At 46.9% G+C, this 121,267-nt stretch overlaps 2 protein-coding genes across 2 annotated transcripts; both read right to left on the bottom strand.

The window, feature by feature from the left end:
• Positions 1-12,499: 12,499 nt before the first annotated feature.
• ALDH3A1 (aldehyde dehydrogenase 3 family member A1) lies at positions 12,500-18,265 on the bottom strand (the record flags this gene model as incomplete). Its single annotated transcript, XM_082861636.1, has 10 exons — positions 12,500-12,514; positions 12,591-12,721; positions 13,080-13,179; positions 13,602-13,768; positions 14,405-14,546; positions 15,047-15,164; positions 15,683-15,891; positions 16,134-16,219; positions 16,514-16,745; positions 18,104-18,265. The coding sequence occupies 10 exons, from the start codon at positions 18,263-18,265 to the stop codon at positions 12,500-12,502; spliced, it is 1,362 nt and encodes a 453-aa protein (XP_082717762.1).
• A 25,574-nt stretch (positions 18,266-43,839) lies between these two features.
• Positions 43,840-107,673, bottom strand: ULK2 (unc-51 like autophagy activating kinase 2). The gene is made up of 27 exons (XM_082861490.1): positions 107,556-107,673; positions 106,591-106,683; positions 105,401-105,442; positions 97,095-97,127; positions 96,763-96,799; positions 91,374-91,547; positions 90,442-90,515; positions 88,573-88,674; positions 87,216-87,274; positions 85,913-85,995; positions 84,332-84,379; positions 83,901-83,989; positions 78,105-78,276; positions 69,198-69,258; positions 63,559-63,696; positions 60,318-60,463; positions 58,531-58,611; positions 56,393-56,679; positions 55,323-55,510; positions 54,806-54,909; positions 51,695-51,844; positions 50,051-50,259; positions 48,321-48,499; positions 47,793-47,911; positions 47,303-47,460; positions 44,980-45,115; positions 43,840-44,155 (listed from the first exon to the last, which is right to left on the bottom strand). The coding sequence occupies exons 1-27, from the start codon at positions 107,643-107,645 to the stop codon at positions 44,097-44,099; spliced, it is 3,111 nt and encodes a 1,036-aa protein (XP_082717616.1). The 5' UTR covers positions 107,646-107,673; the 3' UTR covers positions 43,840-44,096.
• Positions 107,674-121,267: the final 13,594 nt, after the last annotated feature.

Below are 121,267 nucleotides of genomic sequence, written 5' to 3'. Positions count from 1 at the left end.
AAAAGGGGAGGAAAACCTTCGTTACTCAGGTACCCAAAGCCTGTGACAACCAGAGGTCTGGGCAGCCTTCCTGCCCCAGGGGTGCTGCTATGAGGCAGCCTAGGTTGTGTTCTCAGCCCATCCATCCACAGACACCCTCACGAGGGGAGTGCTGGGCAGGAGGTGGAAGGGGGACCGCAGTGTGTAGCCCTGTGGGAGGTACGCCCTCCAAAACAAAAGCATCGTAGGTAGGGGCAGGATCAAGATCGAGGTGATGGAACAAATGAGAAAATGTAGGCTTTGTGTATTGTACTGGTACAGAAGTCAGATCCACAGTGTATGTGGATCAGTCGGCTCAGCTGTGCTCCCCTGCCTTTCCTTCATGACTACAAAATGGCTGCAGCCCCCCCGAGCATCTCATTCCCTTCCCCTCACCCCCACCTGTGACAACATCCATATTCAAATCTCTGTCTCAGGCCACTTTGGGGAGCAAGATAACTTTCCCAGAAGTTCCCCAACTAACTTCCTCTAGTATCACACACACCCATGCTTAAGCTCATCTCCAGGGGATGGGAATACCAAATTCGGGGTTAAACCAGCAGTTCTAACCCTTGACTGAATTTTATTTATTTATTTTTTTTATTTTTTTTTATTTTTTGCAGTATGCGGGTCTCTCACTGTTGTGGCCTCTCCCATTGCGGCGCACAGGCTCCGGACGCGCAGGCTCAGCGTCCATGGCTCACGGGCCCAGCCGCTCCGCGGCATGTGGGATCTTCCCGGACCGGGGCATGAACCCGTGTCCACTGAATTGGCGGGCGGACTCCCAACCACTGCGCCACCAGGGAAGCCCTCCCTTGACTGAATTTTAGAATCACCTGGGGGCTTCCCTGCTGGTCCAGTGGTTAAGACTCTGTGCTTCCAATGCAGAGGTCGCGGGTTCAATCCCTGGTCAGGGAACTAAGATCTCGCATGCTGCGTGGCACAGCCAAAAAAAAAAAATCACCTTGGAAGCTTTTTAAAAAAATATCACCACCCAAGTCCCACCACAGATGTTCTACATTAAGGCCCAGGCAGCAACTTCTTTTCCTTTTTTCTTTAACTTCTTATCGAAGTATAACATTCATACAGAACAGTACACATATAAGGGAACAACTCCACGAGTTTTCATAAATTAAATGCACCTGAGTAACCAGCCGCCAGCTCAAGAAACAGATTTTTACTTCACTAGCCTCCTCTAAGGCCCCTGGCATCGTGTTCAGTCACTATTCCCACCGAGGATAATCACTGTCTTGATTTTTAGCACCAGGGAATTCCAATGCCGGGCATTCGTAGACCCACCCAGGTAACTTCCCTGAGTGCCGCTTGGGCTGAGAACCACTGGGCTGACACCTCCGCCCACCTTCCCAGCACACTGCTGCCCTAGCCCACCCCCAACTAATTCCCTTGGCAAAGATGAAGGCCTTGGGAGGCGCCAAGCTCACCATTACTTCTTAGATCAATAGATGCAAGTCCCGAGGCCACCTTTCCTAGGCCTGGCCCATGTGGCAGGGGCCTCCTGAGCCCGGCCTACTGTTGCTTCTCCCCACTGACCCTAGTTGTCCCTGAGATGACCCTTCCAGAAACTGCTGGGGCTGTCAGGGCTCAGTGACCTGCTACTGCTCGCCCGCCCCCCCCCCCCCCACGGCCAACCTCCGTCCCGAATCGGAGGGTTTGGAAAGCACCTGGTGGGCTGGGAGAGCCCAGCGCCCAGGAAGGCTTATGCTGGGGGAGCGCACGGTCAGGGGGCAGCTGCTTACCTGCCGGGGGAGCCCTCAGGGACGCCTCAGCCTTGACAGCCGTGGTCTGTTCGGCCCCCGCAGATGCCACCCAGGGAGCCACGGTGAGGGCTTGGGCGCCTAGCCGCAGGGAGCCCTCCCCAGCACGAACCCCGAGCTCAGGCCAATGTAGTCAGCAGGCACGGAGCAACTAGCCTCAAACGAGGGGCTTTGCTGAGGTCAAGGCAGGCCGAGCGCGCGCATCGCCTCGAGGACCAGCACGGGATCCACGCCGGAGTGCAAACAGGAAGCCGAGCCCGAGCTTTAGGCGGCTCACGTGGGCGCCACCGCCTCGATCTAAAATGAGCCTTAATTCAGACCAGCCGTGCGCGCAGCCGGCGCGGATTACCGAGGCCCCGGTGCCCCGAGGGGAAAGCCGATCAGGCAGCAGGCAAGGTAGCACGAGGTGCATGCGGTGCACCAGGCTCTGCGGACCCCGCCCACCGTGCCCAGCGGGGGTTGGGGGGGGTGGGTCCACATGCCACGTGACCACCTCTCCGCCACAGTTTATTGGCAGTTAAGGCAAGTCTGGGCCAATCAGATTCTCTCCCGGGACTTGGGGGTGGGCATGGAGCTGGGTCCGAGAGAAGGCGGGGCTGGAGGCGCAGCTCTGCGCAGACTTGGCCAGGCCCCGGCAAGGCTGGAGGGAATCCTGCACTAAACAGGGTGCTGGGGGCCTGGAGCAGTGGAGGCATACATGTGGGAGGAGAAGAGAAGGGCAGCCCCAGTGAGGGGCAGAGATGGGAGACCCTGTGCCCCGCTGGGGAGGGGGCCACCGTTTCATTCATTCATTCATTCATTCGGTTTTTTCAATGTCTTCCATGTCCGGTGCCTTTGTGGCCTGGCTGTCTCTTTTCCTACGAGATGATGCCCCATCGTTCCAGCCTCACGTTTTACTGGAGATGATGTGAGTGGAGGTCGGTTCCTTGCAACCTCCTGACCCCTGCACCTGCCACTCTCTCCCCACCCCAGCCTCCTGTCTTCATAGTGACTGAGCAAACCCCTGCCTTACTTACTGTCCTTCACGTGGTCTTGCTAGGGAGACAGACCTCCTAGCATGAAGGGTCAAGGATGCTCCCAGACCACGGAGCAAGCCCCTCCCTGACCCATCAGATCCTAGCCAGCCTGGAAGGCAAGAGGACACCCCTCCCCCACTTTCGGTCACACCAGCACCCCTTTAATGAGGCGGTTTGTTGAACGCAACTGTTTGCTCAGGGGAGAGTTAAGTTAAATAAACAAGGAGGCCTACATAAGCCTGTAAATGCCTCAACGCCAGGAGGTCAAAGCCTAAGGACAACCAATCACAAACAGCCCACCAAGAGTAGTCAGATTCTTAGAATGGTTGCTAGGGGCTTGAGCAGAAGGTGGAATGGGGAGTTGCTATTTGAGTCAGCGTAGAAATTCAGTTTTGCAAGATGAAAAGAGTTCTAGAGATGGGTAACAGTCATGTCTGCACAACAATATGAATGTATTTAATACCATTAAACTACACCATGCACAAAAATAAATTCAAAATGGATTAAAGGCTTAAATGTAAGAACTGAAACCACAACCAAAAAAAAAAAGACAAAACTTCTTGAAGAAAACGTAGGCAGTAAGCTCTTTGACACTGACCTTAGTAATTTTTTTTTGCATATGTCTCCTCAGGCAAGGGAAACAAAACCAAAAATAAACAAATGGGACTACATCAAACTAAAGAGCTTTTCCACAGTGAAGGGAACTATCATCTACTGAATGGGAGACGATATCTGCAAGCAATCTATCTGATAAGGGGTTAATACCCAGCTTATACAAAGAACTCATACCACCACTCAACATCAAAAACCCAAACAACCTGATTTTTACAGATGGGCAAAGGATCTGAATAGACATTTTTGCAAAGAAGACATACAGATGGCCAAGAGGCACATGAAAAGATGCTCAACATCACTAATCATCAGGGAAATGAAAATCAAAACCACAATGAGACATCACCTCACACCTGTCAGAATGGCTACTAGCAAAATACAACAAGTACTGGCAAGGATGAAGAGAAAAGGGAACACTCGTGCAGTGTTGGTGGAAATGTAAATTGGTGCAGCCACTATGGAAAACAGTTTGGAGGCTCCTCACAAAATTAAAAACAGAACTATCACATGATCCAACAATTAACATGTGGGTATTTTTCTGAAGAAAACAAGAACACTAATTCAAAAAGATACGTACACCCCTATGTTCACTGCAGCATTGTTTACAATAGCCAAGATACGGAAGCAACCTAAACGCCCAGAGATAAAGAAAATGTGGTGTATATATTTATGAAACGGAATACTGCTCAGCCATAAAAAGAATGAAATCTTGCCATCTGCAACAACATGGATGGACCTAGAGGGCATTATGCTAAGTGAAATCTAAAAAACAAAACAAACATAACAAAGCAGAAACAGAGTTACAGATAGAAAACAAACAGGTGGTTGTGGGGGGGGGGGTGAAGGGAGGAAAGAAATAGGTGAGGGAGATTTAAGAAGTACACCAGTTGTAAAATCAATGAGTCACGGGTATTAAGTGTACAGTGTGGAGAATACCGTCAATAACTATGTAATATCTTTGCATAGCGACATAGCATAACTAGACTTACCGTGGTGTTTGAAATGTATAGAAATATCAAATCACTCTTTTGTGCACAGGAACTAACATAATGTTGTAGATTAATTATACTTCAGAAACAAAATAAACTCATAGAAAGAGATCAGATTTGTGGTTAACAGAGGCAATGGGTGGGGGGAGGGAGTGGGAAGGTTGAGGGCAGTCGAACTTCCAGTTATAAGGTAAACAACTCTTAGGGATGTAATGTACAACATGATAAAACGAACACTGCTGTATATTATATATGAAAGTGATTAAGAGAGTAAATCCTAAGAGTTCTCATCACAAGGAAAATATTTTTTCCTACTTCTTTAATTTTGTATCTGTATGAGATGATAGATGTTCACTAAACTTACGGTGATAATCATTTCGTGATGTATGTAAGTCAAATCATTATGCTGTACTCAAACAAACAGTGCTGTATGTCAATTAAATCAATAAAACTGGAAGAAAAATGAAATAGAATTACAAAGAAAAAACAAAACAAAACAGCCAGCCAGAAAGTGAAGGCAATCCAAGTGTCCACTGAGGGATAAACAAAATGTGATCTATTCATTCAATGGACTATTATTCATCCTTAAAAAGGAAGGAAGTCCTGACAGATGCCACACAACACATCAACAGTATGAACATTGAGGACATCATTCTAAGCGAAACCAGCCAGTCACCAAAAGACACACACTGATGAGGTATCATTTGAGGTCCCTGGAGTTGCCAAATTCATAGAGACAGAAAGTAGAATGGTGGTTGCCAAGGGCTGGGGGAGGGGGAGGGGAGGTTATTGTTTAATGAGTATAGAGTTTCAGTTTCGCAAGATGAAAAGAGTTCTGGGGATTGGTTGCATGACAGTGTGAATATACTTAACACCACTGAGCGATATACACTCTGAAATGTTTAAGATGTTTAATTTTAGATTATATGTATTTTACCGCAATTGAAAAATTATTTTTTAAGATTTATTTTTTTTTATTATTTTTTTAAATTTCTTTTTGGCTGCATTGGGTCTTAGCTGCGGCACACGGGATCTTCGTCGCGGCCCACGGGCTTCTCTCTCTAGTTGTGGCACGTGGGCTCCACAGTGCATGAGCTCTGTAGTTTGCGGCACGTGGGCTCTAGTTGAGGCGTGTGAGCTCAGTAGTTGTGGCGCGTGGACTCAGTTGCCCACACTATGTGGGATCTTAGATCCCTGACCAGGGATCTAACCCACGTCCCCTTCATTGTGAGGTGGATTCTCTACCACTGGACCACCAGGGAAGTCCCTACCACAATTCAAAATTTAAAAAACAAATTTTTTTAAACCACACAGAAAGTATTGACACAAGAAGTAAATGAGCTAACATATATGGAAGTGCCTGGAACATCGTAGGCATTTAATAGACGTTAGAGTCTTTTTTCTTTCTTTCTTCGTTAAACCCTGGTCCTTGATTCCTGAAGTTCTAAGGGTATGCACCAGATGAGACTAACTTATTAGAGGCCCAGAATTTACCTTTAGGTCAATGAACACTGCACAGATCCTTGAGATGCTTTTCTTAAGTAGGTTAAATAATCTGCATAACAGATTTTGTTGCATAACAAATTTTTTGAAGAAGGAGGAGAAAGAGAAGGAGGAGGAGGAGAAAAGGATTCAAGAGAAAAATGAGCATGGCTCGCAGCATTTTCATCTGTAGAGATTTCCTGCAGAATGTGTGTTGAGTTTAGGAGGGTGTGTAGAGGTGTCTCTCGATTATGTGCTAATTGGACCAGCAGCATTAGACACATCATCACATTTGATCTTGTCCCAACCTTTTCAGGTAGATATGCTTATCTCCAATTTACAAATGAGAGAACCAAAGCTCAGGGAAATACAGAGCTTGCCCAAATAAAGTGGCGGGGCCAGAATATGAGGCTGGGTCTGTGTCATCTCAAAGCACACTTTCTGCTCCATCTGGGATGGCAAGAGTTTTCCTCCAGCCTGCCAGCTCTTCATGGATGTTACCTTGCACTGCTGTGCTGTGAACCTCAGACAGTTCAGTAAACGAGTTCTGCGATCAACTCGCCATGTCTGCCATGGGCGTTGTGTAGAGGAGACACGGTACGTGTGCTCTGCAACTGCCTCTCCAGCCTGTATCACGCTGAGCACAGGTTTGGAGCAGAAAGAGGAAGAAAACTTTTCTCTGTCTGTCTAGCAACTGTTGGCCTGTTCTCTGAAGAACTCGGTGTTGAAATGCTCCTCCTGCCAGGGTATCTAGTCAGGCTTGGTCTCCTCTCCTCTCTCCCTCTGCCTTCCCGAGAGAGAGGACGGGTCATTACAGTTTCTACCAGCCCCCGACCCTGTAAACACCTACCAGGCAGACAGGCTTCAGGGAACAAAGAGCTGTCGTCTTTCTCCAGCAAAACAGCTACGAGCATGAACATTCATTTCCCGGAAGGTCATACGAGTACTCGTGAGCTCACGTCTGGCTCTGGCTCAAAGGAAAGATGTTCTGTGAATGCGGCGCCCTGGCACCAGGCCCGGGCAGCACTCCCCGGGTGGCAAGGCAGTCGCTGGGAAAGCTTGGCACCTGCAGGGTCTCGTTGTCATGTGAGGGAACAGAAGGTGTGCATTTTCTCCCCATCTTTCGACCTAAAAGCTTGGGTCAAACCAGAGAAGTGAGAACATCTTCTCACCGACCCCCGTCCTCCCTCCCCACCCAGCCCTCTACCCTCCTGCTTTGCTAAAACGCTGCAGCCAGTCGTCGGAGTTGACAGCAGCCTGGAGGGAGTACCTGGCAGGTGGAGGCTGCCCTCCCAGCAGAGAGCTTCAGTCCCAGGCGGGGAACCCGAGGCCGCGGGTCAGCCCCACAGTGAGAGTCGCTGGACCTGCCCCCGAGGGCACGCGGCTTTCCCGAGGTGCTCCCACCCTGGGTAGCCCCCAGAGCCGCCTGTCCTGCCCGGCCTGGCTCTGAGCCTGGGCAGCAGCTTTGCCTGTGGCCGCCTCGCCTGCACGAGCCACCTCTGTTGCCGTTAGGAATTAAGCAGCTTAGGCCACACCTGCTTGGTATTTTCAAAATTTCTTAGAAACAAAATAAATATGCAGCTTATATAACAGTGCTCGCTGGAAAGTCAGTGGTTGCTGGCGTGGGGGCAGCACGTCCGGGGAGGCTGGTGCCGAGGGGGCCTTGGTCAGCCCTGGCCGTTGTTGGACCATTTGCTCTAAACTTTCTAAAGCAAAAACTCTCCACCGAGGAGTGACCTCCTCCGAGGAGTGACCTCCGAGCCCATTTCAGAGTGAGGCTTGGAGAACCACCGAGGCAGCAGGAGGAGGTCTCAGCAGTGGTGACGAACATGAACCAGGCCCTGGTACAGCTCCGTGTCAAGCACTTCCCCTGCATTATCTCATCACATCCTCACACTAACCCCAGGATGTAAGCATTGAAATTAGAACCACTTGGCGATCAAGAAGCCGTAGGTCAGCTGGCCCTCAGCCTCCATGACCCTTCCTGCCGGCAGCTTTCTGTGTTGCTAAAAACCACCTTTCCCAGACTCTCTTGCAGCCAGGGCTCTCAGTGAGAATTCAGTTCTGTCCTGACATACAAGATTGGCAACTTGGCTTGGTAAGCAAGGGCATGGATGCCTGGTGGTTTCTGCCGCGGCCATCATGTGTCCCATCACCACCGTGGCTGGGGGCAAGAGCGGTTATGGTGGCAGTGCCACCTCCCAGCCCGTGGCAGTGAGTTCAGAGGTGGGTCTCATTCCCCAGGTAGAGGAGTAACTCTGCAGGAGTGTCCTTCCCGTGCTTCCTGGGAGCCGTTCCTGGAGGCCTTGCCCAGCGCCTGCTCCTCCAGCCCTTCCTGTGTTTTTGTAGAGACCTAATTCCCTTCATCTATCATCTATCTATCTACCATCTGGCCGTGCCACGCCGCTTGTGAGATCTTAGTTTCCCCGACCAGGGATTGAACCCGCGCCCTCAGCAGAGAAAGAGCTGAGCCCTAACCACTGGACCGCCAGGGAGTTCCCCCTGATTCCCTTTATTTAATCTCTCTCTGTTGAAAACACCTGCAGTGGAGTCCGTGTCCTGTTCTCAACCTGGCTGACACAGTCCCAGAGCAGATCTGGGGCAAGTCCTGTCTCTCCTGTTGGTTCGGAGCACAGAACACGGGGTCAGCAGTGGCCGGAGGGAGCAGCGGGTGTGCTCGGGGCTTTAGAATCAGGAGGCCCAGCGGGCAGTTGCTTCAGGGCTAGGGAGGGGAGCCCGGGAGGAAGGACTTGCCAGAAAGCATGAGCGGGCGTCTCAGGTAGGAGAACAAGCAGCCCTGCGGGGAAGACGCTGGGACAAGGAGACACCAAGAGAAAGAGGAGAGATGGAACCAGCCAGGGGAGGCAAGGAGGGTAGAGTCTGTCCCAGACAAAGCGGTTGATTCCTTCCATCAATAAGATGCTTTCAAATGTAAATAACTGAAAACACACTTCAAATGTTTTGTGTTAAAAGGACATCTTATCATCACGTATTAACAAAGACCCCAAAGACAGGGCAGGGTCAAGTTGCTTCCATCTTTCTGAGCCCCCATTCTTAGCAGGTCTACTCGGCCTCGAGGAGGCTGTCCTCATGGTCACAGGTGGCTGCCCTATTCCAGGTGTCACATCCAGACACACCAACTTCTAAGAAGAGGACACATCCCTTCTGCTGCTTCTGTTTTCATCAGGGAGGAACCTCTCCCAGAGTCCACCCCCAGTAGACCTCCCCTCACACCCTACCGCCCACAACTGGGTGGCGTGCCCATCCTCACCTAGTCACTGGCTGGGAAAGCACACTTCAGTAGTGGCTTCCGCCAGGGGTGCTCAACCCTGGCAGAATATTAGAATCACTTACAGAAATTAAAAAAACATATATATATATATATATAAAATGTATATATTAATGCCCAATTTCCACCCCGGAACATAGACTAACTCAGGACCCTTGCTAACGACATGTCAATGTAGGCCCATTGACTGTTAACAAGCCCACCACTCTGGTGCGGGTCGCTGATGGTGGGTGAGGCCGTGCGTGGGTGGGAGCAGGGGGCATATGGGAAATCTCTATACTTTCTGCTCAATTTTGCTGTGAACCTAAAACTGCTCTAAAAAATAAAGTCTATACAAAACTTGCTTTTAAAGCTCAGGATCCTAGGCATTAGTATCTTTTTAGAAGTTCCTAAAATTATTATAATATTCCAGCATGCCACCAGGGTTGAGGAACGATTGGTTTAGACTATTTGAGATTTCTCTCTGAGCTGGGGACAAAGTGACCTTTCTTAGAGGCGAGTATCTGAACGAAATGGGGATTACTGTTACAGAGGGGGGAGGGGATGGAGTTGGCACAGACCACGAGGCACCTGCTACCCTCACCAAGGTCCACAGTGCGGTCAGTCCAAGCCATCAGGGTGACTCCGGAGACATTCGGGGAAAGGAGGAGAGTCAGAGAAGGGCCATCCTGCGGTTGCCCGAGGGTGATGCTGGCCCATGGGAGTGGGAGATGGTACATTTCCCCGCTGTTCAACCTTGGCCAGAGGCTGCGGGTGGAGTCCGGGCAGTGGAGTGCAGGGAGCAGGGAGGCTGGGATGGGGGGTGGGGACACGCGTCCCTGCAGGTCGGGGTAGCTCTCGGGGGCTGTGGCCTACCTTCCCTCAGTCAGTTCCTCCAATCGGCCTCTCTCACTGCTGGGAGATCCTCCATCACCGAGCGGCACTGCCCTCCCGCCCGGGACTTTTCCCGTCTGTTTATTCCCGTGTTTAGCATCTGTGTCCGTGTTGCTGCCTGATGGCGACGGTCCTCTGCGGTTCCCAGCACCCTTTCAGCTCGCAGGGGTGGGGTACAAGACGGGATGTGAGCGCGGCGACCCGTGGGCAACCCTCTGCCTCCCCCTCCCCTGCTTCAGTGAACCCCCAAGGCCTGCCCTGAGCCGGGGGGCCTCCATTAGCAGAGCCTGGCCAACCTCCTGTCGGGTTCCCCACGGCTGTCCTGGGGTCAGCCCGTTGCTGCCGCAGCACCCAGCCTTTCCTAAGTCACCCCAATCGAACGTGGCTCCTCGACAGCACAGACCCTATCGCCCTGTCACAGCACCCAGGACAGTCCACTCAAAAAATATCGGCTGAACGAACAAATGAGCGGAGGAAATCTTCCTTTCTGTTCTGTAACGACAACAAAAGAAGGGACTGTGACCACAACAGACGGTTTGCTTGTTTTATGTCTGAGAATCTAAACACCAGAAGCTCCAGCTGAGATTCGGGAAGTCACGTCGGGAAGCACGGGGTGCCCTCTGTGCCCTCGGCCCAGCGTGACGGCGGTTTGTGAGGAGTAACCCGGAATGCCACCTGCTCTTGCTGGTGACCCGCGAGTGGGGATGGTTCTCGGCCATTTACGTTTTGGACAACGGCAGTTGTTTGGAAAGAATGAATCCGTTGTGCAAATATTTTTTCAGTCCATTCCTTAGTCCAGGAAAAAACAGTAGAAAGAGAAAACAGTAGATGGGATCACCGGGTGGAGGCAAGATCAAGGGGTTTTTCCATTGTTTTCTTTTGAGTTAAATCTAGTTTGGAAATAGGATTAGTCCAGAACGGGTCAGGTCTGGGACATCACAGTGAAACGGCTTAGATCGTTCTGTCTTGTTTTAAAGATAGTAAGTGGGAAGAAAAGGAGGAGGGAAGAGAAAGAGATGATGGTGATTTTTCCTGAAGGTGCTAATCTTCCCTCTGGAACAAGGCAGATCAGGTGTTTGGAAACCCCGAGCCGTCTCCTCCCCAAGCTGAGCGTTTCCAGCTCTCTCGACACATCCTCAAGCAAGGGTTTTGAGGAGACCCTCAAGTGCCACTGCAAGTGACACTTCCGTGATTTCAGGAAGGAGCAGATGCTCCCGAGACGCGGCCCCGGTGAGTGGCGCAGCGAGCCCAGGCGACACTGCTTCCCTCGGCTGGTTTCCTCATCTGGCTGCTGGTGGGTAGGGGTGGAGGAGAGAGGGGCGGGTCCGGCGAGACTCCCTCCCCCGCATCCAGCCGGGGGGGGGGGGGGGGGGGGGGGGCGGGGGGCACACCTTTGAGCAGGATATGGTCTTTGCTGTTAATACAGCTTAAACCGCCAGGAGCTCAGGGCCAGGGCCAGAGACTTTAATGTGGGAGGAGAATCCGGGGAGGTGGGAGAACAGAAGTGTGGGGTCCCGGGACCCCAGAGTTGAGGGGGAGGGTGTTGGAAGGAGGGGTGGCCGGGCAGGGCCTTGGGAGGCTGCGGCCACGACGGTGGGCCTGCCTACACGGGTCGGAGCCCGGATGGACGGGAGTGGTTTCTGCAGAGAGCAGGGGACGGACGGGCTCGGCCGGACGGGTCGGCAGGAGGAAGGAGGGCAGGGACATGAGGTAGTAGCTGCAGGGGCAGCAGGTCTGGAGAAGATTTTGGTTTTGTTACTATTCAGTTATTTGACTTTTGCAAAATAAGGAGCAGGTGTGCACAGTAGACATCCAGTGACACAGGGCCTTTCACCCTCTGCCCGGTCCCCCTTCGCTTCTCCTGGAGGGGACGAGGCACAGGTAGCAGCCAGCGGCCAGCCTCGGCCAGTCTTCCCCAGCTGCCCCGCTCTCCCCCGGCCTGATTCCAGGCTCCTGCTCTGGCCCGCGCCCTGATTCCCATGGTTGTCGCTGGACCCTGTCCTGGCCCCTCAGGCACCCCCGGGGCCCAGATGCTGCCGGCACTGAGGGTCCTAGGGCTGACCCCGGCTACCCATCCTCCGGCCCCAGGACCATCACTCTGGAGTCACCCAGGGGGTCATGTTGACCACCCACCGCGGGTCTCACCAGGGACCCCCACCTTGGCCTCCACGGTCACCCCTCCACTGGACACACCTGAAATGGAGCTGACGTCCCCAAGTCCAGGGGCCCTGGGGCTCAAGTGAAGCTCCGGGGGGTGGAGGGGAATGGGGGGAACCAGAGAAGGTGGGGGGCAGGGCTGCAGAGACACACACGCACGCACATTCCTGGGCTGCTGGGAAACTTTATTGGTCTCTACTCTAGAGAGGGAGGCGAGGATGCCCTCGGAGCAAGAGGGGTGCCAGGAGCAGCCGTCCAAGGGCGCAGCACAGCGAGGCCAGGGCAGCTTCAGTGACGGGGCATCTGTGGGGGACACGAGGCGTGGTGAGGCCCTTGCCCAGGGCCCAGCGGCTCCCTGCACTGCCGCCCCGCCACTCACCTTGGCCGGGCTCGGGGGGTATCTGGCTCTGAGGGCCTCCTCATTCAGCAAAGGCCTCACCAGGCAAGAGCGGCGGTGGGAGAAGGTCTCGAAGCTCTTCTTGCCATGGTAGGACCCCATGCCGCTGCCCCCTGCGGGAGGAGCCAGCTCAGCGTGGCCCCGAGACCCCGACGCCCCTCCTGCGCCCCTTCTCCGAGCGGCCTGGGGGTCCCCGATCCCTGGGGTGTCCGCCGAGGCATCCACGCCAGGAACAGTGGCCAGGAAGAGCCTCATCCCAGCCCCGCCACTAGGTGGCTCTGCGACCTCTGGCGCGTGCGGCCTCTCTCAGGCCCCAGGTGACCTCTGGGACCCTCTAGGGTCTCGAGGTTGAATGTGGCTGATGGATGTGCCAGCAGAGGGAGAGGTCAGTGGAGTCTGAGGCCCAGCCCAAGGGTGGGGGAGGGGACACCCGCGGGGGGCAGTGGGCCGTGAGCTCGGCCCCAGACTCACCCACGCCCCCGTAGGGCAGCGAGGGCACGGTCGTGTGGACGATGACGTCGTTGGCCGTCACCCCGCCACTAGAAGTCTCCGCGATCATCTTCTTAATCACCTGCAATAGCCCCGGGGCTCAGCCTGCGGCCCGGGACACCCAGCCCCTCCCCCTCCCCGTTGCCCGGGCGCGTCCTGGAGCCGCAAGGACGCGGGAGCTGGTGAAGGCAGAGCCCCGGCGCCGGGCCGCTCCCCGCCCCGAGCCCCAGGCTGGGTTCTCCACTCTCCCCACGTAGTTTTGTGGGGAGATGGTAAGAGCAGCAGTTCCCAGGACGGCGTGCGCGGCACCGAGGGGCTCATCATCATCTCATTCACGCTCTGTCCTGATTTCAGAGCTGAGAAGAGAGGGGCTCAGGAAGGTTAAGCGGCTTGCGGTGAACAGTGAGGCTGGGATTTGCTCCCAGGTCTGTGAACCCCTGGATCCTGTTTGCAGGAGCAGCGCGCCCAGGGCCCCAGGACCCTGGAGGAGGGTCCCCGGCTCACCTTGTCGTTTAGGGAGAACACATAGAGGGCCAGGGGCTTCTCGCGCTGGCTGATGAACTGGATGGCTTCCTCCAGGCCGCGCACGCATACGATGGGCATTATGGGCCCTAAGACCTCCTCCTGCATCACCGGGGACTGGGGGTCCACGTCCACGAGGATGGTGGGGGCTGGAGCAGGGAAGAAGCCGGCGTCAGCCAGTGCAGAGACCCCAGCCCAGGCGTCTGGTTTCTCACCCAGCCCTTTACAGACAAGGCCGGCAAGGCTCAGCGGGGCGGGGCAGGCACGGGGCCTCCTCCTGCCAGGCTCCATCCCTGCGGACCACGGAGAGAACCCTGGATTCACCTATACGGGGGGAGCCCGGGCTCCACACTTCAGGGGGCGGGCCCTGTGCCCCGCTAGCCACGTGAGCCCTGCTGGAGCTCTTCAGCCTCCTGGCAACTTGGGGGCCAAGTGGGGCCCCATCTGCTGACCCTCCAGCCCAGGCACTGCAGGCCCCTCCCGCTCGGCACACCTGGGGCTCCTGTGGCCTCTGCTGAAGCTGCCGGGATGCAGAGGAGGTGAAGCCTCCTCTAGGCCTTGAGGGGAGGGGCTTCTGGGCTGGGGAGGGGCCTCCCAGGGGCTGTGTCCAGCTCCTGCCCGCCGAGAGGCCCAGAGCCAACCCGGGGCCACTGGTGAAAGTGACGGACACACACCATGGGGCTGCGTCTGCTCTTCAGGGGTGTGTGCCCACCCGCCGCCCGCTCGCGGGGCCCCTGGCAGCCCTGGCGGGCAGGCGGTGCTCTCCTGAAGGGCAGCGCACACACCTATGTACCGGCTGGTCGCATCCCCGGTGCCCCCGTAGGCGACCTTCTGGCCTTCCATCAGGCCCATCACCCTCTGGAAGTGTAGGGAGTTGATGATTCTCCCGTAGTCGCGGGACTTCTTGGCATCCTCCCCGTAGAACTCCTGTGGAGGAGAGCCTCCAGGTGAGGATGTGGACCCTCATCACGGCCACAGGCTGTGAGGTCACTGGTGACCCCAACCTGGGAGCACACGTGGGCACCGCCCTGTGGGGCAGCAGTCAATGGCACAGCGACCCCGAGAACTACGGAGCTGCCGCACCCTGGGCGCCCCCCGACTTTCCTGGCACACGAAGTGCTGCAAGACAGCTGTGTTGTTTGAAAGAAATACACGCACAGCGTCTGGACATCACACTGGGACCAGACGCGTGCGTCTACAGCAAGGAGAATGGAGGGAACACACCAAGTCAGCAGCGACTGGCTTTAGGTGGTGGGATTCTGGGTGGAGCTTTTCCCTCTTCTTTATGCTTTTTAATCTTTTCCAAATTATCGACAGTGAGTGTGGATTATTTTCATGAGCAGAAAATAATGAGCCAGTCTTTTCTCAAGTCCACGTCCATGTCACCACCTGGCAGCCTGTCACCTGCCCCCGGGGCCAACACTCACCTTCAGGGACTTTGTGAGCTTCTCCACGACTTGGTTCTGGATCGAGGGGTCACACAGGATGTAATCGGGGGCCACGCACCCCTGGCCGCTGTTCATGAATTTCCCCCAGGCGATGCGTCTGTAAAAACCCCAGGTTAGATGACATATCGCCAGCCCGGGGGGGCTCCCCAGGAACAGACCTCTGGCTCAGTTAGCCCAGGGTCAGGGCACGAGGGGCTCTGCTGTGAGCTGTCCACCAGGGGGGCCCCTTAGCACCCCACTGGCTTCTAGATCCCATGACCCTGGACGTGCTCACAGGGCCTGCGGTGACCTCATCACTGACTGGCGGGGGGTGTCTGGCGTGGGCGGCCTTTATCCCCCTCTTTTCACAGCCTTGAGCCCTGCACGGCCAGGTGTCACTGTGCTCAGGGCCCCACACCCCAGAAGGCTACGTGTGCGGGACATGAGGGCGGGCAGGGCTGTCCTGGACCCCTCCTCTGAGGGAAGCCTTTCCCGCACCTCTTCTGTGAGCATGGTACCTCCAGCCCCAGCTCCCGCCAGGACCGCGGGTGCCCTGAGGGCAGGGGCCACGTCAGTGGCACTCAGAGTGAACTGCCGTCCGTCTGAGCTGGGGGGCAGCCAGGCCAAGCCCCTCACCTGCAGGCGACGTCCAGGTCACAGTCCTTGTCCACATAGCAGGGGTTTTTGCCCCCCAGCCCCAGCGTGACGGGGGTCAGGTGCTTGGCCGCAGCCATCATGACGATCCTGCCCACCCCGGGGCTCCCGATGTACAGGATGTGGTCAAATCTCTCCTTGAGCACCTCCGTGGTTTCGGGGACACCCCCACTGATCACCGGGTACAGATCCTTCCGAGAGAGGACAGAGGCGAGGCTCAGAAAGGACCACAGCCCCCTCCCCACGTGGCCGGGCCGTCGCCACCAAGTGGACCCCCTCTCTCGGCTCAGGGGCTCCAGTCACCCCAGTGGGAGTGGCCAGCTGTCCTCACCCCACCCGGGGCTTGGGCCCTGGCTGCAAGAATTCCCTATTTCTCAACCCCTGAAGACACGGCCCCACCCCCGTTCTCTGTGTGCCCTGGAGAGTCTGTCACCTTGTCCAGGTACTGGGGGAGGATGGTGGCCAGCAGGCTCGCTGTGTTCTCACTCAGCTCCGACGGCTTGAGGACCACCGCGTTCCCTGCAGAGCACACGGAATCAGGGCCATGCTGGGGCCACCCCCCTGCTCTGCCCTCCCAGGGACCAAGGGCGCATGGTGGGCGGTGAGGCTGTGTGGACATCTGAGCCTGGCTGGACCTGGGCACTGGGAAGCCTGGTCCCCACAGCCTCCTGTGAGAGCCGGACCCTCCTATGGCTCCCTGACCCCAGGCTGCCTCTTCGCACAGGCCTGCGCCCCCCACCCCAGGCCCTCCCCTCCGCAGTGGAGAAGAGGGATCCCTCCTGGCTCCCCGACCCAGAACGGGGCTCACGGTACCTGCAGCAATGGCGCCCACCATGGGCTGGATGGTGAGGCTGAAGGGGTAGTTCCAGGTGCCGATGATGAGAACCACACCCAGGGGCTCTGAGTGGATGTAGGGCTCATCCTGCTGGGTCTGGGGCGTCTTCTCCACGGGCTCGTCCGCAGCCCACTCAGGGAGTTTCTTGATCACGTAGTCGATCTCCTCCAGGACGTACACGATCTCCTCGTAGTAGGCGGTCCATTCGTTCTACAGCGAGAGGGCTCCGTGAGGCTTGCTGGCCCCAGGGTGAGGGCCACGCAGCCGGGGCTCTGAGCAGAGGCCCCAGGGCTGGCGGTGGTCCTTGGCTCGCTGCTTCCCAGCTTTGTGACCCCGAGTGAACCTCCTGACCTCAGTCTCCCAGTCTGCAAAATGGGAACATGACTGGACCTCATGCTCCAGGTGAGCCCATTGGACACAGCCTGGCTTGTTCTGCTGCCCACATGAAGGCGGCCATTCACCATGGGCTCCCCAGCCCAGTGGGCCAGGCAAGAAGGCACAAGGGGGCAGAGCTGAGGATTAGCCTTCGAGTGGTGGGTCTGTGAGGGCCCCTTTCTGCCAGTGCTGGGGGCCCAGACAGGTTGGACACATCGAGCATGAGGTGCCCTCGGGCACCCCAGACCTGAGTAGTGATTTGAGGGTCACTCAGTGAGTCGGAGGGAACTGAGCTGAGGGGTGTCCGGGAAGGCTTAGCGATGAAAACGAGACTTGAAGCCAGGACGGAGCCCTAAGAAGACCGCCCTGATGAAGTGGCTTCAGGAAAGAGGCCACCAAAGAGAGTCAGGAGAAAATCCAGGAGACCCTCAGCCAGTGGAGGAAGCCAGTGTGGGGGGCTTCCGAGAGACGGGTGCAAAGTGGGACACAGCTCTTCCGTGAACTTTGGCTGTGCAGAGCAAGACAGAAGTCGTGAGGTCAGCACTGGGTTTTCTTGCCTTTGTTTTTTGCTGTAAGATGAAAAATCTTGAGAGATTAAAAAAAAAAAAAAAATACAGCGGCAAAAGGCCAGGAAACGGTAGGGGGACGGGCTCCACAGGCCCTCTGCTCTCCTCCGAGGCCAGGCGGATGGCAGGGTGGAAGCAGGCCCAAGTGACTTGGGGGCAGCGAGGGGGAGGGGCTGAGTATTCGGAGGGGTCTGATTTTGCCCAGGGGTAGGAGAGGACGGGGAGGGAGGGAGGGAGGACGCCCAGCAGAGCAGGCTGCCCTCCGCGAAGCCAGGCTGGGCTGTTCCCTGGTGTGGAGAACCCAGCCCGCACGGGGCTGAGAGGTGAAGGAAAGAAGAGGCCGGAAAGGGGTGGCCTCGTGTGCTGGGCTGGGTGGAGAAGGGCGTGAAGCCAGGAGGGGGGATGATGGACCTGGCGCGTGGAACCTGGGGTGCCGCAGGACGCAAGGAGAAGCCGGCACGCCCCGTCTGAGCGGCTGCGCTTTCCCCTCCGTAAAAGGGTCCTGAGGCGCCCGGAGTGCTTTGGGGGCTAAGTGTCAAGGGCCGGGCGCAGAGCCTGGCCCGCGGCGCGCAGCCCACGTCCTGGGCGCACGCAGCCCTCTCCTGCCCGTGGCTGGTCGGGGCTCACCTTGCGGAGGTCGGCGGCCAGCGCGCCCACGAGGTCCTTCTCGCGCTCGCGGATCAGGCGCCGCAGCCCCTCCAGCTGCTGGACGCGGCACTGGAGCGGGCGCGTCTTGCCCGCGTTGAAGGCGGCTCTGGCCCGCTGCACCACCTCGCTGATTGTGTCCATGGTTCCTGAGGACAGAGAGCTCCTTGGAACCGGGAGGAGGGCGCGCGCTCCCCGGCCGCCCACTGGGACCCGGGGTCCCCAGGGCAGCACCCACCCGCACTGGTAATTTTATAGGAAGAGGAAGAGCTCCCTGGGAGCACCGGGAAATGGCCTCCTTTTGCCTTCTCAGCTCCCTAACCCTGTTGTCTTGGACTCTTCTGGCCATCGGCGTACTCCCTCCCTGAGCAGATGACAGACCCCCGCGGTGAGGACCCCAGGCAGCAGTGACCTGCAGTCCTAAGGGTGTCTACAGCTGCTGATGGTGGGTTCTTGGCAGGGTGCTGGGGGCAGGCCCTTCCTGGCGTCTCTCAGGGCCCATGCCCACCTCTACCTTCGTGTAGAGTTGGTGACTCTCGCAGGCAATCACTCCAAGTGCTCTGCACACCCAACCAGGGCAGTCTCCAGATCAAAGGACACGGGTCGTGATTCCACACCCACGCTGATTAAAGAAAACCCAGCATCAGGATTCTCACACCACCTTTCTGGCTGAGCCGACATTCTCAAAAGCACTGGCGGCTTCCCAGACAGAACCAGGCTTGGTGTTTAAACCTGTGTGTGCCTGTAACACCTGTGAGACAGACCGACTCACAGAGCTTCAGATTTCCACAAAAAAGCTGCCCGTACAGCAGACCATGCTGGCGAAGCAGGATGGCTCTGCTGGGAGGCATTTGGCTATGCCCAGCAAAAACCTTTAAAATCTATTTCTCTGTGACGTAGTAGGTCCACGTTCAGGAGCTCATAGAAATGAGCGCATTCCTAAACATTCATGAACAAGAAAGTTCATCAGGCTTATACATAAAAGAGAGATACTGGAAACATCCTAAGTGTCCATCAGCAGGAGACAATTTCAAAGACGTCTGCTGCACCCACGTGCCAGGTGATCGTGCGGTAATTAGGACAGAGATGGACAAGTGTTTCAGCACCTTTATAAGGGCGCTCTCTGTACCAGATGTGTCCCGGGCATGAGGGATAAGAATAAGAAACAAAACAGGTTCCAGAACAACAGATACCCCAGGCGTGTGCGTGCCTGTTCATGCGAGAGCCCAGAGGCCCCCGCCCCCCGCCCCCGCCACCCCGCGTGGTGACTGCGGGGGGATGGGAGGGAGGTTGGGGGTGGATTAGAGGTGATCCTCATTTTCATCTTCTGGAGGGCTTCACTTTTTTTGCAGTGAACTTGCATTTTTAAAAAATGTTTGTTACCTTTTTGAATAGGTAACACGCTCATGGTGGAAAATGTAAAAGATACAAAAGGGACACAGAGAAAAGTAAACATTCCTCCTCCCTTCTCCCCCAGCAATTCTTCCTGTCCTCCAAGAGGTTCCCACCCACTTTCAGACACGGTGTAACCTCTGACATCAGAAAAAAAACACAATAAGGCTATTTCCATTTGGCAAAAAAATTAAATACCACATCTACATATATGTAGATACACATATATGTAGATGTGGTATATATAATACATATGGTATATGTGTACATATTACCATACATGGCATATATAAATTTATAGATGTATGTATGTGTGTATATGTATATATGTATGAAATCCTGCTTGAATTCCAGCAAGTGGCTTCTGACTCCTCCCATCACCTCCCCTCTCCGCAGCACTGACCCCCCACCCTGGCTTTCGGCACGGACAGGAGGGCCCTACTGGCATCCAGGGCGCCCCAAGTCTGGGGTGCCACGGCCCCCTCCCTAGGTCCAACGGGAAATCGGAGGGAGCCCTCTGGGATCCCTCGGCCCAGCCTGCCATGGGCCAGGCCACCCGTGACCCCAGCCACACAGCCCGGCAGGAAGGTCCTGCTTCCCTCCCCAGCCTCGTGTGGGCAAACCAGGGCAGCAGCCTCTGGCCATCGGCCACCAAGGCCTGGCGGCTCAGGGCAGAAGAGCTGGTGGGAGGGAGCCCGGGAGGGCTGGCCCCCAGCTCAGCACTCAGAACCACGTGGTCTCTGGGAATGAGCTTCCTCTGTGGGCAGCGTTAATAGCAGTGTCGCTTCTCAGTCATTACAAAGATTAATGGCGCCGGGAAGTAGCTAACATTGCGCTTGATGTCCCAGTGGGAGCAGCTGGAATTAGTCCCCCAGGACCCATCCTTCTTCCCATACCCCTGCATCCCGCCTGCTTCACCTGTGCCACTTTGCTCCCAGGTGTCATCATCCCCTTTGATCCTCACAAAAATCCTCGCTCTGTAGGAGCGCCCACCAAGAAGGAGCCGTTACGAGTCCATTTTACAGATGAGGAAAGTGAGGCCAACAGACGTGCAATAAATGCTCTGTCTTTGGTCTCCCAGTTAGCAAGTAGCAAAGTCAGGATTTGAACCCGCTTCTGTCTCTATCTCATGCCGCTCGTGCCTTTAACTACAGGACTCTGCTGCCTCTGGGTTACTGAATCAAGGCTTCTCATCCACTGTCCCCTGGGTCCCCCTGCTCCAAGGGTCCCCGGGGCCTCTACCTCCCTGTGGCAGGGGTGGTAGAGCTGCCAGACGTGAGCTTCAGGCCCTTGGGGCAGCCAGCCGCGGATCCTCAGAAGATGCTCCTGGGTGTGGGGAGGACCAGCCACAGAGGTGGACCCGCTCCTGGCCAGGCTGCAGCTAGATTTCTAGGAGGAGAAGAGAATGGGGAAGAGAGTTACCTTCGACACAGGCTGTCCCGGGGCTGGAGCTCCAGGAATGGGCATCAGCCTAGAGAGGATGCATTTAAGGACCCTTCTCCCCGCCCCCTGGGCCCTTGGAGTCCCTGCCCAGGAAGTTTGCATAACAAGAACAAAACAGTTTTCAAACGTGGGGTGTAGTAATCCGGCCCTCTGCTCCCAGTTTGGGGGATTAGGCCTGGGGTTGTCTGCTTTTGTTCTGCTCAGAAATGCAAGAATGTGTCTGTCTGTGGAGGCTTGGGCGGGGCCGGGTCCAATCTTCCAAAGGAGCCCCTGTGTTTGCCTCGGGCATGGGGCTGCTGATTGATTCAACCTGACCTGACTGCTTCCAGATTTTCCAAGTGCAATTACCAGCGGCTGTCCTCCTGACCTCCCTGATTACATAAGGGCGGGGGAGGCACAGTCACAGTGAGCGTGCACGCAGCTACCCAGGACGCCCCATCAAGGTGAGATCTCTAAGCCTGGGGAATCGCAGGCCGGGGCTTTCTACACGAGGCCCCACCAATACGTGGGTCTGCCCACTTGTTGAACAGCAGAGAAGAGGGCCACGGACCAGTACCGACTGCCAGGAACCTCCCCAGTGAGGTCGGTCACCCACGGAGCCAGAGATGCTTGGGCAGAGAGGACTCTGGGATAACAGATGTTTGCTGGGCGTCTGCTCAGTGGGGATGGAGGCCTGTGTGGAAGACACATCTGGCCACTTCTCACACCGCCCCTGCTACCTGGACTCTGGGCTTCCTCCCACTGGGCACTTCCTGCCACCCTCACCCACCAGCCTTGCTTCCCTACAGGCCCCTGCAGAGGTGCTCTTCCCTCCCCCTCCCTCCCCCTGGAATGCCCCTCCCGTACAGCCCTCATCATCACGCTTCCTCCTCTTCCTCCACGTTATTTTTCTCCAGACCATGTATCACCCTCTGAGATGCTATTTGTCTACTTATTTTGTCACCTGCCACCCTCCAGCTAGAATTTGCTTTGTTCACTGCTGTATCCTCAGCACCCAGAACACTGTCTGGCACATAGTAGGTGCTCAATAAGTGAATGACGGAATAAACAGAAAGTTTCAAAATAATATGAACCCTATAGTGGCTGGAATATGCACAAGATGCTACAGGGCCTCAGATGAGAGTCCCGAGGGAGGGAAACGGAGTCTGAGCTGAATGGGAGGTATTTAGGCTTGGAACAGCAAAAGCAAAGGCACAGAGGCAGGAAACAAAGTCGTGTGTCTTCGCAGTTATTAAGGTGCTATTAAAAACGTAACTAATGGGAAAAGAATTTGAAAAAGAATAGGTACATGTATATATATGACTGAATCACTTTGCTGTACACCTGAAACTATCACAACATTGGTTTTTTTTTGTTTGTTTTTTAATATTTGGAAACTTTATTTTAATGAACAATTCTTTTCCGATGTGATTTTATTTTATTATTATTATTTTTTGGCCATGCTGCGTGGCATGTGGGATCTTACTTCCCCAACCAGGGATCGAACCCGCTCCCCCTGCATTGGAAACGCGGAGTCTTAACCACTGGACCATCAGGGAAGTCCCAACATTGTTAATCAACTATACTCCAATATAAAATAAAAAGTTAAAAAACTAAAAGAAAAAATAAAATTGTAATCGAACCTGTTGGAGATGCATATTCCCAGGCTCCACCTGCTCAACAAAATCAGAAACTCTGGGATGAGGCCCAGCCATTGGTGGTGTAACAAGTCCTCCAGGTGATTCTGATGCCTCCAGGTGAAGTTGGAGAACCAGTGACTCACCAGTTACTGATAACAGTTTACTGGGAGGAGTTCCCTTTGATCTGTGTTTTTATTCCTTTAGGAAATTGCTATAAGAAAATCATATTATTTATTGTTGAATATCTGCTACAAGTTACAAACATATATATGGATTTATAAAATTATATTTTGTAACTATATAAAGCTGGGAAGATTGATGGTAATGATGTGAATATGAGAGAGATTTTATATTGGCCTGTGACACAGAATTCAGTTTACATGTTTCAAGTGGCCAAGGAACTAGGGTGATGGCATAAAACCTTATGAGAAATTGTTTTAAGGAACGAATAAAAAGTTTGTAGTGGCAAACGTGAGGTCATCAGGTGACAGCAGGTGTGACGTGAGGCATTATTCCAGGGACGCATCACAAATCTGGGGCTGCCTGTGGTCATCACGGCCAGCACTCAGGCAGCAGTCACTTGTGCCGTGACTGAACGCATGGGGCCTCTGGTGACAATTCCACAGGGAGGGTGTTATTCTCCCCATTTTATATAAGGGGGACCAGAGAGTTGTAAGAACGTTGGTCCAGGCTCTCACTGCTCACAGGTGGCAGAAGAAGCCCTTGAACCCACCAAAGCCCAGGCTCACTCACCGAATGCAAGCCGTCTCCCCGGAAGTGAGATGCAGCCAAAGCAACCCCAACAGGAAGTGACGTAGTCCATGCCCGTTCCCCACGGGGGTGCCCTCCTGCCCTCCTTCTGAACGTTCTGATTATCATTACGCAGACGGTTCCAACCAACCTGGGGATCTGGTTCCTCAGGCTAAGTGAATGGATGGAAAGAGGAAGGAAGACGGGGAGGAACAGCTGTGAAGAACAGTGAGGAAGATGCCAACTGGAAGGATCAATTCCATTTACAACAGCATCAGAAAGAAGAAGTAAATTTAAATGTAAACTTAACAAAAGAAGTGTAAGACTTATACACTGAAAATTGCAACACATCGTCGAAAAAAATTAAAGATCTAAATAAACGGAAAGAAATCACAAGTTTGTGGATTGAAAGACATAATACTGTTAAGGTGACAGCACTCTCCAAATTGATTTACAGATTCAATGCAATTCCTGTTAAAATCCCAGCTGGCTTTTTTTTTTTTTTTTTTCAGGAGTAGAAAAGCTGATCTTAAAATTCGTGTGTAAATGCAAGGGACCAAGAAGAGCCATAACAATTTTGATAAAGAAGAAGAAAGCTGGAGGATTCAATTTCAAAAGTGTAACAACGCTGCAGAGATCACGATACTGGCATAAAACAGACAAGCAGATCAATGGAATAGAGCTGAGAGTCCAGAAACAAACCCTTACACGTGTGGCCAACTGACTTTTGACAAGGCTGCCAAGACAATTCAGTGAGGAAAAAGAACAGTCTTTCCAACAAAAGGCACTGGGATGACGGAATAGCCACAAGCAAAAAGATGAACGTGGACTGTTACCTCACACCATACACAAAAATTAACTCAAAATGGATCATCGACCTAAATGTAAGAGCTAAAACTATAAAACTTCTACAAGAAAACACAGGAGTAAATCTTCATGTCCTTGGGTCAGGCAATGGTTTCCTACATAACAAGACCAAAAGCACAAGTGACAAAAGAAAAAAACAGCTATTTGGGCTACATCAAAGCGTGGGCTTCCCTGGTGGTGCAGTGGTTAAGAATCCGCCTGCCAATGCAGGGGACACGGATTCGAGCCCTGGTCCGGGAAGATCCCACATGCCGCGGAGCAACTAAGCCCGTGCGCCACAGCTACTGAGCCTGCGCTCTAGAGCCCGCGAGCCACAACTACCGAAGCCCGCGCACCTAGAGCCCGTGCTCCGCAATAAGAGGAGCCACCGCAACGAGAAGCCCTCGAACTGCAACGAAGAGCAGCCCCTGCTCGCCACACCTAGAGAAAGCCCACGTGCAGCAACAAAGACCCAAAACAGCCAAAAATTAATTAATTAATTTTAAAAAAATGTCAAAGCATTTGTGCTGCAAATTATACCAGCAAGAAGGTGAAAAGAAAACCCACAGACTGGGAGAAAAGATTGGCAAATCATGTATCTGATAAGGGACTTAGAGCATATAAAGAACTATTACGACTCAACTTTTATCGTTCGTCAATATTAAGACAAATAACCCAATTTAAAAATGGGTGAAGGATCCAAACAGACATTTTTCCAAAGAAGATATACAAACAGCCAACAAACACATGAAAAGATGCTTGGCATCATTCGTTATCAGGGAAATGAAAGAGAAAACCACAACGAGATACCACTTCCCAGCCACTAGCATGGCCATTAAAAAAAAAAAAAAAGGCAGAGACAATAAGAAGTGTTGGCGAGGAGGTGGAGAAATTGAAACTCTCCTACACAGCTGGTGGGGATGTAAAATGGTGCAGCCACTTTGGAAAACAGGCAGTTCCTCAAAGAGTTAAACACAGAGCTACCATATGACCCAGCAATTCCACTCCTAGGTCTACACCCAAGAGAAAGGAAGACCTGTGTCCACACAAACAGTTGTACATGAATGTTCACAGCAGCATGATTCATAGGAGCCAAAAAGTGGAAACAACCTAAATGTCCATTAACTGATGAATGGATAAACCAAACGTGGTGTATCTGTACAACGGAACATTATTACGCCGTAAAAAGAAATGAAGTTTGGATACATGCCTCACTACGGATGAGTCTTGTGGACATTATGCTCCAGACACATAGGACTACGTAGTGTACGACTGATTCCATTCATATGAAACGTCCAGTAAAGGCAAATTTATAAAGACAGAAAGTAGGTTAGGGGCTGCCTGGGGCTGAGAAAAGGGGGTGGGGGCAGAGGGCGAGGATTGACTGCTAACGGGTACAGGGTTTTTTTAGGGGGACAAACGCGTTCATGATTAGGTTGTGGGGATGTCTGCACAAAAAACTAAAAAAAATTGAGTTGTACACCAAAATGAATAACATGGTGTTGAATTGTATCTCAATGAAGCTATTAAAATATGTATATCATATTCAGTACCCTCACTCTGAGAAAATAGGAAAATGCATTAGGAAAATGTGGAATCTCCCCTGCAGAGAACTAAAAATCATTTACGTAGATCACGCCCCCAGGAGGAGGTGGAGTGTAACCCTCTTTTCTTACGTGTGGGATGTGTGTAGTGACTTCTTTCCAAAGAGGCCAGGGTGGACTGGTCAGGGGAGTAACTCTACACGGAAGAAGCTGATGAACACGACCTCAGCGGGTGTTCAAGGTCAAGGTCATGGCGACCCCATGTCCCCTGGATACCACGTGATAAAAACCGGCGCTTCCACTCTGTGGTCTGCTTCCCCAAACCCAAACCCCCGGTCTAACCATGAGATGAACATCAGACATGCCCCAACTGAGGGAAGTTCAACAAAATACCTGAACAGCCTCCTCAAAACCATCAAGGTCACCAAAACAAGGGAAGTCTGAGCCCAGAGGAGCCTGAGGAGATGGGACAGTAAATGGAAAGTGGTCTCTGGATGGGATCCAGGGACAGAAAAGGGACATTTGGCACAAACCAAAGAAACCCAGAGAGAGCATGGGCTTCGGTTAATAACACACCAGCATCGGTTCACTAGCTACAACAAACAAGATATCGGCAATAGGGGATCCATGTGCAGACGACCCAGGAACTCTCCGCACTGTCTTGGCAATTTTTCTGTAAATCCCAAACAATTCAAAAGTAAGATTTTTATTTTAAAATCTCATCTGGAGGCAGCACGCAGGGTAAACGAGTGCTAGCTCAGGGGTCCCCAGCTGTGAGGCCCGGGAAAGACGCTTACCTTCCCGGGGCCCCATTTCCCCATCAGTTAAAATACGGGCGACAGAATCACGAGCAGTTGTGTGGGACCCTGAGGAGGCGACATGCGTGAAAGGACTTTGGAAAGTGAAATTCCTTCCAAAATCATCCACGGAAAGAGGTAAGCTTCAGTGAGCTGCACCACTGACCTAAGCTAACCTGCTCGTCTTCCTAATGTAATACTGGCACTAGGTCTTTGCCTTGGGAGCCCTTCAGCCTCCTGGCGGGCTGCCCTTCCTCCTCCCGTCGTCCCCACTGCTTTCCCAGTCCGACACCGGCTCCCCTGCTGTCGCCTGGTGGATGCCCCCCTCCTGGCACCATGGGTGTCGCCTCCCCACTGAGATCCCGCCATGTAAACTTCCCGTATAAACTTCCGGGTGAGGCACAGTGCTGGGGCTCACTGGCCTAGAGGGCTGACTGCCGGGGCCTGGTTGGAGCGAGGCGGACAGCGTGGGTGGGGCAGGCTGGACTCGGCTTCGCCCAGCAGCTCTGACCTCGGGGACCCCCCGCCGCCGTCCTGGGTTCCTGGGTGCAGCGCTGAGCCACTGGAGGACACTGGGATTTCAAATACTGTTTAGAGAGCTTCTCCCCGGACAGCGGGAAGGAGAGCGGACCGGCTGCATGTCTGGGAAAACGCAGGAAGGATCCCCGGGGGTCCCTTCCCCTCTATCTGCCCTGAGGGCAGAGACTTGGGTCGGAGAAGCTGCAGGTGTGCATCCCGGGAAGTCAGTGGGAGGAAGAGGGAAGCTCCCCCAGGGATGCTGCAAAGGTCCCCCACTGTCACCCGACCCTGACCTTCCCCTGTGCAGGCTCCCAGGAAGCACCCAGGAAGCCAGGGTTGAGTTGGAACAAAGGGCAGCCCGGGGCTGGAGTGGGCAGAGTTGCGCGGCCCGGCAAAGTGCAAGTCACGGTGAGCTGGGCGCCTGGTCCGACCCCGCCCGGAGCCCCCGCCTGCTGGGGGGCAGGCCCGGGCCGCCTGGCACTCCTGCTTCTCGAGCGTGGGAAGCCGCACCCCGATTCCTGACAAACACGAGTGCACCCCATCGCACACCAAGTCTGATATTTATTCTAACAAGGGCGAAAATCTCTCCGTTTTATTTCTGCATGGTGATCACACAAACATAATTCCGTGAACCTGCACAATGTGATGACTAGTTTTTAGAGCCGCCCTTTCCTTTCACACATAACTGGCTTGCCTCTCCCTCTGTCAGCACCCCGTAAAATTCCAGTGTGCACCCCCTGTGTTTTTCCCAGTGCTTATATAACATCCGATAAAGTTAAATGTACATGACACACTGGGGGCTGTCGCTGCTTTTAAAACAGGGGCTCATCAGACACGGGCTCTGATCCCCCGCTGCCTCAGACCGCGGGATCCACTCTGTCCCCTCTCGCAGCTGTTTAGTATTAATATCAACAACGTTTGATGTGCGCAGGACCAGAACGCTCCCTGTTGAGGGGAAGCCACCTGGCTTGCAGCTTTTGACCAATGCTCCATAAGCCTCCTTGAACTTACGGGTGTTTTTACTTCTCTGTAACAGAATCCCAGGAATGTTGGCATTTTTGATTTCGTGCGTGTTGCCCGATGGATTTCTGCAAGGCGGTCCCTGGAGGCCAGCAGGCTGTCCGGGCTCTGGTCCAGTCAGGCAGCCAGTGCCCTGCGTTCTTGCCGCTTCTCGGCTGTTCCCTGACCCCGGCGGGTGGGCTGGTGCATTGTCACACCTGTGCCGGCCACAGGCCTTCGCCCCACTTCTCTTCTGTGTTTTCCTTGTCAGCGTTTAAGAGCTCTTGCTGTTACAGCTGCTGAGTCATTAGTGCTCTCCTTGATCTGTCACTTGTCCGTGGACTGGATTTATGGTGCCTTTTGCTACACGAGTTTTAGTATAGCCAGCGAGAACTCTTTTTAGTTTGAATGAGGAGGGTTCTCTCTCCCGTCCTATGTGGTTCATCTAATTCTTGGGACATTCTCGTAAGATTTGTATTATTATTTACTCTGAGCCCATCAAGAGACTATTTTATCAATAATGCGGACGTCCCCTATATGAGCTCATTTAATCCTCACAACTGCAAAGAGGTAGGAACTATTATGATGTCCATTTTATAGACAGGAAATAGAAGCACAGAGAGGCTAAGTAATTGGCCTAAGGTCACACAGCTGGTAAGTGACAGAGCCAGGCCTCACCTGGCATCGATTCCTTGATCCCCCTTCGAAGGCTCACACCCTTGGGCTTCCCCATTTCCTCCAGGTTTTCGAATTTTTGCTGTAGTGTTGAATAGTTTCCTTAAAATGCTTTAATCTCCTGACTCTGTCATTATGTCTCCTTTCTGAACCTTAACCTTGTGTGTTTCTGTATCTCATTTTTCTTTCACAAAGAAAGTGCAAGTCAGAGTGAGCTCGGGTTCTTCTGCTCATGGGTGTTTGCAAAGACCAGGCCGCACTTATCTTCTAAGAGAAGCGTGAAGCTAGGTTTCTGATTCATTTCTGTTCTTCTTCATCAATTCCATCTTCCTACTTTCTTTTTGTACTTAAACTGGGTAAGTAGGTCCTTTGACTTTTGTTTTCCTATTTTAATACTGATGGCCTTTGTCTTTATTTCCCACTGAATATACGGTTTTGCCGTGTCCTGGAGTTTTGAGAATGTAACATTCTTACTTTCACCACTTTCCAATAATTTTTAATTTCCCTCTTGATGGCCTCTTTAAGTGTTTTTTATAAGTGTTTCTTAATATCAAAGTAGTTAACATATTCGTCACATCTTTATTATTTACTGCCAGTTTTCTCAGATTATGATAAAAATATGGCCTTCTTCTCTGCTTTTCTCTATTGGTTCAGGTCTTCTTTGTGGTCAATAGATAATTTCTGTAGCCGTTCCAGGGACATACGAATGAGATGTATTATTTCTGTTCATAGATGTAAAAACCTCCACCTATTGAATCAAATGTACTGACTTTTCCTGGGTATATTACCCAGCTGTCCTTGCAATTCTGATACTTCTGCTCTGTGTGTTTAACCACATTTTGCTTTGTTCATACAAGTTTATGACTGTTTGATCCCCTTTATAATTTTTGCTTTTCTTCTTCCTCTGTTGTGACCTTAAAGGCCACCTTATCTGATGTTAATTTGGGTGGTCCTGCCTTATTTTTGTTTGCACCGGTCTGAGCACCTAAGTCCCTCCAGCCCTTCTTTAGCCTGCGGCTTTACATGCATTTCTCATATGACAGAGGGAGGGTTTGTCTTAGACGCCCTCTGACAGTCTCTCTGTTTTACTAGAAGGACTGGGACCTTCCATCGCATTCTTCGCACTACCTTTGTGTCCACTCTTCACGTCGCTCTCTCCTCTCTGATGCTCACGGTTCCTCCCTTTCCCTGCTCATCTGAAAGCTCTGCCGCCAGGGAAGCCCCTGAAATGGCTTTTTAATGTGTTTTCAATTCCTGCTTCCAGCTGTGCCTCCTCAAATCTTTCTGTCCCTTCAAACATTGCGAGCGGCTCCATCACTTCCTGGTCAATTCCCGTGCCCAAAGCTCCGTCCAGACTAAGTTAGCACTTCGATCCCAGTGCACAGCCTCCACCAGCTCAGCTCCAGTCTGTGGCCCCAGGAAGGGGACAGGTCTCATCCCGCCTTGTCCCCCGAGGCTCCGTCCCCCAAGGCTCCGTGGCCCTGGTGCGGGGGCTGACAGGAGAAGGGACCAGGGCAGTGTCCTTCTGCTTACCTGGCGCTCCCCACGGCCTCTGGGGACTCCCAGGGGTCCCGCAGCTCCTGCCCACCACACAGGTCCCAGGAAAGGAGAGATTTCCCCGCACCCTCAGTTCCAGCCCCACCCTCCAGGGCACCTTCCTTGGGTCCCCTCACCTGGCTGGCAGCTCCCCTGGTATCAGCGAGATGGTCCACAGGCGCGCCTCCTTGGAGTGCTGTCAGCTGGAGGAAAATCACACATCCTCTTGTGCAAATGGGGCCTCCTCTGCCTGGCTGTCTCTCTCTGGCTCTCTTTTCCAGCTCCATCATCTCGGATGACACACAGGATAGCTCAGCAAGCCCCCTGGGTGAGGAGATGTCCCTTCTGCAGGCACCCCGATCTCTCTTGGTGACTCTCGGAGCCCCCCTCAGTTGGCTTGGAGAGGTGGGGACTCCACCTTTGGGGGAGTGTTGGGGGGGAAAGGAAAAGGCCACAGGCCCCCCTCAGGTGCACGACTTCCTTGACTCTTAAAATTGCTGCACTTTCTAGTTCCCCGTCTCCATGGCAGAGAGATGCTGGAAGCAGTTCTCTCCCTCACCTGGAGCGAGGTCTCCACGGGGCGAAGGGCCAGAGTGCCCCAAGGAAGGACAGACAGAGCCCAAGGGGAGGGGGCGTTTCAGGCCCTAGGGCGTGGCTGGAGAGCTGGCCATTCCCACACTAGCACACATGCCGGTCTCCCCTGAGTCCATACTGGTGATGCTGGGGAGGGGCCCGCAGCCACTCTTGGGACCGCGGAGCCGCTACAGGGAACACGGCCCGGTCAAAACCATCTGCACAGCTAACTACAGCAGAGCATCATCCAGCCCTGAAAAAGGGAGGAAATCCTGGGGACTGCCCTGGTGGTCTATCGGATAAGACTCAGCGCTCCCAATGCAGGGGGCCCGAGGTTCGATCCCTGGTCGGGGAACTAGATCCTGCATGCATGCTGCAACTAAGAGTCCTCATGTCACAACTAAGGAGCCCGTGAGCTGCAACTAAGGAGCCCACCTTCTGCAAGCTGATGCAACTAAATAAATAAATTAAAAAAAAAAAAGGGGGGTGTACTTCCCTGGTGGCGAAGTGGTTAAGAATCCGCCTGCCAGTGCAGGGGACACGAGTTCGAGCCTTGGTCTGGGAAGATTCCCACATGCTGCGGAGCCACTAAGCTCATGTGCCGCAACTACTGAAACCCACGCACCTAGAGCCCGTGCTCCGCAACGAGCAGCCTCCGCTCGCTGCAACTAGAGAAAGCCCGCGTGCAGCAACAAAGACCCAACACAGCCAAAAATAAATAAATAAATAAACATTTAAAAAAATAAGGGGGAGGGGAGGAAATTCTTACACCTGCTCCAACAGGATGAACGCGGAGGGCGTTGCGCTGAGTGAAACAGCCAGTCACAGAAGGACGGACACTGTATGGCTCCACTTGTATGAGGTCATCAAATCCACAGAGACAGAAGGTGGGATGCGGGGGGGTGCCAGGGGCTGGGGGAGGGTGTAGAGTGAGGGTGTAATGGGGACAGAGTTTCAGTTTGGGAAGATGAGAAGGTTCTGGAGATGATGGTGGCGATGGACGCACAACAATGTGAATATACTTAATGACACTGAATTGTGCACTTAAACATGATGAAGACGGTAAATTTTACGTTGTGTGTGTGCCTAAGTGCTCCGCTCAGTTCCACTGCTAGACTCGGCTCTGAGCTGTGGACACCATCTGGGAACTAGAGCTACTCTTCCCATCAAACCAGGAGGCTTCTTTGTCACGGGGGCATGGAGAGAACCCATTTCTGCAGACTTCTCCCTACCCGTGCCTGACAGGTGTGGACTCCAATTTCGCTGAGAGCTGTTTTCCTACATCATTGCGGCTAATGATGACACTCAGCTCATGTATGTCTCAACCAGACTCCATGTTATTTCCTTGGAACCATCAGTTGACCTTTAACATGGACCTTAACTCTGACTAGAATTTAAAGTCTCTGTATCAGCACAGTGTAATTTCCGTTGTCCTTACTCTCCGCCCCCTTTTTTTTCTATTTTAATCAGAAAATATAGTTAAATACTGAAAAAAATAAAATCCCATCCACATGGACCCAGTAACGTAGCGGATGCATGGACACCCTCTACTGAGCCCCCTGCCCCGGGTACTGGGGCGGGAGCCGCGGTGGACAAAGGGCAGAGGCAACCCTTGCCCTCACAGAGACCCCACCCCGCAGGGACAGAGCCGGCAGAGACTCTCGGGGAGCTGGGTGGAGGCCCTGTGCAGTGGGTCAGGGGAAGTGGCCCCAGCACGTGTCCAGGTGTGAACCAGCTCCGGCTTTAAGTGAGCAAGGCTAGACTTGCTGAGACATGGGTGGAGGATGACAAAGCCGAATCAGGACAGCAGTTACCTTTGGGGCAGGGAGAGGAATAGATGGCGGGGGGTGGGGGGGGGGGTGCAGAGAATGCACCAAGGGCTTTCTAGGTATGTAATTTCTAAAGCTGGGTGGAGGGAACACAGGTGTTAAGTATTTTCGTATATTTTTGCATGCCTATTTCATCGTTTAAAGTTAAGACTATTTTTTAGAGCAGTTTTAGGCACAGCAAAACTGGGGGGGAGACACAGGGAGCTTCTGTGCACGCCCTGCCCCCCTGCATGCACAGCTTCCCCACCATCAACACCCCACCAGAGGGTACATCTGCTACCACTGAGGAAGCTGTGTGGACAGGTCATCACCACCCAGATCCCAGAGTTTACATGAGGCTCACCCCTGGTCTTCTACATTCTGTGGGTCTGGACAGATGTATCATGAGCTGTATCTATCATGATCATATTACACAGAGTATTTTCTCTGCCCAAGAGAAGAAAAATGTAGCTTTCGAGGTGTCTGTGCGACGTCCAAGCTAAGTGTCCAGTGGTCATGGGAGTGTTGCTGGGTCAGAGCCCCATCGTAGACATGGGCTCCCCTGTGGGGTGAAACTGAGAGCCAAAGAAGGGAAAACAGGATTGAATCCTGGAAGCCACGGGCTTGAACAGAGCGGGAGAGAGGCAATGGATTTGGGCGCAGCTTCAGCAGAGCAATTTATCTATGAAACCAAAGAAGTGAGGGAACCATTAGGTACTAGCAGCCTCACTGGGGCATCACTGGTGAACAGCACAGGATTGGAGCAGCCCGCAGGCCCGACAGGTCAGGACTGGTTAAACAAATGAAGGCGCAGCCATTCAAGAAATAGCTGCAGATCTGTAAAAAGGGCAGATGTTCATAATATGTTCATACATAAGGAACACAAGTTTTAAAATAGTATATTTTGTATAATTCTATTCTTTTTTTTAAAGTATTACCCTGGGTAGGTGTAGGAAGCACTTTTTTTTTTTTTTAATTTATTTATTTGGTTGTGCCGGGTCTTAGTTGTGGCATGTGGGCTCCTTAGTTGCAGCTCGCTGGCTCCTTAGTTGTGGCATGTGGGTTCCTTCGTTGTGGCATGCGAACTCTTAGTCGTGGCATGCAAACTCTTAGTCACGGCACGCAAACTCTTAGCTGCAGCATGCATGTGGGATCTTAGTTCCCTGACCAGGGATCAAACGCAGGCCCCCAACAGTGGAAGCACAGGGTCCTAACCACTGGACTGCCAGGAAAGTCCCTACAATTCGATTTTTACAGAAGATTTTGTTTGCACAGGGAAATCATGTGGGCAGATGAATTAAAATGTTAATATAATCTCTGGGATGATGCAAGGTTTGTTCTTTTCCTTTATCTGCCTTTGTAAAGGTTTCTGCAATGAACACAAAATACTTACGAATATAAAAAGGAGAAGGGGGGCTCCCCTGGTGGCGCAGTGGTTGAGAGTCCGCCTGCCGACGCAGGGGACACAGGTTCGTGCCCCAGTCCGGGAAGATCCCACATGCCACGGAGCGGCTAGGCCCGTGAGCCATGGCCGCTGAGCCTGCGCGTCCGGAGCCTGTGCTCCGCAACGGAGAGGCCACAACAGTGAGCGGCCTGCGTACCGCAAAAAAAAGGAGAAGGGCCTTCCACAGGGAGCAGGTCCTGTCATTTCCTGGGACGCTGAGAGAGGAGTGGGTCCCACGGCAGGGAAGCTGTGCATCTGGGCTCCACCGGGCCAGGCCTGGGAGACAGACTGGCACGTTGTCAGCCCTTCTCAGTGCCGGGCAGGCGAGGTGTAGGGAAGCCTCCCTGCCTGCGGTTCTGAGGGAGGGTTCCTCCCACACAGTGGGGTCCAGAGTTCTCCCCTTCCCTCGAGGGGTGGATTTGGGGGAGCCCCCGACCCCTCCACCCCCAGGATGTAGGAGACTCCACCCCTCAGGCAGACAGCTGTGCCCTCCCCCTGCCCTTAGCCTCTGACGGTGTCTCCAGTTTTCTGCCAAGGTCCCCTTACACCAGCCTGGCCAAGACCCCAGACCACATCTCTCCTCTCGACACCCCCCTCACATCCTCTACAAACACCGCAAAGCGCTTGAGAGCCGCTGGCTAGGTGTGACCTCTTGGCCACCTGGGTTCTCAGGTCTCAGACACCATCCACGATGGCCCCCGGTCAGAAGATACACATAAAAGTCCCCCTAGGCTCCTTGGTGCCAGCAGCCCTCGGCCCTCCATCTGCGGTGTAGGGGTGGGGAGGGGCCTGAAGCACACTCTTGGCCTGGGGCCCGAAAAGGCAGGGCCGAGATAAAGGCTCCTGGGCAGGACCTCACCGGGGAGTGCGAGCTCAGGGGCGTGAGACGGGGAAGGGGAGGCCACAGGAGGACGAGTGCTGTGCTGGTGACCACGCCACCCGGGATGCGGGCTGCTGCGGACCACGTGGGGGCCAGCCTGGAGGCCGGGCCGCTGCTTGTGGCTCGTGGCACAAGCACTGGGGTCTCTGGAGAGAGGTTGGTCGACCACTGGACAAGTCTTCCACGACCCGGTTTGTTCGGTGCTCCCCCTGGTGGCCACTGGCATGAAACGCAACGCTGTGCGCCCACTCTGAGGTCATCCGCTCGGGCCACCCCTAGACCTCCGCATGTCCGATTTCCCGGTCTCCCTTCTAGGCCCCGGCAACCCCCCACAGCCTTCACCACCACCCACATGTCTGCATAGACCCTTACCCTGGACCTCTCCTCTCCACGCAAAGGCAATGGCTGTGCACAAGCTCTGCCCACCTTGCAAACGGGGTCTTGCGTGTGACCCAGGAGGAGCGAGGTGGTCGTGTGTGTGTGTGTGTGTGTGTGTGTGTGTGTGTTTGGGTGTGTACGTGTCTGTGTGTGTGTTCTCCTCTCTGACACCAGGCAGGGTTGCTGCAGGATCAACCCCCCGGAGCAGCACGGACACAGGGTCACAGCAGCGCAGCGACACCCGTCCTGCACGTCCTGTGCCCTGATTTCTGATTTTGTTCCCAGGCCGCCGCAAAACTGTTTTTACAAACAGTCATTTTTCACCAATTCCGTTCTGCTTAGATCAGCCAGAGTCCTTTCCATTCGTGGCAGGCTGCAAAAATGGCCACAGGGATTCCTCCCCCCTGCCCCCCCTCCCGGGTGAGCAAAGAGTTTCGTGGTAGGCTGTTGCCGTGCTTCCCCACCTTGAACCTGGACTCGGTCCACGGGACACTGGGAGATCTGACTCCACAGGGCTGAGGGGTGAGCGCCTGGGGCTTGTCCTCTGAACAGGGCTGGGCCGGCAGTCGACGGCAGAACGTCAAGCAAACCCACAAGCACAGGTGAGCCACCTCAGGCCACTGAGCACCAGCCACGCTGAGCCAGAGCAGAGCCACCCAACTGGACACAGAATTATGAGAAATAATATGTGTTCACTGTGTTAAGCCATTGTCTTTGGAGCGGTTCTGTTACACAGCAAACGTGAGCTCATACACGATGTCTAGCAACGGAGCACCCCACCCGATCCACGCGCATCTTATTCCTCTCCAAGTCCTGTGGGTTTTCGCTGCTCCCTACCTCTTCGAAGCAGGCATTTCCTCCTCTATGTTTCAGTGGATGTCCCTGCAGCCATTTATGCCGCCTTCCATCTTTTCTCCAACCCACCAGTTCAATCGGGCCACCCCCTCTGCTTCGAACCTTCTTACGGCTGCTAGAGGGCCTCCCCCAGCCTTCCTCGCCGCTCACTTTGTCCCCACACGCCGACCTTTGGTCAGTCAGGGCTGTTGCCGAGCGCCTGTGTCCATCATGGGATGGACGCACTCACACGTGCACAGACACGCGCAGAAGAGTCTCTGAGCGCAAGCAGAGTCGTTGCTATACCTGCATCTTGCGGTGGTGCGGCAGGGCGTGAGCTTGGGGGAGCCTGCCTGAGAAGAATCCTGACGCAGGCACCGACCACTGTGAGATTCAGCAAGTTACTTCTGTCTCTCACAGGTGGCTGCGAGGTTCACACAAGTTCACACACGTGAGATTCTTGGAAGTGCAATGGCACAGGACTGCACACAGCGTCTGCCTGGAATGCGGATGTCACCACTATCATCACCACCACCACCACCACTGTCACCACCATCACCACCACCACCACCACCACCACCATCACCATCACCATCATCACCACCACCAGCACCATCGTCACCACCAGCATCACCATCACCACCATCATTGTCACCATCACCATGACCATGACCATCATCGCCACCACCACCATCATCAATGTCACTGTCATTTTCCACAAATATTTGTTGAGCACCTGCTCTTTGCCAGGCACTGTCCTAGGAGCTACAGACACTATGAACAAGACAGATTCCTGGCTTGAGAGAGCTGACATTTTAGTGAGGTGAGTACAGTAACAAGTAAAAATAGAAACAGGGTAATTTCAGAAACTGGTTACTGGGCTGCAAAAAGCAAACGGTGCTGGGACAGAGAATGACTGCTGTGTCTTCGGTGCCTTTGCTGTTGCAGGCTCCCCCTGCCACGGGCCCTTTGCACATGCTAGTCCCCCGCTCTTAGAACATCCTCCCCTCCTTCATTAACCTGGTCAGCGGCCACTCATTTTTTCCTGACTTTGGTCCCATCACCCCTGCCACAAGCCCCCCCACGAGCAATAACATCGTCCACCTCTCTTTTGCGGCATTCATCATACCTGTGTGTTTATCAGTCTTGTCTGAAGTGTACACCCCGTGAGGGCAGCCAAGCCTCTCTCTCGCTGCTGTACCTCCAGCACAGCAGGTGCTTAACAGTTTTGAATAACAAACAAAGCTGGAGAAAAGACCACATTTGAAGTCAAACATTACAGTTCCTTGAAATTTATCCATCAGATTCTGGCCTAGGAAACATCTCACAGAGGAGGAGATGCCTTCCCTAGACCCTGCCTCACACCAAACCCCTCTTCCCTGTGTGCGTTCCAGGTACTGACCCTGAATCCAATCATAGAGAAACTTGGGATTTTTCCTTCTCTACCCTGGTTGGCTGGAGGCCTGGCTCTTCTCGCCCACGAAAGACCCTCCAGGGCCGCCCTCAACACAAGAGCGTGAAGGTCCCTGGGGGAAGAAGTCAGAGGGAGACCAAGGGCAGCCTTTCCCCCAGGGTCCCTCTGTCTCTCCTCTGGGGCCTGATGCCCCACCCACTCTCAAGGGAAAGGCTGGTCTCACCAGCCCCAGGAGGGGCCTGGGGGGCTCCTTGGAGCAGTTTTCCTGGAGGAAGTGGGTATAGGACTCACCTCCCTGCTTCCATCAGAAGGGAGCTGGGCTTCTGGGGGTCAGGGTCAAGTGGGCACCTGGGGACCCTGTGAGCTCCTGTGCTTAGGTTTTCCTCAGGCCCTCAAGTGCCCGTCACTGTGCAAAGGGCATTTTCCCCACAAGAATTGTGTGAGAAGGTACTACTCTGATCTTCAAAGGACGGAACATGGAGGCCCAGGAGGGCGAGGGGACCTGCCCAAGGCCACACAGCAAGAGTGAGAAGTACCTCGTTTGTCAAAGAAGCAGAAAAAACATGTGCTCCCAAAAATGTTCCAAAACTAAGAATTGTACAGATTTTGCATTCCGTGCGTTTACTAGCCATTTGATGAAACGTCTAAGAGCAGAACCGTCGCTGGGGAGGTGCTGCTGACCCGGGAACACTGTCCACATCCGTGCTAGCTGACCCCAGCAGGGCGAGCAGCACGTATCCCTGGTGACCTGTGTCTGCCACCGCGTGCGCTTCGATGCCTGGCTCTTCCGTGGTGCATCTGTGCGCCGGGGCCACACGCGACGGCCTGCAGGCCAGGTCCGGTCCACAGCCTAGGGATTAAGAATGGTTCTTACATTTTAAGTGGATTGGGGAAAAAAAGGCTATTTTGTGACACGTGAAAGTTACAAGAAACTCAAATTTCAGGTGCATCATATCGGCCCCGGCTACTTTCCGTGGCACGACAGCCAAAGGTGCTGCCGTAGGGCCCTGAACGGAGAAAGCGGGCACTGCGTGGTGCCCTGGGCGTCCTGTCCGATTTCCTCTGACACGACGCTACAGACGAACAGATGATGTGTTCGTGACCGTGTGGAAGGAAGCTGGGATCCTCACGAGTAAACAAGCCGCTTATGTAACAAGCATCTGTTTCCCGAGAATCCCCCCCCAGGTTTCATATCCTTTCTGAACTGACATGCTTTTGTCACATGCTGGCTCCTCTGACGGCGACTGAATAAATGTTGATGTGTGCTCCGCACCAACTTGTCTGAGAGTTGTTGTTTTAGCACTTTCTCAGTGGAAAGGAGCGTTCACGTCTCCAAAATCCCGACGTGCTGAGGAACCAGCCTGTGACTGCTGAAGGGCCCCCAGCCTCAGCCTCGCTCACCACCCTGCACCCACCTCCCGGGGCTTAGATCCGCCCCCCTATTGTGAGCCCAGAGACTGGGACCCTCGGCCCGTCTGTGCCAGGGGGCTTTTTACTCTGCTGCTCCAAGAAGCCTTCAGACTGAAGGGGGGGCAGGGGGAGGGCTCTGGGGGGGGAATTTCCTTATTTTCTCCCAGCATTTCCCCCACCTTAACTCCCCTCATCTGTTGTGTTTACTGCCAATACCTTTCCTAGCTGATGACCTGAGTTTTAGAGTTCTTCCTGGACCGAAATCACCTTGTTAAAGAATTACAAAATTAACAAGCTCAGAGTGAAACATCAGCATCGCCACCTCCCACGACAGACACTCCCGACAGGGAAGGAGAACCTGTCATCCCGCTGGACCAGCATCCTCATCACCTCACAGACCCTCCCCTCCGTGGAAGGCACCCTGCCCTCGCGAGGATCCCCAGATCAGCCGCCCGCCCTGTGGTTCATTCTCAGCGCACAGCCCGCTCACCCACCATCTTCACAGAAACCCTCCAGCTGGAACACAGGCAGGCCTGTTGGGCCCCCATCAGAGCCTCTGGCCGCAGCTCGGTGTGCCAGGCAGAAGTCCTGTTGTCGCCCAGACGACACTCTGGGCAAAGGCACCTGTGACCTGCCCCTGCCCGGCCCACCATCTCCCTCCCCGACCTTGCCCTGCAGCAGGGGTGGGGCCCAAGGGCAGACGGTGGGAGAAGGGGCAGCTGGGTGGGCCTCAGTGCTTCAAGACGAAGACAGGGCTCCACGTGCCATCTCCTGTTGAGGGACCGAGGGGAGGGCGCTGGCTTATGTCCCCGGGAGAGGGCCCCTACGTGCCGCCATCAGCAAAAGAGCCGGTCTTAGGACGCCAGGGCCTGCAGGGGTCCCCTTGGCAAACCTGGGGTTGAGGTCCCTCCCACCCAGGACGGGCCGAATCCCTGCTGGTCTACCTCAGCGGCTCTCGTACAAATAAACAAACAAGCAGGGAACCTGCAAAGTGTCCATTTGTCCGTGTGTCCCTGAAGCCCTTCCCCTGGGGATTCTGAGGGTGGTTTCAAAGCTTCTGCTCTTGGGCTCCTGCCCCAGCCCCCAAGGGGGTGGCAGGTCTGCTAACCTCACCTGCTTCTCAAAACTTGCTGCCTGCCGCTTGGCCGGGGGAGTCCAGCCAGAGACACCTGCGCACCGAGAAGCATAAAAGTGCATCAGCAGAAAGGAGAGGCTGGAAGGCCGAGGGGTGAGCAGGGCCGGGGCTCCAGGCGCGTGTGTGGGATGAGTAGCTCGTGGGCCCAGGCCCTGCCCAGCAGCCTGGCTGGCCAAACCCCAGCCCTGGCTTTTTTCTCTTTGGAAATTATTTGCCAGGTCTGCCTTTTCCATCTGTGAAATGAGGCCACTGAGGGTTGGTACGAAGATCTAATGAAGTAATAAATATTAAGATTGCCACAAACCTTGAACTACAAGGGTCAGATCAATCCACAGGGAAAGGACGTCTGCAAGCAGGTGCCCAGGGCTCGGCCACGGTGGCAGGGCTGGTCCTTTCAGAAGGTGTCCAGACAGAGCCTGAAACTGGGCCTCGCCCCAAACCAAGCCTAACAGAGAGGAGCTGCAGGCTGCCCACCGCCCACGGCTGGGGCTGTTCAAACAACCTCACGCCCAGTAACTCATTCCGTTCTCACCACCACTGACCAGCTCCGAGCCGGATGCAGACAGGTGTGGAGAGGTTAGGGATGGAGAGTGCCCAAGGACGCACCGCTCTGCACAGGAGTCCGAGACCAAGACAGCTGCACCCAAGGAAACGGAGAACAGCCTGCAGCGAGCAAACCCTCAGAGACAGGACAGCCTGGGAGCAGGAGGACGAGGGGAAGCCCCAGGGCTCGGCCACCGCTGCCGCAGCCTCCGCTCAGATCCACGCCAGGAGGCTGTTCAGAAAGGACAGCACGTTCACAACCGGCCGAGCGAGGCCCTCTGTGCAAGGGGAGCTGGAGGCTCTGCCGGGCGCCCTGCTCTGCGTGGGTCCGTGCTGCCGGCAGCTCCCAGCCTCGCCTCCCTCCTCCACAGCAGTCTGGGCACTGACCCCTGTGACCCTTCACCTGTTTGGCTCTGCCTCGTCCACAAAAGCCGAGACTTCAGGGACCGACTGTCATTTCCCGCCGTGCGGTGCTTTCCCAGGCGGGTCGCTTCTGATGTGACTCCCTCTGATTCCGGTGAGGACGATGCCACCTTGACCCCTCTCCCAAAGACAGCATTCTGGCCAGGGCTGTGACAGACAAGGCGGAGACTTGGGCAGGGCCCAGGACTTCCATGGCTGAAGACCCAGGGCCCAGGACCCAGTGTCAGTTGTCTCCCGGCGTGCAGAGGTGGATACGGATGCTCCTAGGCTGCGCCCGTCCACGGAGGGAAGACACCAAGCTCTCCGGGCGGCAGCCAGTCTCCCTGGAACAACAGAACCGCACTCTGCTCCCGCAGGAGTGAGGACTGCCCACAGAAGCTACAGGAGGCGCACAGTGCAAGCGGCAAGTCTTCCTCCGTCACCTCAAGCGCTTTTTAGAGCCAAGTCAGTGACTTCACACCCACGGTGCCCAGCTCGACTCCCCTGCTATTTACCTGTGGGGACTGAGGTGACTGGGCCCGAACAGTAACCCCCTCTCTGGGCTCCTCTCCTGGACCCCAGGAGGGGCAGAAGGACACCCCCCCTTGAGGAGACGGGCATGTGGGAAGCATCCCACGGGCCCGGTGCAGGCGCCATTAAGGCGAATCCTCACAGCAGGAACGGCCACTCGGCACGCTCACAGATTAGCCCCGTGTGCATCTGTGCGCCCGCCACCTTCCAGGCTCGCCTGAGACCCGGTGTCAACCCGTGAATGTGTGAGCTGGTTTCTCTCTTTTTTATGAAATAGATGATACAAAATCAAAAGATACACGTGGAAACATAAAGCATTTGTTTATTATTGCTATAATCAAGGCAAAATCTCTTAAAACAATTGGCCTTGATAATGGAAATATAATCAGAACCATTAATCACGAGTTTACAGTTTGTTCTTCTCTGCTGTTCAGACTTCACGGTCTCACACATACCTCCTATCACCTGACCTTTGTCGTACAAGAAGCAGAAGAATGCACTTGGAGGTCACAAAGCACAGCCCGGCCACTTCCCTAGGCACTGACTGCAGACCAAGCACTTCCTCGCTGTGAACCTGTTTCATCCTGTGTTTAAAAAACAAGCGGGAGAGGGGAGGAGGGGCCGGAATGTACCCACCCCCTCGGAGGATCAGTGAGATGACACGGGCGGTAACTGAGAGAACATACAAGAAACTGCCCTTTACACTCGAAAAAATCATACAAAATGGAGTATCACCAGTGACAGTGCTTACGGCCCCTGCAGGGAGGGCAGGAAGCCGCCACACAGCCCATGCTCCTGACAGCCTGCAGGACCGTCACCGAGCATCGGAAACCCTGGGGCAGGGCGACAGGTGTTAACCACCAAGGCTCCAAACTCACTGAGGAAGGACCTGGCCTGACAAGCCACATCACAGGGACCCAGCCTCACCCTAGAAACACCTGGTCAGTTTTATTTACCTTAATATACATCTGTACAGGCAATAATAAAAAGGCTATGACACAACAATTCAGTGAGTTTTACCTAGTTTCATGAATAATGCATGCAGTTACAAATAAGAGGTAGAAACACTGTATTAAAGACCTAAAAATATAAACATCATATAAATAAATGTTCAAATTAACTGCTGGAATTTCATACAGATAAATAAAGTAAAAATTACATTACTTCGTCAAAGTAAAGAAAAACCATGTTTTTGTTTTTATCAGTACACTAAATTAATGCCGAAGAGCTTCTGTGCAATTTGTCAGAGTTCAGGTTACATTATCTAAAAGGATTAAAACTGGAGAATGGTTTATTCAAGTATTCAAGCAGGTAAGTAAGAGAAACGAAATAACCTACCACATAGGCACCATCTCTAGAGGGGTGTTAAGTGCCCACATTCTCCATGACTAGCTAACTGGTGAACTGTCAGGACTAACAGGAAAATGCACACAGGCTGGAAAGAGCTGCCCATTTTCCTAAGAGAAAACACACCTCATTTTTCACTAACTTCAGGTAAAATTCCACATCACTAATAAGCCTTTAAGTCACCAACTTTGTTTTGGCCCTATTACAATTCTTGAGAGTATCTCTGGATTGACACTTGTTCTAATACTGCCCCAATAAACCTAGCCTTTAGTAAGCCTAGAGGTCATAGGCATGAATGCACATTCTGCATGCACAGTAAAAAATGCAAACAAAAGCAGACAACGAGCAACTTAAAAATATCACTGAGAAAACCTGTAGGTGTAGATGAATAGGCTAAGAAAATGCAAAGGTTCACACAACACAAGTTTTTTACCACTTAAAAGTCCACGAGAAATCACCTGTGAATTCTGGAAAGGGTACGTGTATATAATCAAGTAAAATATTTTAAACAAGTCCATTGTGCCTCAGTTAGTTTTAAATTGCAAAATCCAATACACACTTGTTTTAATAAATTAGTGCAATATGAAAGATTTTGGAAGATTATTAATATGTGTCCATATTAGATCAAATTGAAGATTTCACAATCTCTTCCAAGAGACGCCTTTCACTCCTTAAGCTATTTCTTCCTGAGCTGTTTATGGACGCGTGCTCAGACTCAGATAAACTTACCCCGAGTATCAAACCGCCTGGATGAGACATGGCTTTTTACTTTTTCGCCTCAGTGAACATGTGGAACCCACACTTTGCTCTGGTGACTGGCGTGAAGAGCCACTCATCGTTTAATTCCTAATTACCCTTAAGAATAACTGTACTGACAACTCTAGTTCTAAGGTACATTTATTTACCAAGTTCAAACTGAAAGCCAAGTGGAATACTCTTGTTTCTGCTTCTACAAAGAAAAAGGGAAGGGGTGACTTCTCTGATAAGGCAGGTAGTTCTGGGGTTGTTTTTCCTTTTTGAAATCACCGCTTGCTCTTTGGTGGTCACCGTGTAGGAACCTACAGTTTCCTGGGGGTGGGGCGACAGGATCCAAGCTGTGCTCCCAAAGGCATCGCCTCACACCCACCACTAGTCCTGGGGGCAGGCCTGCTGCTGCTCACAAGGTTGAGGTGCTGTAGCAGAGTGCCGACAATCTCCTCTCAATACGAGATTTATCTAGAAATAAAATAAATTCATAATAAAAATCATTTATATTTTCAAAACCAAGGTAAGAAGAACCAATGAAAAAGAATCTCTCACCCTCCACCTCCACCCTCACCTCTGTTCTATCTTTGCCCCAGAGTTAACAGTTCTGAGTATTTTTTCTTCTTTCTGCCTGGTAATTGTCTAGCTTAGCGCTGCACAGTCGTAAAAGCTAGATTAGCACGTCAAATGAAGAACATGTAGGTTTTAACAGCTAGTTCGCTCACAATTGCAAACAATCTTAGAACTGCCAGCCCCTTGTGGCTCTTCAAAATGTGGTATGACCACACCTTCTCCTCAAAAAAAACCATCATTGGTCTTATATCTGACAAGTGGAAACACCATCCTGGTACCCTACCAGTGTCCACACTCCGTTCTGTACACCAAATCTGCAGTACACAGGGTTTTCACAGGGCTCTTCGGTCACTAAGCCAACGAGGATTAAAACAGTTGCCTTTCTTATTGTTTAATGATAAAAGCAAAGTTCTCTGCATACACAAACACACCCACCAATACAGTCATGCAGTGTAGAAATCTAAAGACTAATGACAAAAGCCAACAGCTCTGTACAAGCAACCTCTCTAATCCTCACAACAGCTCGGCAAGGCAGGCATTGTTCCTCATCTTGTAGAAGAAGAGACGGAGACCACAGAAAGGGTGAGTGACTTGCCCAAGGTTGGGAAGCCAAGATGCAACCCTCAGGCTGCACGGTTCCAAACTCCATGCTCTGTCTACTGCACCAGGAGGAGACAATGAAAGTGCAACCAACACGCACACTGCTTTCTAAGTCAACTCACATTTGTGTACATTTTCAATATCTGCCGGGTCCTGGAGAATCTTAGTTAAGCCTTCCAAAAGAAGGGCCGCCTTATGATAGCGATAAACAATATCTTCAGTCTGCTGGAACATCTCATCCAGGGCTGCAGCCTGAACCTGGAACCAGTCAGCAGAAACAAGAAGATTCTCAGCTTTTCCATGAAAATACGAATCCATTCAGGCAATGCAGCTTTAAATGGAGTCTGTCTAAAATTAATACGTTTCGACAAAATGATATAATCTATTGGGTGAGCGACATAAAAGAGCTTCTTGACAAAAGAGTTACTCTGCATTCAAACATAACCTTCTTGAACTCAGAGATTCCTAACTCATGATATTTGCACTTCTAAACTGGCTCTTCTATGACTTCACTAAAAAGTTTATTTTAAACTTACACTTCCACACTAGTAACCTGGCATTTTACTAAAGTAGATCTTGTTACAATGAAATAATTAAATGACGTTAAAAGCCACTTATCAGCTTTTCCTTTTAGTTACAGAATTTTCTGGTGTGTGGGATTCATTCATTCAGAGGTATTTACTGGGCACCTGCTGAGTGTCGGCCCAGAGCGCACGATGAAGGTGAGCTCACAGTCCAGAGGGAGGCGTGGGCTGTGAACCCCAAGGGGTACCTGGCATCACAGGAGGAAGCCCCGGATGGTAAGGAGCACACGCGAGAGGCACCTAACCCGACTGTGGAGGAAGTGGTTAGGGAGCGCCTCCAGGAAGTGATGCTGGGGCAGAGCCACAAGGAGGCAGGAGCGAGCCGGGCAGGGGGAGAGGTGGGCAGGGCTCCCCAGAAAGACGGGCATGGTGTCATTCACGGGGCTATGAGCATTTGTTTCCCCAACAGCATCCTGATTTTCTCTTTAATCATTCACTGCCCAGACTGTCAGTAATCCAGTATCCTAATTTACTTGTCAGTATGCTCTGTCTCTTTCAAAGAGTAAAGCCACATACAATATGATAAATAAAATGGACACAGAAAATCCAAGTCCTGAAAAGGAAGGAGAGAAATAACTAAATATAAGTTGAGTGTCTCCAAACTTGCTCAGCAGCCAGGGCACAAGGAGAGACTTGTTGGAGGCACGTGGCTCTGTCATCAGAAGAGACAGAAGCACCCTAACTCCGTACAAGAGGACGTCTTTCCTGGCACAAATTTCTAAAAGAAAATCTGTCTTATGAAGTCTTAATTCGGTACAAAACAATACAATGCATATTATTCATATCAACAGTTTAGGGCAATATAATGTATATTATTCTCATCAACAGTTTATATTCCAAAACTATTTTCATACGCCTTTTTATTATGATGGCTTTCAAAATGAGACCAAGGGGGTAATATAACAGTACAATTCAAAGTACACAAATTTGAGAGGGAAAAGGAAGCTCAACTATGTTAATATGGTAAAAACTATACGGTTGGTCAGTAATTAAATTTTTCCCCACTTAATTCCTTCTTTGACAGTCCCTAATTTCATGTTTCCTTCAGAGCAATTTTTCCTCGAAGATACAGAAAACAAATTATTTCCACTAATATAACCAGAGAGTTGGAAAAGTAGATTATACTTTGTGTGTCTACACTTAAGTAAGGTCAGTTGTGGAATCTGAGCACGTGAATTTCTGCAGATTGGGTAATAAAAGCAGTATTTTTGTAATGTTTTATCAAGCCAAATTCCTTAAATAGTAGAAAATGAAGAAAGAGATCCAGTGAAAGCTCTTCGATGCAAACTATAAAAAGATTAGATCATGCCTAATGTTAGCAATTTTTAAGAGGTATGGTAAACTTTTACCAAATGTGGTAGGTAACCAACATAACTTATGTTTGTTGCATGTTAATTAAGTGTAATCACTCCTTCAGGAAGAGGTACCACAATACCTGGGACTTGGGAGTGGTGGGGCATAAACTCTTTTTAAAAGGATGATGTCAAGTAGGTGTGCACTTCAAAAGATGCTCTTAGGGAACTTCCCTGGTGGTGCAGTGGTTGAGAATCCGCCTGCCAATGCAGGGGACACGGGTTCGAGCCCTGGTCCAGGAAGATCCTACATGCCGCGGAGCACCTAAGTCCCTGCGCCACAACTACTGAGCCTGCGCTCTAGAGCCTGTGCTCCGCAACAATGAGAAGCCACCACAATGAGAAGCCCGCGCACCGCAAGGAAGAGTAGCCCCCGCCCGCTCACTGCAACTAGAGAAAGCCCACACACAGCAACGAAGACCCAACGCAGCCAAGAAAAACAAAAAACAAAAGGTGCTCTTAAAGACAAGTAGTATTACTATGCAATATTACACCTTAAAAAGGGTTACCATTTCTACAGCACAATTATAGATGAGTTTCTCTGCTGTTACGCTGTTGATTTCATCAATAAATCTCTGTTTGTCAGAGAAGAAGCGATTCAGCTTTTCTGTAAGTTTCTTGCACATGCTGATGCAGAATTTATATCGTTCATTCAGATTTTTGACAACTGGAAAAAAAATTGAAATGAGAATTTTAATTTTCCTCCAGAAACAGAGTCATGGTGACAAGCAACTTTCCTGCTAATTTATGGAAAACGACACTAAATGATCACTGAAAAAAGTGACTGGAAATCATTCTTCCACATGTTCTCTCTCTTAGTGAAGACTGAGAATAAAGTAATTCTGACTGCTCTCGGTATCAGCTAAATGGCAAAACCAAAAAACAGAAAAGCCAGCATCTTTTCCCATTTAAGCATGCTTAATACCACGGTGACCCCTCACCAAAAACTCCCCTTCCCAGTGTAAGGGGAAAAGCAGCCCCGTCACGCTCCGCTTGTACCTTGTTTCACACCCGTGGACGGGCTCAGCTTCCCGGACTTGATCTGCTCTTTGGCGAGATGCAGAGAGGCTGCCAGCAGCTGTGCGGCCTTCATGTATAACACCAGCTGTTCCACCCGCCTGCACCCAGAGACAGCAAGCAGAGCGTTAGCCTGCGAACCGACAGGCCAGTGCCCCATCACAACAGTCTCTCTAAGGGAACATCATTCCCCTTGACACTTTTAGTGCACGAACACCTCCTGAAGGGAGAAGGGCCGGCATGGAGAAAGACGTGTGTACTTTGAATACAATGGGTGCACTCAGATAAAAATACAATCTCTTTATCATCAAATATCTTAACAGCACAATTTACAGGAAAGGAAACACCAAGGCTGCAGAACCTCCAAGTCTCGGCTCACACAGTGAAATCGAGCACAATGAGTTAACTCAGAGACGCCCATGACCTTCAGTGATGACACGGCCCCCAGCTTGGACACCAGTTTACAGAGGGCAGGGGGCCTCTGGAGATGGACAGCAAGGGGGCACCTACCCCCAGTCTTTGCTCAGCTGGCTGATCTGGTCCACCACCGCGCTCTCCTGGATCTGGTACAAGGAGACCGCGGACGCGCAGAGCCCTGGGTCTCCCCCGCGCACGGCCGTCAGGTCCAGCACACACTCCGTGAACAACAGCATTGCGTTCAGGTGGCGGAAGGTGTCTGTGTGCTCTCGCTGCGGCAAAGCCAATCATCTTAGAAACTTGCAGGTTAAGGAGAGGCGCACACTCATTTCTGCACATAAACTGTGGCCACTGCTAATGTTTTCTATACTTATGAATGTCAGAATGATCAAAGGAGAATGAAAGTTTTAAATTCCAGAAAACTGTGAGAAAAATAAACACAAATGAAACCAAACAAGAGTGTGTCATATGTTTGTGTGTATGGATGTACGAGAGCACCCACAAAATTCAGCCTCAAAGATATGAGGTCATTGTACTTGCACCAGGAAAAAAATGAAACACAGAACAATTAAATCAATATACATGAGACAGAAACATGACAAAATAGATACCAAGATATAAGAATGTAAGGATATTCTGTGCAGTAAACCACACTTCTTGATAGTTTAATGAATTCTACTGACTTACAATTTCAGAGACACTTTAATTTAATTTCTGGTGGCTCTTCAGTTAACAGTGATTCCTAATACCAAGGCTCTAAATTTTGTGATCTTTTCAGTTAAAGAGTGGAGTATAGATAGACATAGTAGCAGCGCATTAAAAATGGGTACTCTAAAATTTATGTCCTGAGGTTTGTTTTTAGCTATAAATGTATTTTGAAATCTCAAATAAGACTAAGTTTCTCACTCTCCTTTTATGGTTAAAAAGGGATGAGAATCAGTGTACTAAAGACAGAAGAATAAACCAATCAACTTTTGAAAGTCTCTCTGCTCTATGACAGCATATCAGACTATATGTTCCAATACATACTGGAACATAATTTATGCCTAATTTGATGGAGACTGAAAAAACTCTGAAGATTGCTTTTCCAATCTTATACATATTTTCAAAATTACAACTTAAACTTACTACAGAATCACTATTAAAATTTTGCATGCAGTACTTTATAACTTTTATGTGAAATACTTAATTTTCCTTCACACACAACAGAAATATGGAAAGAAAATTTGTTCTTTAGTTGACCTGGAGGAGGTGCAGTCTATGGAACACTGTCCTAGAGTCGACACTGAGGAATTAGCTAGCAGAGGCTCTGGAATCATAAAATTCACCTCTATTCTGCATTTGTGCTCAGCACACTTCACGTTCTGATGTGTTTTTCCCTGGAGACCTGGCTCCGTGGAGGGAAAAGGTACTGGTGTACACACGCAACTGTCCAGTCTGCCGGGCAGCTTTATTCCTCAGCGTTACTGACTGATTTGGCATCTTAATTTATTTTTTTAAACCTAAGTTTAAGTGTATCATTTTTATCTTATGAAGAAAAGCAAGCTTTGAGAATAAAAAGTTACGGTTTTAGGAAAAAGATTATGTTTTAAAAGTCCTGTAAGTAGTAAATAAACTTCAGATAAAGAAATTAAGAATACAAAATCTGTATGCATCACTTCCTGTCAGCCAAAGCTTGCTATGAATGAGTGTCACTGTCAACATTATTCTGAAAATATATGAGCAATGTTCCAAATAGGAAAGGTTAGGGGGATTTTGTCCTCCCGTCACCAACACTCTCCTCGGGGTCCCCGTAAGTGACACGTCACAGGGTCTCTTCCCACCTCCATCAGCGTCTCCTCGGGCAGTTCAGGGGCTTCAAAGGCGACGAGCCCCTCCAGGCTGGGGGGTGAAGCACCACAAGGCGCGTGTCTCAGGCTGGGAGCTGCCTCTGCTCCCAGAGGGGGAGACCCCGAGCACAGCCCAGGCGGGGAGCCCCCAGACACACGGCCCCCGGCGGAGCCCAGGGAGCCTCCGGAGCCGCTGGAGCCCCCTGTGGAGACGGGCGAGGAAGCGTTAAAAGGAAGGCCCCCGACCCCTCCCTGAGCACATGAACAGGCTTTATCTTCCCAGGCTCACCTTCATTCCTTACAGAATCAGCACAGCTACTTTTAAATTCTGTTTTAAACAAATTTCTAACATACACATTTCTCCCTGCTGCTCCACAGTCCTCACAGTGATAAAACTCAGCGGATGTGTACGCTTCACTAAAATTATACCCCAATGCTTATGTGGGGGCACTTATACTATTTCTGATTTTTTTAATGCCACCAATAACATTGTAATGAAACCCTTCCTTCTTTTGAGTTATTTGTGATAAATACTTTATAAGACCACTTTGTTGTAAGTGGCCTTATAAACAGAATGGGATTACCACAGATCAAATATTACTATAAATATTTTTATAGCTCTTTGTAAGACTTGCCACGCTATTTTCTAAAGCAGCTGTGAGTGAGCGCAGAGATCCCACTAAGCCTCAACAACACTGGGCAGTACATTTTTTAAATGTTGGCTTAGTTAACAGGTATAAAAAGTTATTTTCTCAAAGTGGTATTTTCTTATTATTTAATACTCTTAATAATCCTAAAATCAAGGTTATTATTAGCTCTTTTTCCACTCTCATTATCTATTTATATCCTTTGCTTATTAATCTACTTGTATCTTGATTAGTAACTGATTTAGCATAAGAGAACTTAAGGGACACAAGGTATAATATATGATGTCAAATGATAACTCAAGTCCAATCTAAATACTTTCTTAATTTTTGGTACCAATTACCTATTTATAGACTATGGCTGATAAAACCAATCTATCAGCCTATCCAGAAGTAGGATATAGGATTAAGTGCAAAGATTGGGACTCAAAGTACCAAAAAAAAGGTGAAACCTAGGTTTCTAAAAAAACCCACAAAACCAAAAATAAACAACAATCTATCATTTTCAAAAAATTTACTGGATGTACTAAAATAAGCCTTCAATATAAGCTAAGAAGCACCAGTATGCATAGCTGCTTCACTGTGACGTCACATTCCTGTAATAATGTTCACTGTGACGTCACATTCCTGTAAAAATTACATATATATTATTACAAGTATATAACATAGTACCTTTTGTTTTGCAGATTTTTTTTTTTCCCCACAAGTATTGTCTCATTTACTCTTTTTTTTTATTTTTTGGCCGCACAGCGTGGCATAGGGGATCTTAGTTCCCCGATCAGGTACCGAACCCATGCCCCCTGCCGTGCAAGCGCAGAGTCTTAACCACGGGACTGCCAGGGAAGTCCCCTCATCTACTCTTCATAACCCTTTAAGGTAAAGTAAATCGTTATCTCCACGTCATTGGTTAAAAAAAACTACGTAACACCATTAAGCCATTATCAGAATCTGCACACCAAACACGAGCCCAAGGCGGAACTAAGACAATCCTCACCTGAGGTGGTTCTTGTCCGAAGGACTATGTGGGTACAAGCGGGGGTCGCAGCCCTGTGTGGAGGAGACCCTACCGTGAACAGCACAGCCCTGGGACTCGCTGCTGTTCCCACAGAAGGAGCCCGTGCAACACCACAGGCTCCTGCAGGGGCTGCAATAAAAAGTTCACCAAATGTGTCATGTATCAGAGGGTGGGTTTTATAGGGACACCTTTACTTTTATATTAGATTTGGTTTTTTTACAATAAGCATTTATTACTCTTAAAAACAGAAAATTCAATACAGATCTCCATTAAAAATATTTTATGGTAATCTCTTCACAGCTGTGAATCTTCTTTTCACCAAGGCCTACAATTCAGTTACTTCTACGTGAATTGCCGTCACACCTGAGGATAATGTGAAAAGGTGGAAACCAAGAACTGGGAATAAATATGTGGGGAAACAACCTGATTTAAAAAATGGGCAGAAGACCTGAATAGTTATTTTTCCAAAAAATATATATGGCCAACAGGCACATGAAAAGATGCTCAACATCGCTAATCATCAGGCAAATGCAAATAAAAACCCCAATGAGACATCACCTCACACCTGTCAGAATGGTCATCATCGAAAAGACCACAATAACAAACGTTGGTGAGAATGTGGAGAAACTAAGAGCTAAGCTGTTTTTGTTTTTGCTTTTTTTTATCAATTTATTTATTTATTTTTGGCTGTGCTGGGTCTTCGTTGCTGCACACGGGCTTTCTCTAGTTGTGGAGAGTGGGGGCTGATGTACAGGCTTCTCACTGCGGTGGCTTCTCTTTGTTGCGGAGCACAGGCTTTAGGTGCACAGGCTTCAGCAGTTGTGGCTCGTGGGCTCTAGAGCGCAGGCTCAGTAGTTGTGGCGCACGGGCTTAGTTGCTCTGCAGCCAGGTTGGATCTTCCCGAACCAGGGCTCGAACCCATGTCCCCTGCATTGGCAGGCGGATTCTTAACCACTGTGCCACCAGGGAAGTCCCTAAGCTGTTTTATAGCTTATATTTTCTTAGAAGAAAATATAGAGTTAGGCATTTAAGAAGGGGTATCTAGGGAAACTCAAAGACAACAGGGGAGACAAAAACAAAGACACCAGAGAAAAGTTTACCCTGATACCTATGGCTACAGCAAACACTAAACACAGCCTAACTCTTAGCCAGATAAACAAAAAAAACACCTCACACTATTTAACTCAATTCTATGTCTAGTAATATCATTTCTGGCTTTCAACAAAAATTAAAAGGCAAGCTAAAAGGTAAAAACAGCTTGAAGAGACAGAGCAAGCACTGAACCAGACGCAGATACAGCACGCATATTGGACTTATCACACCAGAAATTATAATAACTTTGATTAATGCTAAGAACTCTAATGGAAAAAATAAACAACATGTAAGAGCAAATGAGTAACAAAGCAGAGAGATGGCAACTCTAAGAAAGACTCAAAGGAAATGCTGTAAGTCAGAATCACTGACACAGAAATGAAGAATGTATTTGATGAGCTCATCAACAGACAGGACATGGTTGAGAAGAAAATCAGTTAGCTTGAAGATATGTCAATAGGAACTTCCAAAACTGAAAAGCAAAGAGAAGGAAGAATTAAAACAACAACAACAAAAATCCCAGAATATCCAAGAACTGTGGGACAACTACAAAGATATAATATATGTGCAACAGGAATATGAAAAGGAGAAAGAGAAAGAAACAGAAGAAATATGTGAAGTAGTAATGTCCAAGAAATTTCCAAAATAAATGCAGAACCAAACCTTCCAAGTCCAGGAAGCTTAAAGAACAACAAGCGGTTAGAATGCCAAATAATCTACACCTGTGCATTTCATCTCCAAACAGCAGAGAATCAAAGGAAAAGTCCTGAAAGAAGCCAAAGGAAAAAAGCACCTCATTTATAAGAGGAACGAGGGTAAGAATGACACGAGACTTCTCTTCAGAAACCATGCCAGCAAGATGACGGTGGAGTGAAATATCAAGCCCTACAGCACAGAAACCATACTCGGGTGTTTGCTGGTCTAGATACTTCCTCCTTTGGAGGCTCATGGGAGAGACGGTAAAAGAATGACAGAGAAAACAAGAACAAAGAGGCTCCAATACTGACTCAAATTTAAGTGGACACAATAATCACGTGGGGAGCTTGTTAAAGACACAGATTCCTAAACTCCTTTCCCGGAAAACTTGATTAAACAAGCCTGGGTTAGGGTCTGGAGCCAGCCCTTTGTTTTCATTTTTTGATAAGCAGTCTAAAGTAATCTAGATGTGGGTCCATGGACATAAAGTTCCCTGGAACAACTATGAAAGAGCCAGGGATCTCAGTGACCTATGGTTCTTTATAGGTTGGGCTTGCTGTATAAGAGATGCTCAAGAGTTCGTATGTGTAAGGCAACTTTGGCCAGTGTTACCCTACTGATAAAAAGCAATCCTGGTCAGCATCTAACTTCTAACTCATGGGCTGCCGATCATCAAGACACTGAACATGTCCCTATCTTGACAGGCTCCTAAGAACTTCGATGAGATGACAGGGACTGGATGAAGCAATCTGGTCAACAGGTTCGTGAACAGTCACCAGAAGTAGATGGGCAGAGTAATTACCCCCACGCCCAAGCCAAAGATGCCCGCTTCCTGAGCCCTGAAACTTTTAAATAGGCTATGTGACACGGCAAAGGGGAACTAAAGCTGCAGATGGAACCAGGGCTGCTCATCAGCTGAACTTAAAGAGATTATCCAGTGGGTCCAATGTAATCACAAGGGTCCTTTAAGTGTAGACTAAGGGGGCAGAAGGTCTGAGTCTAGACTGGCCATTGCTGGCTTTCACGGTCGAAGGGGCCACAAGCCAAGGGATGAGGGCAGCCCCCAGAAGCTGCAAAAGGCCAGGAAGTGCACACTCCCCGAGAGCCTGCAGAAGGAATCAGCCCCGCCTACACCTCGGTTTTAGCCTAGTGAGACCCACTGTGGACTTCTGCCCTCCGGAACTGTAAAATAATACATCTGTGTTGTTTTTAAGCTACCAAGCTTGTGGTAATTTGTTACAGCAGCAATAGGAAAGTTAACAAACAGATTACCTGCCTAAAAAGAAACCGGACTTCTCTTACCTATATCCATTGGTCGTTCTGTATTTAAACTGTCCGTGCTGCCCTGATGTCCACCTAAAGGTGTTTTTACTGGTTGATCTGATAATTTCCCAGTACTGACAGATCTAAAAAGAAGAATGATAATAATGTAAATGTATACTTTTAAAAAATCCAGACTTATCAGTAATAAGTGTGATTTAAGCCAAGCCATAAAAGGGTTAAAGGAAAGTCAGAGAACAAGGAGACAAAAAACAGAGACCGAACAATTCAAGGTAGAGATAAACTTCAATACCCAAAATAAACAAAAAGGCAGAAACAGACTACTCAGGAAACTCAGGAAGAGCTCTGGACTCCCACAGGTATAGGCAACAGCTATGGTTTTCAGAGATTCTAAGTGTATGCAGTTCCTTACACGTGTACAGTGTCATTAACCACTGGCATAAACCAGCTGCTAATCGGGTCTGGTTGTTTTATGATAGGAATGGATGCACTGTTACAGTTTCCATGTTTAGGGCTGGAAGGAAATGGCGTCTCTTACCTGCCAAACGCTGCCCTGACCTGCTGCTCGGACTTGTGCCTCTCCCCTCCTTGTACTGAGAGACAGTGAGAGCATCCCCGTGGGTCACTCCCATCCTTCAACTGCCCCTCAGAAGGCCCGCGGCGAGTGGCCAAGGCTGGCAGGTTGGAAGACGCTTGCGTTTTCGGGATTTTGAAAGGAGCCGTGGTCTAAGGGAACACATGTAAACTGGTTGTTATGACGTAGGAATGTTCAGAACCATCAGGCTCATGGCACAGTAGCTGGAGCAGAGACTCCAGACTCTGTCAGTCTTGGATTCAAATCCCGGCTCTTCTGCTTCCAGTCTCTGTGACCTTGACAGTTCATTTACACTAGGCCTGTTTCCTTTTTTCAGGATTAAATGGGAACGTGTATATAAAGCATTCAGCAAGTAAAGGACTTACACTTTGCCTGGTACACGGCAGGTGCTGATTAAATTGCAGCTATCCTCTTCCTGAATGCTGCCTGTAAAGTACTTATGATACTAGTTCATGACCTACTACTGAGAGTTAAGCTACTCCATGGTATTGCTGCTTCCACATCCACTGTGCTTGGCTATGCGGCCTGCAGGGACCTTAAATTGACACCAGCCCCTTGTACAAGCACACGCCCTAGACAGCAGCCCACAGAATCGCAAATAAATGTACGTTCCGGATATGACTTCCCTGACAGGACTGGTGATCTCCCCCCGTCTCCCAGGGCCTTCCCGCTGTGTGCCCCTTAGACAAGACTCCCGTGGAACTTATCAGAACCCTGCTCTTTTGGTTTGGATTGACCCATCCAGCCTTGGCCCGGGAACCCCAGAGCACTCCACCCACAGACCCTAATAAAGGCATGTGCCCAGGTCCTGTCTCTCTCTGCACTTTGACTTGACTTCCCCGTGTGGCATCTGGGTGCTTCTTCCAGGACCGGTGAGTAACCAACTTCTCTATTTCAATTTCTCCTGTGGTCCGTTGCTGGACCTCAGCTGACCACCCGGAACAAAATGCCCCAGTTAATAAATGTTAATTTAGTAAAGTCACAACATCTACAAAAGGGCTTAATAAACACACCTTAGTAGGGGAGCCAATGATTGTTGGTAATGGAGTTTTGAAGAACCAGTCGGAACTCCGCGGGGAGGACCCTGCGTGCTTGGTGGGAGAGGTCCCAAGGCTGCCGGGCCGACTGGGCTGGGGGGAGCAGCTGCACCCAGCCCCGGCGTGGGACGGGCACACGGGGTCTGAGTGCTGCTTTCTGAGCTTCTGCTTGCTCTGGTAGATGTCAGTGAGGGTGGAGGCGCTCTGCAGTCTAGCACCCAACAAGAGTGGCTGGGGCGACGGAGGCTGCGGCACAGGAGAGCCTGCCGAGGACACAGAGACAGCGTTAACCCAAAGGGAAGAAGAAGTGCAGGGCAAAAACTGGCGAGTTAAGAAGACACCTCTTCAAGGAGAGTTCCAATGAATGTCTTGTTTCCTGTGAGATATTCCAAAAGTTGTTTACCTGGCAAGAGGCATTTTTTGGCATCCTTTACAGTGACAAGCACACTGCCGTTGGCCTTCCCAGGAAGACAGGGGTTAGTGACGACGGGTCTGTCGGCTGTTTTACCAACAGCGGGCACACAACTCAATTAACATAACGTCTAGTCAGCACCACAGAGAGCTAAAGAGCGCGTAAAGCCAACGAAAACAACAAAAATCTACATGGAACGAGATGATTTCCACTCTTTATATCGATATGTATGTGTGTAGTATCAATGTAATTATTCTCTTTTCTCACATAGCAACTAAAAGAAACTTTTCAAGCTAAACTAGAATAGCTCTTTATTCAAAAAAGAATGTTGTTAAGAAAATTAGAAAGATAATATACTTTTCCTGGATTTTGTCTAAAAATAACAAGCATACGCATATTTTTGTCAGTTTCACGAAATTCATTTAAAACCTAAAGTGTCCATCTTCTCTACAAAGAAAACACTTGTCCACAGATATTATTGCCTCTTAAGGGGACTCTGGGGGATAGGGTCTTGATACGATGAACAGCTGGCTACAACAAGAGGATTCCCCCCCACAAACCCTGCTGTTGCTGACTTAACATTCACTAAGCCTGGGGCTCCAGTTACAAATTCCTTGGAGTTTCTTGCAAGCTGAACTACCACCAATAACGTTAAAGACACACAAACCTTCTTAGTGGCTGATAACCATCACCTTTCCCCAAACAGGCAGCAATAAACAGGAGCTCTTGCTGCCAACCACTCCTGGCTTATCTCATCCTAAATCTACCATTTCACTTTTCAGAACTGGGTTTTGCCATACATGTGTGTATACACGTACACATACACAAATAAACACTGACAACGTGTTATGATCCGGAGAAAGTTAATCAAGCTTTATTTTTAAAGAAACACAAAATATGAAACACTAAACCTAGAAAAGAGTGCTTTTCTTTTCTTTAAAAAACCTCTGATTTTTTTTTTTTTTTTTTTTGCAGCTGCGTTAGGCCTTTGCTGCTGCGCGCAAGCTTTCTCTAGCTGCGGAGATGGGGGGCTACTCTTCATTGCGGTGCACAGGCCTCTCTTGTTGCGGAGCATGGGCTCTAGTCGTGCAGGCTTCAGTAGTTGCAGTGCACGGGCCTAGCTGCTCCGTGGCATGCGGATCTTCCCCGGACCAGGGATCAAACCCGTGTCCCCTGCGTTGGCAGGTGGATTCTTAACCACTGCGCCACCAGAGACGTCCCAAGAGTGCTTTTCTAAGTAACAGAGCATTCCTTTAACTGCCCAACTCCTCAAATGCGCATACAATAAAATTTGACTTATCAAAGTGTGATTTGCACAGATCTTTTCAGGCATGTATATTTTATATAATAAAGCAAATAAACATCCATAGTTTTTTTCTATCTGATGCTAACTGGTAGCTTTTATCAAAACCAGTATTAAAGTAATGAAATTTCATTTTCTAGATTGATTTTCATTATCTGTGGGACAACAACCAGAGTTTAGCCAAGTTGTGTAATTCCTAGGACTTAGTCTCATAAAAGAATCCTATACGTAGGCGATAACCAACTGGCAATGATACACTAGAGCACATTAGCATAAAAGACAGGAGAGCAGAGAAAATACTTCACGTAAACTCTGTTGGTTTGTTAAGACTGGAAAAACATATCTCGAATTCACTTACGATGGGATTTAAACTATTAACACTGCGAGTCCATCTCCTACCTGACCAGTTCCTGCTCCTGGATTCCTGGCCCTGAGGATGCCCACAGCAGCACTGACTAAACTGCTCAGGAATGGTGCCAACTGTGAAGAAGGGAAGGGTAAAGCAGGGAGAAATGGCTCACAACTAATATAGCATGGAAAAGGCGACACATGCACAGATCGTACATTACAGTTGACACAATTTAGCGAAGATGTAGTTCAGCTCACATGTCCTAAGCCACAGCGTGCTGGGCACGCTGAGAACAAAGCACCGTAGGACCTGCCCGGAGGGCAGAGACTGGGTAAGAGCCAGGCAAACCTTTGACGGAGGTCTCGGGCGTGGAGCTGCCGGGGCCCAGCTGCTGCCCGTCCACCCGCCGCATTCCCCTCCCGCTGAGGTTGCCCCTGGGCTGGCCCAGCCTGACTGTGTGGGTCACGGTGATTCTGGGTGGCTTGTGCCTGGGGACGCTCCTCAGAACTCACTGGCCGTCGAAAGCCTGCCCACCCCTCCTTCCAGCCCTCTGCCCCGGGGGTCAGGCCTACAAGGTGGTCAGAAGGGGCGCCCTGCGGTCCCTGCTTCCTACCCGCTCTCCCTCACAGCGGCTGCCCAGGCGCTCCGTGCACATTTCTGCAGCCCCCTTCTTTGCATCTACCGCTGCGAACCCGAATTAGCAAGAGTGGGAGGCGGGGAAGGCTTCCGGGCGCTCAAGTAGACGTGCGTCTCCAGCAGCGGCGGAGCAGTGGGCAGAGACTCGACCCCGAGGGAGGGCCGCGTCCCTGAGAGCAAGTGTTGGGGCCTCGTCCGCAAACTCCGGGGAGCCCGGGGGCCTCTGAGGGGGCGAGGACGCGCCAAGACTTTGCTTGAAGAAGATTTTTCATTTAAGAGTAGCGTCCAAACCACTGCCACAGGGAAGTGGTGACATTAACTTTTAAAAAACATTATCACTGTGGTTTTCGCCTTGTGAACCGAGGCTCCTGGGCGAGGCTTCAGTCCCGCTCGCTCCGCCTGCTTCCGAGGCGCGCCCCTCCCTCCCAGTCCTACTCCGGGGCGGAGATGGAGGGGGTGGGGCCTCCCCCTTTGGATGCGCGTGCGTGTGTGCGCGCGCGTGCGTGTGTGCGCGTGCACGCTTGCCCTCCCCGCTCCCGTTCTCCCCCACGTCGCCGCTAGGAGGCCGCTGCTCACGGACTCTGGATCTCTGTTGCCCTGGCCTCTCTCGCGTGTGTTCTGAAGCGGGAGCGTTTTCTCTTAGCTAAGCCCCTGAAAATGTGGTTCGAGGTCTCCCTGTTGGGTTGGGATTGGCTGTTCTGTGGCCTCCCTGCGTGCCTTGGGCGGCTGTTTTCGAGCTCCCCGTGTTGCTCCCCGCGGTGTCCAGGAGAGGTGGGAGGATCCGCAGTGGAGCTGCCACCCGGTCGCCCCCGCAGCGGGAAGGCCTGTGGTGGCCGTAACCCAGCGCTGTCACGTACTCTACTGCCTTTTAATCCTCCTAACTCCTAGTGCCAAGTAGGGTAGGCATTTTATGTACTTTCACCTAGGGTTTCTGAGTTTGTGTTTAGAGCCCAAACCCAGTGGAGATGCTTTTTATCCGCAAGACCCATTTATATCATCCTGTTTCCGACAGCGGTCTTAATGGCGTTATACAGAGGTTCTCAAGAGGGAATCAGAGAAGGGTAGGGTTGGAGGGGCGGGATGTGGCTCCCAGTCAGCTGGGACTCACTGCCATCGTGAGCCAGTGTTCCTAAAGGGAGTGTCATGTCGCATTGGTCACAATGAAAAAAGGTTGGAAACAACTGCTATAAATTCTCCTTACCCGAAGGGGAAGGTGAGTAAGGCCTGGAAGACCCCGTGGAGAGTCTTCGTCCGACCGCCTGTACTGCGTCTGCCGGCACCGGCGAGCAGGATCCCAGCCGGGGGAAGCCCATGGGGCTGGTGTTAGACCTTCGTACCGCCGCAGATCTAAAGGGAAAAATAATATTACTCCCTCACCGGCAGGTTCTAGGACTTTATTTCTGTCTTTTCTCCTAAAACTTCCTAACAATATGCCGTGGAGTAGATTTTTTAAACATATGGAACGTAGTGATATGCAACAAACATAAAACCTATAAAATTATACAGAGTGAGGTCTCCCTCCCATCCTTGTATCTGTCTACCTAATTCCCAACACTTCCTCAATCCTGCTCAAAAGGTTACCATTATTTTTAGTTTCTAATGTATCCTTCCAGAGTTCCTTAATTCAAAAACAAGCAAACTGAATATATAATCTTATTTTCATCTTGTTTTAACAAAGGTAATAGATTCCATACCAATCATTTTCAACATTTTTGTCTTAGATCCCCTTTATATTCTTTTTTTTGCGGTACGCGGGCCTCTCACTGTTGTGGCCTCTCCCGTTGCGGAGCACAGGCTCCAGACTCGCAGGCTCAGCAGCCATGGCTCACGGGCCCAGCCGCTCTGCGGCATGTGGGATCTTCCCGGACCGGGGCACGAACCCGTGTCCCCTGCATCGGCAGGCGGACTCTCAACCACTGCGCCACCAGGGAAGCCCCCCTTTATGTTCTTAAAGTTACTGAAGATACCAGAGTTTTTATTTATGCAACTTATTATATCTATTGATTTTTATGGTACTAGAAGTTAAAACTGAGAAATTTTTGTAATTATTAATTCATTAAAAATAATCTTATGACACAAGATTATGAAAAATATTTTCCAAAACAAATTATTGAGAAGCATGACATTATTTTGCAAATCTCTAACGTCTGGCTCAAGAGATGGCAGTTGGGTATTCATAACTGTTTCTACATTCAGTCTGTTACATGTGTTATTTTGGGAGAAGTACATGAAGAAAACACTGCCTTATAAATTTGTAACTGGAAATAGGAGGAGCAGTTTGGTAGCCTTTCAGATACTGTGACACTCCTCTTTGATGCCACCCCAAAACTCAGCAAGTGGTCATTTCTAAGATCAGCTGCAATATGGAATCTGAAACCACATCGGTAAAATTTGTACTCTGTTCCATTAAACTCCATTCTCTGGCAAAAATATCTTGTACTTGGAATGGATCTTATATCTATGTATGCTTTTTTAAAAATTTGGTCATTTGGAAAATACTGGTTGACAGAGTTATGCAGATATTCCAAACGCTGACGCATTATACAATATCAAAAAGTCACATTCATATCAAAATATCACCACCAACTTAGTTCACTTTTGACAAAATGGCTGTCAACACCACAGCCACAGCTGTCCTCTCAAGCACCAGGTGTTCCATGAAAAAGTGGCTAAAAGTCAGCTCACCATGAAAACAACCATACAAGGGCTTTTCCTTAGGACCACTACTCCGATGTGCAGCAAAGGTGCTTTATGCCTACTTTCCACTCAAGGTGGAGATTTTCAAAGAGAGATAATACCTTTCACTGTTTCACTAAAGACACTCCTAGGTACTATAAGTGTGTGGAGGTAAAGAGACCAGGGCTAACAGCAGAACGGGAGCCACTCCCGTGACCCGTCCTGAGGCACCAGCAGCTTTCCCATCACAGCGTTCACACCAACAGTGCACGTGTCAGCGCAGTGAAGAAAGCAAACAGTATCCTGGAATTACCATGGAAATGGTCTCCACCTCATGGACCCTCTGAAATGGAGCCGCAGACCACACTTTGAGAACCACTGCTAGTGCACTGTTATTCACTTTGCTTTTTCCATTTTACAATGTACCTTGGAAACCGCCCTACCTCACCACACAGAGAGCTTCCTGACTCTCTCTGGAAGGTGTTCCACTGTCACAGATGGATCAGAATACATCTGTCCCTTACTGGTGGGCACTGGGCTTATTGCTCATCTGTTGCTATTATAACAACTAACCACTTTGTATACATACGATTTTATACACAGGCAAGGAATATATATCTTAGAATAAGTTACCAGAAGCTGACTGATGGGTCAAAGGATATATGCATTACTGATTTTCACAGGTATTGCCAAATACTCTTCCTAGAAGTTTTCTTAATTTACATCGCACAAGACGGTGAGGATCCTTTTCCATTCACTGAGCTATTCCTTTGGTGGGTCCTTTTAATCTAAAATCTTGTCTCCTCCAATTTTGGAAAAAAATTTCATAATTATTTCCTGGAAATTTTCTTCCTCGCTATTACAGTTTTCTTTCTAGAATGCCTAAACTAATTAATCCTTGAAGATTATTATTAATTCACACTTTCCATCTTCTCGATTTGATTATCTATTTCAAATATTTCCTCAACTCTGTCTTCCAACATTTACTTTTGTTTAGTTCAGTTATTCTGTTTTGTAATGTCCAAGAGGTCTTTTTCACCTCGCTTGTTTTTAGTAGCATTTCGTTCTTACTTACAGATGCAGTCTCTAACCCGGCTCTGAGGTACTAGTTCTTCACGTAAGTTTCCCTCTCTTGGCACTCATGCACTTTCCTCCAGATGCAGCTTTCCTGCTGTCAGCCGCCCGCCTCCGTCTGGCCACCCCGCCTGAGCTATGACTCCGGCTGCCCTGTTTTGCCTGAGCCCCGCCTGCTCACACACTTGCCCTGCCCGGTGGCGACAGCAGGCACCCCTCCGTTGTTCTCTTTCTCACTTCCAGAAACGCGTCGGAAGCGGTCACCCACTCAATACTTATTCTCGTTTTACTTGTCTTTGTGGGCTTATACCTTTGTCATTCCTTTTCTACTTGAGTGGGGTTTTAGGATGTGGGAGAAATAAATAATATGTACATAGTCTGCTAAAACTGGTGAGATTTCATTTTTTAACAAGTTCTTCCTCAATTCTTAAAAATAATTATACTTGTGGACAAATATATATCTATATCTATATATATATCTCATACTATATTAATTACCCAGCCAAGCTTAAATATCATTTAAATAGATCCATTACAAAAAAATTTATTATTATTCAATTTTGTACATCTCCATTATACACATACGTAAGAGTCTAAGTCGACCATGGAAATCAACAGATGTTTCAGTCACAACAACAACAATTTTAACAGAAAGGAAGAAGAAATGGGAAAGGAAGCAACTGCTAGCTTACCTTGGAGAGCCATGCAGATTTGTGCCAGAGCTGGCAGTGGAGGTGAGGTTCTGCTCTATGCGCTGGTAGTTCCTTATCTGAGTAGGGACGGGAATGGGGGTGGCTGCGCTGTGAGGGGACACAGTGGGCTGACACTGCCTGCAGACATCATTCATTGAAAAAGGAAAGAAATACAAGTGAGACCGCTTTCCTTTCATCTGACGCATTGGTGGTATTTAGAGGAAATTCTATAAAAAGCCAAATGATCACTTCTGAATGTGAATAAGAAATGATCATCTTGAAAATATACATAAAGTCAAAAAAACCACACTTGTCCTTTACAGAAGTCTACTGGTCTGCACATGCACACTGAGGAGGAAGGCTTGTAAGAAGAAGGGGACAGAGGCCCCTCTGCAACAACAGGAAGAGCCACAGGCCACAAAACGCAGCTTCATCTGCTCACACTCTGCTCTTCACTCCTCATGCAAGAGGAAAAATACTTCTAGGAAAATATGCTGGGTACAAGAACAGGAAGTTCAAGAGTAGAGATGACTGGAATGTTTACAAAGTTATGAGTGCAGTAAGCGTTCCCAAGGAACTTGGACTTTGAATGCAGACTGAAAATACACTGTGTGACTCTCCCTGCACATAACCCATCTGAGGTCCACATTTTGTAGTGTAGCTGGTTTCTTTCCTTGCTTTTCATAAATTCAGAAACAGCATGTCCTTAGATGACTTTCAATTCAATTTACAACATACCTTAAAACATCAGGGACAGTACTGGGCCTTAAGAAAGATGAGTTATTTCCTTCTTTTGCCCTTCTGTAATTCTAAAAAAGCCACAATCTCTCCCATTTTTGCCCAATTACAACCTTACAGAGATAAAGAGATTATATATTTAGTTACCTAAACAAACAATATGATTATCTTCTAAAGTGTCACTTTAGAACTTTTGGAACCATTACTTCATATTTAAATAAAAAGAAAATCTAGGGACTTCCTGGGTGGTCCAGCGGTTAAGACTCTACGCTCCCAATGCAGGGGGCCTGGGCTGGATCCCTGGTCAGGGAACTAGATCCCCCATGTCTCAACTAAGACCCAGCACAGCATGCATGCACGAATGAATAAACAAATAAATATTTAAAAAAAAAAGAATCTAAGAGACAAAAGTACCCCCAAATTATAAATCTAGATATTAATGGGTACACTAAATAAAGATGTAATCTGGGACATCAGTAACATAAAGGTGAGGGGCAGTATACTCTTATACTCTATACGAGTAGAGTTTTTATATGTGATTGAAGTTATCAGTTTCAAATAGATTGTTATAACTTTAAATTATTTTATATAATCTCAATGGTAACCTCAAAGAATATACCTACAGAATATACACAATAGGAAATGAGAAGAGAATCAAAGCATATCAGTACTGAAAAAAACAACAAGATACAAAGGTAGTAAGAGAGGAAATGAGGGACAAAAGAGCCACAAGACATACAGAAAAGTAACAAAATGGCAGTAATAAATCTTTCCCTATTAGGCTGGAAGTGAAAGGATGGCAAGAGATATTCCATGCAAATGGTACCCAAAGGAGAGCAGGGGTGGCTACATTAACATCAGACAAAATAGACTTTCAGTCAGATGCTGTTATAAGAAACAAAAAAAGGACATTATATAATGATAAAAGGGTCAATTACCCAGGAAGACATATGAATTATATATATTCATGCACCAAACATCAGCACTACCACATATATGAGGCACATACATAACAGACTTGAAGGGAGAAAAGACAATTCTACAAAAATAATCGCAGGCTGAACCCACACCTTCAATCATGGATAGAACAACCAGATGGAAGACCAATAAAGAAACAACCGCCTGAACAGCGCCACAGACAACAGGACCTAACAGACGCTGCAGAACACTCCCCCCACTGACTGAACACATTTTTCTCTGATGCACTGGAAACATTCTCCAGGATGTACCACATGGTAGGCCACAAAACATATCTTAACAAATTTAAATCATACAAAGTATCTTTTCCAATCAATCACACAGGATAGAAACTAGAAATCAACAGCAGAAGGAAAACTAGAAAATCCACAAATACATGGAAACTAAGCAACACAACTCTTAAACAACCTATGGGTCAAAGAAGAAATCTCGGAAAAAATCAGCAAATAACCTGAGAAAAAGAAAAATGAAAACACAATGTACCAAAACTTATGGGATACAGTCAAAGTAGTGCTAAGATGAAGTCTGTATCTCACATTCGAAAAGGTCTCAAATCAACAACCTAACTCTATCCCCCAAGGAACTAGAAAAAGAAGACAACTAAACTCAAAGTTAGCAGAAGGAAGGAAATAAGAGGTAGATGGCAGAACATATACAGATTATGCATCTTGATTTATTCAGAACTCTTTTTCTAAGATTCTGGTTGTCTTCCACTTGAGGGAAGAAAATAATAAAGATTAGAGGAGAGGTAAAGAAAACTGAGAAAATGGAAAAACAATAGAAAAAAATCAAGGAAACTAAGAGTTGGTTTACTTTTTTTAAATAAAATCAATGAAATTGACAGACCCTTAGCAAGATTAACTAAGGATAAAAGAGAAAAGACTCAAAATCAGAAAGGAAAGAAGGGACATAACTAGTGCCACAGAAATAAAAAGGATTTTAAGAGAATACTATGAACAGTTGCTTACCAGCAAACTGATAACCTAGAAGATACAGAAAAAATCCTACAAATACACAAACTACCAAGACTAGATCATGAAGAAAGAAAATGTGAACAGACCCATTACTAGTAATGAGACTGAATCAGTAACTGAAAACCTCCCAACAAAGACAAGTCTAGGACCAGATGGCTTCACTGGTGAATTCTATCGAACAGTTAAAGACTTAACACAAACACCCAAACTCTTCCAAAAATTTGAAGAGGAGGGAACACTCCCCAACTCATTCCATGAGTTCAGCATTACCCTAGTACCAAAGCCAGACACAGACACTACAAGAAAACTAGAGAATATCTCCGATGAAATTTGATGTGAAAATCCTCAACAAAATACTAGCAAACCAAATTCAACAGCACCTTAAAAGGATCAAACACCATGACCAAATGGGATTTACAGTATACCACCATTAACAGAACAAGGACAAAAATCACATGATCATCGCAATTGATGCAGAAAGAGCATTTGTCAAAATCCAACACCCTTTCATGATAAAACCACTAAATAAAATAGGAACAGAAGGAAATTACCTCAATATAATAAAGGTCATATATGAAAAGCCCACAGCTAACAGCATACTCAATGGTGAAAGACAGAAAGCCTTTCTTCTACGATCAGTAATGAGACAAGAATGGCCACTCTCAACACTTCTATTCAACGTAGAATTCCCAGCCAGAGCAATTAGGCAAGAAAAAGAAATTAAAGACTTTCAAACTGAGGAAGAAGTAAAATTATCTCTGTTCACAGATAACATGACCTTAAATGTAGAAAACTCTAAAGATTTCACATGTAAAAAAAACCCAAAACATATTAGAGTTAGCAAACTCAGCAAAGGTGCAGGATACAAAATCAACACCCACAAATCAGCTGTATTTCCATTTACTAAAAATGAACAATCCCAAAAGGAAATTAAGAAAACAATCTCACCGACAATAGTATCAAAAAGAATAAAATACTGAGGAGTAAGTCTAACCAAGGAGACAAAAGACTTGTATGCTGAAAACTACAAAACACTGCTAAAAGAAATTAAAGAAGACATCTCATTTCCATAGACTGGATGACTTAGTATTTAAGATGTCAATAGTACTACCCAAAGTGTTTTATATGGATCAGTGCAATCCCTATCAAAATCCCAATGGCGGGGAGGGGGAAGGGTAAGCTGTGACAAAGTGAGAGAGTGGCATGGACATATATACACTACCAAATGTAAAATAGATAGCTAGTGGGAAGCAGCCGCATAGCACAGGGAGATCAGCTCGGTGGTTTGTGACCACCTAGAGGAGTGGGATGGGGAGGGTGGGAGGGAAGGAGACGCAAGAGGGAAGAGATATGGGAACATATGTATATGTATAACTGATTCACTATGTTATAAAGCAGAAACTAACACACCATTGTAAAGCAATTATACTCCAATAAAGATGTTAAAAAAAATCCCAATGGCAATTTTTGCATAAATAGAAAAATTAAAAAATCTATCCTAGAATTCATATGGAATCTGCAAGGACCCTGAATAGTCAAAATAATCTTGGAAAAGAAGAATAAAATTAGAGGTCTCATACTTCTTCTTTTTATTTATTTATTTATTTTTTTGCTGCGCCACATGGCTTGTGGGATCTTAGTTCCCCAGCCGGGGACTGAACCCAGGCCCACAGCAGTGAAAGCACTGAGTCCTAACCATTGGACCACCAGGGAATTCCCGGAGGTCTCATACTTTTTTTTTTTTTTTCATACTTTTTTATTTAAAAACATATTTCAGGACTTCTCTGGTGGTGCAGTTGTTAAGAACCCGCCTGTCAATGCAGGGGACATGGGTTCGAGCCCTGGTCTGGGAAGATCCCACATGCTGCAGAGCAACTAAACTCGTGCACCACAACTACTGAGCCTGCACTCTAGAGCTCGTGCTCCACAACAAGAGAGGCTACCACAATGAGAAGCCCATGCACCGCAACGAAGAGTAGCCCCTGCTCGCCACAACTAGAGGAAGCCCGCGCGCAGCAAGGAAGACCCAACACAGCCAAAAATAAATAAATTTTTTAAAAAACATATTACAAAGCTACAGTAATCAAAACAGTGTGGCACTGGCATAAAGACAGATCTATAGACCAGTAGAGCAGAACAGAGAGCCCAGAAACAAACACTTGCATACATGGACACATGATTTATGACAAGGGTGCCACCACCACTCAATGGAGAAAGGACAGTCTCTTCAGCAAATGGTGCTGGGAAAACTAGACATCCACATGCAAAAAATGAAACTGGACCCTTATCTTATGCCGTATACAAAAATCAACTAAAAATAGATTAAAGATCTAAATATAACAATATAATATATAACCATATAAAAGTATACAGAGGGACTTCCCTGGTGGCACAGTGGTTAAGAATCCGCCTGCAAATGCAGGGTACATGGGTTCAAGCCCTGGTCTGGGAAGACCCCACATGCCACGGAGCAACTAAGCCCGTGCGCCACAACTACTGAGCCTGTGTTCTAGAGCCCGCAAGCCGCAACTACTAAGCCCACGTGCCACGACTACTGAAGCCTGTGTGCCTAGAGCCCGTGCTCTGGAACAAGAGAAGCCACCACAATGAGAAGCCCCCACTCGACACAACTAAAGAGAGCCGGTGTGCAGCAATGAAGACCCAACACAGCCCAAAATAAATACATAAATAAATAAATGTATATTAAAAAAAAATAAGTATATGGAGATCTGTTCCACAACATTGTGGATATACTTAATGCTATTATTGAACTCAAACTGAAAAATTGTTAAGATGGCAGATTTTATGTTTTTTAACACAATTTAAAAAGTTTTTAAAGAAAAAATTGTGAAACAAAGTAAATTTTACATCAAGAACACAGAGTTCTATAATTTACTCACACACACAAAAAATATGAAAAAATGTTTAGTGAAATATATGCAAACATACCCTCCACAAACCAAGAACTCATTAGAAGCACGTCTGCCAGCAGTGCCCATCAGCATATCATCTAAAGGGAAAAGAGAAAAATACAGTCAGTTCTGCTATACCACCTGTTTAAAAAATGTATATATATTGTTCCAACATGACTATTAGGAAACAATCTGATCACAGTACGAATTTACCATTTGCTTGTGTTGTGATTTTGCCCATGAGTAACAACAGGTGAGCACGGAACACTGCACCCAGCTGAATTCACAGGCCGCCAAAATCAGGTCTTTTCAGGGTAAGTGTATTGCAGTGTATACATATTTCTTCACCTTTTACCATGTGCAAAACCTGTGCTGTTTTTATCATGTTCCTTTTCATGTGCCATGGACAAAGGTTTTGAGTGTTGTGCTCCTAATCCCAATTTGCCCATAAACTCTGTGGTTTTTACTGAACTACTTTGCAGGGTGTGGTGACTTTTAGGAACATGTGTGTCACGTTCTAGTACAGCTGCCTGTATCCGAAGTCTAATTCACTCTAATGCTGGAGCACCCACACTCCTGCATGACACTCTCCTGTGTCTTGCACGGGTAGCTGAACAAGATGTCATGAAACTGGGGCCTCTTGGACACAGATGCCACAGGCCATCTTCATGCTCAGACATCACTCGTCTAAGGGAATAGAGCACAGCTCAGAACACAGGGGCCTGTCGCCTCTACACCCACTAGATCATACTGCCCTGTGTGACCTTTACATGGCTGCAAAGGTATAATTCATATGTGTTGATGTGAAATAGCAGTGTTGACCAAATAATATAAATTTTTAAAAATAAAATAAACTATGGTAACCTCAAAATACTCAAAAAGGAAAAAAATAATCACGAATATCCTTTTGAATGGCCATGCATAGAACTGAGAAATACACTTACTTTGGTCACTGCTCTCATGAAGCTTACATTCTAGTAGTGAAAGAAGGTAATAATACCAGGCAATGATAAGATGTATAAAAGGAAAATGAATCAGGGTAAGGGGATAAAGAGAGGGGCAAGAAAGGAATCGATTTTAAAGACAATAGTTTCCTACGGAGGAAACGGGGCAGAGGGGACAGGGTTGGAAGCTGGAGTTCACTAAGAGTTCACCTCTTCATTTTGTAGCTTTGAGTTTGGAATCATACATCATTATGAAACAAAATTAAGTCAAAAGAAAAGAACAAGCCCTAGAAATCAAAAATAAAATGAAGTGATGGAACCTAATCATATATCAACTTGGTAGCATAACCACCAGAGGGGAATGAATGCTTTCTTTCTTTTCTTTTTTTTTTTAAGTTCTTTATTGAGGATTTTTTGTTTTTGTTTTTGTTTGGGTTGGGTCTTCGTTGCTGTGCGTGGGCTTTCTCTAGTTGCGGCGAGCGGGGGCTACTCTTCGTTGCGGTGCACAGGCTTCTCATTGTGGTGGCTTCTCCTGTCGTGCAGCATGGGCTCTAGGTGCGTGGGCTTCAGTAGTTGTGGCGCACGGGCTTAGTTGCTCCGCGGCATGTGGGATCTTCCTTGACCAGGGATCGAACCAATGTCCCCTGCACTGGCAGGTGGGTTCTTAACCACTGCGCCACCAGGGAAGTCTGGGGATGCTTTCAAGTGACTTTAAACTCAGTAATTTAATTGGGGGGGGGGTGCGGGAAACACCCAACTCCAGGCCCCTGGAGTCCTCCTGTTCCACCTGAGGCGAGAGGAAGAATCTGAAACACCTGTGAAGTTCACAGCCCAGAGGCACAGGCTCAACGCAAGGCAGAGCCCCAATCACAGGACTCGCCCACTCCTCACCACCACATCACTAAAGGCCTATTGACAGCAGGTCCTTTCACCTGGTATATCATGTGCGCCTATCAAGAAAGAATTACAGGACTTCCCTGGTGGTGCAGTGGTTAAGAATCTGCCTGCCAATGCAGGGGACACGGGTTCGAGTCCTGGTCCAGGAAGATCCCACATGCCACGGAGTAACTAAGCCCATATGCCACAACTACTGAGCCTGTGCTCTAGAGCTCACGAGCCACAACTACTGAGCCCAAGTGCTGCAACTACTGAAGCCCCCATGCCTAGGGCCCGTGCTCTGCAACAAGAGAAGCCACCACAATGAGGAGCCCGCGCACTGCAACGAAGAGTAGCCCCTGGTCGCCGCAACCAGAGAAAAGCTCGCGTGCAGCAATGAAGACCCAACGCAGCCAAAAATAAAAATAAATAAAATAAATAAATTTATTTTTTAAAAAAGAATTTTATTTCTTTAAACAACAAAAAAAAAAGAATTACAAGGCATATCAAAAGGCAAAAAAAAAACAAACACATTTTTTTTTTTTTTTGGCGGTACGCGGGCCTCTCACTGTTGTGGCCCCTCCTGTTGCGGAGCACAGGCTCTGGATGCGCAGGCTCAGCGGCCATGGCTCACCGGCCCCGCCGTTCCGCGGCATGTGGGATCTTCCTGGACCGGGGCACAAACCTGTGTCCCCTGCATTGGCAGGCGGACTCTCAACCACTGCACCACCAGGGAAGCCCCCAAAAAAACACACTTCGAAGAGACAGAGAAAGCATCAGAACCAGACATGGTGGGGATGTTGGAATTATCAGACAGGGAATTTAAAACAAGTATGATTAATATGCTCAGGGCTCTAATGGGGAAAGCAGACAGCATGCAAGAACAGATGGGCAAGGTAAGCAGAGATGGAAATCCTAAGATCCAAAAAGAAATGCTGGAGATAAACACTGTAACATTAATGAAGAATGTCTTTGGTGTGCTTATTAGTAGACTGGACATGTTGGAGGACAGAATCTCTGAGCAAGAGTATTATTTCAAGAGAACCCTTGAAAACCCAAAAACAAAGAGAACAAAGACTTAAAAAAAAAAACACCCAAAAAACAGAACAGAATATCCACAGTCTGTGGGACAACTATAAAAGGTGTAACATGTACATAATGGTGATTCCAGAAGGAGAATTAAGAGGAGCAACAGAAGGAAATACTTGAAACAATAACTAAGAATTTCCCCAAATTAATGTCAGACACCAAGTTACAGATCCAGGAAGCTCAGAAAACTTACCCAGCAGGGTAAATGCCCCAAACAACTATATGTCAGCATGTCATTTTCAAATTACAGAAAATCAAACATACAGAAAATATCTTGAAAGAAGCCAGAGGAAAGGAACACCATACCTACAGAGGAACAAAGATAAGAATTACATAGACTTCTCCTCAGAAACCATGCAAGCAGAAAGAGAGTGGAGGGAAATATTTAAGGTGTTGAGAGAAATAAACCACCAACTTAGAATTCTGTACCCTGCAAAATTATCCTCCAAAATGAAGGAGAAATAAAGACTCTCAGACAAATAAAAATTGAGGGGATTTGTTGCCAGTAGATCTGCCTTGCAAGAAGTTCTTCAGAGAGAAGGAAAATAATATGGATCAGAAAACTGAATCTACATAAAGAAAGGAAGAACACTGAAGAAGGAATAAGTGAAGGTAAAATAAAAACTTTTATTTTTATTATTATTTTTTAATTGGAGTAAAATTGCTTTACAATGTTGTTAAGTTTCTGCTGTACAATGAAATGAATCAGCTATATGTAGACATATATCCCCTCCCTCTTGGACCTCCCTCCCACCCCGCCACATCCCACCCGTCTAGGTCATCACAGAGCACCGAGCTGATCTCCCTGTGCTATACAGCAGGTTCCCACTAGCTATCTATTTTACACGATAGTGTATTTATGTCAAACCTAAGCTCTCAATTTGTCCTAGCTTCCCCTTCCCCACCGTGTCCACATGTCCATCCTCTATGTCTACGTCTCTATTCCTGCCCTGGAACTAGGTTCATATGTACCATTTTTCTAGATTCCACATATATGCGTTAATATACGATATTTGTTTTTCTCTTTCTGGCTTAGTTCACTCTGTATGACAGACTCTAGGTCCATCCACATCTCTACAAATGACCCAATTTCATTCCTTTTTATGGCTGAGTAATATTGCACTGTATATACGTACCACATCTTCTTTATCCACTCACCTATCATTGGACATTTATGTTGTTTCCATGTCCTGGCTATTGTAAATAGTGCTACAATGAACACTGGGGTACATGTGTCCTTTTGAATTATGGTTTTCTCAGGGTACATGCCCAGTAGTGGGGTTGCTGGGTCATATGGTAGTTCTATTTTTAGTTTTTTAAGGAACCTCCATACTGTTCTCCATAGTGGCTGTATCAATTTACATTCCCACCAGCAGTGCAAAAGGGTTCCCTTTTCTCCACACCCTCTCCAGCATTTATTGTTTATAGATTTTTTGATGATGGCCATTCTGACTGGTGTGAGGTGATACCTCATTGTAGTTTTGATTTGCGTTTCTCTAATAATTAGTGATGGTGAGCATCTTTTCACGTGCCTCTTGGCCACCTGTATGTCTTCTTTGGTGAAATGTCTGTTTAGGTCTTCTGCCTGTATTTTAATTGGGTTGTTTGTTTTTTTGATATTGAGCTCCATGAGCTGTTTACAGGTAACAATTTGTTCAAAATAACAACAGCAACAATGTACTCAGTTATGTATGCTTCCCTATATATCTTATGTGTACATATACATACATATTTATGTAGCTTATATATAAGTGAAATTAATGACAGCAGTGATACAAGGGATGGGAGGAAGGAATTAGGATTATTTTGTTATTGATATTATAAGATACCCACACTATTTATGAATGGTGTAGCATATTTGAAAGTGGGCTCGGATTAGTTACACATGTATATTGCAAATCTAGAGCAACCACTAAAAAAAATTAAAAAGAGGTATAATTGATATGCTAAGACCGGAAAGAAAACAGAACCATAATAAATGCTCAATTAAAACCACAAAATGTACAAAAACAGTGGAAGACAAATACAAGAACAAAGATCAAGGACAACAACAGAAAACAGTAATGAATATGGTAGATACTAATCCAGGTACAGCAATAATCACTTTTAACATCAGTGGTCTAAATGCACAATTAAAAGACAGAAATTTCAAAGAAGATACACAGATGGCCAACAGGCACATGAAAAGATGCTCAACATCGCTTATTATTAAAGAAACGCAAATCAAAACCGCAATGAGGTACACCACCTCACACCAGTCTGAACGGCTACCATCAAAAAGTCTACAAATAATAAATGCTGGAGAGGGTGTGGAGAAAAGGGAACCCTCCTACCCTGTTGGTGGGAATGTAAATTGGTGCAGCCACTATGGAGAACAGTATGGAGGTTCCTCAAAAAACTAAAAATAGAGATGCCATATGATCCAGCAATCCTACTCCTGGGGATATATCTGGAGAAAACTCTAATTCAAAAAGATAACATGCACCCGTATGTTCATAGCAGCACTATTCACAATGGCCAAGACATGGAAACAACCTAAAGGTCCATCAACAGATGAATGAATAAAGAAGATGTGGTACATATACACAATGGAAATTACTCATAAAAAAGAATGAAAAATGACATTTACAGCTTCATGGCTGGATCTAGAGATTATCATACTAAGTGAAGTAAGTCAGACAGAGAAAGACAAATACCATATATCACTTATATGCGGAATCTAAAAAAATGATACAAATGAACTTATGTACAAAACAGAAATAGACTCACAGACATAGAAAACAAACTTATGGTTAGCAAAGGGGATAAGGAGGGATAAATTAGGAGTTTGGGATTAACATATACACACTACTGGTATATAAAACAGATAACCAACAAGAACCTATACTGTATAGCACAGAGAACTATACTCAATATCTTGTAATAACCTATAACGGAAAATAATCTGAAAGAGAATACATATATACATATATGTATAACTGAATCACTTTGCTGTACACTTGAAAATAACACAACATTGTAAATTAACTATACTTCAATTTTTAAAAAAGTAGGAGAGGGGGAGGGGGAGCTGTACAGATGAGCCACGAGTCCCACCCACAATGCAGGAGCTGCAGTCCCCTTCAAAAAAAAAAAAAAAATCAGTGGCTTCCAGGGGTTAGGTGGGGAGAAATAAGTAAGTAGACCACAGAGGATTTTTAAGGCAGTGAAAATGCTCTGTATAATAACAATGGTAGAAACAAGTCATTATACATTTGTCCAAACCACAGAATGTACACCTCCAAGAGTGAACTCTAAAGTAAACTGTGGACGTTAGGTGATTATGATGTGTCAATGTCGGTTCATCGTTGGTGACAAATGTACCACTCTGGTGACTGATGATGACAATGGGGGAAGCTATGAAATAAGGGGTACATAAGGGTATATGGGAAATCTCTGTACCTTTCTCTCAATTTTGTTGTATAACAAAATAAAACCGCCCTAAAGAATTAAATCTTAGCGAGCTCCCTGATGGACTAGTGCTTAGGATTCCAAGCTTTCACTACCATAGCCCAGGTTCAGTCCCTGGTTGGGGAAATGAGATCCCGCAAGCTGTGTGCCGTGACCAAAAAGGAAAAATTAAATCTTTTAAAAAACTATCTTGGGCTTCCCTCGTGGCGCAGTGGTTGGGAGTTTGCCTGCCGATGCAGGGGACACGGGTTCGTGCCCCGGTCCGGGAAGATCCCACGTGCTGCGGAGCGGCTGGGCCCGTGAGCCATGGCTGCTGAGCCTGCGCGTCCGGAGCCTGTGCTCCGCGGTGGGAGAGGCTACAGCAGTGAGAGGCCCACGTACCGCAAAACAAACAAACAAAAACTATCTTATACATATGATATACTTCACAATAACAAATTTTTACTAATTACATGGCAGGGTGTGGTCAACCATAACAAATGCTGTGGACACATCAAAAAGATGAGGACTGAGAAATGACCCCTGGGATTTGGCAGCATGAAAAGACCTCGACAGGAGCAGTTGTGGAAAAAAAGAAATGTTTTTAAGACAACATTTATACAACTACAAAAAAAACCAAAGGTAACTTGAATAAAACAAAAGGTGTGAATGTCCCTTACATAGAAAAGTATAAACATGCATCAAAACACACTAAAGAAATCTAAGTGGAGGAACAAACACACAAACATTCTTGAGTAGACAATTCTCTAGGTCCCTGAATAGGTCTTAGAGAATCAATACAATGCTGATCAAAATCCCCAGATGGTTTTTTGTAGGAGTTTCAAGTTGAAATTAAATTATATGAGGGAGGAAAGGGGGCTGAGAATAGCCTGGTGACTCCACAGAATTCTAGGAGGCTCCCCACCGTCACCTTCCACCCCAGCTATGCACACACACTGAAACAAATCCTTTATATACGCCTGATATGACAAGTCTGGAACTGCATATCCGTGTAGAAAGGACAGAATGTTCAATAACTAATGCTAGGGTAATTGATAGAGCCCTTATTCCACCTACACAAATTAATTCCAGGTAAAGTTAAATATGAACAAAAACGATGAAAATCTTTAGAAGGCACCATGATGACATTGGGGCAGCATGACAGAGGTGTTAGTGGCTACAACTTGCTTATACCAATATTTTATAGAGTTGAAGTTGTACATATCTAGAGCATCCACCTGGAAGAAATTCTGGCACAAGGACATTTGTTATAACACATTTTGAACAGTAAAAAGATAGAAATGTTCCAAGTCATAATCAGTAGGGAAATAGATAAACTATGGTTTAGTTGTACTATAAATATCATATATTAAAATGAACTAGATACACACCTAGATACAGATCTAGATACACAGCAAAAATATGAAAAAGCAAACTACAGAAAACAATATTCTATATAACATTTACTTGAAACTAAAATCATAAAAATACTATATGTTCTTTATGGATACAGGGGCATATTAGAATTACAAATCAAGAGGAAGAATATATCTCTGGCAAGAGAAGAATGATGCAAGTACTCTGGCTATACCTACAGCATTTTATACCTTTAAAAAGACATCTAAAACAGGTATGTCAAAATGCTGACATAAATAAAATTAGCACGGTGGATGATTTGAGTATCTGCCGCGTTATTTTGTTTGAAATATTTCACAATTTAAAAAGTTTTAATTACCTTTTTAGTGAAGTAAAACCACCACACAGGATGATTTTTAAAGGCAGCTGCCAGCTCTCAGCACACGGATCAGGGCCCGCCACTTGCCTTATGTGCCGTGTGTGTTTCCCCTGCCCCAGCCAATCAGCCCCGAAGCATATTTGGTCTAGGGCCACAGCCTTCACAACAGCCAGCGCAGGGGTGAATGTAAGCAGCTACTAAATACGTATTTGACAAACAACTAGAGACCTCTTGATACAAACGTCTCCAACTTTCTATATCTGCACACAGTCAACTGGGTACTATTCACTTGTTGAAAGTAATCGAATTTCCAAACCATGTTTCCCTCTTTTTTCATGGTTTTGTCTAACTTCTCTTTCTGTGGGTTTTCTGCTGCCCTTCACTGTTCCACAGAACCCTGACTGTATTCAGTCAGCTTGGATTCTGCTTCCTTTATACAAATTCTCCCTGTAAATTTATGAGGCTCATTCCTGAACTCAGGCCAGTAGCTCCTGAAGCACCATCCAGACTGTTTTTAAGACCCTTTGACTCTCAGGCTTTTTCCAAAAGAGGTCTTCCTTTAATTCCTTTCCTTAAATTTAATTTCTCTCATTATGTTGGCTTCTCTATTCCTTTCTGTTTGGATACAAACAGAATTTGAGACCATTTCCTACAAAGTTTTCATCTACCTTCAGAATCCAAGGTTACTGTCTTATAGAAGATGACTGAGCAGATTACAGGAAGGTAGGTAGATAGTTCTGGGAATTCCATCAACTAAATAAAATGTCCATTTGAAAAGGTGTCCTACACAAGACAGCGTGATATAAAGGTTAAAAAATGCTAGTCTAGTAAATTCAGAAATATAATGTGTACAAGCAGAAAAGATTCTCACATGAGTGGTCTGACGAGGTGTTGTGTGGAACCAAAACAAAGTCATCCGTGTCACAAGAAGAGTTCTTGCTACTAGTACTGGCGGAATCTTTGGACACCTGGAGGGAGCTGGGAGGACCCAACGGTGGGGAGGGTAAGCTTTCTTCCTGAATATGCTGCACATCTGGAAGGGACTAAAATTAACAACATAAAATTAAAAGTGGCCTCATAATGAAATGCAAGTCAGAATAGCCATCAGACTAAGGAATATTTTTTTCATGAAAGTGGCATAGAGTTCAATTCCATTTAAGATTAAAAAAAATCTCTTTGGAAAATCTTTCCCTTAGAAAAGCAGTTTAAAGTGTCTTTCCATAATGACTTCTAAAATGTTTTCTAAAAATGATACTTAAAAATACATCATACCAAAACAACAACAACAACAAAAACCCCATCATACCAGTTATCACATGTACAAGCTGCCTCTCCTGAAATGGTTGAGGTGAGTTTTTATCATCTCCACATCCCCGTTTCAGCGCATGGCCTAGCAAAGCAGATACTCAATACCTGTTTACTTCATGACTAAAACAAAACGTCCAGGGACTTTAAATTAATGACATCCTGCACACACAAAGTTTTAAATCTCCAATGAAGAAAACATTATAAAAGGGAAAGCGAGAGACCCATGTTCACAGTAAGGATAAGGGCATGTAAGCACAGAGATTATTTACACTTCCAGAAGGAGAGATTTAGAAAACCTTACAGGCGTGGGTGTGTTCCTTTTGTGTTCTTTTCTGTCAAGGGAAGGAGTTGATTTGTGGGAGACAGGACAGGAAGGGAAGAAAAGCATATAAAGATATTTAAAGATACGTGGGCGTAAGTAGCTACAGACCTCTTGACACTTGCCCACTTCAAGGACACTAGTGACAACTCTAACTGAATGTCTTCATCATACAATAGTTTCCTAAAACAATGAACTTCGTAGTTTGTTGTGTTAGGTCCCCATTACCATGTTTAACCTTTGTTTCTATTTAAGAAAAAGGAAAATACTACATTATATGCTCTTTTCAACCCCAGGGTTAGACTGCTACTGCTCCTGTGAGTGTCACTGAGCAATGAAATCAGTCTCAGATCTCCTTATCACTTCTGTGTGTGTGTGTGTGTGTGTGTGTTTGACATACACATGATATAAATTCTCCTTATCACTTTCTGAAGAGCACTTACGCTTCAAGGTTATAAAGAGAGGAAGATCTAGGACTAACATTACAGAGCACCTACCGTGGGCTATAGGCACTGTTAAGAGCTTTCCGTGTATTATCTAACTTCAGCCCTGTTCTGAAATCCATTTCATACATAAATAAACAAAACTCAGAAGATTAGGAAATCTGCCAACTGAAGAGCGGTTGGGCTGGGCTGGATTCCAAGTATCTAACTCCATGATTTCTTTCCAGTGCCATTTCTTTCCAGGCAGGAACTCTCTCAATTTCCTCCTTTGCTATTTATAAAATCACCTTCATCCACAACCACCTGGGTGGAAGAGCTGCTTCTTGCACTCAAAGCTAATCTCCCCACTAATTCTCCCACCCCCTCAAGGACCCAGATCACTCCCCTTTGCTCCTGACACTTCCACCCTGTCCCTTTATTCTGGCTTTTTTCCCCTCTGCACACAAACATGTTGAATTTTTCCACATCTCAAATCAATGCAGCCCTCTCAATTACCATCTTCTCTCCCTTCTTCACTTAACAATGTTTCTTGAAACTTCAGTCTTCACTGACCCCAATTCCTCACCCCCTGTGTGTCGCCTAACCCACCATAATCCACTTCCTGCTTTCAACCCTCCACCAAAACCGCCTTTATTAAGCCTACCGGGGACCCCTGTGGCCGCATTCTCCGGAGGCTCCTCTATGCCTTAAGTGACCTGACTCTGCGACTCCGACACTGTGGGCCGCTCTCCTCCTGACCCACCGCCTCCATTCAGTGACCCTACTGTCTTGCTTTCCCCACTGCTTCTTAGTCTCCTTTGCCCCCTGACGGAGAGGAGTGGCTTGCGGGATTCCCCAGGGCCACCCTGGGCCTCCACTCGGCACACTTCGTAGCCTCACCTGGGGTCACTCTCACCTTCCCGCCTCAGCTACCACTGCCAGAGTGACGACTGCAGCCCTGCCTCTCCCAGGCTGCCCCCGCGTCTGCACCGCCAGCGCGTCGCCTCTGTGCTCCCTCGCTGAGTGGCTCCATCAAAGTCCACCCACTTGGGTTCCATCAAGATCATCCTCTTCCTTAGGTCCCAAGTTCAAGCAATCGCCAAGCGCCACAAACTCTTCACCTTGCACTTCCTGGCCCCTCGTCTTCCCCTTTCCTACTGCTGACTTACTTCAGGCCCTCATTCTCAATAAAAACAAAGCAAGACCAAAACCAAACCAAAAAATCTGCAATGGTCACAGGTTGTTCTCTTTGATCTAGTAGAGAGGATTCTCTCCTTGTCTCCGATCCAATCCTCCACCTGCTTACAGAGGACTTTATTTGCTAAAACACAGCGGATCAGATGACGCCTCCACTTAAGATCTCTCAAATGGCCCACCACAAAAAGTCTGGCCTCCTCTGCTTGGTGCCCAAATTCTGCCAAGACACAGCCTCTCCCTACCCTTCTGGCTCTGCTTTCCCCTCAGCACATAACCAATGCTCTCTGCACCCTACAGACTGAATCGTCAGAGAAGCCTGTCCAACCAGAGCTTCCTGCAACGATGGGAGAGTTCTGTTCTATCCAGCATGGTGGCCACCAGCTACATGTGGCTATGAGCACTTGAAATGTGGCCAGGGAGACTAATGAGCTGAACTTACATTTCACTTAATTCTAATAAACATTATGGCCAAGGACGGCTACAGATTCCTTCAGCGGGTCACCATTCCACAGGGATTCCTCTGCTTACAACACCACTCTTCTACAAATTCACCGTGCTTACTCTTCCTTCCAAACTCAACTCAAGGGCTTCCCTGGTGGCGCAGTGGTTGAGAATCTGCCTGCCAGTGCAGGGGACACGGGTTCAAGCCCTGGTCCAGGAAGATCCCACATGCCGCGGAGCAACTAAGCCCGTGCACCACAACTACTGAGCCCGTGCTCTAGAACCTGCGAGCCACAACTACTGAGCCCATGTGCCACAACTACTGAAGCCCGCCCACCTAGAGCCCGTGCTCCACAACAAGAGAAGCCACTGCAATGAGAAGCCCGCGCACCACAACGAAGAGTAGCCCCCGCTCGCCGCAACTAGAGAAAGCCTGCATGCAGCAACGAAGACCCAACGCAGCCGAAAATAAATCAATCAAAAAACAAAAACAAAAAACTCAGCTCAGTGCCTCTCCTGAGCATCTTTGCTGGCTTCTTAGTCTGATTTCATGCCCCTCATCCACACTCCCACAGGCAGTAAAGGCGTGTATACATATGCTTCTATAGCGATGCTTTACCTGCCTCTTCTCCACACAATTAAACTAAAAGCTCCTCAGTGAAGGGACCTGGTCATATCTTCCACTGGTATCAACCAAAACTTCACAGAAAGTAGGCATTTAATAAATGTGACTAAAGCAATAGATATTCAAGAGATATTATCTAAGTAGCATTTAGCCTATAGCCAGTATCCTAACTAAAAGAGTGATTTGAGCTTTTTGTTACAGAGTTTTTGTTTTTCACCTTTCAGAGATTTCTCTGGAATGAAGTAGCGGCTGGATATTTGTGTGAGAACGTAAAAAAGAGAATGTTACGTGGGCATGCCTGCATGCATCCACCCTTAGTGCAAGAGTCTGCTGCAGCCCTAAGAAGGAAGGCAGTGCCTATAGGAAGTCCTCTCACTTCTGCAGACTATGTTGAAAGCAAGGCCTAACAAATCATCCCCTTTTCTAATCTCACTAACTGGAAATTACATTACATTACATTATATTATTCCTGCTCTCCTCTTATTTCCAGATTTCCTTGTTATTTTCACTTCAAGCATTAGCTTGTCATAAAGGCCTTCTAAAAAAGGTTTTTCCACCAAAGTTCTGAGCACCTAAGTATGTCTCCCCTCCCCCGCCCCCACCCCTCCTCCTGCAAGCACCTGTTCCACTCTTCCCAGCGGCCCAAGACACGCTGCTGTCTTGCGCTCCCTTTCAAAGCATCCCCATCCAACAAAAGCCCAGCATACTCTGTCCAGTCAAAGCACTTCCCAGCTGCGTCCCTCCTGGCGGCCCCTCTCTTTCTCCTCCCTTGGGGTCCTACCAACCCCCAGGCTTTCCCACACTCAGCTTCTCCCCTGCTGTCCTTCTCCAGCACCATCTCTGCTTTTCACACCGCGTGTCACCTTGTATCACATACGTGCTCCATCATGGTAGCTACAGTTATCAAGCACTCACTACATACTACCACCCACTCCCCTTCAACCAGAGGTTAACCAGGCCTCTGTAACCTACGTTACAGACAAGGAAGCTCAGCTCAGCCTGGGAACTGACCTGCCCTGTAGGATATAGTGAGCAAGCAGCAGGGCCAGCGCTGAGGCTGGTCCTGCCCGGCTCCAAACAGAGCCTTCGGTCTTTCCCTGCAGTTCCTCTGCATTTCTCCCCAGCCGCTCCAAATCCAGTGTTTTCCTATATTCCAGACTGAAACTGGAAATATACACCACTTTTTGCCCCTCTTAGTTTTTTTAAGTTCATGGGAATGTAATGTAAGTCTTATTAGTCTATCTGGTCTGAGCCTGCAGGGCTGTGCAGAAGGGCTTCCTGCCAGCTTTAGGGCTCATCCGTTCGCAACAGGCTGCCGCAGCATCTGCTTTCTCTGTGGGGTACTGGGTTTCCCTGGAAAATAAGAATAACTGCACCTGCCACTTCCTGAGTATTACTGTGTGCCAGGCACGAGAGCAGGTGCTTTTGCTCATTTATCCTTAAAAAACTCTGAAGTGGGCAAATTATACTCACTTTACTTATGAGAAACAGGCTCAGAGACACCGAGTCACCTGTCATAGGTAATATGGCAAGTCAGGGATGTGGAAGCTCCCAAGCCCCAGACTCTTAAGCTTCAAGCTGCTAATCACCCAACCAGCTCCCTCTGCGATTCCCCGACCCTTCTGCCAGCAGAATTCAAGAAATGCACGTCTGCCAGGCCAGTCTGGAAAATACCTGCAGTGGCTGACACAACGGCCCCTGGACCTTGGCTTGTGAAAAGTCTCAAGGTCACAGCCCTCTCAGGCAGCAAGAGAGATGTGGGGGAAAGTCCAGAAAAGCACAGAAGTCGGAAAGGCAAGACCTGGGAGAGCAGAGCAGAAGGAAGGAATGACCAGAAGTGGCCGTAAGTTCTCAGGATCAGGAAGAAGCACTGAGACTGCAGGGAAGATGGCCATGGGGTGCACGGCTCGGGCAGCCCTGGGGAGGGAAGAGGCTGCAGTGGAGCCGGCTCACAGGGCCAGTCACCAGGACTACGGGGCCTAAGGCAGTGAAGTCCGCTCAGAGGGCACTCGTCCACCACTGCAAGTTCTATGTACGGTAACTGTCCAGACCGATGTTTCTGACATTCATGAAACACATGCGAGCTACCTATCTACGCGCCACAGTGACGTCTTTCCCCACCTCACTGGTCACGGAAGGGTGAGAGTACGGTGTCCACCTGTCAGAGGGGAGTGTGCACAGCCAGATAAGGCGGAGTCCAGACCGAGGGCCTCAACAACAGCACTCTTTGCCCAGGCCTCAGCTGCGCTAGGAAACTCCACACATAAAGAGAATACCCACGACGTATCTGCAGGCTCTGTGAGCAGATGCAATAACACAGGCTCTAACGTTACCTTTAATACAACCAGGACTTACAGGTGGAGAGGCGAAGCGACAGGATGGAGAGCTGCTACAGGGACCTTCAGAGGCGGAGCCGGCGTACACGGGCACCGGGACCGGGCAGGCTGGGGGAGAAACACCGACGAATGGAGTGCGATTACACGAGCTGTCCACTAGCAAACCTGTCACAACTACTACAGCTTTGTGTTGGCCAAAAATTTACATTCACCTACTTATTACAGCTCCCATGGGTGAAACCAAAAATGCAGTAATTACTAAACTCTTTCAATTTGGACTTGGAAGGAAAAACAGAATTGTAATTAAATAAACACAACTACAAATATTTAAGAAAAGCTCAATGAAATCCTGAGAAGCACATAAAAAATTAATTTTATAATACCAAATACTAATTTTTCCTTAAGCTTGCATTCACTCTTTAAGTAGAAATGTAAAAAGTGGGTACTCACATTTTTTTACTGGAACTTGCTCAAGAAAAGGATGGCTAAAAAATGCTTCTATAATGAAAATGAGAATGAAACCATTAAACTGATGTTGATTTTTGCAGATAGGTTAACCTCGTCAATGTAGTCAACATAATATCCTTGAGATCATACATAATTATTATTAACTTCTTTACATAGACTCCATTTCCTTTAAATGTAAAAGCATGTTGCTTTATAAATCATCCATAAAACCCATCAAATTATAAGTAATTCTTAATGAATGAAAATTTTAAAATAATGGTGTGAATTCTCAGAGTGTCCATTACCAGCACAGCACCCCTGAGGCGACTAAAGCAGATGTGTCCTCTAGTGTGTGCTGTCCTCAAACAGACAAGGGCACGGAGAACTGTGACCAGGCCCTCGCTCATCGCTCTGTGAACTATGGCTCTTAACTGAACTAACGGGAAATCTTAGACAGCTGATTTGTATAATAAACTCTACTCTCCTGTCCCAGAAGAAATATTCCTGCAGCTGGTTTCACATTTTTAAAAAAGCTATTAATTTGATTTTTAGTTTCTTCAGCTATTCACCAAGGATAAAACCTACACAGTAAGCCTGCTAATTAGATAAAGATAAATAAGTAGGTGAGTACATGGCAGTTCATTAATTTACTCTTTTCCTGTATGTATAATTGCGTTATTTCTTTAAAACCTCACGAAGACCATCTCATTCTTCATTAAGTCTCCAAATTGTATGTTACTAAATAGCACAGAGCAGACAAGGAGAATGGCACAGCCCAGCACGGAGGTTCTCCAGGTAATACACAATCAGGAATGAGCTGAAGTCAGGTTTAGTCTAAACTACCTCCCACTCGGAAGCACTCGGTTCACTGTCCCCGTAAATGTTCTCAGTAGACAGTAGCTCTAATAGTTTCTGTATGGCGGAAAGATGAAATAGTCTAAACATATCTTTTCTTAAAGTGTGGTAAAAATTGGAATTAAACTTTAGTCATGTAGTTTGGTAAATAGTTTTATCTTTCCGAGGGAGAAATTAAACTGAGATTGCTCTGTGACCATGAGAAATATCGGCCAATAGTGAAACGACAAATAGGATAATGGCTTCTAAATTACTGATTATATTAACTATTTATATACCTTCCATACATTTACAAAATACGTGAAAGAAAAAAGACAAAGAGATAGAAAGAAAAGTAAAACTGATTTTCATTTTCTTCTGAAACATTTACAGTATCTTTTAAAAAAACCTTTTCATGTGGTTGCCAAGGTGGGTAGGGGCATAGGGATGGAGTGGGAGTTTGGGATTAGCAGATGCAAGCTAGTATATATAGGATGGATGAACAACAAGGTCCTACTGTATAGCACAGGGAACTATATTCAACATCCTGTGATAAACCATAATGGAAAAGAATATGAAAAGAATGTATACATATGTGTAACTGAATCACTTTGCTGTATACCAGAAACTAACACAACATTGTAAATCAACCATACTTCAATAAAAAATAAATTTAAAAAAACCTTTTTTGAATACACAAAAATAAAATTAGAAACTAGCATACATACAAAATTTGAAAATATTACTTACCAAAGTCCATTCTATCTTTTTGGTTTCTCTGAAGCAAACCCAAAAGGAGATTAGCCAAATAAGGTGATGTTTCTCTGGGAATGCTGGAGGGGGAAAGGAAAAAAAAACCACCTAAGTGGTGAGTTTATATATTAACTACACGACTTTCGCCTTCGTTACAGTAAATGAAAATGTATATGCAGTTTCACAAACACTACATTTTATACCAAGAGAACCATGGTAGACCTTCATTCCTTAAAGGAAAAAACAAACAAACAAACAAACACTAAGCAACTGCCTTTGAAAAACAGCATCAATTTGGGAAGATTCTTGCATCGTGCTTCTTATTGCTGTTTTTGGAATATCTGCGAGAACACAGCACTTCACAAGCACAGACCATCTTGAGTTTTAACACAATGTCGACCTAGCACTAACGGTTGCTACAGAGTTCTCTGTTAGACAAACAGCCACCTCCAATTCCATCTGCAAAAGGGCAGAGCTTAAATAAATACAAGTGAGAAATAACACAGCTTCCTGAAATCCAATAAAAAAGGACAAGGCAATAAAAAAAAAAGTGAGTAATAGGAATATGTAATTCACGGAATAAAAACTACAAAAGGATGTTAAACAAATAGCGAGCCAACCTCACTGGTAAAGAAAATAATGCAAGTTAAATGAAGAGCTAATTGGCCCTGCTTGGGAGGCATCGAGACTGGTAACAACCCCTGCTGGTAGAACGCAGGAAAGGAGCGCACTGCTTGTTCAGCAGTGCAAACAGGGCCAGCCGAGCTGGAGAGAGTGTCTCTAAGCCCAACAATTCCATTTCTAGGAGTCCATCCTAAAGGAATGCACAAATGTGTGTATACATGCACGTACGCACACACATACACAATCTCTCCTCAGTAAAGCCTGTTTGTAGTATCCAAAAAAATGAAAACAGGGATCTGATTAAACAAAATACGTTACATCTAACTTGGGGACTCTCTAGCTATTTTAGAGCTAGCTATTTTCTAGGGGAAAGCCTAGCTATTTTCTACTTTAAGCACATCTATTCTGTTTGCATCTCCCTCCCCTCAAAGAACACATATAACTTCTGTAGGTTTTTCTTTTAAATAAACTTAACATTTTTAAAAAGAAAGAAAATGATACAGCACACAGGCACCTACGATACACTAGTAATTTTCTAATTTCCTGTTAAAATGAAAGCTCTCCTTACTGTTAATTGAAAAAAGATTCAATAACGGAAAAACATAAAACACATAGAATTCAAATAGATAACACTGCACCGACAAATGGTAAAACCCAGTGTAATCAAAACACATACCTAGGCGTTAAGTTTCTGTTTTTCTCATAAAGCATCCGTAGGTCTTGAGGACTATTAGCCTGTTTTTAAAAAAAAAAAAAAAAAAGGGAAGAAAAAGGTTTAATTTCCTAAACAACTAAGGGCAAAAATTCCAAATCATATGATCAAAGCTCACATTCTGCTATAGAACAGAGACTCTGAACCTGAAAGCCATGGAATGCTGAAGGAGCCATAGATGGGCACCAGGAACTTAAAAAACTTCTGAAATTGTACATGAGTTCTGCACATCTGGGCATAATAATGTACCTTTTCTGAGGTCAGATTCTCAGAAAGGCCTGAAAATCACCACTCTGGAGGTTACATGCCTACCCACAGGTGTATTTTTGCTGTGTAAGATCAGGGTGTATTTTACCTCCGAGGGATTCAAGGAGGAGAACTCAGATGACTGCTACTCTTCTGCCATAGTAACAAGCAGCACCCTCATAATAAGGGCTGCTGAATTAGTGAAGCTGTCTCTACGCCCAAACTAGGTTGGGAAATTAAGTGTTCAACCTGGCTGTGTCACCGACTTTTAGAAACCATGCTGGGCAAATAATTTCACTCTGTTCCAGTTTTCAGATTCAAAACTCCTCTTTGTAACTGGGCAGTATGAACTCAAGAAGAATCATTGTGATTATACCCTAGGAGGCTTCTTTTTGACAGGATGTTAAGGGAGAGGAAGATCTACTCAAAGTAACTTCCATAAAGCCTAAATAATTACCTCTCACCCAGCAGTGACAGGAATAGAGAGCTGGGGACAGTTTCCAGTGATCTTCCCAGACCTACCCTAGCCCTCACGTGGATTCCAGGACCCCAAAACAAGACTAAGCAGGAAGCGCTGACATCACTGTTCACACCTATTTCCCACCAGGTTGTTAGCTAAGCTGCACCAGCTTTTATGAGCTGGGGAACCTAAGCGGCCCCAGGCCCAGTACAACTACTAGGGAAGGCAGATAAAAAAGGAAAAAGCGAAAGATGCTCTGGCTCACTACAGCAGTTTTGCCTGTTAACAAAATCAAAACAAGTCACAGAGGAACCAGAAACACTGCTTTCAAAGTACAGGTGACCCTTGAACACCATGGGTTTGAACTGTGCAGGAACCTTTTTTCGATACATACTACAGTACTACACGATCTGCAGTTGGTTGAACCCACGGATGCAGAACGGCAAGTACAAGGGGCCGACTGTAAAGTTACAGCACATTTTCCACTGCAAGGGGTCAGCACCCCTAACCCCTACATCGTTCAAGGGTCAACTGTATTCCCCATTTTATAAGTCAAAGGCAACTGCAAAATGAGAAGATCCCCAAACTGAGCACATCCAAAAAAAGTCAAGGTACCTGAAAAGGTGGTTTTCCAACAAGGCACTGATATATCACTGTCCCTATGCTCCACAGGTCGGCCTTGGCATCATAATGTTGAGACATAATAACCTCAGGAGCCTGGGGATAAAACAATTCAAGAGACATGCATTAGGTCATTTACATAATTAATATGTATGGATTAATTAGCTGGAAAAGGTCATACTCCTAACAAAACCACAAAAATAAAAACAACACACTGTGATATTGCCCTAATCAAATGATACTGCAATGAATACAGAACCACATTCTTACATTGAGGCTTACTGGTAAATCTCAGAAACAACGGCGCATGAAAAGAAGCAAGTTGCAGAAACAAACATTTCTATATAATATTATGGACACATAAACTACAAAAAGAGTATTAAAATAATAATAAAGAAAAATATACCCCAATTACAGGATAGAGGTTACTTCTGGGGTAGGAGAGTGGGAAATGGAAAAAGGAGGGCTACGGAGGGCACATGAACTGTTTCTGAAATACTTTGTTTCTAAAAAAAGATCAAAGCAAACATGACAAAATGTTAACTTTGTTAAATACGGATGGTAGGTACACAAGTGTCTGCTATATTATTCCTGTCATTTGAAAACTTTTAAAATAATGGAAAATCTGTTATGCAAAATACAATAATGAAAACTATCTTGGGACTTCCCTGGCAGTCCAGTGGTTAACACTCCGCACTTCCAATGTAGGGGGCGTGAGTTCGATCCCTGGTCGGGGAACTAAGATCTCACATGTTGCTCAGAGCAGCCAAAAAAATAAAATTTTTTTTTCTCTGCTGCTTTGTCACAGCTATTTTCCCACCCTCTCATTAGATGTTGCTTTTTAAAAATACCATCCATCAAGGCAAGCATAGCATTAAATAGGAAAGTCAAATACACTTAAAAGATATGAAATTTTATTTTCCAGGCATAACATTTTTATTTATTGTCCTTAATAAATTTCTTATTGAGCCACCTCCCTTTAATAATCAGCCCAAGCACTGTCTATCCTCAAGGTTATTAGTTCAAGGCTGAACTACTTTCACACTCAAGAAGTGCAAAATAGTATTTAATTATATTAAATTATAACATTTACTAAATAAGCAGTAAGATTATTATCAGGAAAAAGTAAGTCTAATACAAAAAATTTTTTCTGCACTTTGATTACTAGTTCCCTTAGCTCAAAGTGGTTTTACATTAGAAGAAACCCTAATTGAACATAAAACCATTTTAAATTAAAACTGAAATAGGTACATTTATTTACTTCACAGGATTCTGAAGTTCCAGAATTAAGGTACTTCCAGGCTTAACACCTCACATTAGTTCAGAAGTTTCACAGCTTCACCCTATTAGACCTGACAGTAACCACAGGAGAGGATAAAGAGGAAAACTAAGATTTTTTTCAGCTGTTAAGTGTGACACTGATGGAAAACACTTCTACAATATAGGGATACTGTCTAAAGAGACAACATGCAGAAGGTGACTACACCCGACAGCTGAAGAGGTACGTGCCCCAAAAGGTTTTTTTTTAAGTATTCCTAAAATTATACTATGTATAGCATGACCATATTTCATCAACTTTTGTTTTCAATTTAATCTAACAGGAGATTTCTACCATAATAACTAACCAATCATGTTAAAAAATAAATGCCAATGGGCAAAGATGACAGACTTTCACAGTCCGCTATACTAAAGTGAAAGACGTCTGCATTATATCATTATCAGTAATAGAATTAACATTTGTAATATAATAAAAACTCAGACTATACATAAAATCACATCTTACTTGGAAACAAGCATTATACTTAAATTCCAATGCTTATGCTGCTGTGCTGTAAACACACAAGGATGCAAACACTCACTCACCATGTACATTGGAGACCCACACAGCGTTGCAGCCATCATGTTACTATGTAGGTAACGAGCAAAACCAAAATCCGCTATTTCACAAAATAAAAAGGAGAAAATCAAATGATATCTTTGCTCAGTTAACACAGATCATATGATTCTTTAAAGATATAGGAGGGTACAAAAGAACTGTGAGAAATTAAAGCTTACTGAATAAGACTGTCCACCAAAGAAAAAAGAGCTACCTCACTTTCAACAAGTTAAGAAACAGTAGTCATCACCAACTGCACAAGTCACTGCTCTGCCAGTTTTGTAACCAAGAAGGAAGTGCCACACTTCGCAAGAGAAAATGCTAATTATAACACATGATCCATTAATACAGCTCTCATCCAATATCAATACCAGTATAGAACTGGAGCTGTTTTTGTCCTCCTCCAGATACCAGATGTAACCCATAAAATATCAGAGATTTCTTAAAATATTGCTAAATAATCATTTTTCCACCAACGAAGAGAAAAACTTTAAAAAAAATCTAGCATTATAAACTGCTTCAAATAATCCTGAGAGTGCTAAAAAAACTTCCAAGTAAGAAGCCTGAACTAAATGATCTCTCAGGTCCCTCACGTTAAAATCCAACAAGCTGTAAAGAATCAGGGTTATTAATTTGCTGCCAGCAACCATGATACATTAGCTTCCCTGTGATAAGGAGAAGCAGGATTTCCTGCTGGGAGTTGCACTCAGAGCTCCTAGCATGGGGTCTTTGGCCCTGTCTAGCGCCTGCTGCCAATAATGTAAAGGGTTCCCATATCCAAATGTACCTCACTGAACTCAATAAAAATGTTAAAAGTGCCTCAACAAAGTCCATCATTCTAACAAAGCTGAACTAAAATTATCTAAAAATACCAAGTCCCAAAAACGTTCTTTGCATGAGACAATACAGAGCCAGGTACCTATTTTGATGCGAATACCACTGACAGTGGCCTTCCTACGGTTGGCATAGGACAGCAGGATGTTCTGGGGCTTGAGATCCCTGTGGATGATCCCCTTGGTGTGCAGGATCCGCATGGCGGCTGCAATCTGATGCAGAAAGACTCTGATGGTGTCTTCACTGAGAGTGCCTTTAGCTGGGAGAAAAGGCGCTCCATCAACATTCAAGTATCATCTGCACATTCTGAGGAGAACACTGAGGGAGTACGGAACTGGGATTCGCATTTTCTCACTGTTTTTACTTTAACAATTTAAGTCTGTGAAGAGAGAGCGGATATCTCAAAATTTTTAATCAATCTGTTGTAAAGAGAACTGATTTACACTTGCACCTTTCATTTTCACTGGTGTTCCTCTTTGGCTTTCCTCTCGCATTTTTACTGGGAAGAATGAGCATAACAAGAGGTGCTCAACAAATGTGAGTCTCCTCCACAAGCCAAAAATAAGTCCCCTTCATATCAAATACCTGGAATAAATGTCCACATTTAATTCCAACCATTACCTGAGCACGAATTAAAAACAGGTGAACTGCTTGGATGGCGAGACTTGGGCATCCCTTCCACGTGGGCCTGCCGGGGTTGGTGGCCCTACACCTGTCTCCTCCCATCTCCCTGTTGCCAGCACACCGCCTCACTGTAGCATCTCTCCTAACTAAAGACACCCGTAAGAAGCCATGTCTTCGGTACTATGAAGAGGTGGTAGGAATGATCTGAGGGTAGTCACTGTTGAGCAAACAGCAGTGTTTCTACGTGCACACTGGAGCACGTAACGGAACAGAGCTTGGTTTGGAGTCGGGTTGCCTTTGTTCAAATCCCAGCTCCTCCACTTACTCTGTGACCCTGGAAGATGACCCCTCTGTGCCCATCCTCATCTATAAAAAGCTGAAAATAGACTAACCACACGGGGCTGTTGTAACAATCAAGCAAGACAGCATATTTAATAATAGAGACTTTAGAAAAAGGTCTGGCACATAAGTACTCAAATGTGGGCAGTACACAAATATATACTTCAAGACAGTGGTTCTAAAAGTCATTCCTTGAATCTACATTAGGGATTTAATATCCATGGCCCCATTTTAAAGCCTTTGTGAACATATTTCTGCCCATACAACTCTAGAATATATTCTTTATAACCTTTCCATATGCACTTAAGATTAAGAAAGAAATAACATTAACACTCAGAACAAGTGAAGTATTACTTTAAAAATCATTTTAGGGGCTTCCCTGGTGGCACAGTGGTTGAGAATCTGCCTGCCAATGCAGGGGACACAGGTTCAAGCCCTGGTCTGGGAAGATCCCACATGCCTCGGAGCAAAGGCCTGTGAGCCACAACTACTGAGCCTGCGCGTCTGGAGCTTCTGCTCCGCAACAAGAGAGGCCGCGACAGTGAGAGGCCCGCGCACCGCAATGAAGTGTGGCCCCCGCTCACCGCAACTAGAGAAAGCCCACGCACAGAAACAAAGACCCAACACAGCCAAAACTAAATTAATTAATTATTTTTTAAAAATCATTTTAATGAGACATTAAGTGACAGTTTATGTCCTTAACATCTTCAAATAAACTAAATCCCCATGGTTTAAAAATTACCAAATTGGCCTTCCCTGGTGGTGCAGTGGTTAAGAATCCACCTGCCAATGCAGGGGACACGGGTTTGAGCCCTGGTCCAGAAAGATCCCACATGCCATGGAGCAACTAAGCCCGTGCGCCACAACTACTGTGCCTGTGCTCTAGAGCCCATGAGCCACAACTACTGAGCCCGCACACCTAGAGCCCATGCTCCCAACAAGAGAAGCCACAGCAATGAGAAGCCCGTGCACCGCAACAAAGAGTAGCCCCCGCTCGCCGCAACTAGAGAAAGCCCGCGCGCAACAATGAATAAAAGACTCAACACAGCCAAAAATAAATAAATAAATGTACTTTTAAAAAAAATTATCTAATACTTTTTTCTGTGAGGGTAGTTCTTAACCTATCCACTTTTTAAAATTCTTTTGGAGTTCTTTTCCTGATGCTATTAAAAAATAAAAATCCAAATACGCTAAAACATATGAAAAGTGAAATCTTCCTTAACCCCATCCTGGAGATGAATGAACACTGTCTACCTCTGGAGTATATTCTTCCAGATCTACTTTCCTGCAGGTGGCAACACATAAATGACTGCACATTAGTGGGAGCATCAAATCAATAACTAGAGCTTTATTTTTGTAATGTCTTACTTAAATTACACTGAAACAGTTAAAATGGACGGTAGAGCTTCCCTGGTGGCGCAGTGGTTAAGAATCCGTCTGCCAATGCAGGGGACACGGGTTCGAGCCCTGATCTGGGAAGATCTCACATGCCGCGGAGCAACTAAACCCGTGCGCCACAACTACTGAGCCTACCTGGTGGAGCCCGTGAGCCACAATTACTGAAGCCCACGCGCCTAGAGCCCGTGCTCCCAAAAAGAGAAGCTACCGCAATGAGAAGAAGCCCGCGCACCACAACGAAGAGTAGCCCCTGCTCGCCGCAACTAGAGAGCGCCCGTGCACAGCAACGAAGACCCAACACAGCCAAAAATAAATTAATTAATTAAATGTATTATAAATAAATAAAATTTTAAAAATGGATGGTACAGGGCTTCCCTGGTGGTGCAGTGGTTGAGAGTCCGCCTGCCGATGCAGGGGACGCGGGTTCGTGCCCCCGTCCGGGAGGATCCCACATGCCTCGGAGCGGCTGGGCCCGTGAGCCATGGCCGCTGAGCCTGCGCGTCCAGAGCCTGTGCTCCGCAACAGGAGAGGCCACAACAGTGAGAGGCCCACGTACAGCGGGGGGGGGGGAAAAAAAGGATGGTACAGTTTCTTCCATTTCATTCATTTACATTTTCATTCTAGGGCTTAGAAAAATTTTGCTACTTTAAATGACTACGGCTGCTTAGAACCAGTATCACTGCCCCATGACATACTATTGAATAGACTTAGGGTTTATCTGATTCAGAGTCCAAATTCTAACACTGTTCCTGTGGGGAAAAATTAATGACCTAGTTTAGGCTGCTTCTGGGCACAAACGACAGTAAAAAATTCACATATTTCTATGAACACAGGATGCCTACTCTCAACACAATCCCATAAATTGAAATTCTCACGTTAAAAGTTTAACATTTTAAAGGCACAGCTATCATGAAAACTCTCAGATGAATGAACTCTTGAGCAGTTCGCCCTAGCAGGGCAGGCTCAGCTGTGGCTGCCACACTGAAGATATCTGCTAGAATTAAAGTACAACTTACCAACTACTCTACAATTTGTCTTATTTAAAACTTGCAATTGATAGAAGTTATTTTCTATCTTTCGATAGAAAAGGGACTTTATTTATCAAAGCAAATAAAAGGACTAAATAGCTGTCTTGTGATTTAGCGGCATTAGACCATCCAGACCTCTGGCCGCCAGATCTTCCAGACCAGTGCTCTCCAACAGAAATATAATGTGAGTCACATACGTACCTTCAAGTTTTCTAGTAGCCACATTTTCAAACATGAAAAGAAACTGGTGGACTAACATATATTTAATCTACTACTTCCAAAATATTATCATTTCAACCTATAATCAATATAAAAAACTTAAGATATAATCATTCTTTTTTCCTATGAAGTGTTCAAAATCCAACATGTGTTTTATATCACAGCACACCATCTCAATTCAGACTAGCCACATTTCAAGAGCTCAACAGTCCCACGTGGTCCATGGTACCATATTGAAGAGTGGACAATTCTTTAATTCTAGACAATTCCTTAAGGACCAAATTTAGTTTACATGTCTCTTCAACTGGCAGCTAGAGACCAGGGAGAGGTTAAATAATGACCAAAATCGCATAGTGATTAAGTTATATGAACAGCAGAACTACTGCAAACCAGCCTGCCTGCCTGACTGCAGCATTCTGGTAAGCTCTTTACTCTTGGGTCTCCTGTTCTAGCACTCTTGCTCTGGAATATCCAATGCAGAGTTCAACATCACAGACAAAAGTGCTGTCGAAGCTAACAAATCTGCTACAGCAGCATCAGCACCTATGTCAGTCCAACAGGATTTCTGTGAAAGAAGGAAACTGATATTCCAATGAGGGCTCTAAACGGCTAAGGTGCCCCTCAACCTGACCCCAGGGAAAGGAGCTTTCATCAGGATCACTAAGCAGTCAAGGAGTTCAAGATTCAGAGGCGGACCAGAAGGTAAAGGCAAGGTGTCTTCTAGCTCCAACTCCTCTCCCCCAGCAGTGAAGAAAGTGCCTGTCTCTGCACGGTATCCACTAGGAAATGACATTTTGAAAAATCTTTTCATCAAACTGAGAATTTCTTAAAAAAGAATCTCAGGGAAATACAAAAACACACATGGACTAAACTCCTGAGTTCAGGATAATGGCTGTCTCTAAGCGGGAGGGACCGGAGTAGGATCACAGAAGGGCCTACAGGAGCTTCAGCTGTATTTAGAAGGAGTAATCCTTGTGTTCTTTACATTATTTCTACATGGCTTTCCAAACCTCAGCAATATATTCTAAAGATTTTTTAAATCTCATTTTCAATTGCACTTCTCGTTTACTTGAACATTTGAAATATGTTGTTTCTCTTCTGTAAGCTGTCCATACCCTTTGTGCGTGTATTTACTGCTGTCTTAGTGTTTTCACAAGCAACTGCCATGGCCTGTCTCTAGGCTGAGTGGCGAGTCTCTCCCTTTTTGCCGACTCCCCGTGTATCTTTAAGGGGAGAGAAAGTAGGTGCTGGCCTCACCTAACGTCGTTTTAAAAAGCACTTTTGAGGGACACAATTTGATTTGAGCACTTACTGTCCTACATGAATACACTTTAGATACTAGCAACATCCAGTACTAAAATCTTACCCCTGGGCCACAAAATATCTTACCTCTGGGCCACATAATAATTTCAAGGTTACACTTAATCCCTTGTAACATTTTTAAAAATTTACGAGCAACATTCACATTAATAAACACATTCTTGGATACATTCTTCCATTCTGGTTTGCTTTGTTTTGTTTTGTTTCTGTGAAGTAAATGAAATGGACTAAAGGTTCACTGACAGCAGCCCACTAGCATCTTTTGAAGAGAAATTCTGTTGGTTTTTCTCTCTTGGGGAGAGGCCCTACCTCTCAAACTGTCCGGGAGAGGCACACACAAACAAGTACTTATACACAAGCAAAGTTTAGGAGCAAAACCACAACAATGACAGTCAGTCAGCAAAGTGACCACAATTACACATACACAAATATTTACTGAATGTTTCTATACAAGTACAGAAAACAGGGGTAGCATATTTCAGAAGTAAATGAAGACTAAACAGACTACATTACTACACTGAACACTGACAAAGTAAAAAAAATTACCTTGCAAATAATCTGCCAGGTCTCCACCATTGCAATACTGATATATAAAAGAAAAAGTAATTAAAATAAGACACTGCTTCAAGCTTAATTCAATTCATTATCAGTTAACTTTAATTAAAAATACATTTGTATGTAATATAAATCCAGTCTCACAAATTATAAGAATTATAGAATCAACATTTTAAAATTTTATATTCCTTATAAAATAGAATCTAAATCACTGAATCAACTTTATTAATCCAAATTTTCAAATAACCTACCATCAATTTTAAAGTACCTATTAATCAAAAGAAATTTGAAATAAATTAAACAGAAACCTGTATACTACCTACCTCCATCACCAGAAAGACAGAGTTGGGTAATTCCTGAAAGTAAACATATTAAATATGGTTTAGATTAGAGAAAATATTAAGCACAAATTTTAAAAATAATGACAGTTAATAAAAAAAGTACATGTGTCCATTTTAAACAAGTAAAATGAACTCACAAAATCCATTCGTAAGTGAAATTTAAAATCCCCAAAACAATGACATAGCACCTCAGCTTCAATGACACTAATGTAGTCATCAAAAAGCTCAATTCTATTCATGGAAAGAACTAAAGAAAGATTCATCTTTTGGAAGAAAGATTCATCTTTTGGTTATGGTTATGGTAAATTTACCGCTTGTGGAAAAAAGGAAGGATTCTCTGGTCCTCAAGGAAGCACTTCCACTTTGAAAAGTTTACGATTTGGAGCATGACTTGATAAATCCTCCCTAGCAACACTAAATGCACAATCTGAGTTCTGGAATACATGATCCAGGATGCTTAGTTCTTTGTTTTTCTGTATATTTGAAGGCAATCACATTACTTGGGAATTGCTGGCAAAGGGAAGACATTTTATCACATGAGAAATCATTAAACATACCTTTCAACAAAATTTTCTTCTTCTCAAGTATAAAATACAAAAATCTGATCTCAAACCAGTGTTGTTTAATCATGTAGGAGCACCATACCCTAGCTACTGCAGAGGAAAGAGAGCGAGGGACGCCTAAGGGGAGGCTAAGGAGACACAAAGAACTTCTGTTCCTTCAATATGACAAAGACACATTCCCGTCTTGGTTTTCACAATTTTGGGGGTACACATAACCACTTAGTTTCCCCAAACATTCACTCACTCATTCAATAAATAAGGCAGAAATACTTTAACATCTTTGACTTCTCGGGCAGACCTTCTTTTGCCCACCTTTGAAGCAATGAAAATCTCCACAGATTCAATCATTCTCTCCAACACCCCCCTTGCATAAAGGCCCGTCCTTTACAGGAAGCACCGGAGTAACCTGCAGCAGGAGGAGCTGCAAGAGCCAGGACGAGTCAGCAAAGGAAGAAGAAAAAAACGTTCATTTTTTAGCAAAACCAATCAAGCCATCTATATACAAATCAAAACTGAAACGGTACTGGAGCCCAGGGAACTAAGAAATGCTTGTAGGGTCAGAAAGGCTGAGAAGTGAGGCCAACATACCTGTGAGCCAGACCACACCAAGGGTTTTCCAAAGCTGAATATATATTTACCCTCCCTTCTAATGTTAAGACATCCACATCCTCAACTACTCCCCAGAACTTCCACCAACAAAACTAAACATAATGAATTTCATTTTAACATTTCCCTACTCAAAGTCCTTATTAACTTGATAAAAAAAAACACCTATTCTCTAAAAAGAAGGGGAAAAAAAGGATATCATTATGAACAACTCAATGCCAGTATGCCAAAATTTGCATGAAACGAATACACTGAAAAACAATTTGAGGGGCCTTCCCTGGTGGTGCAGTGGTTGAGAGTCCGCCTGCCGATGCAGGGGACATGGGTTCGTGCCCCGGCCCGGGAAGATCCCACATGCTGCGGAGCAGCTGGGCCCGTGAGCCATGGCCGCTGAGCCTGCGCGTCCGGAGCCTGTGCTCCGCAACGGGAGAGGCCACAACAGTGAGAGGCCTGCGTATCGCAAAAAAACAAACAAACAAACAAACAAAAACAATTTGAGGAAAAACGCAACTTACTAAAACTGACAAGAAGTAGAAAATTTGAAAAGGTATGTATCTGTTAAAGAAACTGAATTATAATTTAAAATCTTTCCACAAAGAAATTCTCCTTAAGTTTCAGTACAGTCCCAATCAAAATCGAAGGAGGTTTTGTGCATGTGTGGAAGTTGACAAGTTGATTCCAAAATGTATGTGGAAATGCAAAAGGCAAAGAATAACTAAATATCATGCAGAAAAAGAAAAAGTTGGAGGATTTATACTACTAGATATCAGGTATGATACTAGATATCATAAAACTATACTGAAAAAGACAGTGAGGTAAAGGCTAAGGGGACAGAAAAGAGTCTAGAAACAGGCCCCCACATGTGAGCTCGCAATGCAGAGATGACAGTACAGAAGGGAAGGATGTCGGTTCAGCAACAGATCAACTGGCTCCCCTTTGTAAAAGTAAATGAATTGTGACCCCTACCTCACGCCACATACAAACTCATTTCCAGGTAGATTAGAGAGCTAAATGTGCCAGATAAAACAATAAAGACTCTGGGGAAAAACAAAGAACATCCTCATGACCCTAGGGTGGGCGAAGTTTTCTTAAATATGACACAAAAGCACTAAATACAAAAGGAAGAAACAATACACTGGACTACATTAAAATTAAGAATTTCTACTCACCAAAACAAACGGTTAAGATAGCAAAAAGGCAAGTCAGAGTGGGTAAGTCATTCACAACACCCATATCTGTCAAACGACTCATATCCACAATATATAAAGAACTCTAACAAATTAATAACAAAAAGACAACCCAATAGAAAAACAAGCTTCTACAGGAATTTCAAAAAGATATTTAAATGACTAATAAACTTACAAAAGGTACTCAAATCAGGAATCATCAGGAAAACGCCAATCACAATCATAATAAGACACCTCATCACCTGAATGGCTAACACTGCCGAGTGCTGGCAAGGATGTGGCGTGACAAACTGACGAAATGTGGTGGGAGTGTAAGCCAATACGCTGGCAGTATAAGCTAGGCCTATGCATAGCCTATGATCCAGAAATTCCTCTTCTATAATGAAGCCTCCGTAAAAACCCAAAAGGACAGGCTTCCAAGAGCTTCCAGGATGGTGAACATGATGACATCTGGTGAGAGTGGCCCACTCAGGGTGGATACCTTGCCCTAAGCATCTCTTCCATCTGGCTGTTCCTGTGTTACATTCTTTTATAATAAACCAGTAATCTGGTAAGTTTTCTCTGAGTTTTGTGAGCCACTCTAGCAAATTAATGGAACCCAAGGAAGGGGCAGGGAGCAGACCAGAGGGCTGGGAAAACCACTTCAACACAAACGACAAAGAGCTGCCAACTGTGATTCCCTCTTCTTCACCTCCTACAGACCCAAGTCCTATCAACCCGGCCTCCTAGACATTCCACCAGTCTGTCCAGGTCTCCCCATTTCCACCGGTGCCTTCACCCACCCAAACACCTGCAGCATGGTGGCCCCATATCCACCTGTGCCCACTCTCCACAGAGTAGCCAGTGTTTTACACACTTTAAGAAACTCGTATGCCTATTAATTTATAATGGAGAATATGTCTTTCTCTAACCATAATGATTAGGTCTAATACTCTCTCTATATATACTCCCTAACTGGCATAAAAATACCTGGAATGCTAATTCATAATCAGAAGACTGCCCAAGGATTACAGAAAGAAAGAAAGCAAAAGTAGGTTTTCCCCTTTCCCCAAAAGAAGAAAATTGCTTTTTTTCTTGATTATAAAAAAAAGTATGTGCTTACTGCAAAAACTTAAGATACATAAAATCTGAAGGAAGAAAGTTAAAAAATCACCTTAATCTCACCATTTGAAAGAAGCGCTGTTAATATCTCAGCGGTCTTGCTTTCATGCATCTGTAATACTTGTACACATATTCATACCCAAAGGAAGCATGTACATGCTAGGTTTTTTAAATTTTAATATCCTTCCATATCTTTCTTTTACTCATACAATCATAAGTTAAACATATACATACTTTACTTTGAAAAAACGGGATATTATATATAGATGTCTGAACCTTGCTTTCCTCACTCAGTAATACACCAAAGAAATCCCTCCAGGTCAACTACATACAGACAACCCTTTTTCATAAGTGTGTTATATGTCATAGTGTGACTATATCACCATTTATTAAGCTATTCCCTTGCTAAGGAACATCACTTGTTTCTAGTTTCGGCCATTATAAGCAAAGCTATATTGGTTCTTGGACATACATCCTAATTCTCAAGCTTTTATGGCTCTGGGATAGATGCCCAGGAATCTGGGTTGCTTAGTAAAAGGGTGTGTATTTCTAATGATGACAGACAGTTCTCCTCATTGAAAGATTTTTTAACTACCTATTATATACAAGACACTATTCCAGGTCCTGAGGATACAGCAGAAAGCCAACAGAGTTAAATGCCCTGTTCTCCCCAGTCTTCAATTCTAAGAAGGGAGGGTCAGGCGCAAGACAACAAACAGAAGAAATATGTATGCAGAGCTCGTTAGAGGTGATAGGTGCTTGGGAGGAGGGGAGACCGCGCTGGGGAGGGACTGCAGTTTTATTTAGGTGGCTAAAGAAAGCGTCCCTGAAAGCACAGCGCTTGAAGAAGGACCTAAAGGAGGCTGGGGCGTGCCTGTGCAGGCTACAGACACGGAGACCGTCCTGTGCATACAGTCTCCCTGTAGGGGACACGGCGCTCCAGGAACCACAAGGAAGCCCGAGTGGACGGAACACAAGCAGCGAAGCACAGAGCAGGGGAGCAAGAGCCAGGGGCAACGGGGTTGGGCTTTCACTCACAGGAATGGGGTCCGCACAGAGGAGGGACACGCCCTACCTGCACTACGGGGGGAGGGCTCTGACCGCAGTGTCGGGACTATTCTTCAGGGCATGGGGGCAAGGTGTCGCCAGACAGCATCCCCAAAACATTCTAGCGGTTCACATTTGTGCCAGTGACACAGGAGAATAGCTTACACCTCCCCCCAATCCCACCAGTAAGAATTACTGCACTTTTTAATTTTGCCCACCGGAAGGCTGAGAAGTGACATCTGTTACCTTAATTTACCTTTCCCTACTTGTTCATGAATATCATGCATTTCTTAGCCATTTTTATTTCTCTTATAAGAACCAACAATTTGTATCCTTTGCTCACTTCCTCTTTGGGTTGTCTTTTCCTTAATTTGCGAGGTTTATGCATTTTAGGTGTCAGCCCGTCACCTTTCAGGTTGTACAAATTTTCTCAAACTGCCATTCGTCAACTCCATGTTTTTGCATTTTACTGTGGTATAGATTTAAGTGTACAAAGACTTGTGACACATGTATACACCCACATAACTACGCTTCCAGTCAAAATACAGAACATTTCCATCAGCCCAGAAAGTTCCCACATACCCCTTTTCTGTCCGTCCCTGATACTAAGTAGCAACCTCTGATCTGCTTTCCCCAATTTCTATCACCCTAGCTGAGTCCCGTCTCCTCTTGAAACTCACAAAAACAGAATCACACAATAGCTGTATATAGCTGGCTTCTTTTTCTCAACATAATGTTTGAGATTCATATGTTATGGCAACTATCAAGTTTGTTCCTTTTTATGGCTGTCAATTTGTTCACAATATTATTTGCTATGAAATAATTTTTAAAAAATTTTGTATGTCCCTACCACTTTTATGGCTTCTGAGTTTATCTTGATTTAAAATACCTTTCTAGCTCTTAGATTACATATTTAAGCCTTTAATTCATCTAAAAGTTATTTTGGAAAATGATGAAAATAGACGTCCAACTTCATTTTGTCTCAGTTTGCCAGCACCCTCTATGAAATGCATCTTTTTCTCACTATACTAAAAATTACCAAGAGGTGGATGTTTATCCAGATCACTGACATTCATGCAGGGAAGTATTCCCAACTAACAATATTTACCTCATGCCCAGAATGCTCAAAGATATGTATCTTCTGAAAAACAGACATGGTATCACCCTCCAAATGGTTCTGCACTGTCCTCAAACTAGAGATCCACCCCATGTGGCCCCTCCACCCTCTCCTGCATCACTCAGCACTACTCCTACCTCCCGTCTGCACTCCCACCACACCCCTTCTTCCAGGTCCTCATGCTAGCTCGTCCCTCCTGTCAGCTCCTCCCAGAGGCCGCATCTGCATGGGAAGCTGACCTGTTCTCCCCGCCCTCACTGGAGCCCGGCCTCCTCCCACTTGATTATAGATTCATATATCTATTTAGAAAACTCTAAAATAAATATAACAAACAGTGGTTGTCTCTGGGAAGTGCCATGTCTTTTCCAATTTATTTGTGTTGACAATGTTGGAATATTTTAACTGTGGGCATATATTACTTTTGTAATTAGGGAAAATGTGTTTCTTTTTAAGTGTCATCCAAACTGAAACCTGATCACTACAAACAACGTCAAAAGTTCTCAATTCATCAAAGTGCACACAAACTTGAGGTGGACCTCCACAAGAGATGGCCAGTGAGAATGGTGCCAACACCCTGTACCCCTTGATGAACGGTCGGAATCCAGGAAGCAAATCCAAACTCTGTTTACTTGACAGCCAAATGCTGAAGACTAGATTCATTCGACTAATGGTTCTTAAGTTTATTTTTACAAATTAGTTCCAGGAGTACACAATGCACAAAACAGTAAACATTCTCATGCAGTCACCTTGACATTCCCAACTGTTCCTTAATTCTGGTTTCTGAGTACATGTTCTCCCTGATGCTGCCTCATTCTGCAGCCAAAACCAGTACTTTTAAATATTTCTCATTCTGATAGAAAAAATCCAACTACACTCTCTACCCTGAAAGCAAGACCTACTCTGAAATTGACAGGGTTTTCTGCACTTCTCAAAAGATGGGAAATTAAGAGTTAATATTATTTAACAATTTTTGTACGAGGCGCTGACTTGTACCACGTGGTGCCCTCTATCTACAGAGACTAAAACAACTATACAAACAGCTCTGAGGAGAACCGACATCTCAATAGGGACTCTGACATCAGATCAGTTCTACTTTAAACTTTTTTCCCCTTTCTTTCTAGGCTGCTTTGAAATTTCTCAAATGAAGGAGTAAATTACACCTATTTAAATAGGTAATAAACTATACCCACGGCACGCACATATTCTGTGTGTGGAGTTTAAACTGCAACATTTTTGGAGAACAATCACACACTGCCATCAAAAACTTTAAAACTGTTCATGCTATTTTTCCTAGTAATTCCAATTCTAGAAACTCAACTTGCAGGAAATAATTGGGTATCTTCAGAAGGTATGTATTCTCCTCGTAGCATTGTTTTTTTACAATGGGAAAAACCTTAACATCTTATAACATAGGTTTAGTTAAATATAAATACTCTGTGGTACGATATGACATGAAAAACGACCATATATATTTTTTTAAAGGACATATAGAGAGCAGTCCGCTAAAATTAAGCACACTAAGAGCAAGGACTTCGTTCTACTCACGGCTTTGCTCCTCTGTTCCTTGCACTTACAAACGCCTGGCCACCGTAGCCCCTCAAACCTCACGCGTGCTCATCAGTATCAGACCCCTGGGGCCCTCACTGGGTGCCTATCACTGGCCAAGTGTGATTCCAGTATTCAGGGATTCATAAAACACAATATGGCCCCCAAATATAAGCCAACTACTTGCTCTGGTGCTCCACCCAAAAAACAGGAATTTTCTCCAAAGTTGGCCTTTTTAAAAGGATTTCCAAGGGTAATTTTGACTATATAGAAATGCTGCCTTCGAAGGTAACTTCTGAGGACTTCCCTGGTGGCGCAGTGGTTAGGAATCCGCCTGCCAGTGCAGGGGAACACGGGTTTAAGCCCTTGTCCGGGAAGATCCCACATGCCGCAGAGCAACTGAGCCCGCGAGCCACAACTACTGAAGCCCACACACCTAGAGCCCGCGAGCCGCAAGAGAAGCCACCGCAATGAGAAGCCCGCGCACCATGATGAAGAGCAGCCCCTGCTCACCGCAACTAGAGAAAACACGAGCACAGCAACGGAGACACAACACAGCCACAAATAAAAATAAATAAAATAAATAAATTTATTAAAAGAAAAAAAACAGAAAGTAACTTCGGAACCCAGCCTTCCCACCTCCACATACAATGCAACTCTACTGTATGCCATGGCGATAATACCAGACAAATCTAGATGAATATGCAGAGTTTCTTTGTTTTTATTCCACGCATTGTCTAATATCTCCACCATTAGCAAATGTTGCTTTTGCAATAAGAAAAAAGCTCTACCTGATTTTTTTAAGAGCTCAAAATAGTCCTTTCTACATTTATCACAGAGATGCTAGATCTGGACTTGACCTAAGACAACACTACTCCTATAGTATATTATCTGTCAGTAAGTTTACTCATGCAGCCCATTATTTATTTTATCCTTCTGCCCTATGCTATTGTAAACAAATTCTTAATTAATAAACACACAGCTCAAGCTAGATATCTTTTCAACAAGAATAAGGCAATTTTCTATTTCTGTTAAGATTCACTTAGATTTGTATGAAATAGAAAAAAATTTAAGTTCTTTATTAACATACAAATATTTCTTTAAAAATCCAAAATAAGGTACCTGAACATCATAGAGCGCTACAATGTTTTCATGCTGAAGTTCCTGTTAAGAAAATCGAGAATTCAAAATATTTGTATTTATTCTAATAATTATAATATTTCAATACACAAATAAAATTAAGTATACACACACATATATATCTATTTATACTACTTCTAGTATACCATACTTCTGTTACTAGATTAGAACAATTCAGTCTACTGAAGAATAAAAACAAATGTGGCTGATCAAACTTTACTTGGGGCCTAAATATTTTTTTACTGTCCTAATTTTTTAGACTCTTAACAAGGTGAGTACTCTCATTTACAAAATAAAGGTCAGAGTTAGTATGACCACATACTTTCTGCTAGTCTTTCAGATTTAATATACAATGTCTAACAAGAAAGGCATAAAATTCCAAAGTGCTTTTAAAAAGCACCATTTGCCTAAAAGAACACGAAGTATACTTCAACAAGCTATAATTCTTACCAAAGAGCTGTCCAGAGAATAGTAGATCTGATGAATGTTAGATGAAGGTTCCATGTTTATATTACTTTGGGAAACACTGGGTTAAACACACCTAAATTGGTCTCTTCATTGTATAATTTTTTTTGACTTTCTTTAATGAGTCAAGTGCTTTGTCACTCTCCAAGAAGTATTTAGTAAACAGGATTTTCCACACTTATTTGACCACGAACTCTTTTTTTCCCTCAAAGCATCCCACTTGGATAACAGTGCTTGTGAGTGATCTAAAAAGACCACTTTAAATAAATAAATAAAAATAAAAAGACCACTTCCAAGGAAAGTAACTTTGTTCAATTTATAAGGAAGAAAGATTCCAACTGCCCCCATTTCTCCCCCCCCAAAAAAAAATTAACTATAACATGAAAGGAATCAGCAGAAGAGATAAATAATGTGTAAGAGGGACCTGCCTCTTCTCAAACAATAAGGCAATAACTAAGGGAAAGAAATGATGAGAAGCTAAAAGCAGTTTTCATCTAATCCCTCTAAGCATTGGCCAAGAGCCACAAACATCTATTCTTAAAAACAGCTTCCCAGTACTCAATGTTTCAAAAAATTGAGCATGCAAAAAATGAGAGCAACAGGTGAACATTCTCAAACTTGGGGCCAACTACCAAAATTGCAAAGGATGTCATCATGTATCCATTTAAGTTTTAATCTAGTATGAAATATCACATAAAGAAACATACCTTTAAGATTTTAATTTCCTTCCCAAGCAGTATTTGTGATTTTGACAAGTTCTTTTTATTAATACTTTTAATAGCTACCTCCCAATCAGTTTTCTGGAAAGAAAAAACAGTTACTCCTGCAAATTATTCCACAGAAACAATGCAACAGCAAAAAAAAAAAATCTATAAGCATAAAGATGTTTTTAGCAAATTCATGTAACAGCACTGAGAAGAAAAATAGAAAAGAACCCGAATCTCTAACAGGAAAATGATTTTATAAATTAAAGGTGTAGCAAGCTAATGTCCTACAAGATAGCCAGTAAAAATAAATACGAAGACCACGTAGTAACAAGCATTAAGTGAAAAAAGGACACAGTTTATTTACAACTATTTAAAAGTTATGGAGGTTAACCTCGGAGGTGGTATAGTTAACTGAAAACAGGATTTGACAGCTAGGTAGGATTAAACGTGTTTTCGCTATTTTTTTTCCCTTGAGTTTTAAGTTACTCTCATGATAAAGTCAGTAGTATTTATTACTTTATCGGCTAAGCAACCAGGCCATCCCTTTGGACCTGCCCCTTGCCCCAAGCCTTCTAGGATTATTTCCACTCCCGAGGTGCCTTTCCAAATTCTTTAGATCCTAAAACCTGCTGGGGGTCTGTTTGCGAAACAGCAGAAGCTTTAAAAAAAAAAAAAAAAAAAAAAGCTAAGCCCGCTTACGGGTCGATTTGGGTCTCCCCGCGCCCCGCCCAGCCCCGGGGACTGAGGCCGGTGGGGCCGTCCGGGCCCCGCGCGGGGAAAGGCGACACCGAGTCGGGGAAGCCCCGGGCTCGCGGACCGCCGGCCGGTTTTCCGCTGGCTCTGCAATTATTGGCCACCGGGGAGGGTCCGTGCGCTGCCGGCCCGGCCCCGCCGCCGCCCCCTCGCACCCGCCGCGACCGCGCCTCAGGCGCCGCCGGCCGCCCGGCCCGGCCGGCGGGGCTCACCTGGCGGTGCCGCCCCCGGAAGACCACAGCGAAGGCCCCGTGTCCCACGAGGTCCCGCTTGCTGTACTCGAAGTCGCCCACCACCTCCATGGCCGCGCCCCGGGGTCGGCGCGGGCGGGCGGGCGGCGATCAGCACCGCGGGCCCGCCGGCCCCGAGCGCGCCCGCCGGCCGCCGAGCTGGGGCAGCCGAGGCCCCGGGCCCGAGCCGGCGCTCATGCCGAGAGGCCGGGCGGAAACGGGGAGGCGCCGCGCAGGGCCGGGGTCAGCGAGGCCTGGCCCGGCCCCGGCCGCTCCTCATGCCGGCCACCGCCGGCCGCGGGCTCCCTGGCGAAGCGGGCCCCCTGACGAAGCGGGCTCCCTGGCGAAGCGGGCTCGGCGCTGCCGGGCAGGGGCGCCGCCGCCTCCGTCACTGGGCGCCCCCGGGGCCGCGCGCGCGCCCGGGAGAGGTGCAGGCCCCGGCACCCCTCATCCCCGCCCTTCGGCGCCTCGGTCTCCCCGCGGGCACTGCTCAGCGCCGGCCGCCGCCCTTCGCCGGCCCGGCCCAATACCCTACCGCCCTGCCCCGCAGCGGCCCCGCACGCGCGCGTCGGCCGCTCCGCGCCGACTGCCGGCCCTCCGCGACGTCAGCGCATCTTCTTTGCCGCAGCGCTCGGCGCGGCAGGCGCGCTCCCTCCGCCGGGAAAATGAGTGCCCAGCTGCTGATGGAGGCGGGAGGGAGCGCGCGAGCCTGCGCGCCGCGGGCTGGACCCGCTAGGAGGCGGGCTTCGGGGAAGCGGGTCGCCAACACCGGCTGCGGGAGGGACAAGGGCATCCCTGTGCAGAGTGGACCCCGGGCCTGCGGTGAGGGCAAGGGAGCATCTCCCAGAGCCCGGCCTTTCCCGCGCCCTCCAAAGCCAGGGGTCACGCTGCCAAGTCCCAACCCTTCTGCGTTTACTGCTCAGGGTCCCTCACGACGTCGTGTAGGGCAGGGATCCTGCACTTCTTGGGGTCGCTTGGCTTCTGTGAGAAGCTGATGACAGCTCAGGACCAGAGAATTGCCAATGCTCGCAGACTCAGTTTTGCATTCTTTCACGATTCTAGTGAGAACACTTGATTCCCACCTCCAGTGTCCTGCCGGTGTGACCTCAGACTTACCTTAAATCACATAAGGGAGTTTTCTTTTCCACCCGATTATTAACGTTCAAGCGACAAGGAACTGATTTGTCACCTTTCCCTCAGAGGTGTCTTAACGAAATCATTTTATAAACCACGTGCTTGAGAACGTCAGAAATCTCAGGTCCTATCATGCACTGCATGTTCACTGGTTTAACGTATTTGCTCTCAGGTTATCTCTCACCTCCAGAGCTGCATTTCCCACCCCAGGCCCATCCCTGCACAATGACCTCTGAAGGCAGGGACCCTGAGAACCTCCAACCTTGAGGCAGTCAGCAGAGAAAATCTCCGGAGAGGAACTGGCCCCTTCCTGAAACCCTTAAAATATGGGGTCTTGGGTTTATGCTCCCAACTGTGCACACCTACCTAATTCCCTCCCTACTTCAAAATCTGACCCAGGTGCATGTTAGGCCCTGTGAAAGTCTGCAGCCTTCAAAAATTAAGAGCAAATGAAGCAAGTTTGCACATACACACAAAAATTCATGTGGAGGTGATTCCTTACCTCTTTGAAAGATTCTCTATCTTCCTTTCTCTTTAAACATGAGTATTTAAATAGGATATAAGATTCAATGTGCCAAAATTCACTGAAAAGTAGTTCTCTGGGATAAATATCTTACAGGCTGTAGGACCCTGGACCAGCCACTTCATGTCCCCTGCCTAGGTTTCCTCATCTGTAAAGTGAAGATATAACATCAACATATACCTTCACTGGGTTGTTAAGAGGATTGAAGGACTGAAATGTGGAAAGAGCTTGGAAGATTACCTGGTTCTACAAAGCACTATTTCAGTGTGTGTTGGGTAAGTAAAGTGAGATCAAAGCTGGCCATAGGCAACCCTTCCCCGACCCCGGCCCAGTGCTGGGGTCTCCCCCTTCCCTCCTCTGTCCGGTCCCCAGGTGGTGCTTAGGTGAACAGAATGCAAGCTTTGCAGTTCTAGGGATGGACCGTTACACCTTTGTAAGAGCTGTTTATCTAACTGTCGCCTGGAGAATTCACTTCCTATAAACTTTCTGTGAAGAATCAATGGGTATAAAATTTTTGGACAGCAGGGAAGCAATGGGGAGGGCTAACACACCTGGACCAAGGCTGGCAGCCTTTCCCGTGCAGTACCTGACAACAGCCAACATTCCATGGAGCAGAGGGCGAGCTGCCCAGGCTGTCCTGAGGTGCCCAAGCTGCTAGTTTCAGGATCTGTCGCTGAGGTGCCTCGTGGGCCTCAGCACCCTCCGGGAGCAGTGCTTCGACCTTCCTGCTGGTCACCTCACCATCCAGGTGAGGACAGGTGTATCCTCTGTCAGCTGAGCCAGTGCATGAGACATCATTCATAACTCAGCCCTGTTCACATGGTTGCATCCACTAGGAATTGAAGTTAATTGAAGCTAATAATCAATATACAATTTTGAGCTGTTTATATTTAATATCATTAAAATTATATCCCCACAGTAGGACCTTATGGAAATGTTTTAAAGAAGCCACTAGAAGCCCTTAATTCAGACCTGCATCCCATCCCGTACACACAGGGGAAACAGGGGCCCCAGGAACACACCATTGCTTTAAAAAATAAAGTATGCAGCATGCACAGAAGGATTTCTGACCTCAGGGCTCACTACCGAGGAGAAGTGGGGGGGGCATGTGGGGTGGGAGAGCTTTGCTAAGGAGATGTTTAGTTAGCACTATGTCGATAAGCACATAACCAACATCAAATGTGATAAAGCAAAAAAATAAAAGAGGAATGTAGATAAAGATACAAGTATAGCTCTCGGGTTCCCAGCAGAGCCTGGGACTGGAGGAGGAGTCTGCTTCTTTGTTCCTTCCCCTCAGGGCTCCGTGGACAGGGCAGAAGAGCAGAGAGCCAGTAGCCAGCGGTCTCAACCCCAGATTCTTCAGAAAGGGATTCTGATCAGCCCCGCTTAGGAGAGGTGCACTGAGCAATCATCTCAAGCCAGGGACTGGAGTTGGGGGGGCAGGTCGAGTCGTCCAAGGCTGTGGGTACTGCAGGGAGGGTGGAGAAGCAGGGGCTGGGTGGGTCACTCAGGAAGGGTGACGGGGGGCAAATTTAGGTTTTAATCAGGAATGCAAGCAAGGGAGATGTTTACTTTACTTCTGAAAGCATGCAAAGTTGCCAATCTGATTCACTTTCATTGTTCTTTGTTCTAGTAACTGTGTGTGTATGTGTGTGTGTGTGTGTGTGTAAACATGCCTGTTGACAAACTATTGAAATGTTTCAGTTAGTAAATTGTGTAATAGTAACCGCAGTGAGAGGTGAAATCACTTACTAATAAAAATTCTAACATAAACTTAGTTAATTAGCCAAATGCCACGGCATGCTATGACGGTAAAAGGACCTCCTGTGACAAGTAAATGTGACAAGTGTTCACGGCCCCACCTCCCAGGCAGGCAGGCGTTCTGAGATCAGGAGAATCACCAGTTAATTATTCTCTTCAAATCGCATCATTGCTGTTTGCTTCTATTTCCGTTCTATTGTCTCTACTTTGATCATACTGCTGATGCTTTGAAATTCTTGGGACCGTTAATGTGCAGAGCTTTGGTGTTTATACGTGTACGATTTTAGAGTAAAATATGGCAATAAGCACATAAAGTGAAGAGACAACAAAGTTTGGATACATTTCTTAAAGCTTTTAGAAAATATAACCACAAATCTTCTGAATCATAAACACAAATCTTCTGGAATGATATGAAAAATAGACTTCAGCCAGGAATTTTCTTTTTTTTTAATAAATTTATTTATTTTTGGCTGCATTGGGTCCTCATTGCTGCGCGTGGGCTTTCTCTAGTTGCGGTGAGCGGGGGCTACTCTTCGTTGCGGTGCACGGGCTCCTCGTTGAGGTGGCTTCTCTTGTTGCGAAGCATGGGCTCTAGGTGCGCGGGCTTCAGTAGTTGTGGCTCGCGGGCTCTAGAACACAGGCTCAGTAGTTGTGGCGCGCGGGCTCAGTTGCTCCGCGGCATATGGGATATTCCCAGACCAGGGCTCGAACCTGTTCTCTGCACTGGCAGGCGGATTCATAACCACTGCACCACCAGGGAAGTCCCAGCCTGAATTTTCTGGTACTATGATAACATGGCAACAGCAAGGAGCATGTTTCTTTTCTTTTCTTTTTTTTTTTTTTTGGCCTCACCACACAGCCTGTGGGATCTTGGTTCCCCAACCAGGGATTGAACCCGAGCCCCAGACAGTGAAAGTATGGAGTTCTAACCACTGGACTGCCAGGGAATTCCCAGGAGCATCTTTCTATATTGTGCAAGAATCAATATAAAATTTTCATTTCTAAAATGAAAAACAATTTGATTATTTCAACCAAAAATTTGAGCAGCTTATATTTGCTCTTGCTATAACTGTTAGACCCAAACAGTGCCCAAAACTTGAATTATTAAGTTAAAACGCTAAGCATATATTTCACAGGAATGGCTATACTGTTCTGTTAACACTAATGGTTGGAATAAAGACTATTTTCAAACAACACAAGGATAAATTTCAGAAAATATCATGAGTCCATTGTCCAAATAAAGTATCTGAAATATTAAAACTCCTAAAGGAAATACTTGATTGATGTGACAATAAAGGAAATGAAAAAGTTTTAACTTTGAAACCATTTTATTCAGAAACTTTTATTTTTGGCCATGCCATGCAGCTTGCAGGATCTTAGTTCCCCAAACCAAGAATCGAACCCAGGCCCTTGGCAGTGAAAGTACGGAGTCCTAACCACTGGACCACCAAGGAATTCCCTCAAAAACTTCTTAAACAGGGCTTCCCTGGTGACGCAGTGGTTGAGAGTCCGCCTGCCGATGCAGGGGACGTGGGTTCGTGCCCCGGTCCGGGAAGATACCACGTGCCGCGGAGCGGCTGGGCCCGTGAGCCATGGCCGCTGAGCCTGCGCGTCCGGAGCCTGTGCTCCGCCACGGGAGAGGCCACAGCAGTGAGAGGCCCGCGTACCGCAGAAAAAAAACAAAACAAAAAAAAAAAACTTCTTAAACAGAATCTACTTCGTGGTTTAAGAAGGATAACACATCTTCAGCCATGATGGATTTACTACAACTTTAGACAAGAATAAGCTCAACATCAATGTGTAATTGCAGCCTAGGCTTTTGCTCCCTTCTGTAAACCACATACCTACTGAAAGGAGAAAACAGCTGTCCCGGCTGGGTTCTGCAGAAACAGATACTGACCTGCAGTTGGAATGGAGATGCTCATTAGGGATTGACACCAGTGACAGGAAGGACAGGGACAGGAAGGACATCAGTGACTGGCACAGGGAGAACCCTGATGCAGGCTTGACCACGCCTGGGCCACCCCAGCAGAAAGCTCTGGAGTTGAGCCCAAAAAGCCCAGCTCACCCCTCACCTGCCAGGGCTGCCCTGGAGGGCATGACCCCAGGTGGCCAGGCTGCTCTCAGGCTGAGGTCCTGGAGGAGCAGACAACTGGGGACTGACAGTCTTTCCCCAGCTGGACAGCACGTCCTTCCTCCCAGGGGAGTCTGGGTGGCGCATCTCCTAGGCGACCACAGACTACAACTTTGGAAAACGTATGAGTCAGGCTGTAAAGTTTCTATCGTTATCAACGACAAGTTTCACAGACAAGTATTTTTGCTTTGCTTTGTTTTTAAAGAGAAATACAGTTTATCTTGGAAATGTTCAGAGCACCGCTGTGCTCTGTTCGTCTGTCTGTCTGTCTGCCCACACGTCCCAGGCTGCTGGCATGGGCCCAGGAACGGGCCCCCGGCTGAATTCCCAGAAGGCTGATTCCAGGGCTGCTCACAGGTCCAGACACAGATTAAACAATAAGATACTATTTATTAAGGTTTTAAGCCTCATCCCTGAACTTGGATGGGATGAAGATTTGGAGAGAGGTTGGAGGAGACAGAAAACAAACCCAGATCCTGCAAGCTCACCACGTAGCCAAGGTTTTAGGCTTCCTGAGGGAACCCAGGGCTGGAGGCCAAGCTGCGGGAAGCGTGTGTTCCTGGGAGGTTCTGAGTTCTGGGCAGGGTGAGAGCTGCCCTGTGTGTGTGCGTGTTTATGGGAGCAGGGCTGGAAGGTGGGCGGACTCCACTGTTACTTTGGTTCGCGTCTTCAACTACAGTAAGTCCCCTACATACGACCTTTCAAAGTTGCAACTTTCAAAGATGCGAACGTGTGTTCGTGTGTCCAATCACATTACGTTAGTTCACGTCTGGTGTACATTTTCACGTGCAGGCATCCTCAACAAGTGGTTGTGCTTTTGTGCACTTTACTGTGCAGTACTGTATAGAGTACAGTACTAGTAAAAGATAGAAGTGTTCATTTCTTTGGTGCTAGTGCAGAACTTAGAATAAAATATTTCTTTAAAAATTATATTTAAAGCCATAAAATAATTTCACTCTGAAGAATTTTTTTTTAACATCTTTACTGGAGTATAATTGCTTTACGATGCTGTGTCAGTTTCTGCTGTATAACAACGGGAATCAGCTATATGCATACATATATCCCCATATCCCCTCCCTCTTGTGTCTCCCTCCCACTCTCCCTATCCCACCCCTCTAGGAGGTCACAAAGCACCGAGCTGATCTCCCTGTGCTATGCGGCTGCTTCCCACTAGCTACCTATTTTACATTTGGTAGTGTATATATGTCCATGTTACTCTCTCACTTCGTCCCAGCTTACCCTTCCCCCTCCCCTTGTCCTCAAGTCCATTCCCTACGTCTGCGTCTTTATTCCTGTCCTGCCTCTGGGTTCACCAGACCCATTTTCACTCTGAAGAATTTTGAATAGGAATGTACTTTAGATATTATAGATATTGATTGACAGATAAAAATCAGACATCATCTTTTTAATCCAATTACTTCACTGTGACCACATTTGTTAAAACTGAGATCAATATTATGCGTGGTCTTTATGATTTCTTTGGATCCCTAGGACCTATATTTATTTCAGCAGACACAATATACTGGTGCACAAAGTATTATAAAACTATTACAGTACAGTACCATATAGCCGATTGTGTTAGTCAGGTACCTAGGCTAACTTTGTTGGACTTACGGAACAAATTGGACTTAACAAACGTGCTCTCGGAACAGAACCCCTGCGAATGTAGGGGACCTACAGCGTCTCCCTTCTGTCTGCATGCTCATCTCACCGTTCCCAACCCAGCCCGAGTTTGGTTCCCTGGCGCTGAGAACTGGTCCTCTGCTGGTCCCCTCCCCTCACAATCCACCTGCCCACTGTCTCCAGCCAGGGTTAGCTCCCCTCCGGCCCCACCCACACCCCATGCCTCGCCCATCACACTGACTGCACCCAAGAGGGCTGCGCTGGGAAACCAGGCCTCATCACTCAGTAACTTAAGGCCCAAGGGGGTGATGTGAGTGGGGTCCCACCACCCCAAGACCAGGCCCTTCCTCCCCTGGAGGAGGCTGGACATGGGGAAAGGGTTGCGGGGGGCGGTAACCAGTCCAGAGGGCCACAATCCTCCAGAAAACTCCTACAAAGGAGTCTCAGACAACCAGCAAACAAGGGCCCCAACCATTTCCAGCCCCATCATTTTTCTCTCTGCACAATGACCCAGCCATCCTCCATCATCTCCTCTTCCTTAATAGTCTGGGAGTGGGGACCCGAGGGTTCAGGCCAGGGGCAGACCCCACCTGTAGCTGTGACTCCATCTCCGCTGGGGGTCCACATCACCCTCACCCTGGTCAGTCTCTCTGGCGGGTCTACGCTCTGAGGCTCTGACCCTGCACTTCCTTTGGGAGATGGGGAGCCCACTTCCCTCCGAGCAGCCCCATCACCCTCTGGAGGTGGTGGGACTGGTCTGCAGAGGCTGGCTCGCCATCCTCCCCAGCCACACCACACTCCTTGGTTGTGAGCTCCCGAGGGAGTTTTCTGTCTCATCTAGCTCCAAGTCAGTTGCTGGGTCCACGACGTTGGTGGGTGAAGGTCCAAACAGTGAGCCTTTTATTCGCTGAGGTGCTCACTGTGGATGAAGCACTCCTCCACTGCACACCCCCACCACGTGGCCTTCCCCTGGCTCTGCGGGCCCCCAAGGCGTTCTCCACCCGGATCTGCAAGGCCCGCCAGGCTTCTAGCGCCGTGCAGTCACTAGTTCCCAGGGTGCTCATGAATTTTCCCCATCTGGCTGTAGGCCCCACAAACAAGTAATACAGTGGTCCCTCCGTATCCATGGCGGATTGGTTCCAGGACCCATCCGCAGATGCTCAAGTCATTACATAAAATGGGTAGTTCAGCGGGCACTCCGTATCCACGGATTTCGCATCCACGGATCCAACCAACTGTGCGTTCTCGGATATAGAGGGTTGACTGTACTGTACTTAAACTGCAAAACTGAACACTTGGAAGATCGTTTAGTGGGCCTTGTGGGTTATGTGGAGCTAGTAGAACAACATCTAAAATCATACATTAAATTTGATGGTCAGTGCTCAAGAAAAATGGTTTCAATCATAAATATTTATGTGAAAATTTTAATGGGTTTTGTACAGACACTGCTTGGTGTTATGCTACGGAGAAAGTCTAGCATTTCAGCCAAATAGCCGAATACAGAAACAAATTTGCAAATCAGTTAACTTGCTTTAAGTCTTTCCTTCACAGATTTTATATTTACTAGCACATGTCAAATAAACAGTAGGGAGAATGAAATAAAATATCTGAAAGCTGGGATTGAAATAATGGAACTTGGATGAAGACTTAAAACTTGATAGGCAGCCTGTTATCCTAGGATGACAAAGCAGTTTAAAAATTCTATCAATCCTGCTCTATAGAGTTTAATAAAAATTGTAAAATGGGAGTGGCTAGATAAATAATAAATAAATGAAAAATTTTAGGAGTTTGGATTTAATAAATGATATTATACATTATCTATTATGTGTTATAATAGAAAAGGTAATATCTTTACAAGATATTGTTGAAGCTTGTAGATTATTTCACTGGTCCTCAAAGTGTGGTATCCTGAAATCTTCTGAGACACTTTCAGAGGTTCTGGTGAGTTCACAACTCTTTTCATAAAAACACAGAGATATGAATTGCCTTTTTTATTGTGTCAATATTGGCACTGATGATGCAGAATCATTTTCTCACTAAATTTGTTTTTGAAAATATAGCTATTTTTCATAATAATATGTTATTTATGTTCATTTATAATGGGCTTATTGTTGTGTTTTTAAATAAACATATTTTTAACATTTTAGTTTTAATTTTTAATACAGTAAACGTGTCAGGGGGTTCGTCTCTTGAGACAAAAGTTTGAGAACTGCTGGATTAATTGAGCCAATGATAAAAAGTGACTGAACACATAAAACTAAGTGAGGGGGCTTCCCTGGTGGTGCAGTCAGTGGTTAAGAATCTGAATGCCAATGCAGGGGGCACGGGTTCGAGCCCTGGTCCAGGAAGATCCCACATGCCGTGGAGCAACTAAGCCCATGCACCACAGCTACTGAGCCTGCACTCTAGAGCCTGCAAGACACAACTACTGAAGCCCTCGTGCCTAGAGCCCGTGCTTCACAACAAGAGAAGCCACCGCAATGAGAAGCCCGTGCACCACAACAAAGAGTAGCCCCCACTTGCCGCAGCTAGAGAAAGCCCGCGTGCAGCAACAAAGACCCAACACAGCCAAAAATAAATAAATAAATAAATAAATTTATTTAAAAAGAAAACTAAGTAAGGGAAACTCTGAAAAGTGAGTGGAAGAAAGAGAAATAAAGAGATATGGCATACTATCAGAAATAAAACAAAGTATCAATTCCAAGAGAGAATTTTAGATTGTTTAATTCTATGATAATGAACTTATTATCTAATGACAAAAGTGAAAATTAGAGTAAACTTTTAAATCTTTTCATTTACTAAATGGAAACTCATCCACATGATGTTTTAGCCTCGTGGATTGAAGATGAACAAAAACTAACAAAATTATGCCAACTAATTAGACACACTAATGACTTATTTTATATATACTTGATGATAAAGATGTTGACTATATTTTAAAATCTCTGAGATTATTACAAGGATTAAGAAAGATTCAGAGCCAAGAACAGCATAGTTAATATCAAGAGACATTCACTACTTATTAAGAATACTGAAATTATTCTGAAATTAAGCATGCTGAAACACCTTACGACTTCAAATTTCATGGAGAAGTCTCAAGAAGAGTTTGCCGTAGTTCCCTACTGTTAAATCATGTTTCAGACCGAGCCCTCATCTAACTAGTGACAGCCGCATCAGAGAAATAATCACCCAACAATTTCAAAATATTAAATTATTCAGGAATTATCAAAGTAATTAAATAAGTAATGCATGCTGCATCTTACATGCGTTGGTAAGAGGCTTTAATGTTATATGTTGTTTAGTTTACTTAGAGAATAAAAAAGAATGATTAAAATTATTTATTTGTATATTAACATACAGTATTGTTTGTATTAAATATTATTAAATGTTCTTAACATCACTTTGAATACAAGAAAGATTTGGTCCCTGTCTTCAGCAGCCCCTCAAGGATGAAAACTGTTTCGATAATCAATTGCTCTCTTGAAAAACGTAGTGACTTCAAACAAGACCCCTTTTTTGTTTGCTTGTTTTTGTCAATTGTTGAGGCTTCTGTGGGTCAGGAGTTCCGGCGGGGCGCGTCAGGAAAGGCTCAGGTGGGGCTGGAGGATCCGGCACAGTCCGACTGGAATGAGTGTCTGGTGCCTCTCCCGGGTCATGGCTTGACCAGCTGGGGTGAGCTGGATTCACTTAGAGACCCTCTCGTGCCCCATCTAGTCACTGACCCCAAGAGAGTAATACTATCTCGGTTGTGGATTGAGTTCTGTCTGGTTTCTGTCTGGCTTCCTTCCTGGGCATTACGGGCATGAGAGAAACATTCAGTTTGTTGTCTGCGGTCATCCGCTCCTTCTGGCTGCTACTCAAGGTCCTACGATGTGAAGAAACCTCGAGTTACCTCTCTGTTGTGCTCTTGATAAGCACCCAGGCCGTGTCCGGTGTATGTGGACTTTGGTGACCATGTGCATACGTTTCTGTTTGGTTCACACCCAGCAGTGGAGTCGCTGGGCCGCAGGGCACATCTCAGCACTGACAGTAATAAAGTGGACTCCAGGGTGGTTGGACCAGTCGCACTCACCAGCTGAGTATGAGTTTGTTGCTTTGCATTCTCACCAGTACTTGGTGGTGTCAGTCTTTTTATCCATTTGGTGAGTGTAATAGGAAGGTCTTAACCTCCTCCTGGCAGGTCATAAGCTGCATTCTACAACCCAGGGACATCCTCTGGGGCTGGTGTCACTGGAGGAGGACCAGTTGCCTCACCTCTGAAGCCACGAGGAGCAGCCCTCAGGGACCACAGCTTCCTGGCAATTGGTTGGACAGATGGTGATTTGAAAATCGGTGGAAGTTAATTTGGGGACGTGGGTAGTGGTTTTGTTCTCTGGGTTCCCTCAGAGGCTGCGGCAGCCCCAGACCCTGAGTCAGGAGACCTGGATCCTGATGCATTCCTGCTTTGTTTATTTTATATTTTATTTTATTCTATTCTGTTTTATTTTATTGACTGTGCCGTGGGGCATGCGGGATCTCAGTTCCCTGACCAGGGATCAAACCCATGCCCTCTGCATTGGGATTGCGGAGTCTTAACCACTGAACCCCCAGGGAGGTCCCTGTCTCTCATCGTTACCCACCACAAACCAGCTCCAGATGTGCCATGGACCAGTCATTTCCCAAGCCCACCCGCCCCTTCACACTGCTGTCCTAATCCTGCCTGGCATGACTCTGTTCTCTCTCAAAGGCCCAGCTCAGACGCCCCCTCCAGGAAGGCTCTCCAGGGTTCTCCAGTCCCTCCTGGATGTCTCCCATGTCTCCCATCAAGGCCTTTGCCTCTGCTGTTCCCTCGGCTGGGAGCCCTCTTCCGTCCGTGTGGCCCCTCACCTCCTTCTCGCCCATGTTCCCCATTTGTGTTCCCCACTGGGACCTAGAGATTTATTGCTCTAGCCTCCAGGCCTAGAAAAGGGCCTGATACACAGTAAAGCCTCAATTTGTTGAATGAACACATCTTGTCTCTCGATTTACCTGTCCTGCGCCGGCTGGGGCTTCCCACAAGCCGGGCGATCTGTTGAGAGCAGAACTAGATAGCACGAGAAGCAGCTCCTCGAATCTGGAGTCAGGTGAGGCTGTGGTGTTTCAGGTGAATCAGGAAAGTGAGTCGGGTGCACGTGAGGAAGGGTTCCCCGCGTGCAGGTCCAGCTACGGTGACTAAGCCGGGGCGGCTGGTGCAGGGAGTGGGCAGGGGATGACGGAGGCGGAGCCGGGAGAGTGGAGGGGGCACGCAGCAGGTCTTCATTCAACAAGCCTTTGTTTAGCACCTGGACGGGAGAGAGGTTTGGGAGCTGTGGGGGAACACGCAGGAGGTAAAGCAGGGAGAGGGGCTGAGGCCAGACGGGAGAGGAGGGTGGATCTGGTACAGCTACACAGGCCACGACAGGGTGTTGGTGGGTATTAGGGAACCTCCCCTGATTTTCTTGTTTCTAATATTATCTTCAAACTTCCTTTTTTAAAAAAAATACATTTATTTATTTATTTTTGGCTGCGTTGGGTCTTTGTTGCTGCGTGTGAGCTTTCTCTAGTTGCGGCAAGCAGGGGCTTCTCTTTGTTGTGGAGCACGGGCTCCAGGCGTGTGGGCTTCAACAGTTGTGGCATGAGGGCTCAGTAGTTGTGGTGCACAGGCTTCGTGGCTCCATGGCATGTGGGATCTTCCTAGACCAGGGCTCGAACCTGTGTCCCCTGCATTGGAAGGTGGATTCTTAACCACTGTGCCACCAGGGAAGCCCCCTCTAATATTACCTTTACTTGTAACAAAAGCTACGGCATATTAGTGTAGACAAACTTGAAAATACAAGGGACATCCAGTCATTGGCAGAGATACTCAGTCTCTTGCTCGATCTGTTTACAATTTTAGAGAGTGAGAGGGATATTGGTAGTGTGTCTATTTTAAACTATGTTGAAGTTTAGTTGTGTGTTCACGTATGTAGATTTCAGGAAAGCATAAATGGTGCTATGCTATCGGGGCCCCCGCTTTCCTCCCCTCTTTCTTGTTTGTTTCCCTTTTATCTGCGTTCACCTCTCCCTTCCTCTCCTCCCATGAGACCCATGTCAGCAACCTATTACAGATTTTCCCCATGCAATGACTGTCATATACAAATATATATAGACCGTTGCTTGTAAACATGTATGTGGAGAACATCCTTCCTGTATGTCAGTTTGACAAACGTGGGATCATATGATCCACTTTCCTGAATTTTGCTTTTCTCAGGTATTGACTGATGGAATTCCTTTAAGTTAACTGGAGCAAAGCTGGTTAACCCTTTTTAATGGTTACATAACATTCCATGGTGTGGATGCACCAGCACATATCCACTCATTCTCTGTTGTTGGACACTCACTGCTCCCTGGTGTGTGTGTGTGTGTGTGTGTGTTGGCCACTATGAACACTGCTATACTACATTAATCCTTTATGTATTGGTGCTTTTATTTCTTGGAATAGATTCCCAGGAGTGGCATTGCTTGGTCTAAGTATATGGATTT

Source organism: Leucopleurus acutus, assembly GCF_964270905.1.
Source record: "Leucopleurus acutus genome assembly, chromosome: 19".
Classification (NCBI taxonomy): Eukaryota; Metazoa; Chordata; class Mammalia; order Artiodactyla; family Delphinidae; genus Leucopleurus; species Leucopleurus acutus.
Note: the sequence above shows the minus strand (reverse complement) of the source record. Positions and strands in the feature narration are given on the sequence as shown.

Bases quoted from the DNA above. Each gene is read 5' to 3' on its own strand.
- ULK2 (XM_082861490.1), bottom strand. From the start codon at position 107,645: ATGGAGGTGGTGGGCGACTTCGAGTACAGCAAGCGGGACCTCGTGGGA. The intron at 96,800-97,094 runs GTAGGTAGTATA...TTTATATATCAG, and splicing joins CTGTCTTTCTGGTGATGGAG to TATTGCAATGGTGGAGACCT. The intron at 54,910-55,322 runs GTAAGAGACGCC...TCTTCTTTTTAG, and splicing joins GTCAGGGCAGCGTTTGGCAG to ATCTGTCAGTACTGGGAAAT.